Below are 112,322 nucleotides of genomic sequence, written 5' to 3'. Positions count from 1 at the left end.
CGCGAATTCTGAACGTTTCGTTTTCGGAGGGAAGATCTCCATGTTTTATATTGGCACTGAAGAAGCTGTCGATGGTCCTCAAGACTGAAACGCGATGGTCGAGTTGGATGAGCGAAACGCGAATTCTGAACGTTTCGTTTTCGGAGGAATTATTTTCTTGTTTATATTGCCACTGAAGAAGCTGTCGATGGTCCTCAGGAGTGAAACGCGATGGTCGAGTTGGATGAGCGAAACGCGAATTCTTAACGTTTCATTTTCGAAGGGAAAATCTCCATGTTTTAGATTGGCACTAAAGAAGCTGTCGATGGTCCTCAGGAGTAAAACGCGATGGTTGAGTAGGATGAGCGAAACGCGAGTTCTGAACGTTTCGTTTTTGGAGGGATGATCTTCTTGTTTATATTGCCACCGAAGAAGCAGTCGATAGTACTCAGGAGTGAAACCCGATAGTCGAGTTGGATGAGCGAAACGCGAATCCTGGTCGATAGTCCTCAGGAGTGAAACGCGATGGTCGAGTTGGATGAGCGAAACGCGAATTCTGAACGTTTCGTTTTCGGAGGGATGATCTTCTTGTTTATATTGCCACTGAAGAAGCTGTCGATAGTCCTCAGGAGTGAAACGCGATGGTCGAGTTGGATGAGCGAAACGCGAATCCTGAACGTTTGGTTTTCGGTGGGGAAGATTTCCACGTTTTACATTGTCACTGAAGAAGCTGTCGATAGTCCTCAGGAGTGAAATGCGATGGTCGAGTTGGATGAGCGAAACGCGAATTCTGAACTTTTCGTTTTTGGAGGGAAGATCTTCATGTTTGAGATTGTCACTGAAGAAGCTGTCGATAGTCCTCAGGAGTGAAACGCGATGGTGTAGTTGGATGAGCGAAACGCTAATTCTGAACGTTTCGTTTTCGGAGGGAAGATCTCCATGTTTTATATTGGCACTGAAGAAGCTCTCAATCGTCCTCAGGACTGAAACGCGATGGTCGTGTTTATTATTATTATTATTTATTTATTCATACTACTGGCTTACAAGTAAGCCTAAGTAGGGTGGGATACATAACACTTAAGGTAAACACACAAGGTCAACAAAAAGTGATAACAGAAGACATTAATTCAGAACTGTCGCTATCAGTTTACAGAACTTCTCAACCGTGGGACTATTCATTATCGCCTGTGGTAGCTCATTCCATTCCAGGACAGTCCGCGGGAAGAAAGAAAATTTAAAACAATCACTTTTCGCGCTGAAAGGTTTAAAACGTAAACTGCGTGACTGCCTAGTTTCTCGGCCAGAGAAAGGCTGCAGGTAAAGTGTGCTGTCGATTTTAAACTTGTTGTGAATCATTTGGTAAAGGAATCTGAGCTGCTGCATTTTCCTGCGGGAACTAAGCAACTCAAGATTGATGTTCGTACTCAAGAAGTTTGATGAGCGAAACGCGAACTCTGAACGTTTCGTTTTCGGAGGGAAGATCTCTATGTTTTAGATTGACACTGAAGAAGCTGTCGATGGTCCTCAGGAGTGAAACGCGATGGTCGAGTTGGATGAGCGAAACGCGAATTCTGAACGTTTCGTTTTCTGAGGGAAGATCTCCATGTTTTATATTGGCACTGAAGAAGCTCTCGATCGTCCTCAGGACTGAAACGCGATGGTCGAGTTTGATGAGCGAAACGCGAATTCTGAACGTTTCGTTTTCGGAGGGAAGATGTTCATGTTTTAGATCGCCACTGAAGAAGCTGTCGATAGCCCTCAGGAGTGAAACGCGATGGTCGAGTTGGATGAGAGAAACACGAATTCTGAACGTTTCGTTTTCGGAGGGATGATCTTCTTGTTTATATTGCCATTGCAGAAGCTCTCGATCGTCCTCAGGACTGAAACGCGATGGTCGAGTTTGATGAGCGAAACGCGAATTCTGAGCGTTTCGTTTTCGGAGGGAAGATCTTCATGTTTTAGATTGTCAGTGAAGAAGCTGTCGATGGTCCTCAGGAGAGAAACGCGATGGTCGAGTTGGATGAGCGAAACGCGAATTCTGAACGTTTCGTTTTCGGAGGGATGATGATCTTGTTTATATTGCCACTGAAGAAGCTGTCGATAGTCCTCCGGAGTGAAACGCGATGGTCGAGTTGGATGAGCGAAACGCGAATCCTGAACGTTTCGTTTTCGGAAGGAAGATGTTCATGTTTTAGATTGCTAGTGAAGCTGTCGATAGTCTTCAGGAGTGAAACGCGATGGTCGAGTTGGATGAGCGAAACGCGAATTCTGAACGTTTCGTTTTCGGATGAATGATCTTCTTGTTTATATTGCCACTAAGGAAGCTGTCGATGGTCCTCAGGAGTGAAACGCGATGGTCGAGTTGGATGAGTGAAACGCGAATTCTTAACGTTTTGTTTTCGGAGGAAAAATCTCCATGTTTTAGATTGGCACTGAAGAAGCTGTCGATGGTCCTCCGGAGTAAAACGCGATGGTCGAGTTGGATGAGCGAAACGCGAGTTCTGAACTCGTTTTTGGACAGATGATCTTCTTGTTTATATTGCCACTGAAGAAGCTGTCGATAGTCCTCTGGAGTGAAACGCGATGGTCGAGTTGGATGAGTGAAACGCGAATCCTGAACATTTCGTTTTCGGTGGGGAAGATCTCCATGTTTGAGATTGTCACTGAAGAAGCTGTACAGCTTCTTCAGTACAGTTCCCAGTACAGCTGTACAGTAGTCGATAGTCCTCAGGAGTGAAACGCGATGGTCGAGTTGGATGAGCGGAACGCGAATTCTGAACGTTTCGTTTTCGGAGGGAAGATCTTCATGTTTTAGATTGTCACTGAATGGGCTGTCGATAGTCCTCAGGAGTGAAACGCGATGGTCGAGTTGGATTAGCAAAGCGTGAATTCTGAACGTTTCATTTTCGGAGGGAAAATCTCCATGTTTTAGATTGCCACTGAAGAAGCTATCGATGGTCCTCAGGAGTGAAACGCGATGGTCGAGTTGGATGAGCGAAACGCGAATTCTGAACGTTTCGTTTTCGGAGGGAAGATCCTCATGTTTTAGATTGCCAAAACTGCATAGTTCTCAAAAGTGAAACGCGATGGTCGAGCTGGATGAGTAGATGGAAGTAGATGGGCCCCGTCCCAAAACGTATCCGTACTCAATGACATCATAACCTTGCGCTACCCCAGTTATACGGGCAGATCGTCGAAGACCGTTGAACCCGACTGCCTTAAAAACGCGCATAGCGCCAGCAAGCGCGTATCGTGGCAACCTGTCAAGCAGCATTGGATTCAATACCCTTTTAAAGTTGACACATTACACGCTTGCTGGCGCTACGCGCGTTTTAGAAGGCAGTTGGTTTCAACGGTCGTCGAAAGCACCTCCATGAGCGACTCTCGTCTAACCGCTGGGTGGTACGGTTGTGGGTAATGACGTTACTGACGGTGTCGTCTGCTAATCTCCCACCGTTCTCTTCTGAATGTGTCAACTGTTTTCCCTTCAACTGCTTTATTTGTGAACAATAGATCAGTATGCCTTTTTGTGACAAGGCTTTTCCTTGGTTGCAGTTGCAAATTGGTGGCTGGCTAGTTCCACCGAATTTCGAACAAGCAACCTTAGGATCTCCGATTCGATTAAAAAAACTATGTTCGATAAACTTTGGTCAATGATGAAAAATCACCCAGTTTCACCTTCGGGGGCAAAGCCGTTCACGAGGAAGAGGGGGCGAAATTATTGGGGTGTATGACCAGTCGTCGCAGGCGATTTCGCAGATTGCCCTGTAGCAGCGTCGTGTCGTAGAAACAACATCAGCCACCGTCACCACACGTTTCACCACACGGTGGAGGTGGTGGTTTTTCGGTGACATCTCGCACAGAAAGCTTTCACTGGAGCACATCGTTTTTGTTTGCTTCACTGTTCTGTAACTTCACTCAACAAATGATGTGCTCCGGTCGCAAGGGATCTGTCCATGTACACTCTTAAGAAAAGGGTGTACTTTAACTCCTTTTTTGCCACATATATACCACCCTTTTGGAGAGTACAATTACTCTCAAAAAGGGAGTCTCCTCACTCCCTCAAGGGAGTAGCATAACACATTTCTCCCTACTGGAGAGTAATATTACTCTCCGGCAGGGTGAAGGTGGTGAATCGCCCTTGTTTGAAATTTGCGCCAATGGCGTCAGTAAATTGAAATAAGAATATTTTCGACAACCGCGAGTTAATGAAAGAATCGAGTACTGTATATTGCAATTTACTGAGTGCATCAACGTATGATAAGTATTATGTATACTTTAAGTACATTCCTTTCAGGTTGTGTACTTTGTACTGTAGCCAAATACATTTTTCTTGTAGTACTTTTCCGTCAAGTACTCCAAGTGCACAACTGAGACTGCAGTCAAAACTCGACGAAATGCGAAGAAATAATTTTTGTGTTTCTGAACGGTGGCGGATCCCAGGTTGGGAACCCAGACAGTTGCACGTTATGACGCTGCGATAGGTAGCAAGCTGGCTTGGCTTTGTCCCTGGAGTTCTCCCAAAACATGATTCTATGGCTCATTTTTACATGGTTAAGTATAATAACAGACTGAAAGTCACACATATAGTTTTCATTCATGCATTTCACTATTCTCAAATGGTCACATGGATTACACTTCTGCAGATAACAAAGCCAACATAAAAATGACGGTTTGAACCGTGCTTTTCATCCATGTGTATACAAACTAAATTGGCAATGTGCTTTATGAGTACTTCAAAGTATCTCATGGGTACTTGCTTAGTACTTTCCCTGGTGGAAATGTCTCCACTGAAAATGTCTCAAAAATGTAATTGAACATCATACAGACAAATCCCATTGAAAATCAAGTAACATTCCAATTCCACTTTAGATTATTTGGGACAAATATTACATTGAAAACAAGTTGATTGTAGTAAACCTTCAGCTGTTTTAGGGGGCTAGCTTATCCCGAAGAGCAAAACAAGCAGACAAACCTAACGTGTTACCCGTGCAACATTATGGCACTGTTACTATCATCTTTAAAGTAAAAAAAAAAGGGTGAAAAGAAATTAGGGCTCGTCCGGGATTTGAACCCGGGACCTCTCGCACCCTAAGCGAGAATCATACCCCTAGACCAACGAGCCACGGCGAGACGGTATTCAAAATAAAACAACTTAAAACGTATATGGCTGCACCGGCCAGAAATCCTTCCTTTATTTTCGCTGCACCCGTTCATGCACCCGTTGCACCCTTGAAGGAAAAGGACAAAATGAGGCAGCACTTTCTTGAAAATAATCTACCAAATGTTCTAGCGATCTTGTACTAGATTGCTCAAAGATTTTTTTAAACAAATAAACATTGTATTGTACTGTATTGCATTGTATTGTATGGTACCTTTTGACTGGCGTACCATTATTATTATTACTGCCACAGTGCCACATTGGTTACAATGGCAGCAACTCAGCAACTGCTTATCGTCAAAGAAAAGGCAAGCACAAACTACAGTTATATCTTCAGGAGCAGGGGAAAACTTATGTGCTTCATTCCTCGTTTGTAAAGAAAAATAACTTGTCTGTGAACAGTGCAATCAGTGTGGCAGATTACTGCGGTTTGCGTAAGGGCACAAGGGTTTGCGCACAAAGGACTTTCCTGTTTCGTGTCACTGGTGCAAAAATTTACAAAGTAAGCGCAATAGAACGCCGTCAAGGATAATAAAAAAGGTCAGGTTTCTTCTGTACCACAGTTTCGACTTCACTGAATGAACGTTTGGGAAATGCACAGGAAAGGACACACAGTACAGGCCAAATCGACATCGTCATTGACTGTCTTCTTGAAGGAACGTGTGGAAATTACGCTGAGTGTTTGTGTGAGGTCTTCCTCTCCTCTGTTGTCTTAACAAATGGTCGTATTTAGGTATTATTGAGACGTTTACAAATTGTAAGTCATGACAGCCAAACCTCCTCTACCGGTGGGACCACAGCCGGGGGTTACCTATCCGATTGAAGTCATCTACTGCGGTGAGTGCACCATGCCTCTGGAGTACTGCGAGTATTATCCCGATGCACAAAAGTGCAAAGAATGGCTCCAGAAAAACCTCCCAGAAGAATTCGAACGCCGGCTAAACGTTGCTGACGATTCCCAGCCTGGAGCAGGAGGGGATGAAGAAAAGAAGCGACAAAAGCGTGGCGGCAAAGGGATGGTGAAAGCGAAGAAGAAGGTAGAAAAGGACAAGAGGATATGCTTATCCAGGGCATCCAGGTGCGAGTTGCAACATAGAATCTGTTATAAGTGAATGACGCCTTGTTCACTTCGTCTGTGTACAGATAACCGCATACATCACGTAGAGTTCATTCATCTTACACCTTCAAGAGAATAGATGAAAAATAGTTAAAGTTCGAAATATACTATTTAGAACAGACGAAAGTGTTTCAGTGCATAGTTCGTGTTCTTTCTTTCGAAGTTAATTTATGCTAGCCGAACAGCTAAACAGAACTGTACCATCTTAATCAAAGATACCAAAAATCAAAGTTCTGTTTACTGTCCGCACTGTATCTGTATACGTAGAAAGGTAGAAAATCCACCGAACCATTAGGGAAGTCTGAAGGGAGGAGCCTCAGGATGAGAAGCACCGGTAAGAACAGAGTCTGTTCTTCAGGGTGTACCTGTATATAGGGTGTTTTCACATGACGTCCAACGAACCGGTTTGGCCGCATGGTGGTGGTCACTTTTTCGGTGCAGCTGCTGAGATTATATAGGTGGCGTGCATATGACGTCACACCATAGCTTTACCCGTGCTTTTTCCCTCTTTCTGGTGAACCGGCGCACCCTGGCTATACGCGTGCTTCTTTTCACTCTTTCTGGTGATCCAGCTTACACAAATTCACCCCACCAATAGCACTTGTTCAAAAACGAAGCCTTGAATGGTGCTTTGAAACCCGGTCGCGTCTGTACCCGTCTTTTATCCCAAAGACACTTCGTCATTGTCGTTCTCACATTTTATCAGACTTGTGCATAACGCGTTACTAGTAATTGCGTTACTTGTAATCAGTTACATTTTTGAGTAATTTTTTGAGTAATCAATTACTTTTTGGAGTAATCGATTACTCAGTAATTGATTACTTTTCCGGCAGAGATTAACTTATCCTTCAGGTGTTCTGCCCCAGGTCAATTCCCTCGTTCTGCCGGCCAGCCTTTGTTGGGCCGTTGTACTATAGCGAGCGGAGGTCATTGTAATAAAGTTCTGGAATTTCAGGGTCTCTCTCCCTAATCTCTTCCTACACCTGTGTGGTGGTACCTAGAGTCACTAAATAAGTGATTCTAGTGGAGCTTATTTAGTGACTCTAGTGGCACCTGAAGCTTTGGAAGTTTAGTGAGTCATGGGGAAGTTCCACGCAATGTTCTTCCACAATCGGGTCAACGTCTTCCCGTGCGATGAATACAGTAGACGTACAGATCTACTTGTCCTAGGCTTTTTTTTTTTTTTTTGTTATTTCAGCTGTACTGCTGGTGGGCCTTTTTTTTCTCTTTCTTTTCTTTTCTGGGGCACACAAAGATGGGTACAATTTGCGTGAATGGAGAGTAACGCGTTACTTTTCTACTCATTACTCAATTACATTTGGAGTCGAGTACTTGGTAACGGTAATCAATTCCTTTTTCCATACAAGTAACGGTAACGGTAATCAATTATTTTACTACTAATTTTATTACTACTTTTCGAGTAACGGGCACAAGTCTGCATTTTATTTTATGAAAACTATGGTTGTCGCATTAAAAAATAGCGCAGTTTGTCATTTTTCAACGGCGTTAGCACAAAAAGTGACCATCAGTGGCAGGAGCTTACGAGCATGCCACGCCACTGCCACGTCACAATGTGACGTAGGTGAAAACTCTCTATAGTAGGGAATTGCCTCTAAAATAACTTATTACCAAACCACTTGGCCTTCAATCCAGTGCAAGACAGGATACTTGTGTAGAACACCAAGTTGCTTTTCTCCTATCTTTATCTTCCTCTTTCCATAGGTTACTACTAACATTTGTTTCAGTAGCAACCCTGCAACATAGAGCCTTAGGGTAGTGCAAGGGTACTCCTGTAATTTTGTGTTATACAGAATTGGTTGCAGTCATTGGGCTTCTGAATGCTTCACATATATTTATGCAGTGAGATGTTAATTGCAGGGGCAGATCCATCAGATTGTTCTTGCTTCTGAGAACACCATTGAGGAATCTTAACATTTATGCAAGCGGGCTCCGTTGCATTCACCTTTTTCCTTAATCATCATATCAGTTGTCTTGTTGTTTTTTTTCACTGCTTAACTGCACTCAGTCCTCTGATTCATCAGAGTAACTTAAAGTAGTGCAAGTTTTTGACAAAAAATAACAAATATTCCTTCTGGTTCCTTACAGGGGCAAAAAGAAGTTTGTGACCGTTGTCACTGGGTTGAGTACATTTGACATCGACCTGAAAGATGCTTCAAAGTTTTTCTCCCACAAGTTTTCCTGTGGCTCTTCAGTGACTGGAGATGATGAGATTGTCATTCAGGGTGATGTGAAAGATGAAGTCTTTGACGTCATTACTGAGAAGTGGCCAGAAATTGATGAGGACCTAATCGAGGACCTCGGAGACCAGTCCCGTTAGGTGCATGTATATAAGAAAAATTGATCTTATGAGAGGGGAGTAAAATAAAAGTGCTTGCACCTTGATTTCATGTGTTGCATATGCATACTGCATTGTTAACTGTAGTGCGCTCTACAGAATCCTATGGCAGTATTTGCAGTAGGGTTCTGCAGTTGGGGGATGCAGGGAGCAAACAAACAGTTTGTTTGTCTCTGGAAGTCTGCTCTCTATTAACAGTACTGCATTCATTGTCAACTCTGGAATGAAACCTATTATAACATGTTGCAATTTTTGTATGGCTCCTCCCGTAATCTCTTGTAGTCTCTAGATGCATATTCGTCTAACATGCGTGAAGAATAACTATGAGCGTACAGACAAATATGTGTCATCTTACATGTTTGTATTTGCACCGATCGTGGTTTGTCAGTGCCTATTTTGGCAGGTATATTTTATGTACTGTAGCTCTGAAACTACAAAAGTGTCATTGGATGACAATAGACGATTTCAGAAAATCCCAGTGCTCCTTGCGTGCGCATTGCATCCTGGGTGCTTACTGAGCGGGGGAACGAAGAATAATCCTTCATGTTTTGCTTTCGCTGACCTTGACACGTACACGGACAATAGACAGGTAGGGGAGAAATTGAAACAGTTTGGGGGCCACCCGTTTCCTTCATATTAGTAAGCTCCCACAGTTCAAAGCGGCGCTAAGCACTTTGGGATTTTCTGAAGTCGTCCATTGAGATGGCCCTTCAGGGCAGGATGCATGAGATTGTAAAAAATACTTCCAAAAGGTAAGTAAGTTGCAATTACAACTGCCTGTCTTCCCAAGTACTTCAGTACTTCCAGTTTGCCACAATACATAGTTAGCGAAAATCTGCTTTCCTTGAAAGATGCTTTGCCGATACTGCATTGCACTTTTCATGGTTAATGTGCTGCTCCTTTTGCATGGCATGCCCACATGCATGCTAGAGACAAATACCCAAGTTTACCCAGCAGCCGCAAGTGAAGAGTTATCGCAATACGTATCATAGACTGTGTACTCACATTATTGACTGTGAGGAAGACTTGCTGTTGCGCTGACTTGCTCTTACTTGTAAAGCGTCTACACCACTTTGATATCACACAGACTCCCATTCCATATGGCAAATGGAATAGTTTCCTTGGTCAGTTGAAGCACATTTCTAGTGTCTTCATAGAACATATTCACATAAAAAAGAAAACAGATTTAATGTGCACTATGTGGTATGCATGGAATTCTGCAGTCTGGTTCCTCAAACTATGCTGTGGAAGTCTGCTGATGCGTACCATTACATTTTAGTGTTCAGACGGAGGGAGTCCTCTTGTTGTTTTTGGAAGCCAATACTATACGAGTGGCTTTTCAGTTTTCCGTTTTTCCAGATTATTTTTATGGCCTCATTCAGTCTTATCCTGATTGCGTTGACGCTTTAGAAGTAAAAATTTTCACACTGCAGTGTTTACAGTCTCTGTTCAGTAATAATTGTTCATGAAATGATTGCAAAAATTTCGGTTCAGCCTCTTGAAGTTTGTTCCAACTCTGTACCGGTATCAAGACGGTGAGCTACAAAAAGAGCAGGGTAAAAGAAAGGTCAGTAATGGAAAGCTTGCACTCCATAAGGATTATTCACATACAAATAAACAGTATTTACAGTCCCCGTGATGTCATGGCCAGCACATAGCTAGTGGTTGAAATTCCTATTCTCTTCCTGTCAGCTATCCTACCAACAGATTTTCCACCCATTTTAATCCATTGGTTGTTGAATCTAATTCAAGATCCAGCATCACCATGCAGAGCACCAAACTGAAAAATCTGCGGCAACTCTCAGGATTCGAACATATAATGACTATAAATATGACTACGGAGCTGCTCCTTACAATAATATTTTACGGTGACCTTACCGATCCCAATCATGATTCAACTTTTCGTGGCTATTAATCCTCTGCACACTATAATTGGAAGATGCATGGTTGCTCCTCAGAATGATGAAATTTACAATGATTTCCCAAATGCAGCCATGACTCGACGTTTTGTTTTTGTAACGACTGCTGTTCTGCACACAATAGTACGATGGTTTATGACTACTACTCTACATTATGATATTTCCTGACAATGCAAGTCGTGACTGAACTTTTTAAATAAATGTAATTGCACGAGGGGGAGTAAAAAATAATGCCTCCTCATTTTCTGCAACTTAACTTAAAAATTGATTAAGGCAAAACTTATATTATAGCCTGATGTCTCCTCTACAAGAAGCTACTGCTCAACAAAATCACTGTCACTTCCAATGCATTTACGCCATCGTCGAACCCAAACGTCAAATCCAGCTTGAAAAAAATCTGGAGGTTGCTTTCTGACCTACGACTTTACCGTTGATATAACTTGATCCTACTCTTGAAACAGTGAACCACATAGGCTGTCCTTCATCGGACCAAACAAGTAGAAGTCTGAGGGCACCAAATCTGAGTTGTATGGTGGATGAGGCACGGCGGACAACCCCATTTTGACAATCGCCTGGGTCGTGAATAGTGAAGTGTATGGTCATGATGAATCTGTATGGAATGGATGTTTTTATATGGTCTTTTCTTCCTAATGGCCTCTTTCAGCTCCTACAGTGTGCGGAGGTTTCGCTGTTGATTGTGTTTCTAAGGTCCGTTCAGAAAATCAACTAGAATAATGCCCTGTGGGTCCCGGCTGTTGCAGGGTTGTCGGTTATTGTCTGTCACTGATGTGGATGGACGGTCATTCCCCTGCTTATCTGCAAATTCGACTTCTCCTTGTTGAAATATCTTCACCCAACGCTGCACATTGCTAATGTCCATAAACATTATGGATTTCCTTGGGGCGCACAACCCTCTTTTGCCAAAAATTCGATGGTGGCTCTTTGTTTCTGTGTCTGATCCATGGTTGCAATCATGCAATTTGACAAGCAAAAGTGTGAGTTTGTAGGATAAGATCAACCCTATAGCACTGTACATGAACCGTTCCAGACACTGCACTACATAGGAAAGTACAGACACGGAGGTATTACTTTTGATTCCCACTCGTAAAATGCAATTATTTGCATTGATGTGAACCTGCATTTCAAGTTTTACAACAAAGGGGGTAATAGACGCATAGAAAACCGGCACTGCAAATATACTGAAACTCGTACGACGTCACGGCAGGTACCTCCGCCAGTGAGGAAGCACGAGAGAGGTTACATGCTTACGACTCTGACGTCAGAGCTTGACGAGTATGTGTGTTGAAGGGTTTACATCTCGCCAGGTATGACAAGTAGAAAAATAATTCTTTTTTCCTCAATACTCTGCGATACAATGTGTGCATGATGTAATGAACTACATCTATCAAAGTGTCACAACCCCCTTTAACATTTCATGATTATTTTCACATTCCCGGTTGTGACTCGGCTCTTTATGACTACTGCTAGCTAAAACACAGCACTAAATATGATTTATAATTGAAATTGGACATTATAATATTTCATGACTATTTTCACTATCCCTGTCATGACTCGACCTCTACTGCTGCTACAAATGCTGCAATTTATGACTACCCGACTGCGACCATGACCCAAGAAGATAGGCGTAGACCAGTCATGGCAGATCACTTCGTGACATGTCCGTTTACTGATCCCAAGGTAGCTGGTCCGACTCAGCGGAGAACACCAGCAACTCGATGGCATAGCACAAGCTGCCGAGATGTATCAACATCGTTGAATATGGGGGTGTCGTATGCTGAAATTTCAGCAGATGTCCGAAGACAGCAATAAAAAGCTGTTGCTCCCAGAAAAGTAATTTATTATATGTTAGTAAATACAGCTAGAACTGTCTTCCACCATGACAGTCTTTCCTAAAGAAGTTGAAGACTTTAGAAGCAGCAGCAGCACCAATTATTCTTGTTAGGTCGTCCAAGGTGGCTTCAGAAACTGACTTCAAATCTGAAAAAGAAATTTTAAAACAAGTGACAGCACATTCTGTGGTATAACAACTACACAGGCTAAAAAGATATGTATCAAAGTATCCTCCATGCAGTTAATGGTACTACAGGACGTAATGCAGTTTGCCATTACTTGAAGTCACACAAACCGAAACACTAAGTTTTTGATCTAATCAATTTGGGAAATCCTCAGTTTTCAGTTTCACCATTTCATCTGTTAAGGTATGGCAAGGTGCACAACAGATTGTCAACAGTGTATGGTCAGGAAAATACCACCATTTATAAGCTAGGGTATATACATAGAAAAGCACTTGAAGCACTTAACAGTACCCGGAGAAACATTTTGCTGCACAGTATTTCTTATTCAGTACTGCAGAGGTGACTGCTAAGATATGCCTTTGAGAGACTACGTGATGGGGAAGCGATTTGCATACAGTGCTGACAATCACACAAGCCACAGCAAAAAACATCCCATGGTGGAAAGACGCTGTGCGTGCATCTGCAGATTTCGATTCAACATACCTTGCATATTAGGTAACATATAACATACTTTAAAATATGGATAACAAACTGACAGTTGTGTTTCCTTCCTGACAAGCAAGCAAAAGACTATGCTAAAGACTTCCATCATGTCATCATGTGGTGGCTTCTTGAATAAGAGGTGGCACTCCAGAAATACATTGTGAGGTAATCAACCACAAGGTTCGGGAAGATCAAACACAGCGGAAACACTTCCTCCATAAATTTTTCTGTGTTTTCTGGGTACTGTATTCGTCAGATTGCTGGTAAGCCTAGATATCAGGTCTTTTTTTTTTCCTCGTGTTAGCGCCGCGAAGCAACTGTGGCTATGAGCAGCGTACAGATGTCGACAGATGGAGAGAGGACAGCAGGAAGGACAGGGGGGTTAGTATGTGTCCTGGGCCGACTTCAGGGGTAACTGTGCCGACATTCGTCTAGGTCTTTTTTTTTTTTTCCTTGGCTGACTTTGACACTATCCTTTTAACTCTCAAAAATTAGAAAACTGTGACAAAATTGGTGTGCTATATTGTTCCCATTGTGCCAACATCAACATCAGTAGCACCAAATGTTAAATCAGAGCAAATAAGTAGGGCGTATATTATTAGGGTTAAATGTTTTTTTACAAATTTGTGGCTCAAAATCAGTGGTGCTTTTCTTTTTCAATCAGCAATTGAGGTTAATCTGTGGTACTTTCAAGTGCTGCGATGTTAAGGGAAAACAAGATTTTGGTCAACAGCACTCCATGCCATACCCATATTATGCGTAAATAAGGAAATGTAATGATAAAAAGGATAGAAAGTAAGCGAGCTGGTGGCAGATATCCATAACGAAAACCGGAAAGGAAATGTATGTGCACTTTGCATACAGATTCAGTTCTTGAGCTTACAGTATTGTGGAGCTGTCGGAAACCTTGCTTCATATGCAAGAGATCTGCGTATATTCCAAGAGATGCTACCTTACAATGTTGTTGTAATCTCTTTGTAAAGCCAGATAATATTCAGTTATAAAGTCAAAGGTCAGTTGAAGTCATTTGGGGGATAGATATCAGGGAGAATCAAAAGTTAACAAAAAAAATTTGTATTTGTACCATTTTACTGCAACAAAGTCCAAGGAAAAACAGAAAAATGAGTGAACTTAAAGGAGTACAGAGGGCCACCCAAAAAATTTTCAGGTTAAGACGTCTGATGAAAGTGTGTGTGTCATTTTACCGAATACCGCAAAAGGTCTTGATGTGTGCAATTTGTTTCCCAGAAAAAACTCACATAAACATGGCTCCGCACATTAACCGTTAACTCGCCACTCCGGGTATAACGGGGAGGAGAGGGTATGATGCCACGTCACCGATGACGTTATATGGGTTCTGGTTCACCGGTCAGTGGGGGTCAGCGCCCTGTCCCTTTGCCACCGTAAACCAGTTTTGCAGGTTCCCCCGGAGAACTGGGGACAGAAGGAGCGGCCAAATCATGACCGAGCCAGGAGCAATGCTTTTTCAGAACCCCGAACAGCCGAGTAGCAGACAACAGCTGAGTACCAGACAACATTTCTCTGGACCAATCAGCGAGTGTGGCCCCTGTAACATCAGCGCGAGGTCCCAGGCAGGTCCCAGGCTGGTACAGCTCTCCACCACCGTTGCGCACGGTCGCTTTTTGCGGCGTACTTTAAATTCAATTTCTGCGATAATTATGACTCTCTGGTGCAGATTACTTCTCATGGTGCATCTTACTGGCCTACTTAATAGTTTGATAGGAAGGAAACAGGGTTAAAAATGACTAAAACTGACTTCTGTGCTACTTTAACAGATATTTTCCTGCAAAACTGTGAACAACTGTAAACCTTTGAATAGCCAATGATCCACAAATGTAGTTTCACTAAGTTGAGACCCAGTCCACAGCAAGACACATCACGTGCCACACTGATATGGCACTCTAGATTTGCTAACTCATCTTGGAATCATCCCCCCAAATGTCCACATGATGATGTGAAGGAATGACAGAAGGCATTCTTGGAACAATGCAAGCTGCAGCAGTTACTTCATGTTTGAGAGTTGGATGGTCGCACACTGATCCAGCTGCTCTGCCACATGTTGAAACCACACGACATATACTTAGGGTCTGATTTTTCGGGTTTCACCCAATTCCTCCCTCCTCAATCAGCTTAGGACCGATTCAGGTTAAATCTGATTTCTCCCTGAATTCCAATCACGCATCATGTTGCATCACACTATTTAGTGCACTATTTAATAGCAATTTATTAATAATTTGTCTCATGTAAATATTATTTGAGTGCAACCATAAACTATGTGAAGCACATTCGATGTTACAACATGTGATCCTTGTCACTATAAATGATGAGGTATATATGTTCGAGCAATATACAGAGCATTTTTTTATTTTTTACAGATTTTTAAATAAAAATGCTGCGAGAGCAGCATAGAATAGATGTCGTTTTTGCAATTGAGTTATACGGCCAGGCAGGCATCATCCCGAAGGAAGTATGCCTCTACAAGATGACTAATTACCTAAATTCATTAATTACTTCTTTAATTAGGGGATTTTTAGCAGAATCGAGATAGCAGAATGGGAGACAACCATTGTTCAAAGTCATTCCATGTTTACAAAATCCTGGAACATCCATGTGTGTTGAAATATCCATCGCCGAATTTTGATATGCATATGAACCGAAACCGTGGCGACCGGGAGCACAGCACTTATTCCACGTCAGAGGGCCACGTGCTTGGGAGCAGTGGAGATGATTGGAGTAAGTGCTGATCTGCTGGCCAAATCAACCGCTTTCTGGCCCAAGCCTCTGTCAGCGAAGGTGATGTCAACGGTAGAAGATGTTGTGATGTAGATGTAGAAGGTAGAAGTGATGTGCTCCTGAGGTGTGCCTTTTCGGTTTTGGCACGTTTGCATAGCGAAATTTGGCTATGGATATTTCACAACAAGTGTTCATTTCAAGATTTTTAAAAGATAGAATGGCTTTCACCAAGCCTGGTCTACCATTCTGCAATCTCAAATTCCCTCATAGAGTCCATTAATGAATTGTAGGTAATTACTAATTAGTCATCTTGTAGTTACATAATCTCTTTGAGATGATACCCACCTGGCCATATGAATAACTGAACTGCGGAAATGACATCATAGTTTTTTAAAATTAAAAACCTGTAAAGGATTTAAAAAAAACACCCTATATATGCATTTTACCTGCAGGTGGCTTATTGAACAGAAAGAAGAAAAAATAACTCAATAACACTGAAAAGTATCAGTGGTGCTCGATTGCACTCAAACTACAGATTTCAAAATAGCACGAAAGGATGGTACCAGAGACAAGGAGAGAGACAACATACAGAAGAAGCTGTGTAATGAGAAGAAAATTATCATTACACAGCACAAGTTTAATAGACAAGAACGGATGTTGATGCTGCTTCACAGCAGCAGACCTCAAACTATTTCATCCCCCTAGGCTTCGTATCAAGCAAGCTTGCAGGTCAGAGACAAGGTATAGCACTCTTGGCCTCTAGCTTTTAGCCATCTATCTGGTTATCTGTCATTCTGCCCCAACCTCAAAACATTCCCCGCTATGCCACTAAAACTATGCCACGTGTTGCATTGAGGGTACGACAACGCAAGCATCTCCTTAAAATGTCCAATTGGGCCAGTTTTAGTAGTAAGCACCTCCTGTAGAACATGCATATGTATTGCATTAGAACATAAGTCCTTCAATTGCCATAACTTACAGATTTAAATCTACACACAAGGTACATGTATGTTTTCTCATGTGCACATAATGTAGGTGTCGTATGCTATACTGCTGACGAAAAACAAACAAACAAAAAGATCAAAGTGCTGATTTTCCCTTTTTCTTCAAATTGTAGGATTATCAATGGTAATAAAAGAAAAACAATACTGGGGTCATACTGTCCTGTTTTCGACACTGTAGCAAAGTATATCATTTCATGACGGTGACCCAGTGGCGTCACTAGGGGGGTGCGGTCCACACCGAGTGACGCGACGAAAAGGGGTAACGTGCCCCACCAGTACCTCTCTATCTCTACAGTGATATGAGGAGCCCTCTGCGAGCACATGATTTTTTTTTTTTCTGCATGTGGTACGATATTGTTATTTATCCTGTATCGACTGATATGGAAAAGGATCCATTATTGGGGGGCGGGGGGCGTGACGCAAGGAGCTCCCGCACCAGGTGACACATACCCTAGTGACGCCACTGCAGTGACCTAGAGCTTTGCATATTTATCTCTATATACCCGTGTTCAACATAAGAACAGGACAAAGTAGAGTTGGACAACCCTAACAGAGTTGCTCCACCGTATAAATTACTGTAGAAGTGGTTTTTTCCGCGTGGAAAATATTTTCGCATTTTCGAGCAGAGCTGCTTTGAGGATTGATTCGCGAGAACTTAAATTCGCAACACAGGTTTCCGGGAGTGCTTTGCTCTTGCATATAGTGCCGCCGTCAATACTCGGGCATATTTCGGCACGTACTAAGACATCCGTTGTTCACGTGGATTGCGGCATTCTAGGTCTATTCCTTTCTTCTCCTCACAGAGATAGGAGGAAAGGTCCTGTCAAATGGCCTTTAGGGACCCTGTAGGAGGCCATAGTACTGGCCGTGTGCAAGTTAGCCAGTTTATTTTAGCAGTTCTTATTATCACTCGGGGCACTGACCAGTTCGGTTGAGATGTGGTACTATCATTCAAGCTGGTTTTGAGAATGCGGGGAAAGGCATGTTCTGGCTTCGTGGTATAGTGGTATATTGCATGTATAGTGCAAAGCGTTTATAGGAGTAACAAAAGCATGATGAATTTTCATTTCTTTTCATCTTGCCTGATGGGATAAAACAATCTTCTGCGCTTGCTTAGACAGCCTATGCTACATGGAGCAGAAAGTATCAGGTGGTCGCGGTATAGCGTCGAACGCCTAACGATTTTCGCCCTCATATGGCCAGAGTTATTCGCGGGAACTTAAATTCGCGATTTTGGAGGTGTGCGCGAAAAACGCGAAAAATAATTCCGCGCGAAAAAAAACACTTCTACAGTATACTGCAGTGCCACCAGGTGCGCCTATAGGGCTCCTACAGTTTTGGTGGTGGCGCACCACTTGTTGTGATGTGCAGTGATGGGGCTAGCTACTGCAGCCACTAGGAACAAGCGTTGGGCAGGGCTTAAAGGAATAGTTCGCTCTCCAAGCATCGATTCGTTTATTTCTGTTGCAGATGGTAGTGTATTTCGAACTTTATCAGGTCCGTGCATTAGTTTCCGGCAGCTCGAACGGTAAGCTACGACATCCACGCAAGTAGGCTTTCAGTCAGACAAACAATGTGACGACAAGAGGGCGATCCCATTTCTCTGGCAGAGATGCGGCTTCCTATCGCCAGCCCTGAAGCAACGTCACGAGACGTCACGCGAGCCGATCGCAGCCTCCCTTAATATGCTCCTCTCCCGGTGCCCGGCCGCGCTGCCGGTGCCAGCAAAATAGTGAGAGTGGGAAAAAAAAAAAAAATCACAAACTACTGAAAACTCGGAATATACATCGATTTCGAACGAAAGGGATTTATGGGAAGTTGTCCATTGTCTATTGCACGGACAGCACGTTTTTTCTAGTTTCGTTAGGAAGCGAACTATCCCTTTAAACATGGCATTCTTACGTTGAATATGACTACTGTTCTCTACGTGTGCTTGCACATATTTTTGTGTATGGTACTTTTAGGCGCTGAAGCTGCAACACTGAAGTTGATCATTTAGCTAAGCATGGAAACTCACTGTTATATTCTTTGAGGATAGCATTTACTTTCACTTCACCGATACCAGGAATTGTTTTCAGTGCTGTAGCCATGGAAGTAGATGGAGGAGGGGCTCTCCACTTCAGTAAGAAAGGATTACGTTGTTCTGAATTTGCCACATGTTCCTGCATGAACGTACACAAAGTTGACAGGCAAACATACGCAAACAATCTCACAAAATGTTACCAAGGGAATGTTACACATCTGATGAGCAAAAGTAAAAGATGACACAATTACTACCATGTCAGCCAGTAACTGTGCTGCCTCAGCTTGGCAGGCAACGGGTAAAACTGGAATATCGAGTTCCAGGACAGAAAACCTCTGGATGCTATCATAATGTGCTTTAGACATTTGCGTAAGTTCTGCAAAGACATAGGCATTCTTGGAATTGTTCTGGAAAGAAACATGAAGCTTTTACCATCTGGTGATGTCTATAAAGTGTAAACAAACCAATAGCAAATCTGCCTAACATTTCACACTGAACGCAATACAGCGCAACAACGCGTTAACTCACATTTCATATTCCTCAGGTAGCACAAAAACATGAAAGTACAAAGATGAGAGTGCTGAAGAATTTTTAATTCTAGACAAAACCGGAGTACCTTTCAATGCTTTAAAGGCATACGACTTGCATGTCGCCTTTTTTGTGTGTAAAACTTAAGTATCACCAAGTTAATCAAGGTTAATTATCAGCAGTCAAGCTGATCAGAATTGGATATCCAAGTACCATAACATTGAAGATGGTAACATCTCCATAAGTTGGAGAAAGCAACAAACACAGATGCACACAATATTGTTTGGAGTGCTTCAAGAACAAATGCGCACTTTTCCTTCTTTTTTTTAGTGTCATGCATAACAGAGATAGCTTAGAAAAAGTTTTGAGACAATAAACACGTATCTCCGAATTGCATTAGTACAGCATTCTAGCAATTTCTAATTAAAATAACATGCACCACAACAGGTGTCTACCTTTCTCAGCTTCACGATTTTTCGTTTGAGAACAGACTCATCGATCAAGTCTCCTTCAGTAGCATATAGGACGGCGCTGTTACTACTTGGATAGAAGTCAACCAGACCCAGATCATGTGATACAATGGGACGCCCCACTTCTGGAACAAAAAATAGGAAATATAGCTTCAGGAACGTGGTCTTATCCATATCGTGCCGCTTTGTATCCCTTTTGCAGCATACGATAGGCGCCATGCTGAAAACGAGCACGCTTAACGAAGCTTGAACTAATGTGTGCTGTCCGTTTCGTGTGTAACCATACCACTTGTTGTGCGTCAGTACATTTACATTTCTGAAAAACTCCTTACTCTTGAGAACTGTTAGCAGTTCTGTATTCGCCCATTTATCCGCCACCATGACGCTACCCACTGGAACGCGAACATCCTTCCGTATTACGTCCGTTGTAAGCTGTGTAACGTAACTAGTATCCATTCCTGTTTGGGATATTGTTTCAGCAATTATCTAACCAAGCGTTCCTGTAAAGATTTGCAGTACGCACTCTCGTATAACCCGCGCGAAAACAATACTATGTTGCCAACGGAAGTCAGCACTTGAAAGCAATAGAAAGAAACGACGAAGTAGCGTGCGAAAGCAAACGTTTCATGTTATTTGCTTTCACTTGGCTTGAACAGACTGTAAATGATGCAAATAATGCTCGTATTTCTATTTTCTCGAGTTCCGTATTTGCCTGTAGGGAAGCGACGCTAGTGGATTTCCCATCGCAAGTGCCGATAAAGTGCGAGTGGCAGCGAGAGGTCCATCGGATCCGATCGCGTAGGCGAGAGCAGAGAGCGGGAATGGGGTCGAGCCTCAAGATGGCTGCCACGGTGTCGTACACACGCACAGGTCTGCTAGAAGTCTACGCAAAACAGCAATGGCACAAAGTTCTTGCAAGTCTCGAGGAAGATAGCCTGTGTTTGAGCCTGGATGAGAATTATGACATTCCCGCTGCCATCAACGGTGGGCTGTCCGATAGCGAAGCAGCCGACATTCCGGATAGCATCGCCAACCAGAAGCGGGTTGTGCGCGTTGTAAAACAGGACAACAACGGGCTGGGAATCAGTATCAAAGGTGGCAAAGAAAATAAGATGCCCATCTTGATAAGTAAAATCTTCAAGGGCATGGCTGCTGACCTCACGGAGCAGTTGTACGTAGGAGATGCAATTTTATCAGTGAACGGTGAGGACTTGCGAGACGCGACACACGACGAAGCCGTCCGAGCACTCAAGCGCGCCGGAAAGGTGGTGGACTTAGAAGGTCAGTGGCTCTTTCATGTATTCCACCACGTTCACTCACCTGGTCTCATGTAGCTGAAAATGGTGGTATATTGCACGTGTGTAATGAACTATCGGGAAACAGGTGACTGCTTCCCTGAGCGCCTGCTACAGTACATGCTGTAGTACGTGTTGTTTTTATTTGCACACAACGTTATTATACTGCAGAAGCAAGTTTTCTTTGTTTTCCTTTTTGATGGAAACGAGACTGATACGCTATTTAACACTGGCCGAGCGGGTAAGAGCATCCGCTGGTAGCCAAGGTCGTGTTGAAGACTGAGAGGTGGTGGTGGGTTCGAATCCTACCTGCTCTGCTGTCTGAGGTTTTCCCTGGGTTTTCCGGCAGAGTTTCCAGACGGATGTCGGCACAGTTCCCCTTGAAGTCTGCCCAGGATACTTACTAACCCCCTGTCTCCCACTCCTTCCTGCTGTCGTCTCTACATCTGTCCACGTCTGTACGCCGCTCATAGCCACAGTTGCTTCGCGGCGCTAACACGAATAATGAAAAAATTAACACTGCATTTACTCACAAGGAGCGCAGGATGTTGAAATTGTGCCACCTCATTGCCTGATATCACTATTGACAATCACAACTTTAATGCATTGCTAAGGCAAACAGGAGAAATCATCAAAACATGAATGGAGAACAGCGTATATAGCTTTTATGTGCACGTACTTGAACGTGCAAACGTGTTACCGTTCAACTTTAGTATAACATTGGTATTGCTCCTTGTACACAGATGAACCACAATGACATAGTTCTCAATCTAAAGGCAGTGGGTAAATTGCCAGCCCAGTTTAGAGGAAAAATAACCCTGGGGTGTGGTAACGGCATCTGTCTGAAGGTATAAATGCTGAAATGTCACATTATAGTGAGCCGATGCACTTTTTGTATGCAATAGCTATCACATGTAGCTAATGCATACATGACCAAGTGCAAAACAATAGTTTCCACTTCATAGCATGAGTACCAGCACATTTTGGAGAGTGGTACAGTGCTTTCTGTGATCATATTGACTGAAGTTGCACACATTTATTGATGCAACACTTGCAATTCCACGTGCAGTTTGTTCTGATGCAACACACACAAAAGTCTTCGTCTTGCATCATTGCTGACTGTGAATGTTAGATCTGTATTGTGTTGGAAGCATGAAACATAGTGATTGAGAAAGGACATTATACGTTACTTGCTATGGCGACACGGTGCAGCTTTAATGTCGAGTGCCATTTAACATTGGAAATGGGACTGTACCGAAGGATAAAAAGTTTTCTGATTTGGACATTGCTGACGTACACAGGTAGAATGTGGCACAATGAGACACACTGATGGGTGACACTCACTGCACCATATATATCTAGTCACATATTAATTGTTCTTTCCACTTCTTACCACCTGTTGCCTTTACATTATATTGCCTTGACCGTATTACCCTTTACTGGTACTACCTGATGGCTTGGTAAGGAGAGGTGTGGGAGGATTTCCTTTTCTTATGTACACTACATAAGGTTTGTGCAGGGTTTGAGCTCCTCAAAAGCCCATTGCCTGTGCCACTGCTCTTCACATGAACTACAGCTCTTGTGTTGCCTTTGTAAGACATTTTCTGGCAAATATAAGTAACTCGTGACACTGAAAACTGTTGTTCCAAAACAGTTCCTTGTTTGTTCAACCATGCTGCAGGACAGATGGATTCTGTTACGACGCTGTTATGTGTTACGCGTTTTTACCCGTTATGTGAGTATGCTACACGTTGCACCTAAGCTTGAAACCGAAATTTAAGCGAGTCTCGTCGGCAAAGCATGGCAGACAAAAAATCGTTTAAGAGGTAGATGGCTCGACCTGGACGTCATATTGGTGGATGTATCGATTTCAGACATATTTTTGTAGCGCTTAATGACGTTAGAATACTCGTTAGAGGTGTCTTTATTTTGTGAGTGATCAAAAAAGTTAATGAAGCGGGAAATGCGCGCTGTTATCTTCCAAGCGCTGTAGAAAGGTTTCTGGGGCTCAAACCGAAAATCTAACCTCATTAAGCAGCAGCGATCACCGAAGTATACCAGCCAAGATATAGTTCACGCAAATTTAACAGTTCCCCGGGACACTATGCAATTTTTTTCAAATAAATGTACGTGGAATCCCACAGGGGTTGAAGGGTGTCGAAGGTTTCAACATGTCTTTATGTCTCGCGGACTGTGCGCACGTAATTGGACGTAAAGAGAATCCATGCGGCGCTCTTACATGCTGGACTGTTCACACATAGGTGTCCATAAAAATTCATCTGCTTCTGAACAAAAGGCCTGTGGGAAGAGTCGCGCTGCTAAATGGGGACATAAAGCACCACGTCCAAGATAAAGGCTCGTTGGAACCGAGATCCAAACGCTCTTGACATTCGGCTATCTTGCGTGTTCCCAGTTGCTCGTGTCTACACGATTTTAAAATGCACACTTGCCTGTCGGTGCTTTGAAGAATAAAGAGTGAACAGTCGTATTATTAAGAAACGCGTGATTCCATCCAAATATGCTACCTTCGAGCGTCTGTATTCAGGCGACGCCGAATTTAAAATACCATTTACTTCCGATTTTGCGAAATACCGCATAAGGATGCGCGCGATCCCGTCTTGCAACATCGTTAATTAGACCGAAACCAAGCAGAAACCCCAAAGAAATAAGGAGTGGTCACTGCGGTTTGCGCAAGACACTGTTTGGGTTTTGGGAATATGCAGTGGCGACCCTTGTTCTAAGGTCGCACTTCCGTTTCCTGTGAAAAACAGTGCCATCCTGCAATGTGAGCATCGTCGCTAGGCGTCACGCACGCGCGTGATGACGTCGACAACGCTTACGTTTCGCACATTGAGCTTCTCGGTGGCGTTGATTTCTGTTTGGGGGAAGAAGAAGAAAAGAAAATAAGCTGCACACACACACACACCTACAACTGACAGTCGCAATCCTACGCAACCGCAATTTTATGCAATCCTACGTACAGCTTTGCACGCGTGTGGTTTAAAAAATAACCTTAACAGTTTAATTGAAAATCCGAGCTTTGTCTGCGGGTGGTAGTGCGAGTCTTCTACTCTGTATGTTGTGTTTTTTTGCTACCTCCGCGTGGTACGTGTAAGCACGCGACAGCTGATTAAAAATGACTGCCTCGCTTCCGGTTTGCACCAGGGAGGAGCAACGGTCAGCCATCCGTTTACTTACGAGCAAGGCTGCAAAACCCATTGGCATCCACCGTAACCATATCACTGTAGCAGGTGCATTGCGTGAATGCTCGCGGAAACTCGCAGAAACTGCCACACGAGCTGCTTCCTGCACGAACTGTCCTTCCTCCTGCAAAGTGCCACCAAGCTATTTCTGTCAAGACAACAATGTCACAAGGGAGCTAATTCTTTGTTGAATTGGATTTTTGTTCGGGACAAGTTCACGAACTGGTACGCCACGCGTGTAAAAGCAGCGATGGACAACGGCCCTCTAACTGTAATGCAAGTGAACCACTTCATGTATGTGAGCCAAGCACGAGCTCCAGAGGGACAGTCAATGTGAGGAACTGGGACTCAGTTCACTCAGTTAGTATCGTTTGTTAATCATTACTAATACTCTATAAGTACTATGTACACGATTCTGCCCAGTGAATGCCAACTATCTGCAGAAAAGTTTACAGTCTGATCGCAGGTCGTCTTTGGCCCTTCCCGTTCAGAAAACTCGCCGTTTCAAGAAGCATGTGCGGGAATCCGTTTATTCTGCGACCCTATTGGTGGATAAAAAGTCTATATTTTAAGTATGCGTTTCAGCTGTAGCAACACAGGTCGCACTGTTGAAAGTCCTCCCGACACAACTGCCAGCCTTGTGCTGTGGCCACAGAAGGACTCGTTTATTTTTATTTATTTATTCATTTTTGACAGTCCTCCCACAAAGGGGAAACAAATCCCCATCTAAGGAGAGAGCACCCGTTGAACCAAGTAAACAAAAGCGGAAAGCAATTACGTGGGTCTGTACCTACATTGCCATCGCATAGAGCCGGGCAATAAAAAGCAATAGGATACATCAAACAACAGCAGTTTTCAAGGATACAAAGCACCAGCAACTTCAAAGAAGGGGACAAAACTACATCAACATAGCCTTCACAGGCTTTTACAGTTACAAAGGAAGAAGCTAGTGTGAGCTCTATATAGTACCGGTCATAGGCGCCGACTGCGGGGGGGGGGGGGGGGGGGGGGCGGGGGCCCTTGCCCCCCCGGAACATGAACTAGGGGAGGCGCCGCCTCCCCCAGGAAGTCCCGCTAAGAGACTGACACCAACCTTTGGGGCTCGGCGCGCCCGGGTCAAAAGAGCGAAGAGGCACCAACCCAAAAATGCATCTTGCAATTTGTAAAATATATATCCGCCCACCATACTCTTTTTCACAGTAGAAGGTGAGGCGAAGAAACACAGAGGATGACAAAACACACACACAGCCTGAATTTCGCCCAAAGCAATCAGATCAATGAAACGAAGTAGTCGAAAAGGTACCAGCAGCTGCCAGTGAGGTGTAACGGTAGGATCTTCGGAACGCATATTCGTTGGGAGCGGGTTCAACTCCCGCTGCTCCATTTCATTGACCATATTCATTATATTGCGCGCATTTCGGGTCAAACACCGAGGATTCAATACATTTTCTTCTTTTTGCACTCTGTGCTCAAAGGCGTAATGCCTTCAGTTGTGCACATGTTCACTGTTTACGTTCTCTCTGTTTTTTTCTTTTGTGTTGTTTTTTCTGTTCTTCCTTCCTCTTATTTCTATACCAGTTCTGCATACATCATAGGATCCCGCCAGAGTGTGTGATTCTTCAGCTTTAGTTTTGTGTTCTTCTTTTTTCTTTTCCTTTCCTTTCTTTTTTTTTCTTAATAAACATATCCCCCCCCCCCCCCCCCCCCCCCCCCCGGCCAGAGTACTTACTTCTTCGCGGTGCGCCCTTGCCCCCTCCGGGAAAATGAAAACTCTCCGCCTCTGGTACCGGTTGTAGTGCAATGCTACTATAGGTGTTGCATTTTTTGTCGTGCTATAGTTCGTGCACCTTCCTGTACTAAGGCATAGCCAATTATGGTAGAAAAGCTATCGTAATGTTTGATGTTAGAGCGTTACTTCCTTCAGTGCGTTTTTTTCTCTCTCTCATCTGTCTTTTTATCGTCCTTCTATCGTACCAACTATTGCTGGTGCATTATTGCGCGAATATCCCAGTCTGATAATTAGTATGCCAAGTGCGTACGTGCGACTCGGGGAGGTGCGCACAAGTCCGTAATTGTAGCGATGTGCAGCGTATAATGCCACGTACCTTCCTTAAAGCACGACCCATGCAGTATAGGTCGTGACTCGGAGACTCTCATCGATTTTTGTACAGCCTCTCGGGCGATACCCTCAGTTACTTTCCCCTAACTTGTATCTTGTCTCTGAAAATCGAAACATAGCATTGGACACCCGCTCTGCTTTTTGTGCACGGAAAATTGAGACTGTGCGCGCACATTGAAAGACCACTGAAAAAAAATTCTGGTTAGAGCGGCAATTGAAGCAGCATGAAATCAGAATTGCCAGTTTGCGGGACTAACTATAAAGAGGAGGTCACGATATATCAAAGTCCCAGTTAACTCGAAGCTGATCATCTTGTTCCGAATTAATTTCAACTAATTAAATTTCGTACACTTTCGAGGTGTGGTGTGATAAATGTGATGCGTCTCGTTCAACAAGCTGCGATGGCACGTAAAAGTTTAATTTCGTTAATTTAAATTAGTGTTAGCCTAAACTTATGGTTTTGATCAAGAGTCATGTTCAATGAAGCATATAAGTTATGTATCTTAATTTGCTGAGCCTAACTTCTGAGCTGAAGTTCTGCCTTGTATAGGTGCACTTATTACCATTGCTGACCTCTAGGCGTGCCAAAATAGTGCTGTCCTGTGTACGAATTCGACCTTTTCAGTAAGCAGAAGTTCTGCACGCGTTAACTCGCCTCATTTCTAGAGCGTTTACGACGTCACTGTTAGACGCCCTCGTTAGTCAGCAGTGGTTGAAAGGGGTGACATTTACTGAAAATATTACAGAAAAACAATATTAGCTGACACTCGCGTGCTGTAGAGTGCACCCGTTGCTTTGCTCTGTTGATCAGCACATCCAACGAGTAAATACATAGCTAAGGTAGCCGTCCGGCCTCGTGACTACGGCCACGGTCAGAATATTCATCGAAACAACACATTCAACGTACCCCGTCATAAGATCAAACGTGTCGCGGTATATCCAACCGAGGCAGAAGCCTAATCATATTCAAGTGCCCCAAATCGTGCCGGATAAACGTAAAAGACGTTGGTCGCGTCACTGTGAACCTGTATTCTACGTTTAACAGAAAACGGCACCGTGTTGGTGAATACTGAAACTTATACGTCCGCGGCATCTCGGAAGGCCGCGGGAGAGGACACGTGCTTACAAGAACCAATGGGAATGGCCGGGGTGCTTACTATGCTTCTTTTTTTTTTTTTAAAGAAATCTCGAAGATGTGAAAACTGGATATATATCAGTAGAGACCCTGCCTCGCGAAACAGCACGCAAATCCATTTCACTGGCGTCAATGAATATAGCTCCCTGTGTGTGAGCCCGTTGGATGTTGTCTCTGTCGTGGAAGCGGGCGCGCGGAACGCTATCCGTGACAGGCGTCTGTTTATTTTCCGTCCCTGCGAGATGACATAGCGAGCTTCGGGATGACGTCAAGGTCTCCTCGCATTTCTTCCCTGAAACGAATACTTCGGATGCACTACGAGGTGGAATGCGTCGGTCTCATGTTATTTCCTGGTCATCTATCGGAAACCGTCCGCGATCGGTATCGATGCAACGTGGCACAGCGTAGCAGCTTCATTCGTCCTGAGCTTTGAAAATTTGTTAAAGTAACTTGTAGTTGCCATGAATCGCTTGAACCTTGATTACCTTACGTGTAACATCACAGTACCATTACAATTATTACCTAACCTTGATTACACAATGGCAGTTGACGCAAATTTGATCGCTTGGACCACCGATGTTCTCGATGGATTTTACTGTGCAAATATTCGAATTTTTCGAATTCCGAAGCGAATAACCGTTTATTCGATTCGAATTTCGAATGGAATATACAGGGTGTCCCAGAAAACGTGTCGCTGAACCATAATAAAAAAACTACGCCATCATCTAGAATCGTGCGCTCAACGGCATTTGTTGTTACTGTGTTTTTGCCACCTCCTGATGTGAATTTCATGTAACGTAAGTTTTATTATGTAAATTTTTGCGAACTCAACTCTGAAGTTTGCCAAGTAAATGTCATTTTTTTACCCCGCCAATGTGAAGAGCGTGCCGAATTTACTCAAATTCATGATAATTGACAGGGATATTGAGGAGCTATCCCATCGGGAAAAATATTCGAACATCGTGCTTTTCGAAGCACCCAGAGCATAGCGCTCGACGACTTTTGAGTGCAATCGTTGCCAGTCCGACGAAAGGAGGTTGCAAGCCCAGCCCACAGAGGGATAGTAGAAACAATGACAGTTCTTGAAATTGGGAGAGGGAAGGCATGATCCCAGCGGAAGCCGGATGCGACAAGTAGATAGGGGATTTTTAGGCACTAACAAGGGATGCTCTTCACCGCATAGCACGCAGAATGCCAATCATCATCGCGAATGATGTCGCTCTGTCTCCCGATGTGCTGAGAAAAGGGGCGCACACCTTTTTATATATCAACTTTCCTTCCAATCGGAAGATAAAACGATACGATTCTGAAGGTTGGTTAGCCTAGAACGATTTTATGCTCTGGATTTATGCGACTCTGGATTTATGCGACGAGGAGCGCCACCTGTTAATGCCTGTGAATCCTCTCCCTATAGTGATAAGCCATGCCTATGCTATCTCTTTCTACTATACTGGTGTGGGCTGGGGTTCCGACTAGAGCCCTGCACCATCCGCGGATGGAAGCGGATATCCGCAATATACTTGCGGATTCGGATGAAAATTTAGCACTTTCTGCGGTGTGCGGATCGGATGCGGATGGCTCGAGGTTGGATGCGGATCGGATGCGGATATACCGCGTGCTGTCATTTTTTCACCCGCAATTTATTTGTATTGCGCGCCGACAGCGAGCGCATGCTCTGGTTCACCTTTGACCATGCACGGCGCCCAGACTTGTACGTATTTTGAGTATTGTATTTAAAATACTGTATTTTAAATACAATTTGCGGTATTTTGGTACTCTACTCAATACTTTTTGTTTTGTGTATTTGTACTCTATTTAAAATACATTTTATGGCATTTTCTACTCAATACTCTAATTACATATTTTGGATCTCCCTCTCAAACTTTCTGTGTCTCGTCTTTCCGTTATCTTTCTTGTTCAGTGGAAATTTCCTGAGTCCCTCGGACTTGACCCGGATAGTGACTCTAGACCCGGACGTTGGCCCTTCCTGGAAGTCTCCATTTAGAGATCTTGGCCCGTGTGTAGTAATCCTTGGCCAGTGAGGGTTCTATTATGTGTGCCCTGACGCGGTGACGCCGGATTCTGACCTGGCCGAGCAGGGACATGCTAAAAGTTTGCTTTGTTCTGGGTCACATAAACTTAGTGAAGTTATGTGGTATCTCTTTGTCATCTTTTTGGGATTTGTGTTTAGATAACCACAGCGGCGGCTAGCGCAGTGCGCGGGGTTTAGGTGACCCATGTGCCATAACGTCGACTTGCCGCATTGACCAGTGACCGGTGACTTTTTGTGTTCAAGGATGAATAGTATCTTAATCGTATTTCAAATACTTTTTGAAGTATTTTGTACTCTATCCTAATTACTTTAATTTTCATGCATTTATACTCTATCTTAATTACATTCTAACGTTAGTATTTATTATCTTATCTTAAATACATTTTTGAGTATCTTGTACATGTCTGACGGCGCCAAGACGGGAGAGGAGGCATTCAGGCGTCTCGAACCGCGCGAGCGCGGACGAGGTAGCGTTCCACGCGTTCCAGAAGTCTCTCCATATCGCATTTGTTGAAAGGTTTACCTTTGCTTGTCGTCATGACTGAGTCCTTCCGTGACAGCATGGAGGCATCCGAAATTATACCAACATGCTTCCGGCGGTCTTTACGCGTCTTTCGAAACGTGCGGATTTTTGCGGATCGGATGCGGATGGTGCGTTTTGCTCAGCGGATCGGATGCGGATGTAAACTGTTGTGTATGGTGCGGATCGGATGCGGATAACGTGTGCGCGGATGCGGATCGGATGCGGATGCCAAAAACCTCATCCGCGCAGGGCTCTAGTTCCGACCTCCTTTCGTCGAACTGACAACGATTGCGCTGAAAAATTCGTCGCGCGCTATGCTCTGAGTGCCCAGTAAAGCAAGATGTTCGGCTAGTTTTTCCAATGGCATAGCTATCCTCAATGTCAATTATCATTAATTTGAGTAACTCCGGCACTCACTTGACATTGGTGGGGTAAAAAAGTGACCTTTACTTGGCATATTGCCGAGTTCAGCTCGTAAAAATTACTTTCATAAAACTTTACGTTACATGACATTCACATCAGGAGGTGGCAAAAACATAGTAAGAACAAGTGCCGTTGACCGCACGATTCTAGGTAGCGTAGTGTTTTTATTAAAATTCGATGATATTTCTTCTGGGACACCTTGTAGATTTCATTGTTCTGATTTCGAATGTCTCTTTCAAGAAGGATTGAGGTTTGAGCTTGTTAGTATTCCGTAGTCATGTAAGCAAGAAGCGGGACGAGGCAACATCACCTATATAAGACAAGGCCCCTTCACATCCTCCTCGTCCATCATAGTTTGGTGACCTCACGCCAATCACACTGCATAGTTGGTGTGACGTGAAAACGCACGTCACACCAACTACGAAGTGTGATTGGCCAATTGGCCAATCACACTGCAGAGTGAGTATGATGAATTACGTTATCTGGCGCAAGCAGGGAGAGTGGCCTCTCTGTGTCCGGCAATCCTATCCGCGGCGCAGTAATATTTTGATAGCTGACACGACTATTGGTTGTGTTGAACGAGGACGGACAGGTACGACACAAGACAAGCGCCAGTCTGTGTCCTACTGTCCCTGTGTGTCGTCTGTGGACCCTCAGAGTACAATGCCAGTCTGTGAATCCCCCTTATTGTTGTTTTGTGAGTGGACAAGCACTTGTCACGTGGTTTCCCCAAAACTTTATCCTGTCTAATGCGTAGAGACAAACTGTCGTATTCGCTTCGCTTTTCGCACAGCTCCAGATAGATGTCCAGAGAGTACCCTATACGCTTGAAAAGCCATCCCTGGTATTACAGCATACTCAAAAGGCAGAAGGAATACAAATACAAGGGTCGTTCAAGGTTGATCGAGACTTTTGCTCGAGATAAAGTCAGCTCGGGTCATCGGCACGTGCAGCAGCGGCAGCTTTCATAGCGGCGAGCAGTGCAGCTGTGGAACAGCAATGCATAATCAAGTTGCTCGTGAAGGGGAACGTCAAACCAGATCAGAGTTTGCAAAAGATTACAGGCACAGTATAGGGGACAAACGATGTCAAGAGGAAGAGTGTACAAATGGTGCAGACAGTTTGGCGAAGGACGGGATATGGTGACGAATGAACCACATAGACACGTTCGTCCGACTGCAGTCACGCCAGTGAACGTCGCAGGCGTTGAGCAAATCCTCGAGAACCGACGAGTAACAGTTCGGGACATTGCAGCCCCGCGTAATATTAGTGTCGAAAGTGTGGAGACAATCATTCACGAGCACTTACTGTTCCGCAAAGTCTGTAACATGGGTTCCTCGACACCTCACTTGTGACCAGAAGGGAGCGCCCATGACAGTCTGTGAGCAGAGTCTCCGGGCAGCTGCTGAACCGGTTTCAATCCGAGGGGGACGAATTTTTGCAACCAGTCATCGCATGTGATGAAACCTGGATGCATCATTTCACCCCAGAGACAAAAAGCAGCAGCATAAAATGGCGATATAAAGCTTCCTCGCCGCCAAAGAAAAGCAAGATGCAGCCGTCCGCTGGGAAGCCCATGTGGACTTCTTGGAGCAAAGGGTCACGATTAATGCCCAGCACTACTCCATGTTGATAAAGGGTGCCGTGCGAAACGCATTTCGCTGGAAAAGGCCTGCATGGGATGTTGTCTGGAAGGGTCATTCTTCTTCATGACAATGTCTGGCCTCACACGACGAATTTGACAGTTAGCAACCCTGGCCGAAATGCGCGGGGAGGTTTTGCCCCATTCCCCTTACAGCCCAGATTCAGCCCCAATCGAGTACCATTTGTTTGGTCCCCTTAAAGAGCAGCTTGGAAGAAAGACGTTCCACACAGATGAAGCCCTCCAGAAAGATGTCCTGCAGTGGCTACGACAGCAGCCCGCTTCTTTCTACGCCAACGGCATCAAAGAGTTGCCACAGCGATGGCAGCGGTGTCTAGATGCACACGGTGAATACTTTGAAAAACTGACGCAGTTTGATGATTCCCGAATTTTCCATCGTATTTAGAGAAGCAAAAAGTTGACAGCTGCTGAGCGAGGATGGATCGTCTATGTTTTGTGCGTTGAAAACAATCGAGGTTATGTCAAGTTTAAAGAAGGACTGTTCATGGATGAGCGCTCAGACAGGATTCAGCGTGGGACGCGTAGGCAGCATGTGCAATACACTATAAAAATGTATTTAAAAAGCGATAGTAAACATTGAGTGGCGAACGTGACTAAGATGCAGTACAAATGCTTAGAAGAGAAAGCAATTAGAGTAGAAGGTATATTGAAAACTACCGTGTCAACCTTGAATGACCCTTGTTTTATATCAATCAAAGAGTGACACGTAAAATAAATTGCAAATTAGGGAAATCCACGATGCAAACAAGTTACTCTCCATACATTCGCAACGCTGGGTCAGTGAGAGTTGCTACCGATAAATCAGTACTGAGGTTATCTCGATTAGATTAAATGTGGAAAAGAAGGATGATGAGACATCATTACACGAATGGCTACAACATCGAAGGCGCGCTTCATTCCTCACTATACTGAATATAAACGATAAAAAGTTGTTCTACCTTTAGAGGAGAGGAACGCTGGCGGATGAAAGCGGAGGAATATCGTGAAGAACAAATTTCACTTGGCGTGCTCCCTAATTACCGCGCCGTGAAAAGCGCCCAATTGAGCACGTGTGTGGTTGTATACACCCGTAATTTGACGGTCGTGGATTTCACCTCGAAGTAGCGTGCGAGGCCCTACACGTTTCTACCCATACTATATGTGGTAATCTCTTGCGAGCACACGTTTGGAGGGCAGCGTTCAAATGACATATAGCCCCGTGCAAGCATCCGGAGCTCACGAATACTGTACTTGTGAGAATGCTCGTGCGGACTTATCGTAATCTGACGGTGCGTACAACAACAACTACATGAATGACGATGGGATGAGGTGATCCACCGCAACAATTGCGGTACCATGCCTCAGTGCATGTGGGTTAATATGTGAGTGGCATGACGATGAAAAATATGAGGCATACACACTCGCACACACACATGACACAAGCAAATGAGATATCGCACACGCGGGTACTGAACTGGGTGCGGGTGTAACTGATGGTGATAGTACTTCATCCGGTCGGCCTCCGAATATGTAGTACTGTGAAGATCACATCTCCGCATTCATGGCGAAAGCTCTGAGGTCAGAGTAGTTCAAGCAGGCTAGTAGACGTCAAGAACAGATAGAGTGAGTGCAGGCATTGACGGTGCTGCACAGGGTTAGAACAAGCACCCAAGATTGCGACAAGGCTGAGCGGCTTGTTGTTGATACGGGTCAGTTGGGACTGGAGCATTGCTCTCTCCGAACTGTATAGCGGGCAGTCGATGGGGACGTGTTGAATGCTTACCACCATGCCGCATTTGGAACACGAGCTGGTTGAAGCATACCCTAGTCTGTGTCTGAACTGCGGGGTGAAAGCCACATTGAGGCGAAGTCGATGTAGAAGGGAGGAGAGACAGCGGGGCAAACGGCCTGTGAGGGAAAACGACAAGTTGGATCTACGGCGTGCAACAAGGACCTATCTGTAATGACCCGGCGATATTGTTGGGACGCCATTGGTTGAATCATCGCCGACAAGAATGCCCTCCTCTCACCACGGGTCAACATATTCGGTATCACCGCCTGGCATTGTCTGGTAACAGCAGCCACTCTGTCAGCCTCTTCATTTCCGCTTAGTCCACAGTGACCTGGGATCCACTGAAAAGTGATGGAGTGGCCTACGTCGCAGAGACGCTGAACGTCGCTGAGGATGTCCGTGACAATTGGAGCTAATGTACCTCGTGCACCCATGCTCTCTATGCACTGCAGGGCTGCCCTGGAGTCTACCCACATGTGAGGTGTATACCACACACATTCGCGGAGCCTCGCGCAGAGCATATCGCAGGAGCGACCCGTAAAGCCCCGCAGACGTAGAGGAAGTGCAGTGTGCCAGGAGATGCCCATGAGACACCTGGACCGCTGGAATGACGAAGGCGGCCGATGAACTTACAAGTGTAGAGGACCCGTCGGTGTAGACGGCCGTTTTGAAAATGGCTGCTGCAGACTCTGTCATCTTTCGCTGGTGCCCAGTCTTTTCGTCTTATTGCAGCTATCCAACGCTTTTTCTTTCCGGGTTGCGTGAAAACTGGTGAAACGTAATCCCGCCACCTTTCTTCCACCGCGATGTGCTCCCAAAAGCTACACAGCTTTGAGGCGGTCACTTTCGCCAAGAACTTCGAAGAACGCAATTGAAAACGGTGGTTGTTTTGCCCACACCAACCCGGCGCAGGCCGACAGCAGCGCCGCCGCAAAGGCGTGACGCCACGCGGGTAAACTGGTCTATACGCTTAACATCATGTCCAATGACATTTGGCGAAGGACTGACGGTGGCACTTCCTTTTTTTCTTTCTTTTCTTTTTTTTTTCCTTTTTGCGTTGAGTTTCGTAATGCCGGGGGAGGTCGAGGGCAGTGACAGAGACCACGGGGGAGACGAAGACGCTGTTGGCTTTACTACAAACGACTTTGACTTAGGCTTTGCTTCCGCAATGATTTTTTAGAGATTGCTCTGCTTGCGTTAATAAATAAAGTTTTGCTACCAATGGGTGATGAGCTATAAGGCGTAAATAGTGACGTACAGTCTCCCTCGTCCTGAGGACTTCAATTGGTATGTCATGAGCTTCGGTTATGACCATCCGCGTTTCTGCAGCTCTGGGGACGCCAAGACAGATCCTCAGGCTGCGTGCAAGGAAGCACCGAAGCCGCTGAACATGCGTCTCAGAAATGCCGTGAAGAACAGGAAGGCTATACACAAGTGAACCACGAACAAGATCCTTATGAACAGCCAGGAGTGATTGCTCATCCATACCCCACTTGGCGCCAGCAAAATGAAGGACGGAGGTCCACCGCTGGACCTTCTTGTCAAGGTGATCGATGTATTTTTTCCAGGACAAGTTGCAGTCGAGGACGACACCCAGAAACCTGTGATGTTTCACCTGCTTGATCGGCGAGCCAGAAAGAAAAAGCTGATAGCGGTGCATATGCTTTCTTGTGAAGGCGTGAGCTGCAGATTTGTTGACGGTGCCTAAACTACCATTTTGCGCTACGAAAGAAGTGCGCATTATACATAGTCTGTTAAAAGAGGTTCATGACTTTCTTTTTTAACGAGCGACTGGCACCAGCGGCATGGCCGAACTGGTTAAGGCGGAACGCCTCATTGGTGGTGGCCAAGGTCGTGCTGAAGACTCCGAGGTGGTGGTGTTCGAATCCTATACCACCGGCTGCGCTATCTGAAGTTTTCCCTGGGTTTTCGGGCGGAATTTCCCGACGAATGTCTGCACAGTTTCCCCTGAAGCCGGCAGAGGACGCATACTAACCCCCCTGTCCCGCACTCCTTCCTGCTGTCCTCTCTCCATCTGTGTACGTCGCTCATAGCCACAGTTTCTTCGCGGCGCTAACGCGGAATAAGAAAAAAAAAACGAGCGAACTGGCGCTTAAATTGGAATTAGGTAGTACTTGAATAAGTGCCCGTCCTGTCTCGAAAGGGTTTAGGTAATAGGAGCTAACTATAACTTTTCCTGTCGTACGTAGGAAGATGCGATGTAATCTTTTAGCTTCGCTATACTCTTCTTTCTTTTTTAGGTACCTTCACGGGTCAGTTTGAGATGAATGTCATAAATGACGCCTCTGTATATACTTTTCCACGGTGTTTGAATGTATTTATGTTATGAGTCTGAAAAGCTGCTCCACAGCCAGCAGAATTCTAACAAAAAAGAAAAAGGGAGAAAAAGTGAAACGGTTCAAAACTGAATTCGAAAAAAAAAAAAATCTACTCTAAATTCTACAGCGAAAATCCTGTCGCTCTGTTACGCAACCTTGTGGGACTGAGCTTAGTGCACCAGGAGCGTGAGACATTGTCGTTTTCGGTCCATATGGTCCATCAGCGCTACCCATGCACAGTCGGCAGGCAGCACACTTCGTATAATCGGGTTTGATCTCGGTCGAGACAGTGTGAAATTTCACATAAAGCGATAATTTGAAAAAAAAAAAAAAAAAAAGCGATTTCGTTATAACGAGGGCTGTAAGCGTATAAGTCGCACAATTACTTCGTTATCAGACTCGGTTTCCTGCGTGGGATTAGTCGCGAAATTGGATAACGCGTTCTGGATTGTAATGAGCCGTTTGGGGTCACATATTTGGATGATCCTTCAAAATGCTGCATTATTGCTAGAGGGGGCGCTCACTCTAGTAATTGGGTTTTGTAGAGTCGCCACAGAAAAGGTTTTGTGTGACCATCAAAGCACATTGCCTCCCAGGTTCGATGGAAAATACGGCTAATTCATTGTCGTGGAATTAACGTGAAATAGGAATTTCCTCCTAAGGTACGCTGTACTAGCACGGCCATTGAAGTAGGTTGTCCAGCACTAGGTGACTCCAACCAGGGCATGAGACATGTTATACATTTTTTCACCAACACAAATGCGTGTGAGGGACGCCCTATGAAGAATCCTGATGTTGAATAGAGCGAGTGAACTCGGCATTCCTTGTACACAGAACCCAAAGTGGAGTGGAATTCCCCATACATTTTTCCAATCGCATGACACCGCGAGCAATTGTTAAATTTGCGTGAAATATGTCTCGGCTGGTAGATTTCAGTGATCTTTAGTGCTTAATGAGGTAGGTTCTTGGTTTGGACCTCAGAAACGTTCCTACAGTGCTTCTCGGAAGATGACAAAAAATTGCACTACTTCCTGCACGATTGTTTGTTTGCCATGGTTATCAGACGAGGCTCGCTGGGAGTTGCTTTTCAAGTTAGGTGCAAGGTACTCACATAACGGGTGCATATAACCTCGCACGTAATAGGGTTGTAACGTAATTCCCCTTTTCGAGGCTCCACGACCACCTCGAAAATGAACACTTTGTTTGAGAATGGCGCTCCCCCATAGACATAAAAATAAAACGTAGCGCCCGTGTTCAATCGGCGAGTGCAAAAGGAATGGGTCAACATTTGGACGGCGATATAGAAGCATGGCAAGACAAAAGAAAGAACGCCGGCAGCGCAATCTAAGCGCGACGTGAGCTGGCTGCCCGCCGACGGCTTTCCAAAGACCGCTTGTTGACTCTTTCGCTAACAAACGACGGCCACGGTGTTACCTATTTAAGTGCGTCTTCTGTCCGATCGCGGCAAGCTGACTCCCCCCCCCCCCCCCCAGTCGATCTTCATTCATTCGTTGGTCGATCACAACGCCCAATCAAGCATTGCTGTAAATGATCACTAGGGCTGTACGAAGCTATAGGGTTTATTCACTGACGTCACCTCGCCGCCATACTGTGGGTCCGTCGAAGTTATGTTCCCGCATACGTTCGCTGCCACATGCTTTTTGGATGATTATTGACGTCGAAAGCATGGAAATTACCTGGATATGCTACAAGTCACAAAGCACAATAACACTGAAACACCAAATATACGGTGAGTGGAATATGGGCGACTGCTTGGATAGGACCTACAATATGGCGGCCGATGGCAGCACATCTGCCTGCTAGCGACAGTGGCGGTCTCCTACGGATGACGTAATGTGAACATACCCTATAAGAATGCGAGTGAAGATGCTATGTGTCTCGCGTCATCAGAATCCCACAGGATTTATGCTATCGCAATCCACGTGTCTCGCACTGTTTTTTCCCAAAATACTCCTTCTCCGTGTGACACGGAAGTTTCATAAAATTAGTTTCTAGTTTTGAGAAGTATGACTTCATATAGGGTGCGCAATCTGCCAAGCGTCTGGCAACATTGCTCCTCGGAGGCCGATTTCCATCTCCTCACTCGCTCCAGCTGCTGCCAGTCTTCCAACGTGGGGCGGTGAGCGAAGTCCGGAAGGCGCACGCGCTGTTGCTATGAGACAAACTTTCGAGCGCGCGGTGTCGTTACCTACACTCTTGGCAAATCCGAAACTATGGAGCTTTGCATGGCTCTTTCGAAAATTCATGAAAGCGCATAATCTCCACTGGCGGCATTTGTTGTTTGAGTCTTTGAGCGAGGTTTATTTATAATACGAAATAAGATTAAATGTCTCTTTTTTAATCCGTGAGTGATGTTCCTCGACTTTCTTTTGACGTATTCAGAAACCAGAGACGTACGTTGCTCAGCGATGAGTTCCGTGTTTCTGATGTGTCAGGTGATTTTGCTGCCTCGAAAAGCCGCGGCACTATACACGATGCAAATAGGTCCGCCTTTCGCGCAGCCCCACAGCTTTTTTTTTCCTCGTGCACGTAGAACGGTCTCATTGAATCGCTTTCAAATAAGGTACCACAACAACTACACATGAACATTTTTCGCCATAGTGTTGTGTTCCGTTTGCCCCTTATTGCTGCTTTCTGAGTGGACAGACGCTTGGTCACGCGCTTTCTTCAACCTTTTCTTTCTCTTATGCGCAGAGACGTACTGTCATAGCGTATTGAGGACGATATCCGCAACGACGAGAAATTCGTTTTGCCATGCTTTCGTATTTTACCCGGGACGCAGGGCGTTAAACTTTCGCCCTCAAACGTAACTCCACATTCTCTTTTTGGTCCTCTACGGTAACTGCAGAGTGCTGTTTGCTTATCTTTCTAAGGTAAGGAGACACATTGTCACACTTCAGTAATGTGACCTCAGTGATAGGGTAGTTAATTAAGAATTAGCTTGCGGCGAATGTCTCGAACACTTCCTAGAAAAGAACGGTAGGAAAAATCGCCCTCATTTTATGGCTGCAAAGTATGAGGCCACAAAACATGGTCAGTATTCTGTTGTGCTTCGTCCGTTGATCTTTTAAAATATTACAATTTCAGTTCCTGCGTTTGATGAGGGCTGCATTCCAAGGAATTCGCTTAGCAACTAATGCGGCCACATTCTGTGACCCATGTCAGCTAATAATCATTATTTGCCAAAAGTGTTAAACGCGCTGCAATCGCTGAGGTCGCATAGTAAAATATGAGATGGCAGAGTAACAGCGCAAGTTGTTGAACCAATATCAGTGATGGAAGTGCCGTGCCATTTGCGCCAAACTGCGCCGATCACAGGGAGCTGCGCCATCCTGCGCCAATTGATGTTCTGAGGCTGGAACACATAGAAAGGACAAATCATACAAAGCCTCAAGTGCCTAAGAAATTAATGATGGAAGAATGAAGTCATGAAAAGGTTAGCCAACTGGAGGTCCTCCAGCTGGCTAACCTTTTCAGTGGCTTCCTTCTTTCATCCGTAGAGGGTGTTTTTGCTGAATTTGCGCCAAAGTGCGGAGTAGGCGACTACTTCGCAGCCCACGATAAGATCGCGCGTGTCACGTTAAAACGAAACCCGAAGTGAATGAAACGCACCGGCGTTTCACAAAATTTAGGAGCTGTCACAGCCACGACCTCCTACTATACTAGAGTAGGTCGTGGTCACAGCAACTTACTAGCCGGCTAATCGGTCGAAGCCGATGCCAGCTCTGCCTAGCCTAGCCAAGCAGTCTCGTGAAGCGCATGTGTCTTGACGAGCGTCACTTTTGACGTTCCAGTGATTGCGCGGTTCGTTTTGTGTTATCTTTTCTGTTTTCCTCAAGCTCAGGGACATGTTGCATGCGTCAAGCATACACCAACTCACTTGTGTTTTACTTTCATCGTATGCTTTTACTTGCATCAGGTGTTCATCACTATCCAAGCTGAGAGGCACGAGGTGATCTCCACACTTCAAGACCGCTTTTCGTTTCTTGAGGCGGACTCACTTCTTAAGAAAGTCTATGAGGATTTTTTGTTTGTAGCGTTCCCGTAAACCTCTCAAAATCTCTACACGAAACAAGTACAGGCGTGTTCTCCTCGAGTTTATCTAGGAAATGACACATTTTTGAAGGCCTGACGCGATCCACTGATTTTTGGCGAATCAAGGTTTGTCAAATTTTCAATACATGATACAAAATCGCTTCTCTCGTCTCGACCCACCCGCCCTTCATATTTGGGCCAAAATGATGTCATTCCCTAGAGTAGCAGACTGGGAATGGATTGCAATCAACAAATTCGACAAGCGTGCTGCGGTTTTCCAGATCCCTGCGAATTAAAATAATGGCTTTGTCGTTTTCTAGCATGTTCTGCACGCTGGTGCCGATTATATTACTTCCTTAGAGCGCTAGAGAAAAGCAAAACGAAGAAAGCACGAAGAAAAATTTTGGGATGGTGCAGCTAGCCCTCTCCGGAAGCGAACGTTAACTAGATCGCATGAGTCCGCCGCAAGGGTAACAGGGCGTGTTTCTAAAGATATGGTCTTGGCCTATTGTTGACGGTCACTATAACTTGCTACCTTTGAGGAGCGGTAGGCTCAACGAAACATGCAGTTCACGCCCGCTCTGCACTGACTCCTCCGAAGCGGCTGCGCTAGGTTGGCCTCACGGCTCCCCGATTTCGCGCCTCAAAATTGAGTGGAAAATTGCCCCAGACGCGATGAAATTGAAACTAAACGTGGAAAGCGCTCCACTTCATAAATGAGTAACCATACACGCAGGAGGCCCTTCAATGGCGGATCGCGAAGCTGCGCAAAAACTCGATTTTTCTTGCGCCAATGGCTGCGCCAGAACGCTTCGAGGCACTTCCATTCCCGGCCCGGGCGCATCGAAAAATGGCCCGACCCGACCCGGGCCCGGACCTTCATATTTTTATGCGGCCCGGCCCGGCCCGGCCCGGTGGCCCAGTGAGTAGAGCCCGGTCCGGCCCGGCCCGGCCCGGTGACTCGCTCGGTGAGTAGATCGCGGCCTAGGATTTCCAGCCGTGACGTACGCGTTTCTGGCGCTTATCAAACACATTTATAAGTAAATTTACAAGAAGAGAAGACAAGGCCACAAACATACAAGTGCTGGCGGTTTAACACCGTAACAGCACGACCCCAAATTAAATCCAGAACGCACGCGGGCATGGGCGTTATCGTTACACTATCAAGTTTTTGCGGAGGTAGAGGATGCTGTCGACAAACACCTTCTCCCAGTCCCTACCCCTCTCACCAAGCTTTGCGAACGTGATTGTGAAATACGTGAAGAGTGAGGAGCAATGTGAAGTGGCTTTGAGAACATTCTAGAGGGTCGAATCACACGCATAATGCAGTGTCATTTGCTTGTCTTTGCAAATATATGCAGAGGAATGACGCAAGCGCGGGATGATGTGAACTAATAGTCCTCCATTGTGTGGAATTAGCTGCGTGACCCGGACGAGCCTGACTCTCGGAAACATGTTTGTCGGCTCGGGCCCGGCCCGTGCAGGGCTCTAACTGCCATCACTGCAATATGTGCACAATTGTAAGTATCGTGTTACAGTGCTGTACGTCTAGCACCATAACTAGGAATAAACCAGGAAAAAGAACAATTACCCGGTGTGGCAATGAGTGTTGTGTTCAGGGACGGATCCAGGATTTTTCTGAGGAGGGGGTCATGCTAGACACGCGACCTAGAGTCAATTAAACACTATGTGAAGACAGAAATTGAGGAGGGGGTCAGGACATCCGGACCCCCCCCCCATTAGATACGCCCCTAGTTGTGTTGTCTGTTCTTATGTTGTTTTTTTTTAAATATTTTTTGTCAGTTGCCTTTTCATTCATATCTTCGACCCATGCTGTGTACTAAACTAACTTCATGCTGCATCTTTGCTATGCAGTCCAGCAAGTGGCGTCCACGAAGTCGCTTCGTATCTTGCCGGAGTGTCTTGTCTCTTACTTTTCTCCTCTCTCTCTCTCTCTCTTTTCACTCTCTTCCATCCACCCACGTTTACGCTTGAACGGAAGGCCTTGAAAGGCCTATCATCGGGACCGTCCATTTTGCGCAACCATAAACGTGGACCGTTTTTAAAAGAGTGCTCCGAGAAATTTCATCGCTGGTCTTACAGGGTCCGATATAAAGCTGTAGCTCAATCCGCAGTCGAGGCAAGGAAATGTACATTTTCACCATCGAATGAGAGAAGTCTTCGACATCGTAAAACAGATAGTGTGCTGCGCAGTGGATTCGTGGCCATTTTTACGTGCCTTTAGGGAGTGGAAGCTGCGTTTCATAGACTGACCTGCTTCACAGAGTAGGGATGTCATTGCAAGTACAGCAACGGGAAGGAATATGCGAAGAAAGACTGGTTATTGCGCACCAATGAATGTGTGGCGGGTCAATGCAAATGGTGACCAGCATGGAATGCGTCATATAACTGAGTAGATTTGATGAGCTTATTACGGACACGAAAAAAAAAATGAGGGAGAGAGAGAGAGAACTGCTGCTGGTGTGTGTGTATACAAATAAAATGAGAACCAACGTTCTTTCTACACCTCGAACGCCCGTGACACTCCACCGATATTATGTGGCGTTATCGTGCAACGCAACCTGATAAGGATGCGGCACGGGTTCACATTCTTCCTGTCGTGGATGGGACACTGACGGGGAGGCATCGTTTTCTGCCGGTCGCCTCTCATAAGAAGACTGCATGCCAGATGCCGTTACCTTGACATCAATACAAAAGGAACGGAAGTCATTCGTTGCGTCTTTAGTGATTTATGCGCGAACGAAACCACAATTTACGCTTTTCCTCTTCCTCTCCTGCTCAAGAAGGGCGACAGTGCGGAGCGGACTCTCATTGGTTTCCTCAAACGGTTTGTCCAGTCATCGCGGGAGACCGTCTGAGCACGCCAATGACAGGCCGCTCCGCTTTGCCGCCCTTCTTGAGAAGGAGGAGAAGGATAGCGTTCATTGCGGTTTCCTTCGCGCATAAATCGCGAACGCCGCTACGGATGACTCCCGTTCCTTTTGTATTGATGTCAAGGTAACGGCATCTTGCATTCCGCAAGTAGTAATTTTTGCGCTTTAATGCCCCTCCAATTGTATGACCGAATAAGCTCACGAAAAAGCAAAGGGCCCGGTGTAAGTGACGCAGGGGGGTCGTCCTTACCTTACACGGCCCTCGTCCGTGATGTCACTTTTTGCAGTTGTAGGCGTATAGTAGGCACACTTTGATGGGGCAGACAAACTTCCCTCATAACGAAGTATAGCTGTCTGGCTTCTCGCCAGTCTTACAACGACGGGCAAATACCACATTATTCTGACCTCCGTACCGTGCGTGGTTAGATCGTTTTCTCTCAGCGCGTTTGCCCAGTAGGCTGTCTGCGCTCGCGAATTCTCGTAGAGTGCGGTATATTTGAGTATCCCTCGGGAACGGCAGGCTTCCCGTTCTGTTCCCAGGTGTATCTCTGTACATATGCATGTATACGCAAAATGCAAATATCGCCGTCTGCGTTGGCAAACATTCTTCTCGATGTACTGGTGCGTAATATACTGCGCACGTTTCTATATCGTGTGAGCGAATGATGGGGGCTTTCGTCCTGGAGCTTCTGTGTTACCAGACAAAACCTCGTACTATAGACAGAAAACCGATCAATCATAACCGACGCGTGGTTTACTTTTTCCTCGTACATATACGCATAGGTCTGTGAAACTTTTCGGCTTGAAGGCGTCTATATATAGTTCCCAGCGTATAGTTTGACAGGAAGATGGACGTTTCTTGGGACAGCCATACTGCAGAAGACGGCACTGAGACTTTGTCACGGCGTAGTGAAGAGAGGAATCAGACTACTCTTCGCATGCAACCTTTTCCGCACAGAGTACATGGTAGTCTACGCATTCTTGGAATCTGGCCCGTGCATCGCGGGGTAATCGGTCGTAGGTCCATCCATCGCCTGGAGACGCGGTGCTGCAATTAATGAACACTAAAAAGGATTATATACACCAGGGGTTCTCAACCGGTGGGAGGTTCCTTCCTGGAAGGTGTGTGTGTGAGAGAGAGGGGAGGGATGACACTATGTAACACTTCCTCCGTTCGACATCTCCCCTCGACACTGACGGTACCTAGGTCCGCACGGTACTGGAAGGGCTACCTAGCGTCAAGGTTACGCGTAACAAACAATAATTTCGTGAAAGTCGAAATTATAATTAAAATGTGTACTTCTTTTGAGTCAGTATGATGGGATAACGCTTTTATAAATTGCAAAGGGGGGCAGGGAGCACAAAACTACGAGAACCACTGACATTATTACACGAACTCATCATAAGCTCACTTGACACCTCCACAACTTGTGTGGTACCTGCGGCACCCCCTCTCCCCCCTAGAGGGCATGCCAGCTTCAAAAAGACAAAAGGCGAGACTGCTGACTTGGTGTATAGGTCCGGTCAAGTCCGCTGTCCGCAAGTTTGTTCGCTGCCATATGCTATATTTAGAAGACACGCCGAAAATAGGCACGAAATTAGGCTGATACAAATAGTACACAAAAAAAAGTACAATGACTCTGACTCCGGTGAATGCGATGAGGGTCACGACGGTCAAGACCTCCAGGACCTGCATCACGGTGGCAAATCCCCTAGCGACAATGGCGTCCCCCATACGACTGACCGCGTCATGTGAAAATAAACCCTGTAACGCTTATTGCACTTTTCTTCTCTGCATCCATGAATGAGCCGTGCCGTACGCCGACTTATCGACCACGTAGCGATACATGGGAGGAAGGGGTCCAGTTTGGGGGCACGAAACCAGTGGGAAGGAGGCGTTGAAAGGGACCCAACGCGTGACTACTCTCGGCGCAATGAATACACATGGCAGCCGGTTTCCATCCTTCGTGATTTATGTTGTGGAAGGAGATCGTCTATGATGTGCACTCTGCTCATATTGGTACGAGAAACGGCCGTCTTTTGCAAACTGCACTGTAGACGTGACGTCCTGGCGTTCGATGAAGCTTCGGACAGACCATAGAATACACAATGGCTCGTATAATGTTTTTTTTTAGGGAGCGTAAAAAAATGCGTACACTCCCATGTAGTACGTGAACAGCGCACCCGTAAACAATCCTATGGATCTATCGCAAAACCGCGACGTCCTCCGTATGTGACGCTCCAGCAAACAGCCGCTCGTACGTGTTTTCGGTGCTGGATTGTAGCAACTTAACTCAATTTGTGACAAAAGAAACACACACACACACACACACACACGAACGTGCCTTTCTGCGAGACTGACTAGATTACGACTTTCACTCCTCATAAAATTGTCGCTATGATGGTTTGTCGGCAGAAAGTGACTCGTGTAGTGCGAAAATGTTCGCTTAGAAAAGTTGCAGAGTATTTTACCTCTCTGTGCACATTTTGGATTTCTTGACGCAATCTTCAGGGTAGTATTGAAAAAACAAAAACAAGAAGAAAAAAAACGTGTTTTTATAGTTCACTATGTTCTGGACAAAATGTGTTCGCTCTCAAAGCGCCCGGAACCAAACGCTGGAGAAGTGCGTCGATTCCTCGTCGTGACCTTGAATATTTTCGAGAACCGTTCTTATTGCCGGACGCGACGCAACTCGACTCTACTGCGCGCAGTTTATATTTTATAACGTTTTAAAATAGTCCCTATTTTGGAATCGCTCAACTTTTCAAACTGACATCCCGATTTACAAGACGTATGCGCGTCAAAATGTGTGGCGCATCCATCCTTTTGGAATGGTGGCCAGTCGACATTCATAATTGCTCGCATATGCTGTAACTGTACCAAATACCAATCGGAATTAGAATGCTTCAAGCAGCAGTGCGAGACCTCATCCCAAGATGGAGATGGGGGGGGGGGGTCCCTCTCCCCCTCGTATGGCGTGTCAATGTAACCTCCTTTCGACGCACTTTGCCGCTCAAACTGGAGCCGCCAAAAAAGAGCCGGAGCCAAGGACTCATTTCCGCGGGTTTTCAGCAATTTATTTCAATTCAATTCAGCAATTGTCGTTGCGTTACAGGTGCTACAGTGAGTAAAATGACCACGAGGAACCCATTCCTGCAAAGAAAACGTTAGATTGACTTGGGAAATTTCGGAGTTCAATTCAAGAAATTAAATTTCTATGAGTTGAAATGAAATAAAAATGGTACCAATATGTGGCAAATGTTCCTGGCAGAAAAAATCCCTTGTCCGCACGCCTCTCCGTTGCCTACGTACGTTATTTACTATGAATTTCTATCATAGTTGGTGTACCACCCTGTATATTTTCCGTTTACCTGCGGCGGATTGTACGATAAGTATCGTGCGTTCTTACGCAAGAACATTTCTTATTTGATTTCGTGTTATCCCCGCGAAGCAACTGTGGCTATGAGCGGTGTACAGACGTAGACAGATGGAGAGTGGGAGACGGGGGATTAGCGTGCGTCCTGGGCCGACTTCAGGGGGAACTGTGCCGGCATCCGTCTGGAAAGTCTGCCGGAAAACATGGGACAGCACAGCCGGCAGTAGGATTCGTACCCACCCCCTTCCAGTCTTCAGCACGACCTTGGAGTAGCCACCAACTAGCGGATCCGCTCGGCCATGCCACTGGTCACAAGAACAATGAGTGGAGCTTTGATCAGCACGTGCTCTAGGATCCCTCCCACTCCTTCCGAGAACCCCATCCAAGGCTAGCGTCACTCCGTGACGAGGGGGGCAATGCCAATCAGGTGGCTCACGGTGGCGTGACGTCAACAGATTCGGCCGTGTGTGGTTAGTGTCGCGCCGTGTTTTATGGTTTTTACTGGGGACCGACTTGTGTGAACCAGGGAGGCTTGAGCCCTCAGGTGACCTCCTTGTGCTCGTGAAGAATTTTTTCGAACCACAGCCCTTTGGTTTTTTGAAAACAGATTCCTTGCCACGCTGCTGTGAATGGGCTTCTTTCTTACAAATTGTTTTAATGATCAAGATACTTTGTGAATTATTCAAACATGTTGCAGAGCCACGACGCCAAATATGTATCAGTAATATGTACACGACCATTTTATAGCATGTGCACGTCTGTGCACAGCGGTATACATACGAGTACCCGGGCGCCACGTGCGCTCGATAACGTGCACCTCCGGAGCCAGCCAAAGCAAGGAGTAAGCTACAGTACTGCAACTACAGAGACTGTACTTTTACTAAACCCAGTAGAAGAACAGTCTCTCCTCCGGATATTCGGCATTTTTGAAAAACAAAACAACAGCAACGAAAAACACATCCGAATATATCGCCTGAAATCTGTGTTCCGAAAAGATCGGTAGCGATGGAAAGCGTCGGGGAACGGTTCCTTTTTTCGTCTAAAAGGGCAGGAGATAGAAATCCTCATTTTGACTTGTCACTCGCGAGGAAATGGATGATCTCTAGAAAGAGTTCTAAGAATACGTTCTCTGTCATAGTTCCCACTGGTCCCTGGAAACCTTGAGTATCCTGGCGTTTTCAAGGTCGGGAAAGCCCTGGAATTTTCCACGGTCCTTGAGTATACACTTGATTTTGCATCGGAGCTGCAGTGCAAATTCTGCTTTTCTGACAGACTCGCTCCTGACAGACTGCTGTATGAACTAAGCGAGGCTTCGAGCACTCTAATGTCCAGCGGAATATGCGCAAAACGTCATAGCTTTCTGCTGCCACGTAGAGCGCAAGCGCTCAGCATCGTGTCTTTTCTACCTCTTTTTACTATGGGGGGGGGGGGGGGGCTCAGCCACAAGATATTCCGTAGCAGACGACACCACCTCCCCTGTCGTCTGCTATACGGAATATCTTGTGACTGAGCCACGAGCCGACGACAGGGCAGGTGGTTTCGTCTGCTATATGCGCAGTACGCCATTCCCGATTTAGTGCATCGTACGCTATCGCCTTTGCGTACGTAAGGGATAGCATTGGTGGTCCTGCGCACGCGCAAAACAAGAGAGCTTCGTGCAGTGCGCAGAACCACCACGCTATTCCTTACGTACGCAAAGGCGATAGCGTAAACGTAAGGCGCGTTTGAACTTCGTCTCCGTTATCATATTTTCTCTTCTTTTTTCACTTTTTTTGCTTTTTCTTCCACTAGAATATTCCGTGGGGATATCGCTCGTGTGAACACACAGTAACTCTATCAAGAAAAGACAAGACAAAAGACAAAACTGTCTGTAACAAATGTGTGGTCAATAAAAGTCCTACGATGGTCACTTTTGTCACGCTTCTCGGCTGAAACTCCACTCACGGCCGCAACATCCGAGCATAAAAGGCTGACGGTACGCCATGGGTCAGCCGTAAAGCGGCAATTACGCCACTATCTCATAATTGTATTTTCCTTGCCACCGAAGATGAAGGTTGCAACACACACGGAATGCGTGTGGCACGAGCTGTCTCATGTTTGGTGAAACTGTTACGCGGCGCAATCGCATCCAATTTAGGGGTAGTATTGGATGAATGGTCATTCGACACAAATGGGGGTGGGGACCGCTTTGACCGCAGACAATCAGTGAGTCGAATTGGTCTCGAGGCTTTGGCTTAGACATTGTTACTCTTGTTACAGTCTCATTCTAACCGCACGAGGAAGCGTTTCATTCGTGGGAGAGTCACTAAATAAGCTTATTTAGTGACTAATTCGAGGCGGTCAGGTCATGTGACTGGGGTCGTTGATGTTATGGGAACAGTTTATTTAGTTTATGAAAGCCGCGTACATTTTGTTTTTGCCGCAGTTTTCTTCCTCCTCTTCCTCCTTCCTTTCTTTCTTTTTTGCTTCCTTTGGTGTTTGGCTCGAAATTGATGTGCGCGGAAGTGCACGCCTTGACGGCTCGGCCCTTTTCTTTTCCGTATTCTACGTCGTTCTTGCAAGGCAGACGTTCGGAGGACATTGCCAGTTGTGGGACAGGAATGACTGAGTGCGTGGAATACGTAATGTTCTGCAACGCTTCATAGCTGAGAAATAATGGGTCGGAAAACTTCATTTGTTGCGTCCGCCTGCATCTTTTCGTGTCGAACAACAGGCATCCATGTCTATTTCTTCTCTAGTGGGCAGCATGCAGAGATCCCCCCCCCCCCCACACACACACCACACACACACACACACACACCTACCAAAAAGTCTGAGAAGGCAGCCCCACGGTATTCTTCCCCCTTTTTCGAGATGAAAATCCAGCGCAAATCCCTGGCAGCAGGTGTTTTAGAAGGAGGAGAGACTGCATTTTCATTACTCGCCGACTATGTCTCGCGATTTTGAAGGTGTTGCGGTGCGAGAACGTTAATTAGTGACACTTTCCACTTCGTTGCTGCACACATACACGCATTGTATTTTGCTTTGTCCGTTAGAACTCCGGGGATGTGACACCCACCTCACCTGGCTGCTGTCGTGAATATCCACGTAAAGTATACTCATATTGGAAACGATGGCCGGGAAGGATTGTGAACACTTTTGTGTAGCGTTATGGAGGGAGGGTGGGAATCGTCACGTATCGGCTTAATTATTATTGAGGGCTTCTAGCAAGCTTCTGTTTAATCTCTGTAACAAATAGTATTTTCTTCGTTTGACTGGTGATTTATAGCAAAGGTACATTGCAGGCACCTTGCGGATGTTTCAGTGATATAACGTTAAGAGGGCAGCCACTCCAACTAACATCTCTTCGTAATGCTTAGCGAGAGACTTCGACATATCACGGTGGCCATACCGTCGCGCAGGAGGTTGACCCCTACCTTATCTACCTAGAGCAGTTCCCTTCTGCGATAAGCTGTTTTTGAACCTAATTAAACGCTCTTATTTTGTCGCTTATCGATTGACCACTTATGTTTTCAGGAAGCATATAACATTTTTGCGCTTGCTATTCAGTTCCTCTTTTGACCAAAAGGAGAACCTATCGTGACCTGCTGTTTTTGTACAAATGTAACTTTACTCACTAGTTTGTCTTTTGTCGGTGTAAATGTTTTTGTTTTATTTTATGTTATTATGGTGTGTTTTAAATTTATTGTTTATCTTCGTTTCTTTATGTGAATTGCTTGTATGGTGCACCATTAGGGAGGCGCCGTTGCTGTTCATGGGCACCTGAAAAATACAAATAAACAAATAGTAACATGTGTCATAACTGGGCGAGAGGGGCAGCCGCCTCGAGCGCCGAACGGCAGGCCCTGGCAGGTTGGTTGGACAGCATAAAGCGGGAATGACGAGAATTTGGATTTACGATCTCGGCAGTACAAGTAGCGTTGCCATTGCTTTGTTTACAGGGCTTCTGACGGCAGTGGGAGAGGGGGGCTCAGATTTACCCTGCCCTGGGCGCCAACTCGTCTCGCTACGGCTCTGGTTGGCGGTGTCGTTTAACAGTTTGCTGCTTGTAAACATAGCACAAGTTTGACAGAGCACTGATAATGTTTTTAATTTGCTCGCAAAATTGCGGTAAAAGGGCTCGGGGCGACGTCTGGTTGCAAAATAATTCTATGCACCCGAGAATGATTTGCTGTTCCTGGTGGCTACGTAGCCGACTAACTTCGTTTTAGACCCAGCGTTATGCGCACGCAACATAGTTTTGCCGCCGTACTTGACGAGTAGCGCGAACTTGGTGGCAACTTGGACGCAGTGTTGCCCGTGGTTTTCATTTTTAATTCAACTAAGTGGGACGTATGAGTGCTGAGGGCTCAGGCTGTCAAAAAGATGGATTTCCCGAGATTGCACATCAACTGTTTTGCAGTTCCTTGAACCGTGCTTGAACTAGAGCACTGCGCGGGCTTACCGGAAAACCCGGGCGTGGTACAGCTCCATGATATGCAAGCCTGAGCGATGGGCGAAGATCGGTCAGGCTTGCCTATCATGGAATTTATCCACCAGCTAGCCCGCATCTACGCCGTTCTGCGGGGTAAAGTCTTCTTTTTACGGACCTCTGGGCCGGGCCAGGTGGCCTATAAATTTCTCGGGCTCGAGCCAGGCCTGGGCCGGGAAACCTAGAAATTCTTCGGGCTTTGGCCGGGCCAGGTGTGGAGTCGTCATGCCGCGGGCCCGAGCCTAAGAATGCGGCACGTGCAGTGCATGTAGCTTGAACAACTGGAAAGCGATCCTGCGATGGAGGCGACATTCACACATTTTGGATAGAGAAGGACACGTTTGTGTTTTCGGTCGCTTGAACCTCGGTCCTCCTTGCGCTGGTTGCACGTGTCGCATTGGATCCTCGCTAGATTCGCCAGCTGAACGCATCTCGCTACCGCATAATCTGAGGGGGGATACCGTGGGACTGCTGTGGTTTGCGCAGTGAGAACACCTGTGCCATCGAGTCGTTGGGCACGGAGGTACGTTCGTTCGACGACGGGTTACTATTGCTGGAAAAGAGCATTCGATAAATCGACATTTTCCCCTTCTCTCTTTCCTTCGCGCGGCAGCTGAGTGCATTATAAATAGAGCCAATCTATGGCTGCTGCTCTTCTCAAGTAAGAGAAGCTTCGTGTGTGTATGGTGGCTCATTTTTGGGTGGTGGGTATTGGTGAATACAGAGCAGCAAAAATGGCAGGGCCGTGGCTGCCTCGATTCTCCCGTAGTTCTACCACTGTGTGTCCTTACTTCCTTGAGTGTTTTTCTCGCATGGTTCCAATCGTCAACTACAATTAATATTGTCGCTTATCCCGTCTTTTATAGAGGCAATCTATGTGACCCTCAGAACGAAGTTTGGGCTATTAGCTAGAATGCTTGGGTAGTAAGATGAATCGAGGTTAAAACCAGGACTGGTTGGTAGCACGTTATCCTTATAATTGATTTTTTTTAAATTCTGGGATAAAAGAAATATGAACGGACGACACACATACTCTTGTACTGATATAAACATACATACGAGGGTGGTTCCATAAGTTTCCGGCCCGAGGTAGAAAATGCCCGCGAATTTGAAAATGCGATTAAGGACGCGTGGCGCCATCTGTTGGAGGGCCGGAGCACCACCCTCAACCCTCTCTATGCTTTTGTCGGTTGGAGAGCGGCATTTCAAACAGCCAGGGTGCACTCTTCAGTTAAAATGGAAAAAATCGACTACCGCGCTGTGCTAAAATTCTTGACAAAAGAGAGACTTTCGCCTAACGAAATTAAAGCGCGACTGGACAACGTGTACAGTGAAGCCTCTCCGTCATACACAACGGTAAAAGACTAGGCTAAGCAGTTTCGACTGGGGCGGGAGTCCATTGAAGATGATCCACGCGATGGTCGTCCAGTGGAAGTGGTGACACAAGAAAATTTCTCTTGTCGATGAGGAAGTGCTGAGCGACAGGCGTCTGAAGGTGAAGGAAATCTCAGAAAGGCTGGGACTTTCCAAAACGACCGTTTTTCGCATCATCGGCGAGGGCCTTCACACGAAAAAGGTCAGTGCGAGATGGGTGCCACGACTTCTCTCGTCAGTTCAAAAGCAACAGCGCGTCGTCTGTGCCAAAGCGTTCTTGGAGCTCTGTTAAGAGAACGAAGAAGAAATATTGAAGTCAATTGTCACAGGGGATGAGACTATGGTGCTCTACTATGATCCCCTTTCGAAAAAGGAGTCGATGGAATGGCGCCAACCAGGAGAAGCACCCCCAAGAAAAGCCAAGGTTACACAATCCACAAAGAAGATCATGGCAACAATAATTTGGGATTGTCACGGGATCCTCCTCATCGACTTCAAAGAGAGGAACACCACAGTGAATGCGACTTATTATGCTTTACTCCTGCACCGACTGCGAGACGCCATCAAGGAAAAGAGGCGCGGCAGGTTAAGGCGAGGTGTCCGGTTGCTCCAGGACAATACCCCTGTCCACACGGCTTCTGTTGCCAAGGCTGCACTGAAGGAGTGCGGCTTCTAAGAAATCCATCACACCCTACAGTCCAGACTTGGCACCGAGTGACTACTTCCTGTTCTCAAACTTGAAGAGGGATCTCAGAGGACGGAGATTTCAAAACGATAGTGAGGTGCAAGAGGCAGTTTTCCAACATCTTGCGGACAAAACTTCGGACTATTTTTTCAAGGGTGTAAGAATGCTGGTTGAAGGTGTCAAAAGTGCATCGAAGTTAAAGGTGACTATGTCGAAAAGTTTGTTGTGTCGTCACTTGTTGTTTTTTACTTGTTTCGTCTCTGACTATTAAAGGAGCATGGAAATCATTTGGAACATATATTTTTTCGCCGCTTGATATGAACATACTACCTTCATAAACTGTTACGGAAAATATTTCCTTCGAAAAGCGCGAATTTCCTGAGAAAATTAGTTTGGAAGAATGCGCTCCGCGGCGACAGTCTCCCCCAAGCCGAGTCTGGCGTGTGGTGACGTCAGGCGTCCGAGCACTTCATTGGCTGCCGGAAGCGTCCGCTCCCCGCCAGAATCGTCTGCTAGCTCAGGAATCGTGGCAACTTACCGACTGAGACGCTGTTGCTATTTATTTGCGTTTGACATTCACTTGCGTTCTTACATGATTTGTCTCGTAAGTTTTGCATAAAACAAGACTGCGGGCAGCGTAAAAGGTGTAGCCAGGCCTCAGTGTTGCAGTGACGGCCCGGGTTGAGGTGGATCGTACGCGGTTGTGATTTCTGTTCCGATTGTGCTGAGGTGTCGTTCATTAGTGAACAGTAGTGTGCCTGTGTGTGCAGCATATATATATGTGATACGACTAAATACGTTCCTGTCAGTTGGAGATTTATTCCATGTGCCAGTGTTGTATTCTGCGTATGGCCATTCAAAAAAGAAAATGATTATTTGACCATGTATTTTGGGGTTTCCCACAGATCGCTAGCAGATGAACTTTACTAACTTTATTTTGGTATTCATGTTGTAGTGTTTGTGGAGACGTTACGCTCCTGGTATCACTAAGATATGGTAAGCGCAATGTTACACAGCTATGCGTTCATCGGTCCGCTCTTTCGCCTCAGAGATGCCAGTGTCCATGCGGTTCAGAGCCCATAGTGTTGACCACAACACGGAGAAGTCATGATGGTCGGCAACATCTTCAAGTGAAAACACTGGTCACTGCGCCGCGTCTTCATGACTATGCATTTGTAAACAAGAAGAAGCACTATATTTCAATCCGAATGTTCGTTCACACTTAGCAGCATCACTTACCAGCCTCCGGTACATTTGTGTGGCGAAATCGAAGCTCGAGGAACTTAGCCTCCAACTCCATAAAACGTTTCGTCGAGAAGAGCAGACGTGTCGCCTAAAGAGTGTTCAATTCATCACCTGTCCTTCGCACGGCGTCCGATGAGCAACAACGCTTCCTTCCCGGTCGGCTTGCCAGCGCGCGCAGGAGAAATCGCAAAAAATAAAGAAAAAGACGGCGCGGTCACATGACGTCAGCGGCTGACAGCCGAGTGAGGGGGCATTTCTGCCGCGAGATTCAAAGCTCCCTCGCGCTCCAGGATTGCGCGCTACGCTCAAACTTTTTGTGCGAATATGTATCACAAGGCTCAGAATCATAATTTCTACTTCTCCCGTCATATTTTATTCCGATCATTTCCATGCTCCTTTAAAAGTTGGTCGGGCCGTAAACTTATGGAACCTCCCTCGTACGTATGACATGTATGGATATAAACATATTTGTTGAAGGTCATTGCAAGTGTCTGTGTGTCACATTTCACACCCGTTTGTATATTAATTCCATTTTGCTTCGATATTGCGCAGCAGAGTCCGCACGCGCAGTGTGACCAATTAACATCGTTCTACTGGATTGCGGAAGCGAGAAGAGCGATACGATAAAAGGGAAGTAATAGTAATAATAATAAAAAGAGAAAGATGCTCTCCACATACAAAAAAAGTGACATATGTTGCAGCTTTTTACCTGAGTGCTTTATCGCTATCGCTTGTGGAGGCAAGCTTTCGAGGAAGAGCCGTAAAGGGGCCTCTCCAGATAACGCGAAAATTACTCGCTGGCTCGCTATTGCTGTCCGTAAGTGGGGCAATATATAAAAAGCGTGACGTCCCCTAAATGTTGTGCGCCGGTTCAAGAGAGGGGACAAATTGATGGAGCAGAAGGTGCGTTGCCACTCGCATTCATTCGGCTCACAGAGTGCTGGTGGGCAATGTTCCTCACATAGTATACGATAATGAAACAATGTGAAGTGGGCACGTACAAAGAGAGACTGCATAATTCTCTTGTCCGCCGACAAAAAAAAAAAAAAAGGAGGGGGGATTAGCTATTCCTGATCAATCCTTAACCAAATCCGTAGAGGGATTATTCGCATGACGTCACTAGCAGATGTAGGTCAGTCATGATGTAGTACTGATCGTCCCATGGATCGTCCCGACCTTTACCCTCATCTCATTCACCGCTAATACGGTGTTGTTAAGTTTTTGTACTGCACTAATTTTATCTCTACCATATCTCAGTAATTTCCAGGTTTTCAACGGCATCGAATGAAAACCGAAACCAAACTTCGCGGGGCCTACATCATGGCGGCGGTCTAGCATTTTCGAACCTAGTGCCCTCTAGAAGGGTCCTAAGCGTGTCCTGAAGTTTTTTGTGCGCTTCTTTTTTCTTTTTTTTTTAATGCAGTGCAGTTGTGTGCTGGGAATTGTAGGCGCAATTAGTATGCCAGTCCTATTGAAAGTTTTGTTGCTCATCCATGAACCATTGTCGCGGGTACTTTGGACAAGTGCATATTGTAACGCATTCTTGTCCAAAGCACATAGATGTGGGCTCACTGATCCGCCACGCCGAAGGCCGAACCAAAGGTTAAATAACAGGAAATTACATAAGTTCAAATAAGAGTAGCCATCGGGAACGAGATTGGCGGTGATGCAAACGGAAGGGTATCCTTCGCGGTGCTCCTACGCGGCGGCTATGAATGTGATTTCCTTTGGTTCGTTTGTTATACCAAGTGAGGTTAGGTTCGTGCCGCGAAGCCACGAAGTACTCCTGTGCGTCAGGTATCACTGTAATTTCCTGGTTTGCTGGTTATACCAAGTGAGGTTAGTCCAGGTTAGGTTCGTGCAGCGCAGCAACGGAGTGACGAGGCAATGATGACGTCACTTCTTGCTAATCTCGTTCCCGATGGCCAGCAGCTCTCCATCGAACCACACCTGGCTATACTAAGGACCAAAACCGGTCCGGAGTGTGACCGACGAGCTCGTGCCGTTCGTGCGGCCTCCCCACTGGTGCCCACTTCTGTCGTTCCCATACTGCGCCATCTAGTGAAGACGGAGATAACCCTGTCCGGCGCCTCAAGGTCATGCGCATAGGCCGTTGTGAAAAAGAGCAGCTTTGCCGACACATAAGGAGCAACTGTTACTGTCATTACATCACTTTTGCCACATTTTATTTCATGTTAAAATGTTCTGTACCATAAAAACATAATTACTGTTTCCTAATTACCATCTTATTGCTTTCCTTTCACAGTAAAATATCTTCGAGAAGTAACTCCATACTTCCGCAAGGCATCGCTCCTGGCAGAAATCGGCTGGGAATTCCAACATGGAGGCTTTTTGTCTGGTGCTGCAGGTGGTAGACATGGTCCCAGTGCAGGAGGAAGGTCGGATACTCGACGTGTACCTTTGCTGCTGTGCCAGTTGGCCCGTGGGCTCACAGCACCAGATTCAGAAGGCCGCACCTTGGAGCTTCACTCACCTGACAGGCGTAGTGTGTGCCTTCTGCGCTGTGCTGATGCTGCCCAGGCCGGTGCCTGGTTCAACGCCATTCACGCTGCTGCTGCCCGCGTCATGAGCCAAGCCGTTGTCGAGGCAAACCATTTGCTTTGTGACGTACTTGAGAGGGCAGAGCTCCAGCACATGGGGTGGCTGGCAGAAAAGGTTAGTCCATGACTGACATCTCGTGATGTAGACTTTTATTGTATGCTACGCATACACAACTCATTGTGTTTCGGGTGTGACCACAGAGGTAAAAAGAAAGTTAATCTATACATCGGGTCCCAATAGCCACTTTACTGAAATTTCAATGAAACCTACTCAATTCTTGTTGCACAAGTGCTTGTGCCTGAAGCTAATAGCCTGTGGTGCGACTAGGGCGTGATGTGTTGTGAAGAAAAAAATGCCAGTTTTTTTTTTAGTGAAACTTGATAATTAATTTTTCTTTCACTTTATATCTGAATTATTGATGCAGTGAATAACTGATGTTCATATGAGTTCAGTACGGCTGTATCTGAATAGATTGCCATCTCCCATATGTTCTATTCAGGCTAGAGAAGATTCCATGAATGCGCAATGGCGGCCTGTCTTCGTGGCCATCACAGATAGAGATCTTCTCTTTTATGATTTGGTTCCTTGGACTAAAGAGGCTTGGGCTGTTCCTGTACACAGTATTCCATTATTGCACACAAGGTACAGCATCTTTGTACTGGCATGCGCCTCAGAAAATGTAATACTGAAGCTCTTAGCATGGTCGACTTTCTCTTCTAATAGACTAGTGACAACAAGTTCTGGGCGGGGCAATTCGGGCCTCTCTGTCTCTGGGGCAAGTGAAGCGACAACTTTCACCCTGAGGCTGGGAACACGCCAAGGGGTGCAGTTACGTGTCATGCGTGTCGAAACACACAGAGACCTCGCTGTCTGGGCTAGGCACCTCGTGCATGGAGCACACCTTGCTGTCGCTGCTGTCAAAGAAGCACGCTTCCGTAAGTTCCTATAGTTATTTTGATAATAAAATGTGAACCGATGTGAAACTGACGGAAATGTGAATCATAATTGATATGTGTTTCACTATAATGAAAAAATATATTCTTAGAACTTGTAGTAAAGAACTATTACAGTTGGGCTACCATTATGTAAAAGCCTGAGTCTGGGCACACAAGTCTGTGTGCCCAGGACTCAGGCTTTTACATAATGGAGTTCTTCCACCAGCTTGATTGCATATATGCCATCTTGACAGTTGAGCTAGTCCACTAATATCTTCAGTGTAACAGTATCTATCAAAAGAAATAAGGTACTGTTTGCAGAATGGCTCATGGAGCTAGATCATCAAATGGCAGTGAAGAGGAGGAGAATTCTGCTTTTGCTAGACATATGTGGTTTACACAGCATTTGATGAAAATAGAGTTGCGTTTCTTGTCACTGAATTGCACTTTCAAATTGCAACCGCATGGGCAGTGGCGTCACTAGGGGTCTGCGGGGGGTGCGGTCTGCACCAGTACCTCTTTCTCTGCAGCAACATCAAAAGCCCTCTGTAAGCAGGTGATTTTTTTTTCTGCCTGATGATAATGTTATGTATCGCGTACTGTCTGGTATGGAAAGGGTGGTGGGGGGGTGATGCCAAGAGTTCCCGTACTGGGTGACGCGTACTCTAGTGACACCACTGCGCGTGGGCAACTGCATGGGCAGCTTAAGAAATGTCGAAATCTGCTACAAGTGGCCAGGAATTTTGCAATCTTGGACCAACCCATCAGTGCCGAATGCACTAGTGATAAAGACATTCTTTGCCATGATATAGGGCAGAGCATGTATACTATGTGGCATGAAGGAAAACCACAGAGAGCGCAACTGCTTTGTGAAGCAGGCAACATTTCCTTGAGTCTGAGGAGAAAATACTGTAAAACCCTTCAATTTTGCAGCCCTAAATTTTTGGAATTGAGTAATAGGGATATATTTGCGACTTCTAAATTTTGCGAACTCCTCGAGCTGCTCCTTCTCTGTTTTGAAATTTTTGTGTGCCCTTAAAGTTCGAGGATATTCTCGAAAATTAAGGGCTCGCGAAATAAAAGTGTTTTACAGTGTACGCGGGTAAAGCAACTGGCAGGGTAACACAAGTGACGAAGTGGACACAGACTCACAAACCAGCAAATGAGCACTTTAATACAGAAGGGAACAGAGAGCGTGAAGAGCTTAACAGGAGGCTAACAAGAGGCTACCAGGGTTTGTTTTTGCAAAGTAGGTCAACAGGACCCTCGGGTACAAGAATGGACGCATTGCTCATGCAACCCGGGGTGTGAGCAATTTTGCAAGATTCCAATAAAAGACGGGACATGTAATTTTTACAGAGGAATAAGGGTTTAGTTTCCTTGAAGATGGGCTCCCATTGTGAGCACCCTGGGTTGCATGAGCAATGCGTCCATTCTTGTGCCTGAGGACCTTGTTGACTTACTTTGCAAGAAGAGACCCTGGTAGCTATTGTTAGCCTCCTTTTAACCTCGTCACCCTCTCCGTTCCCCTCTGTATTCTGGATCAATGTGTTCATTTGCTGGTTTGTGAGTCTGTGTCCACTTTGTTACTTGTGTTACTGTGCCACTTGTGTTCTCCCTGTATATTTTCTCCTCAGACTCAAGGAAATGTTGTCCGCTTCACGTAACCACCAGCTTGCTTGTCTTTTGCTGCTCTGTTCATGCTTTGTGAAGGCTAGGATTCTTATTCTGGTTTAATCTCAAGCCCATATAATGACAGCTGCTTATACTGATAACTGGGACAGTATAGGAGCAATTCATAGCTGGTGAAAATGTGAGACTTCAGCAGTTCTTTTTTCTTTTGTTTGTTTGTTTGTTTGTTTGTTGTTGTTGTCAACAGCCAGTTGAACATCATTGTGCGGAGGGGTATTAGATAAAGGTGTTGTTCAGGACATACTTGGTAATGGACAGCGTAGTTCCATTAGTGACAGCAGCAATGACAGTGACAACCGAACAAATGCAGTAGATGCGGTCATCAATCTGAGGTTTGTAGCCGTATGTGGTCTCTTGTGGACAAGCTTGAAAGGAATGTGATGCAAAGCTGCTTCTAACGAAAACAAGACAAAATGGAATCTGAATTCTGTTAATCAACATGCATGTTCAGTGGCATTCTACTTGTTGCACTGTTGTGCTTCCATTGGTGATGATTCCAACTGGCAATTTAATGAAAGCTCATCCATAACGACACTTTAGAGCAGGAGCCTCACACTCAAATTGAGTCGTTGGCCGCATTGACTTTAGACCACGTCATGGAGGGCCACATAACAAAGAAATGGCGGTAATTACCATAAAGTACCCTGATATACCATAAAATAAAACGTATACACAAAAACAGGAACAGTGTAGTTATTGTGGAGTCGGGACGGTGTGTGCAGAATTCATTACTGAAAAACTCCATTTCACATACCAAGCCGCCTTTCAAATCTGGTACTGAAAACATGAAAAATGATTCGAGAACGATACGTGACGATGATGGAGAGCAGAGGTGGGCACCCTCACGAGGGCGTGCGAGGGTGAGGGTTTCCTCACCTCACGATATTTGCGGTGAGGTGAGGAAAATTTCAAAAAAAAAATTGAGGTGAGGTGAGGAAAAATTTCAAAAACATTTTGAGGCGAGGAAAAATGTATGAACGCGCACTTCATGAAAACTTTTCCCGCGCGTAAACGGGATATCTTTCCTTCTTTCCGCAGCTTCTGTCTCTCATCTGGGCGGGGACTGCCCTCCTCTCTCGCCGCCGATCTGACGCCCGACTTTGCGCGTCATTCGCATACCCGCAACAGAACCTCAAATTCCGCGCAACTTTTACGGCTATAACAATCGTTCCACGAAGCGTTTTCTGTGATTGACTGGGGCAAATCCTCCAGCAAGAAGAAGAAAAAAGAACGTTACATTGATTAAGCAATTTAATGAGTTCAATTTCGAAAATGTATTTCAATGGCAAATTGATGAAACTGTTTGTATTTGGTGACAAACTAAATGTCCAGAAGAAAGTTGTTTACCCCATATTTTTCCGTTAAGCCGTTTTCTTATAATGGTCAAATGACACGTTTCGTGCTGCACCCTGTATGCACTCACGCTTGAGGTATGTGCATTTACATTGGCAGTCACTCAAAGCCAACGCGCATCGAATACACAATCTTCACATTGAATACACAAATAGCTTTAAAAAATTGAGGTGAGGTGAGGAAAATTTTGAAAAACATTTTTGAGGTAAGGTGAGGAAAATTTTTCAACAAGAAATTGAGGTGAGGAAAAATTTTCTCCCAGAAAATTGAGGTGAGGGCGAGGCTAGTGAGGACAAACGCCCACCTCTGATGGAGAGCAAGATACGTAGTCCTTCACAACTAATTCTGACAGTGTTCAGGAGCACTGAAATTATTTCCTATTTACACACTCCATTATTGCCTTTGCCTGCAGTTTCAAGTTGGAAAAAGAAATAAAAAAATCAGAGAGAAACAGCTAGCTGACATTATTAACAATGGTTGGCTTCGGGTTTGCTACTTTAATATGACTTCTAACAATTAAAATGCAATGGCCTTTGTATATAACTGTTCCGTCTCTATTGGTTTAGTGTGTCACTATTTGACTTAGTGTGAGAATTAAGATGAGCCCATCTTAATCCTCACATTAGTTATGGTGGCAGTTTACCAAAGTGGCACGTGAAGACCATGTTGCTGTGTCCGCAACGTGGCGAGGCTCATGCGCCACAGGTGCTCACATGCGTATATTCTGCCTAACATAGACACGGACAGCAGTACGCCGGGCAAGGCTAAAAACAATGCCCACTGGTTTTATTCCTAATTCATCAGTACTTTTTTAAGAGGGCAGCTTCGTTCTCTTTGCTGGTGAAGGGCCCGCGGGCCACAAAATAGGTAATCGCGGGTCTCGTGTTTTAGACTCCTGCTTTAAAGCAACAATCAGGTTGCACATTGCCATCGTGTATTGTCGACTGAGTGTAGTTGTCATTACAGCAAAAGCAGCTGCACTTCGGTCTTGCCAGTATGTCATCCACTTAAACATTATAATGTTGAGCATGTGGAGGATTCCATTTGTGATGTACCGTTTCGATGCTGTCATAGGTGTGAACATGGAAGGAAATACAGTTAGGTTTACCTATATTATCTGTACACCTACAGTTCCAATACAGCTGCTTAAACATCAAAGGACATTTCCCATAGTGCTTTTGTACAGCTTCAGCTATTTTCACACACTGTACAATGACATATGTTGTAAGACCCTTTAACCAATAATTTTTCAAGTATGTAAAGTAAGTTATAAGTAAAGTAAGCAAAGCAAGTAAATTGTAAAGAGCAGAAAGGGTTCCTGAGCGGTCAAGGCAAGCGCATATGTTGGACAGTTTTAAGAATAGAGTCGTTGGTGAAAGGTCTCTTGGACAGCACCAACGAACTCCATTCCTTCCTTTACTTTGTGTGTGCAAGTGTGCTGAATTATATGTTTTGTCCACTACAGTCCTATGCTACTAGGCTAGCATCAGTGTCATATAATAAACAATATCAAGCTCACCATAGCTTAACAGCGAAAAATGAGAGGGAGTTTCATCCTGAAATTGACGCCACATGACGCAGTGACAAAAAGTTGTGCAGGAAACACCATCCTGTAGTTTCTCCATGAACGGACACTGGCATGCCACACAGATAAGAGCACTGGGTAGGGGAGGATCCTGTACGATGCGAGTATTCCTACAACAGACAAATTTGGGTATACATTGAAATTAGTTGTAGAGGTCTCCAACTGTGCTTTGCTGTACGCATGAACGTACCCCCAGTGTTGTTTTTTGTTGGACATAAAAGTAAGATGCAAGCAAGCTCACTGATGTTTTCCAGACACACATGAAAAGAAAAGGAAAGGTCTTGCACTCAAGAAAATTTGGTAGTATGTTCTTGTAAGCAACATGCTGTAAATCAAATTAATCTTACATGAGAGCATAGGTGGGAAAACACCATCTTGACAGATTTGTTGCGTCATTCTAATCTCTACTTTGTAGAGGCCCGTACCTAGTGACACAACACAAGTCATTTTCAGCAAGAGGTCAGCAACACAGTTTTCATTCTGAACTTTCAACGCTTAAAAGCATTTCACTGCAAAGACTACCGACACACTTGCGTGGTTTGCATGGGCACATGTTACAAGCACACTGATATGTTTTCCAGAGTTGCAGGAGAGAGTAGGCTTGCAGAATCATATCTCTTTGCAGCATGCATGTTCCATGGTCAGGAGTGTACGATGATTCTTCACTACGAAGATGGGTTTGTACTTCAAGATAACAGGAGGCACACAACACTATGGCAGTATCCCTTTGAGAAGTTACGCAACTCTGGTGATGATGGTGCGCGCCTTGCTTGGCTGGATTTTGGTGGAGAGGATGGTGACAAGGTGAGTATGCAAGCCTGTTGTGGCATACACATGTGCTTTAAAAATATTCAGAGTATGGCAACTACAATTGTCTTCACACTTTAGCGCTGTGAAGCCTCTACAAACTTTATCTGATTCTGACAGTATGGCATAGATAGAGGCCAGCCAGGTGGACAAACTCCATAGTGGCCTCTATGGCCACTATGCTGTTTTGTATACGTTAGGAATATTTGGCAGCACTGCTGCAAAAGCGGTGTTTAGGAAAACAAACTTGCATCAGAATGTAGAGTTCTCTTTTCTCTACACGGTGATGCCATTTTTGTATTAACTTGTATGCAAGTGCCACTCTGGAGAGTGGAAAGTGAGCTAATTCTGCCATGAGTGCCTAGTTTCACAATTTTTAGCAAAACAATGAAAATACACGTCACTGCTTTATGGAGCTATTTCAAAAGCGACTATGGCTGATGCCTTAGGCAAGAAAATTCGGAGAGCTAGTTCCACACGCTCATGAAAAATAAAATCTTGAAATTGCCGTGTCAGAGAATTCAATGCCGCTCGGCCGGAGGATAATTTGTTCTATGATTTTTGTTCTCAAGTACTACGGCAACCAGAGGTGAAATAGTTTCTGTTCCAATCTATGTTGCTGTTTTGCTACAACATATATTATTTAAGAAAAAATCGTTGATGGCCTCCCGACGACCTTCCCTGACATGAGATGAAATCACCCTGTAATAAACTTTCAGTGCAGTCATTAAAAACAAGACTTTGACATACAAAAGTATGCACATGCACACCATTCTTTTGTGTTCAAAGCCTGTTTATAAAGACTGCACTGGAGGTTTATTAGCCTCTTAATTATTAACAACCACGAACATGCCGATATTGTCACACTTTTTAGTTGCACGAAGGTGAACATATTTGACACATATGTGTGGTTGGGATAAACTCAAGTAGGGAAAAAAGACAAACACCAACCAAAGTTCACTCAAGAGAGGGTCCCGACGTTTCAAAGCCTACTGGCTCCTTCGTCAGGGGTGACAGGTGCAGAGCAACATTCTTTTTTTCCGTCAAAAGCAGCAATACTGGACATAGATACAAAATTTGTATGATGCAGGCTATTTTGTCTTTTGCAGCAGTGTGAAGGAACATGGGTTAGTGAACAAGTAGAGTTTGTGCATTCTTATTTGACTGATCTACAGGTGCCTGTGCATTGCATTTGATATCTTGTTTGTCATTCTTTATTTATTGCTTGAGCTGTTTTCATTTTCCTTTGATGTGTGGACATCTTTCAGGAGCTGGACATGCTGCAGTGTCCAAAGCCATTTGTCTTCACTCTACACACATTCCTCTCTGCCAAGGTCACTCGCATGGGCTTGGTCGCATGACAATTACAGGATGGCTCTGTGCAGCTCACAGAGCACTGGAGCGCCATCGAAGGCTACTAGCAAAAATGCCATTCAGCCCGCCACACTTTACATAGGACACTGAAAAAATGGTGAGCATATGCTGCTGTCAGATGTCTTCACCTCATGGACTTTGAGGAAGTGCATGGAGGGATGACAGAATGAACATGGAATTCCAATAGCCATGTGTGGAGTTGATGAATTCGGAGCAAAAGTGCCACCAGCGGGGACAAAGCCTACTCTTCCTGCAACAATGAATACAGCAGTCTTACAGTGATGTCTGATAGGACTTCCTTTTGTTGGGGCTGCCTGCATGTCAAACACATTGTATAGAAAAGTAGCAACTTTTTTCACCATTGTAAAATATGATGCAAGCAGTCTTTGGCAACCCAGTTCAATGGCTGTCCCCACTTTTGGCATCAATATTGTTGACAAAGTAGTATTGATGTTTGTCTCAGTGATGAAGTTGTAATTCTGATGCCAAATTTTTGTTTGGTACATTCGTTTTTCTGTCACACTTGGGGTACTGTGTTATCTAAATTTTCCAAAGGTTTAAAATGTGAAAATAAGGAGGTACACAGTGGGTTCTGTGGAAAAGAATTATAGGAATTCAGTGTATAGTGCTTTCTTGGTCTTCATCCTGTTGATGTACCATACCACTGTGTAGGGAAGCCTTTAACAATAAATGAAGCATGATATAGCACAATTCTATGGAGTATTTATAGTGCTATATATTATCATGCAGATTTATTTTGATAATGGCAGTGACAACGAAGTTATTCAGCTAGTGGGGAATTGAACAAAGTTCATGTGGTAAAAGCTTTTTGCCACTTTGTGATGCTTGGACCTAGTAAAATTAAGAGCAAGCTGTTGGAGAATTACGGGTGGCAAAAATACCTGCCCATGTCTAGCACCATAATCTCAATGAAGGACGAATGTTTTGTAATATCACATTATGGTAGTGTAACAAAGGGCATATCTTAAAAAGGGAACAGAACCCCATGACAAGTGTTTGTAACAGTCCTGTGTACAACAGACAGCTATTGTGCTGCTCACATAAGGACACTTGTAGCCACATTAACTAATATTGAGTTTGTATAAGGCTGTATGGTATAGTGAAATCCTCAGATATGAACAGTATACCGTAGCTCCTAAATATTTAACAAGGAACACCTACATAATTTCCTGAGGGAAAGTATGAAGCTCCGCAAAAGCATGTAATCATGTAAGTCTATGGGGGTTCACACAATTACCTCAATGCTTTTTGTGTGCACAGACCTCTACGTAGCTGTACTTAGGCATTTTGCTTACAAGGTGTGATCGTAAAGTAACCAGATTTGATTGATATTACAAAAACTTTGCCACTTAAAACTTAGCCATTCTCAAAGTGGTGCAGCCACACGTTTAGTCCAACACTGTTTCCACCGTTTAAAGCAGTTTTTAAAGCCTTCTTTGGAAATAGCGAAACTTGGTCACATGTGTTTGAATCTGCCGAATGTCGAGAAATTTATGTTCCTTTCAACTGCATTTTTATTTTTGGAAATCTGGTGAATAGAATGAATGTTGTACCTGTTGAGTGTTGTGCTAAGCGAGAAACTGCACAGGGTTCAGTGCATGGGACGGCACGTTGCCATGATGGACTTCTCATCCTGCACTCGATGCAAACCACTCGCCATGATGCCAAGCCAAAACTGGCTTCTGACTAACTGTACCCTGCAAACGTCTCCAAACTTGAGAGTATGTCTTGGAATAGAAGCGCTAAAACTAATGGACCGACACAACAAACATAAGACCGACAAACACAACAGAGCACTCACTTTCAACAAAGATTTATATTGAGGTGATGCAGCCTTTTAAGTAAAAAGATACACCCTTTGTTTGTTCGGCAATGCCCTACTTTCAGTGCTAAAGCACACGTTCCCAGCTTTTCCTATAAGATATGATTTCCAAATCTTGCGCTTGATTTGCTTTTTGAACCTGCCCCTAATCTCAGTTTGGCTGAAGATTCCTCGACACCCACAATCTCTTGTATGTAAATATAAGGTGCCTACCCTATTTTTGTCTTGTTTTTGTGCTTGTTCAGCCAGGTGTTTAAACACCGTCCTGTTTATCCAATGTACGATTTGTCACAGGCAAAGGGTATTTGGTAAACGACCCCCATAGAACACGGAACTTCAGCTTTTTCATTGCTAATATCACAGTGGGTGCTCTTTTTCTTTCCAGGATGAATTGTTACCAACAGGCCCAAAGAAATGTTTTATTGGTTTATTTGACAGTATGACTCTGGTATTGTCTAGCCTGATGGATCATACATTACTTAACTTATGAATCCAGTCTGGATACTTTTTTGTCACACCTTGTTTAAACGCATTTAATCTGGTTCAGAATGTTCCAGTGGCTAGAGCAAACTTCTAGGCTTAAAGAGCTCTGTGCATGTCTATGGTGTATCCCACAAGAGAAATGGTGCCTGCTTGGCTATTTCTTTATGTCCCTGCTAGCCATGTTGCAATAACTGTCTGTGGCTGGAAACTACTTGCAATCGGACTGAAGAGTGGACTCGAGCAGCACAGATAGACGACAAGGACATTGTCTGCCTTGGTGTGGAAGTTTGTCAGCTGTTTCATATGTGGATCACAGATTTTTCCTTCCCTTCTCATTTGTGTTCTTATATATGAAGGTAAAATATTATTGTAGGCTAAACTTTGCATAAACATTTTAGTAGGACAAACAAACTGTTGTTTGTTTCAGTCAGCAGATTTCATAGCTATTCAATCATTATTTGCTTCATTTCGTCATCCATTCTTCTTCAGTTGTTCTCCAAAAAAGTTCAAGGGTATCAGTCCGTTTTTTAATCATCTAGTAACCTTATCACTGCTTTTGGTGTTTCTGCTTAACAGCAAACCCTGTTTCTGGCAGCATGAGCCACAGAGATATAGAGAGCTCAAAGTTTATGTACCTTATGTGTAGCTGACCTTGCATTATGCATTGGTCATGTGAAATGCAGCTGGGCACCATATTTGAGGCCTTCAAGTTGTACATACAGCACAAAACATCCGGGAACTGATGTTGTCACTGGGACAAACTGCATATACAAGGTTGTGTCTTACCTGAAAAGAGAATACAAAATACTGCATATAAACTTTTAAGCTGAAGGACAATGATTCAGGATGAATGGATAAAGCTACATTTTGGGGAGCAAAAATTCGTATCGCATCTATTTAATTGCCAACTGAGATAAGCTGGCCCTTTGGAATTTTCGCACCAGTAGTTTCGTTCTTTTGGCTTCTAGAACATGCGTCATGTTGGTGGGCAGAAAGTAATATGCATCTGTGAGAATCCTGTAATTAGTATTCTTAGCATTGTAAGATGAAAACCTAACAAGACATTTTTGTTACGTTGAATTACGACATAACAATTGCAATTTTCATCTCTCGAATTCGAGAGCATGTAGAACATAATACCAACCTTGAGAGCAACCTTACTTCTCAAAGCCGACATCATGCCCCATTGGCAGGATATTTGCATTAACAACCTATGAAAACATTTATCATCTTCTCATATTTGCTTCAAGTTCTTGTTTCTTTAGGTCATTTTGCACGGCAGGTTATCATTGCACTATTTCCTACATTAAGAAGTTGCTAGAAAGTTTGAATTGTTTATTCAGTGTGTTGCTTCTTACTTTTGTTAGACATTCAGTGATGCACAAGCATTGAGATATACACTGTTCAGAGGCTTGAAATTCATTCACCACAATATTTTGCCACAGTTACTTTTATACAATTTGCAGAACTCTCTTGTGTACCCTTTTCCCTCATTCCAAACTGACAATTTGAACATGTTTTATTTGCTCCCAAAATTTAATGGACTGACCTCTAACTTTGAGTTGTTTCACAGCTGTGTATAATTCTCATACGTTATTTCTTGAATAGTGTTAGTGCAGTTATCAACAAAGAGGTTGGAAGGAATTCCTCCTCAAGAATGTCATACGCATGAATGCTCCGGTGAAGTGTAGCAGCACATCAAAGAGGACACATTAATAATGAAGTTGACAATGCTGTCTTAAATCAAATGCTGCGTTATTCTCGTTAACTAGCATTCCCTCTCCTGAGTCTCGTTCCTAATTTGGTGTCTGTCTGTATGCGGATGTGAAGTGTACCCCCAACATTCCCACAAAAGCAGCTATTTTGATGTTTCTCTTATCATGTGCGACAGAAAGGATCGATAGAGTTGTAAGAAAGGGAATTTATGTTATTTCCTTTGTCTTGTGCCATTGAATACTTCTACTGTGGCAGGTCTGTGTCTGTCATGTGAATTTGGAATAGTACAGTTCATACTAGTATGTGTATTGGCGTGACTGCTGTCTGTTCCCATTGCAAACTTATTACTAAAGAGGGAAGAACCTGAGCTATGAAAAGTTATGGTGTTGCAATTGTTGCCTACTGTTTGTAAAATGAGCTATGACCATGACATTTCGATGCAATTTTATGCCTCACAAATATTTGTAATGCCTTTCATGTGGAGTTAAGAATTAATTATTTCTATTCAATGTCTGCTGAGGTAGCAGTTACTCTCCTATGACAGCTGTAATAGCTGTTCATTTATGAGCTCAAACACGAAATCCAGCTTCAAAAGACAGCTACCCGCATAAAAGTTAAATAATATCCAGGACATTGAGTAGCCTCAAAAAGATGTGTATAAAGTTAATACAAAGTAAGATGTCCCACAGATTTTCTGAGGAAGTCAAGTCCCCCATAAGGATGTGTGTTGAAGCGTGGTATATTTCTGTAGACTTCTGCCAGGTCAGCAGAGTGTTGTCTTAAAGAAATTTACCTGGGTGACTATTGTTAATCACCTTGCTTCACTGATTTCATTCAGTGTGTTGAGGAATGTATCATAGGCATCACTAAGCAATACACAAAGGAACACATTAGCTGCATGAAGAGAGTGAGCAGCAAAGTGTTGAGTTATATTTGCCTGATTTGCATACAACGAAATAGTTAAATGTACTATAAAATGCATAAAGTGCTATACATGTGGTTGTGTAACGAACTGTAACACTAGTAAAATGTCTGTGAGACATCGGAGGATAATCATGTTTGACGATAGTAAGTAATGCCAATTGCGAACCCTTCTACCCTTTGTCAGCTTGTGTGTTGATCCACAGTTTTCCACAGAACAAAAATTATCCTGAAAATAAGTTCTTTTACTATGTTGTGGACATTTTTTTTTTTTTTTTCAGTTGGTTAACTGCCAGGAATGCATTTAACATATTATAATTCGTAACATGGATAACTATGGACACGTCGCTAAAATTGGTTTGTATTGATTAGATGGTCACATATCGTAACGAAAACTGCCCGTGCACTGGAGACTGTGCTTCATTGGTCATGTGATAGAAAGTTAACATTAACGTATATCACAGTGTTGATTTTTTTTTTTTTTTTAATTGCTGAGGGAATATCTACCATGTGTGCAATTTTGTAAATTCTAAAAGTTAATTTCGAGCCAGTCTTGGCCTACATTTGTTGATGTGCAGTTTTTGAAACATGCAGTGATGTGTGTGGTCATAAAATGCAGCAAAATCTCTTTTCTACTTGAGGGAACAGAATGATGCAGTTGTACAAAAGTGGAATTCAAAAAAGTTACTCAAGTACACTATGTTTGTTTCTGTGACTCTAGGGGTGAAATCATTACGATAGGGACCAAATTCATTGCTGCTATGTCAACCATGGAAAAACCATGTTTGTGCAAATCTCCTAATTAGCATTCAATGGCCTCTCCCTCTGGTCTGAATAGGACTGCACAGAAAAATACTACAGTCATGTCTCGTTTATTCAGGGTCCTTTGCTCTGTGGTCCACCCCTCTAGATAACTAATTTTCAGACAAGTGTGTATTACATAAACTGCATATTTGTAGTGCTCGGAGTAAGTCTGTTTGTTTCCTTGACAAAATTATGCATTTTATTCAATATACATAAGTTATTTGGCACTCCGACAAATGAGACTGTTTACTCCAAAGTTATCCAGCCTGCAAAGGCCAAGCTTCAGATGAATGGGCTGGGACAAGGTGGCTGGATAACGGGGTCAAAATAGCTAGAGAATGTCCAAAATGTTCACAATATTCTGTGTCCATATACGGATAGTGAACGCTGGGTAAGTTAGTGCAGTCCTAATGGAATTGGGACCTGTCCGGACATCGTTTCCTGCATAACAGGTTTTCCGGTTAACTGTGTTCTGAATAAACTGGATGTGACTGTACATGCGTTATCTAGATCTCACAATCTATTAGAACTCTGATTCTGCTGCAAGTAAATAATTTCCCTAAACATTTGTCATTATGTCCTTTTAGAACACCAATGTGTTGAAACACAAAAGTATGTCACTGTACAAAAAAACACATATCAAAATGTTTACTTTTGTTATCTCTAGCTACACCTTTTGTCAAAATTTCATTGTGTTCATTGTAAACAGATGTGTGTTCTGGATGTGGTAACTGTTAGGGTTCATCTTCGTACCTTTACCCAATCGTGTAAATACACAAGTGATGAGATAGGTATATGTAACCTACAATGAAATATAGGAGTTAGAGCAAAGGAAGCCAGGGAAGCTTATCATTGAACTGTGCATTACATAGGGAAGACAGCACAGCCTGCAGGCATCTGGACACTTGAGTCATTTTTGCTGCTTTGAAACTCATAATTCAGAGCATGTGTGCACCTGTATAGTGCAAGGAGTGTTGTGGAGAAAGAAAAAAAAGTCTATGTAGCGAGAATACCAGCCACCACAATAGATGCTGCCCCCCTTTCCCCCTTGCACACGCACACAAAATAAAAAAGGTACATAGAGTAGATTTGGCCAGTGGCCATACGTTGACTAGTGTGTGTCTGCAACTGTTGTGTCGATTTGTGTGATGAAGCATGCCCATATACCTACAAGTGGGTGATTCCCCTTCCAAGATGATGCAGTAGGGTAATCAGACCTGTCCAGTGACATGCTGCTCTTTGGCGATGAATGGCCATGATTACTGAACTCGTAACAGAAACAGTGTTGTTTTGGATGTAACAGGTGATTGTGCTATTGTTCCTCTGTAGTCTTGAAAGTGCTGCTTGTGAAACCGACATGCCTTTATTCATGAAATATGTCCCCTAGGTATTATGCACAAGTAGGAGACATGTATCTGCTCACTTTCTGACATTGCATGTGTTCTGCAGGACCCTGACTGTGGCTGCTGTGACTGACAGTCAATATATTATGCTAGTAATAAGCAAGCAAGATGTGTATAGTACAACACGAAATGATTGCTACAATTGAACGTTGTTATAGCTTTCTGCAGGGGCAACAGAATCTGGCCATTTAACTGCAAGGACTTGCATTCTGCAATGAGATGCAGTCACGCTGGTTGTGGACGTGTTTACCATAATGAGATATTAAGAATATTATATCATATATGCCACTTGATTTAGGTGAAGAGCAAAATGGTAGGTGCACCTTGCAGTACGCACCATGACACGGAGCAGTTTCTGTAAAAATTGCCAAAATTTCTACAGAGTCCTTACCTGCTGACACCATTTATTTCTGTTAACGCATGCTGTCAAAATGGCCACCACTGTGATGTCCCCATACTGAAATGATCATTTTGTAACACCATCACTAGGACTGTATGCTCATTGTGAGACTGCTTCTTGTAACATCAGTCTGTGATGTGACACGCTTCAAGCCCAATGAAATATTGGCATCTTTGTTATAGTCAAGAGCTAGCAAAAACTACAGGACTAGGATGGGAAAAAATAGCTGATGTTTTGATTTTGTCTCACCTATATTACACATTTAATACCAAATGATATGGGAAATTATTGAAATGAGTAGTAAAGTGACATTACTAAATAGTAATGTGCTTTCTGTACATATAACATTAGAGATCATGTTTATAAGAAGCCTTCACATGCAAAGTTGTCTCTTGTTAGTCTAGAAGTCTTGTGCTGAGTTATGCCAAGGTTTCATAGCTCGAAGGATGCCGTGGGGTTGTGGAATGTCCTTTGCATTGTATCAATATGGAAGTTACAATTTTGATGCAAGAAATACAGTGTGTGCTGTCATTGTACTAAATAGCACATATGTATAAGGCAAATATAATTTTAAGAGATTAGTGATGTTATCTGGTATTGCATTAGTAAAAGAACAAAAAAAAATATGCAGATTTGTATAAATGTAGCACATTCCACTGTGCAATTCAGTTTAATTGTGCATGAGATTCCAGCTGCCAATTTCTGCCAACACCTGTAAGAGGTATGTTTTTAGGTATTTTCTGAAAATGAATGTATCATGATGAGGGACTGCATTCAATGAAGTACACACAGGGAAAAGTGACTTTCCTATATTTTATATCAAATAAATATTGTTATCAGAAAGTAGTCATTTACCTGGCTTAACTTGCACGTGCTCTCACTGAATGTTGTAATTTGGTCACAGACAAACCAAATTACACACACACAGTTGCACACAGAAAGTGCAGCTGGATCAGACTCCTGCAGCTGCTTCATTGGAATAATGTTCAATGATGAATGAATGAATGTTGAATGATGCCTACCGTCATCTGTATATGCCCCAGTTGATGACGAGACAGAGTGATTGTTCTCATGCTTGGCACCTACAGTAGGGCAGCTGCCCACATGGGAGACAGAGTCAAAAATTGTAAATACAAGGAGGCGGGGCAGTAAGTTCCAAGTTCGAAGTGTCGACTGAGATGTGACGAGAAGATGAGAGCCCAAGGGGGCATACACACACGCTTTTATAGATGCTGCATGAGTCACTCAGCCCACATGATGTTAGGGCTTAGAATAGCCTACAAGAGATGGTGGTGTGGTTGGTACTGCTCACACTGAAAGGACAACAGTTCATGGAAAGTCAAATGCCAAACTCAAGCCCCCACCTCTGATTAACTGATCAGACGTGCTATCAATTACACCACCCTGATCTTGTGCCCTTGATACCATACAAGAGCCTTGTAAGGGTATACGCGGATATAACTCATCAGCCGGACGCACTTTAATCATTACTTGGGCTTTGGTGAGATTTTAAATGAAGAGCTGTGTTCCAAAATAAGTCATTTTTTGCCGAAATTGAGGCAGGTTGCTAGAAGGGGACCCTAGAGGCCCCTCTTGAAGTTCAAAAGGCTGGAGTACCTCAAAGGGCTCTATGTCCACCCGAAATTATGGCAGAAAAAATAAGGTTTGTGGGAAAATAGATTAAGGCATGCACGTGCAAACGTATTTTTCTTGATTCCAATAAGTGTGACTTAGCTCGTTCTGAAAATCAGCTCTTCAAAGTTGTTGAGAGCATATTCTGTTGATTTCAAATGCTCGAAAAATATTGAATGTGTAGTGCTAGAATCTAATACAAGTATTTAAATTTTATTTGATTAATATTCAAATTTTTTTATATTTGCCCACTTTGAATAAATTGACTTATTTTTTGCATTATACACTCACTTTGAACATTGTGGAAGTGCATGTATTGTTGAGTTCACTTTCACTATGTATAGTAGACGGCAATGGCCTGCTGGTAGTTGAGCTTGGTTTTGATTTGGCATAAGAACAAGGATGGAGGCGAGCTGGTACGTGATAACATGAAACAAACCTGAAATGGGAAAAGAGGGAGGTAAGTTCTCAGGCCTTAAAGGGACCATGAAGAGACTCCCAAAAATTTGAAGTTCTCAGTGGAGAATGGTTCTCAAGGATGACTTTTATCATGAGCATATGCTATTTTTGCCATACTACACTCCACGCAGGTGCAGTTCACGTGGTTAAAAATGGCAGCGAGCAGCCGCCCAACGTACCCCCTGTAAGCAGCCTGAATTCACTTGCATCATTTACTCACTCCAAGGCAGTCCACCAGTATAGAAGGTTACCCGCTTCTGACATCGCATCTAGTTTCCCTGTCGCTGGCAGCGGTCATGTCACAGCAGTTTGCCTTTTTTGGTCATGGTTTTTAATTAACTCCATTATCTTAACCAATGTTCCGTTCATACTTCGCATGCTGAATGTATTAGTTCTCAGGAATGCATTAGAGGTGCTTACAGATGTTTTGAGGATCTCTTCGTAATCCCTTTAAGAGCTTGTTTGTCTGTCCTTCCCCCCCCCCCCCCCCCCTCCCGTCTTCTCCATCTGTCCACATCTATACAGCGCTCCGTAGCCATAGTTGCTTCGCGATTGTAACACAGAATCTAAAAAGAAGAAATATGTCTGGTGTAACGTAAGAGTAGCATGTCCCATTCTACAGCACATGGTCACCTGTTGCATATCAAGGTATTTAAAGGAGCCCAGAAAGCCATCTCAAAGATTTTCTGTTTCTGATGCATAATGAAAGGATGTGACTTGACAACTATCACAAAACATTTCTCTGTGTGCATTATTTATCTTGGAGAAAAGACCTCAGACAGGGCAATGAAACACAGTCGATGACAGATCTTTATGTTATCGACTGTATACATTATTATACAATTATACAGCAACAAGGTTATAGAATACAATTGGCACCATCGAATGCCCCATAGAGCCAATGTATTTTCACTTCCAGTATTTCACACAGTTTCTAAAAGAACAGCCCTGGTTTGTATGCATTTCTGCTTGGAGCTTGCCTCATTTCCCAGACAGCACGTTTTCGAAAACCGTTTCCCCATTTACACTTTCTAGCAGCACTTTGCCAGCATTTTCACTTCCATGCTGCGCATTACCCATGGAGGAGTTTCTCAAAATGTATACTAACTAAAATCTAACTTTGGGGTAGTGCACACTGGTGATGGCAGTGAAACCCGCGTATAACGATAGTGACGGTAATCGCGAATGCCATCGTTATACGGGGTACATCGCCAAACGAGGGCTGACCTAAATAGCGCGTCCCCCGCGTGTAGCAAAAAAAAAAGAAAAGAAACGCGAAGCTGTGTGACATCGCAGTGGCTTGGGAAAACAGCGATCAGAACTCGTGGAGGGAACCAGACAACATAGCAGGACAACTTCTGGCGACACTACACGTCACCATTCCGCAAGTCGGCTTCACCTAACGCCTGCGTGCTCTAGGAGAAGTTCGCTTTAGAACACTGTCGCGCGACTCGCGGGCGGAAAGCACGTGCTAGGCCTTTTGAATCATCTCGCGAATTTGAGCAGCATTTGCCAAATACGGAGACACAAAAGCATTACCACCTACCTCTTTCACTGACAGTATTGGAAAATGAACAGTCGCTGTCTATTTTCTTGCCTCAATTTTTATTTTGGTTTAATTCTTTTGATGTGAATTTCGGATTGTACGAATTTTTTCCGCTACCCCGTGAGATTCGTAGCATCGAGACTCTACTGTATCTTATCGCGGCGAAAATCGCCGCGTGGTTAGGCGCACGGGACAGCGTCCAACATCGTTATACGAATACTCGGAACCGCGGTCTCCATCGCCATACGCAGGTCGTTTCCCCATAGAACCAATGTATATTTTGACGGTAAAATCATGAACCATCGCTTTACGAGGGATATCGTTATACGCGATATCGCTATCCGCGGGTCTTACTGTATTAGTGAAATTCCCCAAATTAGTGAAATGTAATAAATATATAATAAATGAACAAAAATATGTGATGATGTCAGTATGAAACTAAAAGGCAAGCACTGTAAAAGGAACAAAATAATAGGATACAATACAGCAAAGAACTGTCACAGTACTTCCATTCACCCCCCCCCCCCCCCCCTGTAGACTACCAAGTAAGGTTAATGTTCAGCAAATGAGCTGTATATAAGAGTTAGCTAACAAGTCCAAGTAGTAAAAAGGTTTAGTGAAGAGTAACAAAGGTACGGCCTGGGACAAAAGTTTACGGAACACCCGAGTGTCACATTTCTCCATATTGGGGCGACACCCTCGCAGGAAAAACAGGAGCCGACACAGATAGTGAGAGATGGATAGAGTAGCGGGTCACCCGTCTCTTGTTCAACCCCTTCCGGATATCTACCGTGGGGCCAATCCGATGAAGAAATACGCCAGTGCCGTGTTCGTAAACTTTTGTCCCAAGCTCTACCTACCAAGGTACATGATTGGCAGGTAAAAACGAGACATTCAGACAGCAAATGTGTTTATAAAGTTGAATAACCTCCTGGGTCATTACTGCATTTATTAATACAAAACTACCATGTGATGACCATGACTTCATACATCCACACCCTCAGAGATGTTCCATGCCTTTCCATTTACCACCTTCAGTATAGCACGCAAAGAATTCCCTGGTCCACACTCAAATGTCCTTGGGTATGCTTCTCCGTCTTCTCTGGCATAGATATTGTGCAAGAGCTGTTCCCATTTGACGGGGTGCACAACCTGTTTTTCAAGCCTACGTCGTATCTCATCTGGATCACTCCAGTATGCTTCACCATCCACATTGCTGTGTGTAGCAATGCGGGGTGAGTCAATGTGTACTGCATGTAGGGCCTTGGCTAAAGCTTTCTGAGCTGGAGCCATGAGGCTGGTATGGAATGCTCCACTCACTGAGAGCTTCTTATATTTCTTGATGCCGAGGTCACGAGCATTAACTTCAATGAACTGGAGTGCCTACGGAAGATGAAAAAATGCCACAGTTAATTTCTTTGGGCAGTTGTCACTGCTCTACCCTCAAACTATGGAATAAGCAAAGGTTCAGGCATGCGATGTAATACTACTGCACTAAATGTCACTAACACACTGTTTATGGTCCTGCAACATAACTGTAATACGTGTTTAACTAAACGTATTGCCGTACGACACATAGTCATCGTTCTATCGCAGCTTGTGTGGCTATGGTTGCTGTGGTCGTCTCTAGAGCAAGCGGAAGCTGTCAGGACTTTTGTTAATGTGCTTCATGTGCTTTCCACGGATATTGCTATTTTAATCTATTAATTAATTGCTTTTTTATTGTATCCAATCACATCTTGAGGGCTCAAGTGGAACAAAACATCGAAGAAAAACAGAAAAGAAATGATAGTAAGCATCTGTACTCCTTGAAATATGCCCCCAACTCAGTACTTACTCTCCCATTTTTAAGCTCTGCGCTTTCCCAGCTTTATCTAATGGCAATGTCTCTTCCTTGTACTTTTCTTCTAATTTATTGTTTTAGTGACTAGGTTTTGACTAGTTTGAGCGGGACGTAGCGGTAAGTGATGCCAGTGTTTTAGCCATAATAACACTGAAAAGGACGAACCTGCAAGCATGACATCTGAGTAATCATTGTAGTGTAGTAAATGGATTAGCCTTTATTTATATTAAACAGGATGGATCCATCACTCATTGCTTCATTGCACAGTCTAGGGCACTGCAGAGAGAAATCAAGCTTGTGCGTAGCAGCAGTGGGACACTGTCTTCGTCGTCCATAGAACACTGCTGTTGCTTATGGTCATAGATTGAGAAGTTCCCCATCAAAAAGAACTCGTTACAAGTTAAGTTACCGTGTGCAAAATGTAACTAAGTTAATAACGAAGTTCCTCAGCCTGAAATGTAACTCGCAGTTACTGAGTTACTTAACAAAAAGAATGAGTTACATCCAAGTTACTTCGGACACAAAATAGCCTTATGCAGGTGCAGCGCGCGGGAGCAGTTGAGTTAGACCTTGAGTTGCCTGCGGAGGAGTGCAACACGCTTGGATAGTTTTCGTTTATGTCCAACAATAGACATCTCCCTGTTTGTAAACAAATGACGTCATAGTGTTCGACAGCGCCACAAATTTGGTAGAACTGAAGTACGCTCAACACTAGAGGTGAACATGGTCACGCCCGAAAGCCACGGTCTTGAGGGGATTACGATATGGTCCCATAAAGGAACGCGACCCTCGGTCCTGCTTTTCTTTCAATGGGAGGCAGAGAACAAGTGCCCGTTCGCGGAACCCAGCCCTCTCCTTCCGATTTGTTTCGGTTTCAGTCTGTCTACCAATGCCATGATGACGTTTCTCTGGTAGAGGTCTATTCGAACGTTTTGCATCTTACTCCATGTGGGCGCACAATGGTTCAGCTTCATTTCAATGGCAGCGGTTCTTACTTCCTGAATGAAATACTGTCTTTGATTGAATATCACGTTTTATGGCAAAAAATGCCATGAAGGAACCGGAGAGAAAGCAAGAAAATATGTGGACGTGAGTGAAAAGCGAGTTAAAAGCAGGGTGTCGAACCGAACCCGAACCGAAATTTTCATGACACTGTTGAACCCGAACCGGAGCAGAACCGTAAAAAATAATAGCGGTAACCGGTTCGCAACAAAACGGTTCGGGCATAAAAGAAGTCAGCATAAGAGTTCCTCTCTATCCTCGAACGAAGACACGTTGGTATCATCATCACGCGCCTATATCATGGATTTCCGAAATTTTCACCTAGCAGTCAGACGACGACGTATAGTAAGTATACTTCCAGCGTCATTTTAACATGTTGAAGCGCAGTTGTCCTTGTGAGCGCCGCGGCTAGCGCCCCGCACGCGTTGCGGCGTCTACTCTTCAGAGACGAGGTGCCACGCCAAAGAATGAAACAGGAATGGAGTAGGCCAGTTATGTAGCTCTACAGGACGAATATGCGATCAAATAAGCGCCCAAGATTTCCCTTTACACGTGAGCGGTACAAATTAAACAAGTCAGAAACATGAGAAGTGGAGAAGGAGCGTACGCAGAACGGTGCCTGTTTGATTGGTCGTGGCTTGAAAAGTAAATGTGGTTCTGCTTATTGGTAGTGCAGTTGTGTCGTGACATATTGCCTTTATGTTGTGGATTAACTAGTACACTGCTGTGAGCTCGGACAGAGTAAGGCTGGCAGGCTTATTTTCAACATGCTTCAGTACAGTTTCAGATCGATTCACGTTGCGAAGGCAGTGTGCCGGCTAGTACTGTCGTCTATGTTACGCTGTCCATCTTATTAGGCTTCCTTTAAGTGTATCTTGCTGGCACTGTGCGTGTGAAAAAAAGATTTTGGGAACAGAAAGTAGCAGGACTACACCGCTTCAACAGCGTGGACTCTATTTGCAATAAGTGTTCATCCATTCCTCATTTCTCTCGCTAAAGGGCTACCTCACCGCTAGAGACGTCAATGCAGACAACAGCAGTAAGCTATTAGCCACGCATGTCCTGATAAAAGCAGTTTTATCGAACATATAAATGGAAGCGTTGAACCGGTTCGCGAACCGGTTCGCGAACCGGTTCGGGGCTGCGAACCGGTTTGCAAACCGGTTCGATTCTTGGCGTGGCCGAACCGGAACCGAACCGGAACGAAATCAAAACAACGCGAACCCGAACCGTACCCGTATTTTTTGCGGTTCGACACCCTGGTTAAAAGTAACTTGGAACTTAACTTATGTTACTTTGGCAAAGTTACCTGAAAAAGGAAAGAGTTCCTCTGAAAGTTGCCACGGCACAAAAGTACAGAGTTAAATTACAAGTTACCAAAAAAAGGAACTTAGTTACAGTAACGAGTTACCTCTAACTCTGCTTATGGTCAGTTAGCTGATATTGTCAACTTCTTCATGACTCCCTTGTGATTGATTATGAAGATTTCTGCTGTGTCACTGTTGCTTTACTTAGTTCACTTTCCGATAGTTTTCTTGTTGACACCAAGTGTAAATTTCTTTGCTTTTTCTGTGTATTTTGACTGTATAACCTACGTAATCGTTAAGAAGTGTATCAGTGCAGCAACTAAGTTAAATTTCATAATGGTTCCCGGCCGTGCCCATTCAGCCACAAGTATTTTTTTGTGTTTTTGTTTTGGTGACCAAATGGCGTCAGGATTGATGTTAGTTCATTCTTTACGAGAATCTCACTCAAAAGTGAACACTTTCTGGGTTTTGAGGTTGAAGCCCGAGTTCACATCCACTACCTCTCCTCATTGCACACACTGCACCGCATGTTGACAGAGCAGTGTTCCAACATTCGAGCCTATAGTGCAAGACATTTACTCATGGAGGAAATATAATGAGAACAGTCACGGAAGAAGAGAATGTGGAGGAACCTTGTTTTCTTCTTGGCTATTATACAAGGTGCCTCTTACGAAGCGGACCAAAAGGTTCCTAAATTCATGGTTCAGCTTTCCTTCAAAAATTTGGTTGCATGCATCTATTTGCAATGTGGCCTGCTTATATGTATTATTGGTTGAACAGCCATATTGTAATATTGGTGCCAGTCCTAACGAACTTTCAAAATTAATTTCCTTAATTAACAAAAATGTGTCCGCGGTTTAAGTTGGTGCGTATGGTGCACTATGAGAGATAGAAAACTGCAAAATATATAAGTTTTGTTTTAGGCGCAGATGCTTTATGTCCCCCTCCCCGCTATGTTCAATCACTCTCGATGCACTCACTGCCGTTCTGCGATGTGTGGTGTGCCCCTGCTCTGTAATTAAATGAAGTCAAAAGTAAACCTTATCTTTGTTGTTGTTCTCAGAACTTTCTATCTGTGAAGTAGCGCGAGACAACAAAGAAATAGAAAGAAGCGCATGTCAGTTTGCACCACACATTGAGGAACAGCCAGCAAGCAGACAGAGAGTGCTATTCAACAAGGGGGAGATGAAAAAACAGCCACATGTAAAACTGAACTCCGCCGGACGCACACAGATTTAGCGTTTTTGCTCCTTTCATACTGCACCACAGAAGCTCGCTGCGGTTTCCGTTTTTGCACATTAGAAACCTTGGGACTCTGCTCTACAACTTTCTAATTTCCACCAGTAACCTATTTTGATTAATTAAGAAAATTAATTTTGAAAGCTCATAAAGAGCGGCACTGGCTGTTCCAACAATATTATATCTAGGTAGGTCACATTACAAATAGGTGTACAGAGCACAATTTTCGAAGAACAGGTGAATCATGAATTTAGGTAAATCTTGGCCCACTCCTCGATAAGCACCCAGTATACGTGTGGCTACACATTATATGTGTGTGTGGTTTCCATCCTCTTCATTCTGTGTTCCCCCTTTTAAAATGCATCATCTGCTATGAATGATGCCAAGTATGGGGACGATCCTTACCTCTTCGTGCCCAGCAATAACTTTGCAGTTTGCAAAAAGATAGTTAGCCACACTGCAGACAGGGTTATCTTTGCCCTGACGGGCACACCACTCTCGAGCAAGGTGGCAGATGTAGTTTGGCTTGGCTGTAGGCAACAGGAATACCGTCATCATTCCACTCGGCTCCAACTCCGAGGCAGCTTGCATTGCTTCGCCACGAATTTTGACTAAACGCACCGCTGTTGAGCAAAGATGGACATGAATACATTTACCAATCACAGTTCACATGTTTTAGTATATCACCATCTTCAAACGAAATAGCCCTGCTGAAGACAAGAGCAGCATATTCTCCTACACTAAATCCTGCTGTTGCCACACAGTTTTCGATTGCCTGAAAGAAAAGAAGCACTGTTCAAGGATTTCCACGTGTCGCAAAAAATGCATTAGCAATTCGTATAGTAGGTATGTTGTTCACCCATGGCTGTAGCTCTTTCAACTTTTCGACTGCTGCTAAGGAGGTAACCAGAACTGCCGCTTGACAATGAACAGTCTGACTGAGCTCAAACTTTGGGCCCTCAATGCACAGCCTTTGAAGGTCATACTTAAGGATTTCGCTGGCTCTTTCATACATTTCTTTCACGTTGGGGTATTCAAGAAGTTGCACTCCCATGCCAACAAATTGCGCACCCTGAAAACAAAGAAGCATATTGAATAAATGTAGAAAAGATCGGGTCAAGGGCACACTTGCGTTACCTGTCCAGGAAATAGGAGTACACTCGTATCCTTCGGATCAATCCGTACAGGTTGTGGCTCTTTCTCTTCCTCTGGTATCTTAAATTCAACCGGATAAGTCGGTGTGGACCAAACGTCGTCTACTCGTTTTGGTGTATCGCTGTCAAAACTTGCTGACCGACGGAACAGATCGGGGACATTCTCTTTGTAAATTTTTTTTGGGGTCGTCATGTCTAGAGAATCACCATTACCGTCTTTATTGCCTTTCCCATTGCAAAGAGTACTCGTGTGTATTGATCGTGAGGATCGGCACCGTGCTAAAAGTGATGACGATGTACGAAGTTCTAGTGGAAATGCAGTAACACTTGCAAAAGCAATTCGAAAACTGCTGCGAAGGGCCATATCAAGCTGGTTCTAACAATCGTTTTATGGAAACATCACAGAGAAAAACGCAACAATTACACGTGCAGACGACGTCGCAAACAGTGAGGCGAGTATCAGCGCAGTCCAGCCGCCCAGCGGCGTGGCTTTGCAATATATACTTTGCAGCTTGCATTGCAGTTTCTAATAAATTTTGTAATTTTGCAGTTATGGTGGTATAACTTACTTATAATATTGTTATGTAATACAATAATCAACTCACTTTATTATTGCGCTTAATACGTCACAAGTCATGTGATTTAAAAGGCGGGAAATATTCCCGCCAAAGTTGTGCCGCTCTACACGAAGTGACGACTGAAGACTGTTGCTGCTATTGTGAGTATGTTCGTCGATATATCTACAAATATAGTTATAAATACTGGTGTATGAAGCGGAAGGTGTTATGCGACAGATCACGAACACTGTCGCTTTTGTGTGTTGTTTGCATATTTTCTGCTTGCACAGTTGAATAGATCCTTGAATGTGCATCTCTTTGTCAGGCCGTAAAAGTGCCCATTTGCTGGAAACAAAGATATTTCAGATACACTCACAACTTGATGTTGGCCTTGTACATGAAATGAGTACTATCTACTGTGTACACCTTTGAAGTTCCCAGCAGTTTGTTCAGTGAAGTTTATTCGTGATATTTCAGAACGCACACCAATGTCTTCTCCGGCAAGATCTACGCGGAGCACTCGCAGTTCAAGCAGGGAGCCGCGAACACGTATGGCATTAGAGATGTTTATATTAGAATTGATGAAAGCATGAGCAAGATGCGCATATGGAATATATGTTTGATATGGGCAAGACAAAGCGTGTGATTATGAAATATTATGAAAAATTTCAAAGGTAGTGTTACTTTCTGAAGGGGATATTTTCCTGTTTGTTATGCGCAATTCTTCAGTGTGGCAGTGCGAACTGTAGTGTTCATCAGGCAGTGATGGGGAGTGCTCAAAGTACCAAGTACTCGGGTAGTGCATTCTACCTCTTCACAGCTTGTATACTTTAAGAACTTCTCTTCTGTACTTTTCTGGCGATAACTCGCAGACGATAACTGGTAATACATAGTCAAAAATTTGAAATTCTAAAAAAAGAAAAGAAAAAAAAAACATCTCCCTGAAAGGGGTATTTTTGAACAGGATGCATCGTTCTGTTAAAAAAATGGCAGGGATTTTTCCCAGAACTTCAAAAACAGTCTGATGCGAATGCATTTTGCATTAATGCACATGGCAGTAGCCAGCTGATATGCCAAACAGAGTTCTAAAATCCCCTTGGACGAAAATCTTGGGTGAATCCCTGGTTGACAAAAAGGGCTTTGTGAGGTATTTGCAAGGGGGAAATTTGTCATAAAAATTTGGAGTGTAGTCACGCTTGTCTGCGCCATGGTGAAGAACACACAGGAAAACATGGACATATGCTTGCACTTTTTGTCTGCACCAGTATTCATAAAGAGGAAATGTTGCTAGTGCTACATAGATGAACGCAAAAAGTGCATGAGCCTTTACCTATGTATTCAGCCACTTTCAATGGAGCCCGTCACTGAGGGAAACCATATGTAAACATTCATTCAGTTTCTTTCCAGATCTTTTTGTTGAGGATGTTCTCAAAGATGGAAATTAATTTTATGATTTTTCTGCACCACATAGAGAAACAATATTTTGGCAGAATACAATGTCAGATACGTAGTTACAGTGGTGTAAATTTCGTTTGATTCTGAAGGCATGCAGTGCTTTACCCAGAATTTCGTGCCTGGGGGTGTGTCGGGCTCTGCAGGGGGAGTGTGATGTCACAACATGCAGGCTACTCCCACGTATTTTTATGCTTTTCAACAAAATGTTGTGTAATATCACAAAATTTAAGGGGGTGTCTCCCAGATTTTGGTGGGGTGTGGGGGGGGTCTGGATAAATCACTGCAAGTAGCCTCAAAAATTTTTTTTAAAAATAATTCATGTGGCATCACTTTTGCTGCATCTAGATATGCTAGCTTTTGCATACCCAATTGAAGCTGATATGAAACTGTTAACATTAACTGGTGAAGTGTCAAAGCAAATAAGTTACTTTGTTTCCTTTTTTTTTTTTTTTTCTTGATAGTGGTAATATTTGCCTTCGTTAATTTTCAGCATCAAGGAGAACATCAAGAAGTGCCCATAATACCCGTAAGTGCTTTTTCAACTGTCTGCCAAGAACAGACAACATTAATGTTGTCTAATGTGTCTCTATAGGCATTGGTAGCATAATCTTTCGCGACCATGAGATTAATTGTGCAACAAACATTACTGTGATGTTGTGCATATAAGTTATAAGTCAGCTTTGTTGCGAGTTTTAGGAAGTTGCGCTCTATTTGGAAAGTTCACAGGGTATAAAGTTTAATGGGGAATGTTGCTCTTAAAATTAAAATCTTTATTTCTTAAGGTATCTTTATGAAACTTTACAGTCATATGTATTTTGACATGCTGATCTCAAATCTGACTTCAGATTTTAGATATCTCCATTCACAAAAAAGGTTACATGATATTGAAGTTTAAATTAATAGGTCCTACTGCAACAGAAATTTAAGTCACAAAAACATTCTGAAAATAGGGTGTTCGTACAGCTGTAAGGTTATTGCAGGGGGTGATGCTATTTTCTTTTCTTCACATAGAAAATTTTTAGTGGCAAGAACACAACTTGCAATGGTTAAAATAGGTGACATAATTATGTCCTTATGCTAAGCACAGCAAATCACGCACTGAATTCAACAATAAAAGTAGCATCACCCCCCGGAGGATTTATTCACGAACATAACGGTACCAGTCTCATCAGAATCAGTCAAGTACAGACCGAGAAAGATGAGACATAGCGGGAGTGATTGGCTCAAAAACGCAAACTTAGAAATCTACACTCGAAGGTTACGTGCAACAGGCGCACAAAACATGACATAGCTCCGCCTACGTAGGAGCCACGACTGAAAATGTAGTGGCAAATGAAAGCTGTCGAATCACGCTTTCAGTTGCAACCAACAAGGTGGCTACGCGTTACATTGTTCGGTGCAAGAAGAGCTCAAAGTTAGTGTGTCTGGAGTGTGGTACCGTCAAGCGGACAGATAGCTTATATATATAGCTTATACATGTATTGACATTTTGGGGTCGAATTTTTGCAAAATACTTCATGAATTGATAGATCAGATAACCAACATTGCAATAAAAATGTTTTTGAAAAATTGAGTTTCTAACCATTTTAAGAGCCACATCCCCCCTTAATGTGTGATCAGGATTACTTGTCTGTTTTCATTTGAGAATTTGAGAACAATCCAAAATTTTCTGCATGACATGAGCTTTGTCTGATCCAAGAACTGCAAGGCAAAAAAAAAAAAAATTGTTCAGTATAAATCAGAAGCATCATAAGAAGATAAATGCAATCGGCGTTTGTATTCAATAATTGCAACCATTCCACCTTTGATGGTTAATGAAGGGCATTTGACTTCTTTTCTGAGACATTCTGCATGAGCAGGTAGACATGTCTCTACACGGTATCTGCCAACTATGGAGACAATTTCATGAAACAGGGAAGTTCTTTTATTTTTTTCAATTACAATAAATGGCAGTATATTCTAGGTCGAGTGGGCTATCGTATGGCTGCACTAGCAAGCTCCTGGGGTGTTGTCCTCATCAACTGGGAGTGAGGGCAAAAGCTGCCGCCTTTTCGCTTCAAAGGCATTTCGCATTTAAAGTGACGGGCCCATTCCACTGTAGTCAATTTCGAAACTATAGTGTCATTTTATTCCTCCTGGACCACGATATCGCAAATCCCACGTGAAATAGTTGCGTAGTTTGACTGTTACTCGATGGAATGCATGACAAGAGCAGACGCCGAATGTTTAGAGTGTTCTGGAGTTCCCTCTCTGGAAAAACGAGAAAACGCCACTCCCTAAGAATCAATGAGGGAGCATCCTTGAGAAAAGGAATGCTGCGGGAGTCTCGCAGAGTGGACGGTGCCTTTCCTCCTCTGAGCGCCGCCCTCTCACTCCTCAGCTTAGGGAGTGATGTCACGCCGCCGGGGCTTCTGCAGCCCTGGAGGCAGCGCTGATCTTTAAAATTTGTTTGTTTCATATCTAAGTTCTTTTCGGACGAAAAACATTAGCCGGGTGGATTGTCATCCGGTGCCGAATAGAGTGGTATTGGTTTCATAGATTGGTTTCGAGATACAACCGTCCCATTAAGGGCAAGGGGTAAAGCACGTTTCTGACGGAGTGCCAAAAATGACCTCCAAATCTGCCATGTTTGTGGGTGTCATTCCTTGAGATATATTGTCTTGATTCTTTTTCTGAAAGTGGCAATAGAGCCAGTGCACCAAGAGGAACAGATGTTGTCTTTGTGTCAAACTTTTGTTATTCATAATTAAAATGTTTATTAGTTAAAATTAATCAGGACAATGCCCCAGGGGGTTGTGTGGCTATATTTGAGATCCCACCTTGACCTAGAGTATATTGCCATTGATTGCAATTGAAAAAGGACATTTCCTTAGTTTATAAAATTGTGTCCATGGTTAGCGTGGATGCATTATATTTATATTTCTTGCGTGTGATTCACTAATGTGTGTGAATCTATATTTGCAGCTTCAAGGAGTGCACGCAACACTCGTAAGTACCACTTGAGCATATGTCAGCCATAGCAACCTGGTAGTACTGCCTGTAATTATAAAAATCTGTTACTAACACACTGCATTCATACTGCTTCATCAAAGCCTGACAAATGGCCCCAAGTCTCCACACGTGCAAGACTGGTTTTGTCAGCAATTTTTCTCATGCTGAATATAATGAGAATAGGTAGCAGTTTAGGATGGTCTAGATTTGTGAAAAAGTCAAAACAATGTTAAGTTGTTGAAGTAACCCTGTTAAGTCAGTTATTTGAACTTATAGAAATCAGTACTTCGCATGCCACACTGACATATTATATTGAGATTAGGAAGCAGGGTAGCATACTTTTCTACATTTTTGCAGGTAGCTCTATAGCTTCTTCGCATGACAGATGGTTTAAACTGAGGCAGCAGTAGTCTGCTTTATGGGGGGCAGTTCAAATGGGCTTCATGTGTTTCAGAAATAGTCGAGACTGTAGAACACAGTATTGAGATTTGATGTATAACAGCAATGATATAATGGTAGTATAAAGACGTAGTGACTGATGAATTGTTATGACCATTAGTGCACTGTAACGTAGTCAAAGTTACCAGTAGTTCATTCAGACCACTTAAACCATCCAGTGCTGGCTACAGACTGTCCTGATGTCCTTCTCCCCCTCTTCCTCTTCACCTCGGTGCCACTTCTTTCTTTTCCGCCACCTGACGGGTACGCGGCAACACACTTCCGCCACATGCACTGTTTCGGTACAGTGGAGAGTTATTCGGACTCACTTGGACACAGAGTTTGACAATTTACTTAATACATTCATGGGAGCCAGTTATGTAAAATAACACAGAAAATTTGGACTGTTCTGTGCTTATTCCAGGAAAAAATTGTTTAGCTTTTAGCATGCTTCATTTTATAAGGTCACTGACAGTGATTTGCTGGAAGCATCATTTTCGATATCTCTCAGAGGTCTGCCAACTGCTACACAACCAGAGAGTGAATGATTTGATGTTTTTGGCACAACAGTGAGAATGGCTAGTAGCATTGGCTAGCTACTCAAAGTAGAGTAACACAGTAACTGAATGCATTCATGCAATAATTGCCTGAATAACAAAATCTTGAACACAGTTGAAAGGGAAGTGGCAAGTGCCAAGTGGCAGCAAATGCCAAGAGCATGTACCAGATGATGAGAAACAAGTCATTCAGAATGATACTTGTGGGTAAATTGTGTTCTGTATCTGCCATCCAGGTATGGATAGCAAATTCCATATGATTGGATAAAAACCAAATGGTAGCAGGTCGGTTTCTGGCAGTGCAAATCTGAGGACGAGTTTTCTGGTTTAGTATGTTATGAATAAGCAGGATATGGTTGTATTTTCCCAAGTTTTGCATTCATGTTGGTATATAACTGTAAATCTATTTCTGAATGCACTCTTCTCATACAAGAAGTATGTACCTCCATTTTGCCTCTTGGCATTCCTACTTGATTGTGTACTCGTTTATTTTAGGGTGAATCCATTGATGCCTATTGTGCAATGTGCAAAAAAAAAAAGAACATGAATGATTTCTTTGTAGCAAGTTGCATTCTTATATCGATGCTCGCTGTAACAACCTTGGCAGATTTTCTGAAAACGTTAAAGTGCCCCTAGGGACTGAGTCTTCAGAATCCTACCAATTTTATGCCATCGCCATCCATATGTCTCGCACTGTATTCTCAGAGATTATTGTTTCTCTATGTGAAGCGGAAGTATCATAAAATTAATTTCTAGTTTTGAGAAGTATGACATCATAGGGTGCACAATCTGCAATGCGTCTGGCAACATTACACCCTGAAGGTCTGTTTCTGTCTCTACGTCGCAGCTGCTGGCATACTTCCAATGTGGAGATGCTCAGGCTGGGAGAGACACCACCACCTGTCAAAGAATCTGGAACCATGAAGTTTTGGGGGTTCTTTTGAAATTCGTGAAAGTGCATAGTGAGGGTATCTACCAACCTAAAAAACTGGGAATTCTTAAGGAATTGTGATGTGACTGGAAAAGTCAAGGGATTATCAGGCAAGTTGCCAAAAAGCAGCAGAAGTCAGAAAATCGCAATAAAGTGCCATGAACCGTTGTAACACAAAATGTTGGTGGAACATTGTTGCCCACAAACGTTGTCAAAACGTGGTTAATGTCTTTTTGAAGCCGCATCCTAGTAACGTTACATGCCAACATTGCCACAATGTTTAAATTAGCTTTGCAACGTTGGTGCAATGGTACTGCCACATAATGACAACATGGTTTCAACGTTGTTCCAATGTTGCTGCAATGTTACTGCCCTAAATTTTGCTGTCATCAACCAATAGCCTCTATTTGCAAACAGGATGGAGCCTATACTAAATGCGAAGTGTTGAGGGGCATGCTCATTAAGTGTAGCAGTGTGTACAACGTTTGCAACGGTGACCAGGATGCGTCCTTGAAGTTAGCCCGTGCATCCGAAAGAGTCAAGTGTACTCAACGTTTTTGACATCCCTCCCAGTCATATGCTGTGTTTTTAATTCAAGCTTTCATTTCTTATGTGATTACCTACTGTTTGGTTGTTATCCAGTGTGATGTTGCTGGAAAGTCAATACACAACGTTCAGGAAACGTAGAGCCACAATGTTCCTTCAACGTTGCTCTACAATGTTTCATGAACATTGGTGAATGCTACGTAACGTTGGTCCATTTCTGACAATGCTCCAGGAACGTTCGGCCGCAACGTTGCTCAAATGTTGACCTTCCGTGTTGCTTTAACTTTGCTGAATATCAAGTAATGTTGGTCCACTTTTGATAATGTTGCAGGAACGTTGCAAAATGTTGATAAACGTTGCCCCACATTGGACAACATTCGCAACGTTGCTGCAACGTCGAGGCCACAATATGTGCTACTGGGGAAGATGCGTTGCGAATTGCGAGTGCCGATCAGTGCGGTTGAGCGGCCACGCTGCAGCCGAGTAACGTGTCGCCGATACGACAAGCTCAGAGGTAGAAAAGTAGGGCAGCCTCACGAATAAGTGACCTTCAACTAAAAAAAGACTGTCATAGATGAGGCACAGTACGAGGTCTCCCTACTGCGGGAAAAAAAAATAAAAACAGTAAGGAGAAACTTGTTTGTATTCTGTTTGTTCAAATTTAATAAATGATCTGTTTTATGAGTAATCTGTATCAAAATGTAGGAGCAGGCACGAAGTTCCCTTTTGGTTTGGTCAGGGAATTTGCTTGAAGTAGTCAGTGAAAATCTGGAAAAGTCGGGAAATTTGAAGGCTACTATTTGGTACACACCCTGATAGTGTTCACTGGTGGCATTTAAGTTCGTCGTGGCAAAAGAAATGGTGGAAGTTGTAAACAATGTGAGGTCACCTCTGTCCCAAAATTCTTATCACTGTTACATGTGAGGGTGGGTGCACTTCATGGGTGCACTTCATGGGTGCACTTCATGGGTGCACTTCATTTAGGTCGGTGGTGGTTGAGATGACATGCACATTCTAATTTCATGATGTGGTTTATCAGCATCCAGGAGGTCCCGCGACGATGCCCGGAGTCCTAGCAGTAGACGCGGGGAGGCGTCAACATCTGAATTGGCTCCTCTGCCTTCATCACCTCTTGATGGTCCTAATGAGATTCCACCATCCAGTCCATACCCTAGAAACTTGACAGGTAGGAAACCCGCTAAGCACGTGGTAGTCCGTTTTTGTTGGCAATCACTTTCGACAAAGACTGTCAAGATTTAGTGTGTTTGTTTCATGTTTTCCAATTTTTTGCTTCATAGAACTGACAAATTGCAGCTGAAGGTACCCACTGCGTTGTTTACTTAAGAATAAAGTATTTTTACGAGGAAGTAAAGGAGAGCCTCACTTTATCTTTTTGTGATCGCCCAAAGAGGACCAAGTGTAACACCATTTGTTCCTGCATTTTTCTTCTTTTCATGTGCGTTGTTAATAGCTACTAGGTAGAACAGCTTCAAGGAAGTTAAAGGATTTGCAACATTTGGTCCTTCGTTATGCCAGAGCCAGATAAATGTAAAATACAATTATTTTCATGGATGTGAACGTGCATTTCAAGATTTGCAACAAAGGGCGTCATAGAGGCGTAGAAACTCTGCACTGCAATTACCTAAACTAATCTGGCTCTGACATCACGGCAGGAGTCTCCGCCTTTGTGGCAGCAAGCGAGAGATCACGTGTGTATGACTGCCAATGGACCTTGATGTACACGCATGTTCAATGGTTTGTTTGTATATATTTATTTATTCAAGATACCCCATAGGTCAAGAGACATTACATGGGGGAGTGGAATTACATAACCAGTTGGTAACAATTTGCAACATATGACGCATAGAAAAATGAGTAGAAGAATGATGATTCCTTGCTCAATACACTGGTGTGTAATACAATGTGTGCATGATGTCGTGAACCACACGTCTCAAAGTGTCGAAAACCCTTTAACAACCATGTTTTTCTCTTTTAGGTTGCAAAATACTCTATATTTCAATATTCTATACCTTTCCTTTTCCAGTGTTCAATGAGCTCGACCTCAGCTCTCCGCTGCATTATGGAACACCTAGCTCTGCCAACACAGGGACACCACGATCAAACATGTAAGATCTCCAGTCTTACAACACTCTATGTGATCCTAAGTGCTCCTTCACTCATTTTCACTATCGAAATGTTTTCTTCCTGTGTTTTGAAATCTAGCCCAATGAACTTCCTGAAATAATGCAATCATGAGGTGTGCGCGGGGTCGGTTATACCCGCGGATCCGCAGGGATACCCGCACTACATTGTCCAAATAGAATGTTTTGAAATCCACGTGGATAAAGTGCGAATAAAACCTCTGCGGTTCACACGGATATCCACATTTTATCCGTAAATATTTCTGACCGAAAATCAGGAGGGCCTAGGTTCGAGTCCTGGCGTCAGCACGTTTTTCATGGGTTATTTGAATTCATTGGTTCATGGGCTTATGTGTTTGTGTCGTCCATGGCTGCCTGCTTCAGCGTTCTCGTTGCAAGCAGTAGTATTTTTGTCGACGTTGCCCAGTGGAGCCACAGTTGACATCAGTAGAATCTCAAACCTCGTTAATATGACACTTGTTAATTTGACATCTTATGACACTCTATGACCATTTTGCTCCGGAACCATTCTCTCGTGTAAATCCTCCTCTTTAATATGACATTTCGCTTATCTGACAATTAGAGTTTTTTGCACAAATGGGGGGGGTGAACACGTGCATTCTTCCCTCGATGTTGTGACCACTGTCGGTTCAATGATTGGTCTTCGTTGGTTGAATGAGCAATATCATTGGAAAAACTGCAGATAGAAAATCTAACTAAGCAAACACTTTTATTGGATTTTGTTTGTAAATATGAACTGTTAGATGTCCTTCACAATGTCTCTTGTTTTGCAATAAATCATAGCACAGCCTTGTGTTATGCATAGGGCTTTCTTTTATGTGTGTGATATACTGTTCATTAACATGACAGTTTGCGTTAGGATCAATATCTGCGGTAACGGCCGTTTTCATATTAACGGTGGTCGACTGTGATCCAGAAAGGTGTCATCTTTTGCACTGCTGTGCCTTTAACAGCATTTTTCAGGACAATTATGGATGACATGATGTTCCTGAGTGGGTTGCAGGCTGAAAACTGAAAACGTTCGTATGATAACGTTTTCGTCATCCACGTGGTTGCGGATACGGGTACACCTCTGTCAACTAGTGCGGATGCGGTCGCAGATCTTACGTGCACAAGTACAGTGTGGATGTGGACACTGTCAATGTTATCCGCGCTCACCTCTAATCATGACACACTGCAAAGAGCATTGCAGCAATTGAACGAATTGAATGCTTACTTGCCTTTAGTTTATGAAGCCACTTGCTGTCATTGTTTAAAAATGTTTAAACATGGCAAAGTGGGTGCAATGCCAATTGGCATAGGATTTAAAGAGGATAAATAAAGATCTGCGTTACTATGGATGTCAACTAACAAGAGTCTTTCGAGAATTGCCTGCAGAATCGAAGTACGTATAAGTAGTAGAGCTCTACATTCTTAAGAAACACGTTTCGTAACACTTTTCACACATTAAATGGTTTCTTAAAACACGTTTAAACGTGTTCTGTTAGATATACATTTAACAGCACATATACGTATTTAAACGTTTTCCCAGGGTACGTTTAAACATTTTCGTTTGCATCAACGTACAGCGGCACGTATACGTATATAACATTTTCCTAAAAGACGTTTAATCGTTTTCTTTTAACATAATCGTTTTTAATCGTTTTCTTTCCTCCTCTAAACACTCTAGCTTACTTTCCTTGAAAGATAGTGCAGGGTATCATTAAAGTGACATGTTACTTTGTCCCGCTCATTTCTGACCGTCTTATGTTTAATAAAGAACAGTCACAGTGCAGGGCGCATTTTATTCCGTTTCTTGGTGGGTGTTATCCTTTTCTCCATCCCAATTTGTTCATAACTGGAGGTGTACGGCTCTTTGTGGGAATTCGCGTCAGCGCATCGTGTCACAAAAGTCGTCCTCATCCCTTTTTTTCCCACTCTGGCGCAAGAATGGTACCATTCGGGACAGTGATTGGTTCTTCTTCGAATTGGTTCTGGTGAACGCGTAATTGGCAGATGCTCTGGTTTTAGAGTGCAATGGTGGGAACCAGTAGGAAGGAGCAGGTTTCATGCTTCAGGCTAAAGTAGTCGCACAAGGTGACAATCTTCCGCGTTGGCCTTTTCACCAAAATACTACTTGCGTAAAGAAGATAAATATGCAATTTTTCGTATAAACTACCCAAAAGATTCAAATGTCATCACCATTACGAGCTCGACATGTTTAAAACTATAGTGAAACATGTCGGTTCATAATGAAATGAACGACGAAAATGAACACAAATAGGCGATGGATGGATGGATGGATGCAATAAAAAGAAAAACAAATAGGGTTGCTTAAAAGCGAAATATGAACTGAAGTAATAAGCTACTTATAAGACAGTGAGAAACTGGCGTAACTGATGGGAACCATGGATGCGCCAGGCATAACGGGGACAACTTCTGTCTCTGTCCCCATAATGCCTGGTGCGTCCATGTTTCCCATGAATAAAGATAAGAAGTTGTTTAAATAGCTATCCGTTTCGAAAGGCGTTGCGTTTCGTATTAACAAGGCGTTTAAACGACCTTGACATAACGTTCAACCTCTTCATCTTAACAAAGCGCTTAAACGTTTCGTATTAACGACACGTTTTAAACGAAAATCGGAAAAACGTGTTAGACCCCGAGCCCTAATAAGTAGCAATTTTTGTGAGGAACGAATTCTCTCGAAATTTGCGAGCACTCTTTTTTTCGCAAATTTGAAGTTCCACGAAATACTAGAACCAATGACGGAGCAATGCGAGAAAGAAATCTGTAATAAATAAGGCCCTAGACATTGAGGTAACTGATGTATGCATTTCATTGCACTATTGCACTACATTGCCTCATAAAGTGTTCAGTTCTTCTCTATTGCAAGTGGAGACAGTAGTCTAGCCTTCATGAATACTGCGTGGATGTCAGTGTCCTGTGATTCCAGTTCCTTGTAAGCCTGCATCATCCAGCCAGTTGGATGGGTTTAAGCATGGTGCCACTCAGAGCGGCCTTTGCAAAAGTTACAGGATCACTATCATGTGCCAATCGTACCTGCTCCATGTACCAGATACCAGCTGAGTAAGGGCCCCTTAATCGCAGCTCTGAGTCAGACTCAAACGGAAGACAAATAGAGCAGGTTACTTCCCAGTTAATATACCTTTTGTTAATTTCTTCCCGGGACTTCAACGTGGAGAGCTCCTAAGACGCCTGGTGCAGGGTTGAAAATCGCAGTACTGCAAATTATTGTCTGATCCTGGCTATTCACAAATTTGCGAATTATTGAGCCCGCAAATTTAACCACTTATAGAGTATGTCGCCAGTCGAGATTACGATTTTCAGAACTTGCAAAGGATTGGGAAGTTCTGTTTTAGGCACCACATTATGCTCAAAATCTGACTCAAGAAAGTCTTTAAAAGTTTAGCATCCAGTTGGCTGATGGAACAGCATATGTGAGCTATGACAGGAAGTGGTGGATGATACTCAAGTAAAACATAAAATATATTCTAGTAGTTATTGGACTGTACGATAGTGCTGTACCTGCCACAGAAATCTAAAGCACAATGTTTTGTCTTTTCAGTCGTGGAACTCCAATACGTCATCGGTCGGACATCCGTAATGATCGTAGAATGCGCCAGGTTACAATTGGCAACAGTGATGGGGTGCGTTGTGAGTTTGGAAACAAAGTGCTTGGTGTTTTTCAAAAATTACCTTTCTCATATATAAAAAAAAATGCAACACTTGTTGCTTTCAGGAAGTGATGGATGCAACAACAACAGCTCCTGCTGTAGGAACCAGCGATTCCGGCGCTGGACCTCAGCTAGTGATCTGGGGCACCGATGTGGTTGTCAGTCACTGCAAAGACCGCTTCAAACAGTTCCTGCGTACCTTCGTAGAATCTGATGTAGAATCAGACGAACGCATGGATGGCATTGACTTAGAGCAGCCTTTGTACTTGCAAAAGCTAGAGGAGGTAAGCAACTATTTTCTCTCTCTCTCTCCCTCTCTCTTTTTTTTCCCTCTAAAGTTAAATGTGTAAGGTCAAAGCACCACATAGGAAAAATGTTGTGCATGGTGACTTTTCATAGAGCGCTTGATGAATGAAGCAGGGTTTTGAGCAATGCTGAATGTTGCTTCTTTGCTCCTTCAAGAAAATACTCATAGGAAAATGTAAGTGCGGTAGCCTGTCTCCTACGCATACACTGCAATGCGGAGAGGTGGCTCCAGAACTTCGGCCTTCACTCATTTAGTGAGACTCTGAACCCCCATTGCGCGATGGAAGTATGATGGGGAAGGAATTCCTCTTGTCCCTCAAGGCAGCGATTCAAGGGCGCCAACCACGGAACCGGTGTCGGCCAGTCGAGCCACAAAGGACGACCGAGGTTTGGCTAGAGCCAGCGCGAGTCTGCTGGGCAGTTTTGGCTCGAAAGTCTGAGTAGATGGTCGGATTACATCCCTCATCGGTTGAGCGGACGAACCTTACTACTTCCGCAGCCTCTACTCCGACTCTTGGTAGCGCCGATATTGCCATGTCGCGTAACACATGATTTTGCCATGCGTGTACAATAAACTTGTACGTCCTTTGCTACCGAACAGGTCGTCCTCTGGTTAATGCATCCCTGCTGCGGAGAGCATGGCGCGGGAAACTGTGTGAATGGGCTGGGAAACATGGCGAGCAACTTATTACTGAAAATATAGATTATTTAAATTGTATTTGGGTACAAGTGTTGCATGTAAACACATCATATGATCACACGACCCTGGTAACTGTATTCTGTATGAGCAAAATTTTGTTAGCACTAAATGGGGGACCAAATATTAGTGGAACAGACTGTTGACCTGGCTTCTTTGTTTGTGCACATGTGTGAACATAAATATTGTGAGAGGATTGTTCTCACAACAATGTTTGAACCTCCTTCCATAATTTTTTTTTTAAAATTATTATTATTATTATTAGGTGTATACTCTGGAAGAGCCATTCCTCAACGTTAACTGCGCTCACATTCGCCACTTTGATGCTGATCTCTACCGTCAGCTGAAATGCTACCCACAGGAAGTCATCCCAACTTTTGACATGGCTGCCAACGAAATGTTTTTTGAGAAGTTCCCTGATGCCCAGTTGCCACATCAGATTCAAGTTCGACCCTTCAATGCTGAGAAGACTCAGAACATGAGATCACTGAACCCAGAGGGTAATGGTGTTTCGGGAGACGCTTTCAGCAGTAGTAGTGATATTTGAAGTATCTTTTTTCTCTTTTAAGATATCGATCAGCTGGTAACTATCTGTGGAATGGTAATCCGGACATCCAACGTAATTCCCGAGATGCGTGAGGCTTTCTTTCGCTGCTCAGTGTGCTCCTTTACCCAAACCGTGGAGATGGATCGGGGTCGGATTGCCGAGCCAGTTACTTGTCGTCACTGTTCTACAAAGCACTCATCTGCTCTTGTGCACAACCGTTCCCAATTCTCTGACAAACAAATGATGAAGCTGCAAGAGGCACCAGGTAATGGGATGACATTGCAGTTTGTTTTATATATCGCTCAATGACTTTGTGAGTCTAGCTTCATGTAAGTTGCTGCGAACAGGTGTATCTCTTCAGGAGGTTGTGTTAGTCATGTTGAACAGGAGCATGTTATAAGACCTTTACATCCAGGAGGTGTAGTAACGTGTTCGTTGCATAGCGAGATGACCTTGCACACACATGCTTGTACATAATTGTACATATTTTCAGAGGACATGCCAGCTGGTCAGACACCTCACACTGTTGTAATTTATGCTCACAATGACCTCGTTGATGCTGTACAACCTGGAGATCGGTAAGAGGTGTTAACTCTTGCATTTAACGTGCCTTCACTCTGTTTATACTCTTGTCACTCAATAGTATCACCATAACCGGAATATATCGTGCATCAGCTGTTCGAGTCAACCCACGCCAACGCAATGTTAGAGCAGTCTACAAGACTCATATTGATGCTGTTCATTTCCGTAAACTGGATACAAAGAGGCTTCATGAAGAATCGGAAGATGCGTAAGTTTGTGGGATTGTGTTAGTGTGCATAGTGGTTCTGTTATGCATTTCTAATGTGTGTGGCTGTGCAAGGGAAAATTCATATATTACCTGATCAGATTTTTTAAACTTGATATCCTGGCTGAGTGTTTCTGCTGATCTGCCTCCTTCTTTATAGTAAAGACTGTCACTTCACGCCTGAAAGGATTGAAGAGCTGAAGCGACTGTCAACATTGCCAGATATTTATGAGCGTCTGGCTCATGCTTTAGGTAATCTTTAAATGGGGAAGCCTTTCAAACTGTGATGACAGACATTGTAAAATGCTCATTACATTTACTTATGTTTGATGTAGCTCCTAGCATCTATGAGAATGAAGACATCAAGAAGGGCATCTTGCTTCAGCTATTTGGTGGCACCAGAAAAGAATTCAACAACACAGGACGGGGCAAATTTAGGTAGCTGATGGATTCATTTTGGTAGCAGTTCTGCAAGACAGATCAAGCAGATGTAAGTGTAACACAGCTAACAGAAGTGTTTTTTTTTTTTTAACTTGGCAGGGCAGAGATAAACATCCTGTTGTGTGGAGATCCTGGTACAAGCAAGTCCCAGTTACTCCAGTATGTCCACAATCTGGTTCCCAGGGGGCAGTACACCTCTGGCAAGGGCTCAAGTGCTGTTGGTCTCACAGCTTACATTACCAAGGACCCAGAGACCAGGCAACTCGTCTTGCAGACGTCAGTATATTGCTGCAATTCATTTTGGCATTCTCAGTTTTGTTTAACAGCTTCTTTAGTCGTAAAACATAATTTACTTTCACTGACCATAAGTAATTCTTAATGGTTTTTATTCTCTGCTGAATTTGTTTCTAATGGAATCATTCATGTTTCAGTGGTGCACTTGTATTGAGTGACAATGGCATCTGCTGTATTGATGAGTTTGATAAAATGAGTGACTCAACGCGTTCTATTTTGCATGAAGTCATGGTGAGCATCCAGTTTTTTATGTATAGGATATATATCTTGAGTATAAATTGTGACCACAGCTCTAAACGTATTGTCTCGCTGACAATGTCTTTTTAAATGTCTCCAGGAACAGCAAACTCTCTCGATTGCCAAGGCAGGTATTATCTGCCAGCTGAATGCTAGAACTTCCATATTAGCTGCAGCCAATCCAGTTGAGTCACAGTGGAATACCAACAAAACCATCATTGAAAACATCCAACTGCCACACACACTGCTCTCCAGATTTGATCTCATTTTCTTAATGCTCGATCCTCAAGATGAAACTTATGATCGGAGGTTGGCCCGTCATCTTGTCTCCCTGTACTACCGAAATGAGAAAGAAATGGAAGAGGAACAGCTGGTAAGAAGAGAGCACCATACAAGGTGTCCCAGCTAAATGTGAACATATTATTTAAAAATATATCTGACTTTTTCCGAGATGAAATCAATTGCAGTATAGCATGTGCTGAAGGGCACTCCCTAGGAGGGCATTAGCGGATTCCTAAGGCAATGTCTTAATTAACTTTCAATAATTAACTTTTTAATTATGAAAGCTACGAAGTTGTTCCAATGAGAACATCTGATCTCTTCGGTCACCTGATACCAAAGCTGTTTTCAGAACAAAAATTCGTTCGATAGATCGTGCGCAAAAAGTTCGTGAAGGAACACCATTTTTTTCTTTATTTTGTTCATTGCGCATCTTCGAAGACACGTCTTTCCTTCGCCCCAGTGTGAGAGAGTGAAAGAGCACAGTGCCGCCTCATGCGTCGAAGATGAGATTTAACTTGCGGAAACAAAATAAATGTATCGGGTGACTCTATCGCAACTGCCCTTATCTTGGGTTGCATTTTCTGTTTTCTTTTAATCTTTTTCCAGGACACAATAGGCAATAGTGTGCTCTTTCATCCTCTCGTATTGGGGGTGAACGAAAGACACGTCTATAGAGATGTGCAATGAACAAAATAAGAAAAAAATGGTGTTCCTCCAGGAATTTTTTTAGAACGATCTATCGAACGGATTTTTGTTCTGAAAACGGCTTTGGTATCAGGTGACCGAAGAGATCAGATGTTCTCATTGGAACAACTTTGTCGCTTTTATAATTAGAAGGTTAGAAAATTAATTGCCGCTAATTAATTGACAAGGGGCAATGAAAAAAATATTTTTGGATAGACCACACAACTGCCAAGCACGTACAGTTGGTTCCATTTGTGTAGAGTACTCCATTTTTTTCTTTAGCCCCTGGCCCTTTTTCGGTGGGACACCCTGTATATAGTTTGCACAGGTTTCCTCAACTTTTCCCTCACAAAAAATTTGTGAATAGCCATTTTCTTTTGAGCACAGTTTTTTATGAGGGTTCTCATCTGTTGTACCATTACTTATGCAGGAGTTGGGTCTGATGAAGGACTATATTGCCTATGCTAGGACATACGTGCACCCGCAAATGAACGAAGAGGCAGGGCAAGCTTTGATCCAAGCCTACGTAGATATGCGACGCATGGGCAGTGGGAAAGGACAAGTTTCTGCATTCCCACGTCAGCTAGAGTCCCTCATCCGATTGTCAGAGGCTCATGCCAAAGTTAGACTCTCCAGTGTTGTTGAGATGGTTGATGTGGAGGAAGCTAAGAGGTGAGCTATAGGTCATCACCTCCAAACGTGTAAAAATGCTGGCTATACCATATGCAAGGTGATGAAAGTATGCGAAAACCTTTTATCATATCTGGGAAAGTGTTATGATGTTGGTCTTTTCGTGAACAGCACAGGAATGTTTTGTAGAATGTTTGTTGTCTTCTTCGGTAAACCGTCTTATTGTGGGCAATGAAAAGATTAGTAGTAGTTGAGTGTTTAGTAACCACTCGCTTTACCATGAGGCGATGGCATCAACAAAGATTGGTGGCCAATTTGGAAGTCACCGCACCCCATCCGGAGATGGCACAACTTCCAGTAACAAGGTTTGCAACTAGTCATAACATTAACCCCCCGGGTTGGGGACCACTTCAGGGTGGAGTAGTAAAATGGAACTCATGTGGAACTCTGCATGCGATCCTTAATGTGCTGTCATCTGCTACACGGACATTACAACTGCTGGCCATGAAGTTGGCGTGCTGATGCCAAGCAGGACGGCCACACCGTTGTAGTGCAGTCCTGCTAGCGGGCCAAATTCCCATTGTACATCTTGTTCTTAAAAACTGCTCCTAAGGGAGCACATCCCGAGGAGGCTACAAGTAATTGGAGTGTTACACACTTACCCTTGTGTTACACTTTTGTGTGGTTTTTTGTTGTTGTTTTTTTAATTGAATGCTGTATCTTAACAATGAGGTGACACCTCATGATTGTTAAGTAACCAGCTGAGACTAATACATAAATGCACAAACAGAACACAGCCTCCAATGCCACTCAGACTTCTTGATCACTGGTCAAGTGTGCTAACCATTACATCATGCATACACGACCTGCCTCTCCCTCTCCCGTCTCTCTTAAGCATGCATGCATACACGAGGCAGGGGTCCTTTCGTGAACAAGGTGAGAAGTGATTGGCTGAGGTTGCAACGATTACCAGTATAGTTACGAATGGCTGCTAACACTTCGATACTTTTCTTTCTTTCTTTTTCTTCATTTGTGGTTATAGCTGTATGTTTTTTCTTGGTGGTTCTCTGTATTCTATGTAGATTTTTAACAAGCACATAGTACAATTGCTGTATGATTCAGTTCCTACAGTTGATTGTATAGTTTGATTGAGGCGCACCTCTGTTAACAAATTTTTATCAACACCTTTGACAGGCTTCACAGAGAAGCTCTCAAGCAGTCCGCGACAGATCCTGCATCAGGAAAGATTGATATCTCCATCCTGACAACTGGCATGAGTGCCAGTTCACGCAGGAGGAGGGCTGAAATAACGCAGGCTCTCAGAAAAATGCTAGGAGCTCGTGGAAAGGCACAGCAGAGCTTTGCCTACCAAAAGGTTTTCTCTGACCTCAAGGAGCAGTCAGATGCTGTAAGTAACTCAGTCATGACATTCAACGTCTCTATCGTCCTGGCTGTCACGCTGGAAGAATAACTGTGCTGTGTTCATACAGTATGAGCTCAAGCTAGTAATTGCTAAGTAGTTTTTTTTTTACTTGTGTGGATAATGACATCTTTAGGTAACAGAATATGAAAACAGGCATACCTTGCTTATCCAGGCATCTCAGTTCCCCCTCTTACTGTCTCAATAGACTATAGTTGTGTTCAGCCTAAGAATGGCATCTCCTGTGCTGAAGTAGAACTTTATAATATATTGTTATTACGTTTACGTTATGTTATGAAAATAACCTTTATCAAAAGTGAATATGGCCCGAAGAAATTCTACATACAACATTTCAGACACCATGCTGGCTTCTGGTGGTTAAATACAGGGAGAAAATGAGGGACCCTCAACGTTGTTCTTAGCTTGACCATGACTTAGATAACTGAATGAAGTGCAGAGAAGCAGATAGCGCTAGCAACCTGACTCATGTATCGTAGCTGGGGAGTGTTCTATGGCACTCTCTATAATGCGCCTCTCTCATGCATGCGCGCATGCACACTTTTACTTAGTCTACAGCCATGTAACGCAGTAGACCGTACGCATAATAAACAACTTGAAACAGCATGATTTTTGTATTTTTTACATGTCAGCAGCCATCCCATATGGTGATATGTATTTTGTGTTTCAAATTGAGCATCATCTGTGAAACCTATATGAAGGTTTGAAGGTAACTTTGCAGCATGCTCTTATGGTAGGCTATACAATTTTATAGAACAATAATTTGCACCCAAAAAATGTTCACCCTGAAGAAAGTCGCTGGTGTGAAAGCTTCAAATTTTGAAATTTTCAGTCTCCTTCAGGTTTTTCTTTTTTTCCACTCCAGTATATACGAGGCATAAATATGCAAGTTCTGAATTTGTTGTCCAGAAAAAGTAACCTAAAGAATTCTTTCGTTCAGGCTTTGGTTCAAAAGCTCTGTTAAATGTTGCTCAGTTTAAATGAATTGTCAGTTTTAAATATTTGCACATCTATGATGCATCTCAGAGTATTACATTAATTTACTTCCAGTGAGGTTCAGTTTGTGGTGTCATATTTGTCCCACCTATTTAGGAACGATTAGTGCTGCACATGTAGATGAGGTGGGCATTACAAAAATTAGTTCTTTGCTATGCGCTGCTGATCCATATGAGCTACAGTGAACCCGCATTAGCGTGACCCCCTTGTTAATCTGATGTGCTCGCTTTATGGCCGTTTTTCTTGGGAACCATTTTGCCGCAGTGTAAATCCACCTCGTTAGTACGACAATTGCTTATCCAACAATGACCGAGATTTCTGTCACGAGTAGGGTCAAACACGTATATGATATTATCCTCTCGTTATTATGGCCGCAGCACTTTAGCATCAGACTAGCCCCAAGGAGAGGTTACCACGTACCTAGGCAGAGGGCAACACGTGTTAAAGTAGGCCAACAAGGTTTGGGATGACTCCTGATGTTGTTGACCTTGGGATTACGCATAGCGCTTTTCGAACCGCTGAAGTGCTTAAAAGGCAGTGACCACAGGGCCAGGTCACACAGTGCTGCTGACATGCACAGTGCTTTCAGAGAGTGACACATTGGGTCTGCCCAGAGGTCGCCCGATAACGCTGTGGTTCAGTGAATGGGGTGCCTGATGGTGAGCTGAGTGGGCCGGCACATGTCACTGCGAAGGAGGCAAGCGAAGCACTAAAAGTTGCACTGTTATTCTTTGAACAATAGGACATTTATAACGAGTGCGCAGTTGATGGTGCTATTGTCCATTTACAAAACTTGATTACTGATAATTGCTCCAACTAGACATTGGTAACAGACTTTTTCAGAAAATAAATCGTCATAAATACGTCGGCTTTTATTCTGCGTAGCGGTCTGTCCGGAGGTTGTATTTCTTGTTAGTATGACAATTCGCTTTATGACCAAAATATACGTGAACGGCAGTGGTCATGTTAACGTGGGTTGGGTATATGGTGGGTATATTGGGTGGGTGTGTATTTTATAGCTTTTAGAATGTACCACCAAACAGCCCGGTTTTTATCGCTTTTTAACCTACGGGTCTATTGAGTATGAGGGTATATGGTTTCAAAACAATGGCAAAGAAATAACACTCGCTATCTCTCTTTAGATGATTACCCGAGACATGTTTGAAGATGCCCTCAAAGACCTACAAGATGACGGATTCCTTGTCATTGTTGGCAGGAGCTCCATTCGGTTGTGTTCCTAGCTGCTTCAACTTTTGCTCTGTTTGTGCACTTGCTACTGCTTTATTCCTTTGCCACCGCTACATCTTTTTTAGTACTTGTTTACTGTTGTTTCATGGAAAAAAAAATTTAATTCACTGTCGTGTCTTTGTTGAATATTGTATAAAGTATTTTTACGTTTGTCATAAATAAATCATGGTGTGGAATCATACAGTCTATATCCACTATACAACAAAAAGGCCTTGTAGTATCCGGTCTGTATTCAGAAACTACTCAAGGGGACTTTTGAGCAGTTTCTCAATATACGCATGGTACTACTAAAAATGATTGAGCCTATTTTGTATGGCGTCAAATGAACCCATGGTAGAGGACCGAGGGGACGATCAAATGAACGCAGTGAAATGTTTTTCCCGGCTGCCTTGTTGTTGCTTTTTTTTTTTTTTTTTCAAGCCTAAGGCTTGAAAAAACCTCATCAACCATGTGTGGTATCTGTGTCAGTATTCTTCAAATTAATCTGACTTGTGCCTTCCATTCACTGTGTGACTGTCAATTCACTGTGTGACTGTCAATTCACTGTGTGACTGTCACTTACATGATGGTTATACATCTTTCCCAGGTCTGCAACCTCTTTTGAAGGTGTATTGCATCATACGGTCTGATTACGGTTTTTCTTGTATAGAAATTTACAAAATAAAAAGTACTTTTCCTCTCAAATTTTCATTTCTTCCTCTCCTTTGTACACATTTGTATACATAACTGCAGGCTGAGGTATTTGGGGAAAACCCACAAAAAACAAATACATTTTGCATTTCTGAGGATGTATGTTTAGATTCCCATCCACAACCACTGATATGGTAGTAGGAATGGGAATGAAACTGATGCATCCTGTGTGGGAAGTGCTGAGCAAAGGGCCAATACTAGCACCTGCATTGCGTAGCTCCATCAATAACCAGCAGCTCATGCATATTCAGTAATTTCGTAGCCTCGGAAGAAAATAGAGGAACACCTTCACATTTCAACCATCCCCATAAACATCATTACACTTAACATGTCTCTTTGCAAGTCCTCTGAAGATGGTGGTTGTGCGACACCCCTGAAAGTAATGCTCAACAGCTTCTTTCAGCTCATCATTGGGAAATTGGTGCCCTCGTAGATGCTTCTTGAAATGGTGGGCAGGGCAAATGTTTGGAGAATGGGAAGGGTGATTGGAAACATAAGTGCTACTTTCCTGTGTAATGTGTGTGAGGCATTGTCATGAAATGGAACAGAACTTTTCGATCCAATTTACCCCAGTATTTTTCTGTAATAGTCTTGCGCAATCAAACAAGTACTTGGTTGTACTTGCAAAAATGCAGTGCAATACCTACTATCCTCATCCCAAAAGTTGTTGCCATGACATGATCTGCAGATGCTGTCTTGAACTTTTAGTGTGGTAGAAAATGTGGATGTTTTCATGCCATGCTTTCTTGCTTACCTATGGGTAAAGCACCTGGTTTTCGGCTGCGGCAAATTCAAAATTCTGCGGCACAGACTTGTAAATTCTGTGATTTTCCGCGGCAAGCAGTCAACAGCTGCTTGAAATGGGAAACCCTTTACTTTCTTGGATAATGTGGGAACAAAAAAATTTTTTTTTTAAATTAGATTCAAAGCACTGTTGTGGCTCAGCATTACATACATGATATCTAGGGCCTGACTTTTTAGGGTTAAACCCGTATCCGCCCGATATTTACCCCCCGAACGAAATCTGTAAAATTCGGGTTTAACCCGAATCTACCCGAAAACATCCGGGTCACGTGGCACACTCATAAGCGTGCATTAAAATAAAGTTTGATAACATTGCTAAACGTTAGTTCCATGTTAAGACAAATTTTTATTAAACAAAAAAAATCACCCGAATACACCCGAATTCCTGACGACAGAATATGCCGTAACAGGATTTAACCCGAATACACCCGAATTTTCAAATGAAAAATATCACCCGATATTTACCCCCCGAATTTGGCCAAAAATAAAACCCGAAAAAGTCAGGCCCTAATGATATCATGTGTTCTCCTCTGACAAAGAATGCAGTCTGTTGCCTGTAATCATTTTATACCTGCTGAAAGATCTTTCGGCATCTACAGAGTTTATAGGAACTTTATAGGAAGGAGCTTACAATACATGACCTGTGGAAGTTACATCCTTGGGACACCCTTTTTGTTTCTGGGCTGTAGGCATTACTTAAGTGTAAGGAAAACTCCAAAACATCAAATAAAAATCCCCACTGCCACCACTAAAATGCACATGGGAGGGACGCCGCCCCTTCCTCAGGTGGAGTATGCACAATAAACTTGTGATAATGTTACCTTAAGCTAAACTATAATCTCTGTGTGTGAGTCTTGCAGCAGGGACAATTTCGTAAAGCAGGCTTTACATGATGCAGGGAAGCGTCAGGTGAAGCCCACTTTCAGGAGGTGTTCATATTCCGAGAGTGGTCGGATATTCTGAAATCCGAATATTGGGTAATCGATTCGCGAATGAAACACTTCGAGTGACTGATATTTGATTCGAATTTGAGAACTCTAATATCTGTACCCCTTAAAAATAAGGGATTCCGTGAAATTCCGTGCCAAACAAAGGATTCCGCGATATTTCGCGGAAGACCCGGGGCTTTACCTATGGGTCCCAGTGCTAAATCCATGTGTCATCCCTAGCCACCAAACGCTCGTAAAAGGAATGCTTTTCAGCATTAACGTATAAAGTCTGTAGTGGTGTATACAAGTTTTTATTTATTTTTTATTTTTTCTGCAAAGCATAAACAAAGGCACTTTTCACAAAATGAAGCTGCCTAGTGTGCTGAAATAAAACTAGTATGCGACACATTACACATTTTTCAGTAGAACCAACGGACTGTGGTACAACATTTTCTGAAGAATAGAAACCTTGGACAGTTTTGGCAAAATAGGGGCTTCATGATGCCAACAAATACACAGCACAAGCTGTCATCCACAAAATAGCAGTAGGTAACAATTCCCTTGAGCTCGTGGAAGGCAGACGAGATGCACAATAACAAGATTGCCACTCCTGTTATGCCTGCTCATGTGCCTTGGTACATAGTTATATTGAAAGTGTGGTTAACAATGTATAGTGTGCAATAGCTTACACATATGAAAGCTTCTCACCACTGTTAGAGGAGGCTTCACTTGGTCCTTTCGTGTACACTACAGAGTTCACAACATTTAATTTTCTCTGTGTTAATGTCAGTTGCAGAAAGCTTCATAGAACTAGTACATCTTTGGAGTGTTGCATCATATGAAAATATTATAGTGATATATTAGTGATATTTGCATGTATATAGATAGCCCGCTTGAAACGATTCCTACTGTGAAAATCGCACATCCTTTATTCACAAACTCAAAGGGTCTGAGAAGTATTTAATTCCCATAGTGCACGTTTGTGAAATGTGTGTTGTATAATGACTATAAATGTGCCAACAATGCAACATAAAAGGAACTTTTAGTGTGTTTCTGCAAAAGCACTGTACCTTTTATGGACATTTCAGTTTTGCAAGGAGGATAAAGAATGGGTGGTCCCTCAGAGAAGAAGCTTCAGGGTTTTAGTGCCATAGCCACTTGGCTGTAGCCCAGAAGGTGGAGAGATTCTGCTAGACTCCCCACTGTGGCACTCTCGTGACATTTCTGTCTCCATAACATGAGCACGTCTCGTGCACTGCTTCTGCGGTCGCGGTGGTGACCTTGCTTGATTTCGCGAAGCTCTTCCGTTGATATTGGCTCTTCTGGAGGAAGCAGAGAAATTATGCATAGTATAAGTGCATGCAAAACAGAGAAAATGGCATGAATGTGGGAAAGCTGGTGCGTAAACTCAATATTGAGAAAAGCCTCAACGTGAGTCATGACAGACTACACAGAGAGCTCCGAAGATGAGCAGGCAATGTGTAATCTGCTTTCTGTCGCCCAAACTCGGACTTTTCTCATCACGGGAGATTGCTTATGTCCATCCATTTAATGAAGTATTTCAAGGAATCTCTACAAAGACATCTAGTCTTTGTGTCTGTTTCAAGGGTGTGCAGTGTTTCCCAGTCACCCCTGTTGTTTCCCCCTCTCAACCACGCGATAGGCACAGTTCGTGTGTTGTGTTTATCAGTTTGTGTCTTCCAGCCTCAGAATAGAAGCTATTCATCGTAATTTTTTCACATACAAACCATAAAGCAGAAACTACTAAAATGCATAAGCATGTGCTGAAAAGAAATGTAACAGAAATGCAAAGAAAACAGTGCTGTATTGACACCATTATTATTATGCATGTAGCTCCAAAGTGCACAAGTTCCAGATACTGCTATCTGGCATTGCCAAACCTAAACACAAAATAATTCGTCAATATTCATTTACAAATAGACGAGTTCAGTGCTCTGCCCAGTGCTCTTTGCACACGCATTGCATCCTGGGCGCTTGCTGAGCGAGGGAATGAAGAATAATCCTTCACATTTCGTTTTCGCTGACCTTGACACGTCGTAGACAATGGGCCGGTAGGGAAGGAATCGGGACAGTTTGGAGGCCACCCGTTTCTTTCTTTCGTACCCCCACAGTTCAAAGCGGTGCTAAGCACTTTGGGATTTTAACCAAGAAACAAACCCCAAAGAACATTGTCTGCAACTAGTCCCAATTAAAGTAAGAAAAGGTGAATAATCAATTCCATGCCATAATAATGTTTTGGGGAGAATGCAACACATTGTGTCTATGAACTAGCCTGGCTGTACCTGGCAGAAGTCTCGCCAACTCTTCCCAGTCCAGAACCTCGTTGCAGATGTAGTCTATATCAGATTTGCTTATTTTCCTTTTTGAGTCTGCAATAATACAAAATGCTATGAGTATGCCCCTCCGGCACAAAGAGTTTCAAAATAAAGATCATGCACTGAACTGAGCACATCTGCAGGAATGTCATCCAAGATGTAGCTGTCATCATTAATGCTCAACCTCAACTGGGCATGCTCCTTGTCCGTGCGCTTTCGCAGGGCACTCATTTTGGGAACAATGATGGAACTATGCTTCACAATACAAAAAACTGTAAAGAGAGAGAGAGCAAAAAGGTCATGTTCTTCAATAATGGAGGAGCTGTCAAAATGTATAGTTCCATGTGTCCTTGCTGGCACAGTTTCAAGTACTTTTTAAACGTGTTCACATGCAGATCATATAGGTGACAGTTTTGTGCACACTTTAAAAACAGAACTTCACCACATAACACACTGAAGGCCAATCACTGCACTGAAAATTACTCCCAGTTTGTGGTGTACGCTTTTCTGTAATGAACCCTCGCGAAAGACAGTGTGTCTGAACAACTTGCACCCAACCACCAAGTTGCTCGAGTCATCGGTTGGTGTCGAACCCGCAACCTACGCGCACGCTACTAACTGATCCACGGAAGGCGGTACGCCTTTTTGCGACAATAATTGACGTAGCTGCATGAGTGTTGCAAAGAGTCGTGCACCTCCCATTTTTATCAAGTCAGGGAAAGAACGATATGTCATTCGGAAACCGGAATCATCACGGGGTGCGTGTTATGTGGTGAAGTGCTCTTTTAAGGGTGGCGTATATATCAATCATGGTGTAACATGTACGTATTTCAAGACTGGGTTAATGTTATCCATTTGATCGGCTCAAGATAAATTCCTAAAAGTATATCCGTATGTCTAACAAACTGCATGTTACCGATGTTGTTGCCCCAAGGATCTGGAATGAAGCAAAATATGTTTTATTTCTATGACGACGTACGAATGTAGATGACGTAGCATTCAGTTGCGATATTGTGATATTGTCTGACAGTTCGCATAGCATTAATTGTGGCCCAAATGACCTTTGCCTCGGTATGGCTACAGCTACGACGTTCCTCTTGTTGCACGCACATATGGAATTTTGTGTGTCGTACTGCGCATCAAAACAGATAATCATAAGGTAGGTATACTGAGTATACTCCCTCAATGCTTTGCGAAATCTAGGTCTGTCTATGCGTTAAAGTTCTCACAGTACCGTATTGAAGCGATTATTGAAGCAGTCACATTATTGGCGGAGCACAAACAGAAACGGATGTAAACATACGTTGGCAACACGCTCACTTCGCTTTCGCCTCTATTGCTTTCGCTGATTTCGCGATTTCGCAAACGCGCGAGCACGACCCTGGAAACGGGGAGTGGTAACGGAATCTTTTTCGTTCCCGTTTCCGACTTCTCCGAATGGCCCATATTTGTTTCTATTGGCTTCCGGTACCGCCATTGTTGTATCCATTTCGGTTTCGGTTTTCGTACCTCTCCTCCCCCAGCTTATTGTGTTCCTTCTTTTCTTTTTCTTCCTCTGCTTCTTCTTCTCCTTTTTTTTATTTATTTTGTAAGCTTGATATTGTGACAAAACTCTTGAAATCTATTTTGAGAACTTTAGAGGAAAACGTGCACACAGCCAAAGCAGACAACTCAACGCCATGACGTAATCATGACATTGGTAGACATAGTGAAACCGAAACAGCGCGGGCGGATTACACCGCAGTTTCACAAAGCCACGTTCCTTCACGAAGGTCACGGGTGGTCGCTTTCGTATCTTCATTCGCGGTCCCAGTCCACCGCGGAAAGAAAAGAAGGCTTCATCCCAAGTTGCATCGCCTGGAAGTTAATGTCGTAATACTGTGCGGAATGTGGTTTGTTATTACGGTTAATACAACTTCGTTCGCGCTTGCTTTGTATGGAGACACCACGTCCACTCCGAGAGAAACTCGTGGGAAGGGCCCGGTATCCATCTTTAGGGCTATCGAAAAGATAGGGTTACTCGTAGAATGCAGCAGAACAAGGCCATAAAACTAATAATATGTAAAGAATTAGTACAAAAAATCTTACAATATCAGATGTCACGTAGCTTTCTTGCGACTTGTTGGTTTTTTGCTATATAGTAGCTCCAGTCTACCAAGTTATAACACTTTATTTTTTGAATAAACTAATAAAGGGGCACTGAAATGCAAAAACAAGTTGACTTCAAATTATGTTACACGCAATGTTAATTTCGCACTTGTTGTCATTATTCAAAACTTTGATTGCGAAGAACGCTGTCCGAAGGACGTGAATATAATTGTTGTCAGTGGAACATTTGTGATAACTGTTGTGGGCCACAATTCACTAAATCGGTATTAAAAAGTGCCAGCAATGCGCATCATGCCGCGCATGTACGGAACACTACGGACCCAGTGGTTTATCCAGAATCCCAAGCATGGAGGGATTTTGGAAAAAATTGGGAGGGGGGGGGTCATTATTATAGTTACGTCATTACAGCTTAACATATCATTACCGACATGTGCCTAAAGCTGAAATCGCAAGGGCACCCCCTGTAGGGGGTACACAGGTGAAAAAGTTAGGGAGTGTCACTGAACGTTTGGGGGTGTTAGGGGGTGTAGGGGGGTCTGAATAAATCACTGCTACGACCGGGGAGACTCTTTTCGGCTGTAGTTCGAGTCACACGGGCTCCGCCTCTCTGCGAACGTCGTATGTCACGTGAGAAGGTCGCTTTTGCTCGCGCGCTGACCGCTGGGGATTCTTCTAGCTGCGGAGAGATGGGCTATGTGGACATGTGCTCGTAGCTTTATAAGGTAAATGCGTTTTACGTGTAGTGCAACGCGTAGTACTGCATAGTCTTGCTGGACGGACATGAGATGAGTTTCTGTAAAAGCGACCGAGGTTCGCTACACTGAGTGAGTTCTGGTTCGCCGGTCAGTGGGGGTCAGCGCCTTGTCCCTTTGCCGCCGTTATCCAGTTTTGAAGGAGCGGCCGAATCATTACCGAGCCAGGAGAAAGGCTTTTTCAGAACCCCGAACAGCCGAGTAGCAGACGACAGAGGAGTAGCAGACAACATTTCTCTTGACCAATCAGCGAGCGTTCTCCTTATAGCGTCAGCGCGAGGTTCCAGG

The 112,322-nt window shown here is 43.7% G+C and overlaps 6 protein-coding genes and 1 non-coding gene across 11 annotated transcripts; 3 read left to right on the top strand and 4 right to left on the bottom strand.

The window, feature by feature from the left end:
• Positions 1 to 5,032: 5,032 nt before the first annotated feature.
• On the bottom strand, positions 5,033 to 5,104 carry Trnap-agg (transfer RNA proline (anticodon AGG)). Its single transcript has one exon. It is a non-coding gene; the product is annotated as a tRNA-Pro (tRNA).
• A 343-nt stretch (positions 5,105 to 5,447) lies between these two features.
• On the top strand, positions 5,448 to 8,660 carry LOC135397824 (density-regulated protein homolog). 2 transcript variants are annotated; one of them, XM_064629380.1, is made up of 3 exons: positions 5,448 to 5,642; positions 5,704 to 6,218; positions 8,364 to 8,660. In XM_064629380.1, exons 2-3 carry the CDS (start codon positions 5,905 to 5,907, stop codon positions 8,593 to 8,595), a joined length of 546 nt encoding a protein of 181 aa, XP_064485450.1. In that variant the 5' UTR covers positions 5,448 to 5,642; positions 5,704 to 5,904; the 3' UTR covers positions 8,596 to 8,660. The 2 variants fall into 2 exon arrangements, with proteins under 2 accessions (XP_064485450.1, XP_064485446.1); XM_064629376.1 differs by having other exon boundaries at positions 5,448 to 6,218.
• Positions 8,661 to 12,373: 3,713 nt separating this feature from the next.
• Positions 12,374 to 20,406, bottom strand: LOC135377740 (Fanconi anemia core complex-associated protein 24-like). Its single transcript, XM_064610383.1, has 5 exons — positions 20,163 to 20,406; positions 19,816 to 19,955; positions 19,087 to 19,239; positions 18,827 to 18,971; positions 12,374 to 12,530 (listed from the first exon to the last, which is right to left on the bottom strand). The coding sequence occupies exons 1-5, from the start codon at positions 20,284 to 20,286 to the stop codon at positions 12,412 to 12,414; spliced, it is 681 nt and encodes a 226-aa protein (XP_064466453.1). The 5' UTR covers positions 20,287 to 20,406; the 3' UTR covers positions 12,374 to 12,411.
• A 174-nt stretch (positions 20,407 to 20,580) lies between these two features.
• Positions 20,581 to 73,180, top strand: LOC135377739 (beta-1-syntrophin-like). The gene is made up of 6 exons (XM_064610382.1): positions 20,581 to 21,111; positions 56,723 to 57,132; positions 57,518 to 57,660; positions 57,742 to 57,953; positions 63,209 to 63,387; positions 64,659 to 73,180. The coding sequence occupies exons 1-6, from the start codon at positions 20,652 to 20,654 to the stop codon at positions 64,749 to 64,751; spliced, it is 1,497 nt and encodes a 498-aa protein (XP_064466452.1). The 5' UTR covers positions 20,581 to 20,651; the 3' UTR covers positions 64,752 to 73,180.
• A 3,697-nt stretch (positions 73,181 to 76,877) lies between these two features.
• On the bottom strand, positions 76,878 to 82,994 carry LOC135377738 (probable malonyl-CoA-acyl carrier protein transacylase, mitochondrial). Its single transcript, XM_064610381.1, has 5 exons — positions 82,500 to 82,994; positions 82,222 to 82,434; positions 82,050 to 82,137; positions 81,768 to 81,985; positions 76,878 to 77,354 (listed from the first exon to the last, which is right to left on the bottom strand). Exons 1-5 carry the CDS (start codon positions 82,878 to 82,880, stop codon positions 76,956 to 76,958), a joined length of 1,299 nt encoding a protein of 432 aa, XP_064466451.1. The 5' UTR covers positions 82,881 to 82,994; the 3' UTR covers positions 76,878 to 76,955.
• A 158-nt stretch (positions 82,995 to 83,152) lies between these two features.
• On the top strand, positions 83,153 to 105,098 carry LOC135377737 (DNA replication licensing factor mcm4-A-like). Its single transcript, XM_064610380.1, has 20 exons — positions 83,153 to 83,234; positions 83,551 to 83,622; positions 85,019 to 85,054; positions 87,493 to 87,516; positions 91,031 to 91,177; positions 92,036 to 92,117; positions 95,719 to 95,800; positions 95,893 to 96,111; positions 97,096 to 97,330; positions 97,400 to 97,642; positions 97,871 to 97,955; positions 98,021 to 98,167; positions 98,325 to 98,416; positions 98,500 to 98,602; positions 98,705 to 98,881; positions 99,037 to 99,130; positions 99,237 to 99,509; positions 100,533 to 100,774; positions 101,927 to 102,140; positions 104,309 to 105,098. The coding sequence occupies exons 2-20, from the start codon at positions 83,562 to 83,564 to the stop codon at positions 104,405 to 104,407; spliced, it is 2,655 nt and encodes an 884-aa protein (XP_064466450.1). The 5' UTR covers positions 83,153 to 83,234; positions 83,551 to 83,561; the 3' UTR covers positions 104,408 to 105,098.
• Positions 105,099 to 107,132: 2,034 nt separating this feature from the next.
• LOC135377736 (uncharacterized) lies at positions 107,133 to 110,586 on the bottom strand. Of its 4 annotated transcripts, none has more exons than XM_064610376.1 (4): positions 110,477 to 110,586; positions 109,302 to 109,445; positions 109,141 to 109,227; positions 107,133 to 108,159 (listed from the first exon to the last, which is right to left on the bottom strand). In XM_064610376.1, the coding sequence occupies exons 2-4, from the start codon at positions 109,402 to 109,404 to the stop codon at positions 107,972 to 107,974; spliced, it is 378 nt and encodes a 125-aa protein (XP_064466446.1). In that variant the 5' UTR covers positions 109,405 to 109,445; positions 110,477 to 110,586; the 3' UTR covers positions 107,133 to 107,971. The 4 variants fall into 4 exon arrangements, with proteins under 4 accessions (XP_064466446.1, XP_064466448.1, XP_064466445.1 ...); XM_064610378.1 differs by having other exon boundaries at positions 110,494 to 110,571; XM_064610375.1 differs by having other exon boundaries at positions 110,408 to 110,561.
• Positions 110,587 to 112,322: the final 1,736 nt, after the last annotated feature.

This window comes from Ornithodoros turicata, chromosome 1 (genome assembly GCF_037126465.1).
Source record: "Ornithodoros turicata isolate Travis chromosome 1, ASM3712646v1, whole genome shotgun sequence".
NCBI lineage: Eukaryota > Metazoa > Arthropoda > Arachnida > Ixodida > Argasidae > Ornithodoros > Ornithodoros turicata.
The sequence above is the reverse complement of the archived record's forward strand: the minus strand, read 5'-3'. Positions and strand labels throughout refer to the sequence as shown.

Excerpts from the sequence above, each read along its gene's own strand:
- LOC135397824 (XM_064629380.1), top strand. The coding sequence starts at position 5,905 with ATGACAGCCAAACCTCCTCTACCGGTGGGACCACAGCCGGGGGTTACC. Across the intron at positions 6,219-8,363 it reads TGCTTATCCAGGGCATCCAG|GGGCAAAAAGAAGTTTGTGA; the intron begins GTGCGAGTTGCA and ends GGTTCCTTACAG.
- LOC135377740 (XM_064610383.1), bottom strand. The coding sequence starts at position 20,286 with ATGGATACTAGTTACGTTACACAGCTTACAACGGACGTAATACGGAAG. Across the intron at positions 19,956-20,162 it reads ACTGCTAACAGTTCTCAAGA|AAGTGGGGCGTCCCATTGTA; the intron begins GTAAGGAGTTTT and ends TTTTTGTTCCAG. Across the intron at positions 12,531-18,826 it reads TATCCTCAAAGAATATAACA|ATTTGAAGTCAGTTTCTGAA; the intron begins GTGAGTTTCCAT and ends TTTCTTTTTCAG.
- LOC135377739 (XM_064610382.1), top strand. The coding sequence starts at position 20,652 with ATGGGGTCGAGCCTCAAGATGGCTGCCACGGTGTCGTACACACGCACA. Across the intron at positions 57,661-57,741 it reads ATTCCATTATTGCACACAAG|ACTAGTGACAACAAGTTCTG; the intron begins GTACAGCATCTT and ends CTCTTCTAATAG. Across the intron at positions 57,954-63,208 it reads TGTCAAAGAAGCACGCTTCC|CATGCATGTTCCATGGTCAG; the intron begins GTAAGTTCCTAT and ends ATCTCTTTGCAG.
- LOC135377738 (XM_064610381.1), bottom strand. The coding sequence starts at position 82,880 with ATGGCCCTTCGCAGCAGTTTTCGAATTGCTTTTGCAAGTGTTACTGCA. Across the intron at positions 82,435-82,499 it reads TACTCCTATTTCCTGGACAG|GGTGCGCAATTTGTTGGCAT; the intron begins GTAACGCAAGTG and ends CTTTGTTTTCAG. Across the intron at positions 77,355-81,767 it reads TTATTGCTGGGCACGAAGAG|GCACTCCAGTTCATTGAAGT; the intron begins GTAAGGATCGTC and ends CATCTTCCGTAG.
- LOC135377737 (XM_064610380.1), top strand. The coding sequence starts at position 83,562 with ATGTCTTCTCCGGCAAGATCTACGCGGAGCACTCGCAGTTCAAGCAGG. Across the intron at positions 91,178-92,035 it reads ATACCCTAGAAACTTGACAG|TGTTCAATGAGCTCGACCTC; the intron begins GTAGGAAACCCG and ends TTCCTTTTCCAG. Across the intron at positions 95,801-95,892 it reads CAATTGGCAACAGTGATGGG|GAAGTGATGGATGCAACAAC; the intron begins GTGCGTTGTGAG and ends TGTTGCTTTCAG.
- LOC135377736 (XM_064610376.1), bottom strand. The coding sequence starts at position 109,404 with ATGAGTGCCCTGCGAAAGCGCACGGACAAGGAGCATGCCCAGTTGAGG. Across the intron at positions 109,228-109,301 it reads CATTCCTGCAGATGTGCTCA|ACTCAAAAAGGAAAATAAGC; the intron begins GTTCAGTGCATG and ends GTATTATTGCAG. Across the intron at positions 108,160-109,140 it reads GTTGGCGAGACTTCTGCCAG|AAGAGCCAATATCAACGGAA; the intron begins GTACAGCCAGGC and ends TGCTTCCTCCAG.